Source organism: Oncorhynchus mykiss, chromosome 6 (genome assembly GCF_013265735.2).
Source record: "Oncorhynchus mykiss isolate Arlee chromosome 6, USDA_OmykA_1.1, whole genome shotgun sequence".
Classification (NCBI taxonomy): domain Eukaryota; kingdom Metazoa; phylum Chordata; class Actinopteri; order Salmoniformes; family Salmonidae; genus Oncorhynchus; species Oncorhynchus mykiss.
Genome location: NC_048570.1, coordinates 30,104,875 through 30,212,854, shown reverse-complemented (window position 1 = coordinate 30,212,854; position 107,980 = coordinate 30,104,875). Strand labels below are relative to the sequence as shown.

The 107,980-nt window shown below is 42.5% G+C and overlaps 6 protein-coding genes across 6 annotated transcripts; 3 read left to right on the top strand and 3 right to left on the bottom strand.

Annotated features, from left to right (window-relative positions):
• The first annotated feature begins 3,264 nt into the window (after positions 1 to 3,264).
• Positions 3,265 to 13,261, top strand: sftpbb (surfactant protein Bb). The gene is made up of 11 exons (XM_036979817.1): positions 3,265 to 3,484; positions 5,596 to 5,657; positions 6,111 to 6,185; positions 6,531 to 6,656; positions 6,810 to 6,944; positions 7,100 to 7,180; positions 7,273 to 7,456; positions 7,681 to 7,823; positions 8,048 to 8,128; positions 9,387 to 9,497; positions 12,306 to 13,261. The coding sequence occupies exons 1-11, from the start codon at positions 3,433 to 3,435 to the stop codon at positions 12,339 to 12,341; spliced, it is 1,086 nt and encodes a 361-aa protein (XP_036835712.1). The 5' UTR covers positions 3,265 to 3,432; the 3' UTR covers positions 12,342 to 13,261.
• Positions 13,141 to 20,567, bottom strand: LOC110525710 (U4/U6.U5 tri-snRNP-associated protein 2). The gene is made up of 13 exons (XM_021606084.2): positions 20,358 to 20,567; positions 16,739 to 16,817; positions 16,568 to 16,662; positions 16,316 to 16,452; positions 15,966 to 16,118; positions 15,480 to 15,705; positions 15,286 to 15,360; positions 15,038 to 15,105; positions 14,703 to 14,891; positions 14,052 to 14,194; positions 13,804 to 13,939; positions 13,559 to 13,645; positions 13,141 to 13,428 (listed from the first exon to the last, which is right to left on the bottom strand). The coding sequence occupies exons 1-13, from the start codon at positions 20,404 to 20,406 to the stop codon at positions 13,375 to 13,377; spliced, it is 1,491 nt and encodes a 496-aa protein (XP_021461759.1). The 5' UTR covers positions 20,407 to 20,567; the 3' UTR covers positions 13,141 to 13,374.
• A 472-nt stretch (positions 20,568 to 21,039) lies between these two features.
• On the top strand, positions 21,040 to 23,283 carry LOC110525709 (UPF0561 protein C2orf68 homolog). Its single transcript, XM_021606082.2, has 4 exons — positions 21,040 to 21,290; positions 21,687 to 21,802; positions 21,886 to 22,031; positions 22,107 to 23,283. Exons 1-4 carry the CDS (start codon positions 21,181 to 21,183, stop codon positions 22,227 to 22,229), a joined length of 495 nt encoding a protein of 164 aa, XP_021461757.2. The 5' UTR covers positions 21,040 to 21,180; the 3' UTR covers positions 22,230 to 23,283.
• An 11,193-nt stretch (positions 23,284 to 34,476) lies between these two features.
• LOC110525708 (S-adenosylmethionine synthase) lies at positions 34,477 to 48,861 on the bottom strand. Its single transcript, XM_021606081.2, has 8 exons — positions 48,620 to 48,861; positions 47,199 to 47,276; positions 46,735 to 46,970; positions 46,475 to 46,618; positions 45,865 to 46,083; positions 42,472 to 42,654; positions 38,892 to 39,025; positions 34,477 to 38,188 (listed from the first exon to the last, which is right to left on the bottom strand). Exons 1-8 carry the CDS (start codon positions 48,711 to 48,713, stop codon positions 38,086 to 38,088), a joined length of 1,191 nt encoding a protein of 396 aa, XP_021461756.1. The 5' UTR covers positions 48,714 to 48,861; the 3' UTR covers positions 34,477 to 38,085.
• Positions 48,862 to 58,024: 9,163 nt separating this feature from the next.
• LOC110525707 (phosphatidylinositol 4,5-bisphosphate 5-phosphatase A) lies at positions 58,025 to 98,957 on the bottom strand. Its single transcript, XM_036979816.1, has 14 exons — positions 98,414 to 98,957; positions 73,419 to 73,980; positions 70,749 to 70,856; positions 70,325 to 70,433; positions 65,777 to 65,893; positions 64,429 to 64,604; positions 64,023 to 64,134; positions 63,765 to 63,874; positions 63,431 to 63,638; positions 63,063 to 63,200; positions 62,828 to 62,911; positions 60,936 to 61,040; positions 60,221 to 60,682; positions 58,025 to 60,152 (listed from the first exon to the last, which is right to left on the bottom strand). The coding sequence occupies exons 2-13, from the start codon at positions 73,964 to 73,966 to the stop codon at positions 60,353 to 60,355; spliced, it is 2,145 nt and encodes a 714-aa protein (XP_036835711.1). The 5' UTR covers positions 73,967 to 73,980; positions 98,414 to 98,957; the 3' UTR covers positions 58,025 to 60,152; positions 60,221 to 60,352.
• A 6,202-nt stretch (positions 98,958 to 105,159) lies between these two features.
• LOC110525706 (selenoprotein M) lies at positions 105,160 to 107,490 on the top strand. The gene is made up of 3 exons (XM_036981739.1): positions 105,160 to 105,189; positions 106,074 to 106,133; positions 106,409 to 107,490. Exons 1-3 carry the CDS (start codon positions 105,160 to 105,162, stop codon positions 106,682 to 106,684), a joined length of 366 nt encoding a protein of 121 aa, XP_036837634.1. The 3' UTR covers positions 106,685 to 107,490.
• The last annotated feature ends 490 nt before the right edge of the window (positions 107,491 to 107,980 follow it).

Genomic DNA, 107,980 nt, shown 5'->3' with positions numbered 1-107,980 from the left:
CCAAACAACCATGCCCAGTCGTGAAGAAGGTGCGACTATGGCTCTTCGCCCTCAGGAAGTTGAAAACGTTTAGCATGAGCCCTGAAATCTTCAAAAAGTTCTACAGCTGTACCATTGAGAGCATCTTGAATGGCTGCATCACTGCCTGGTATGGCAATAGCACCACCCTCGATTGCATGGCGCTACAGAGGGGGGTGTGGACAACCCAGTACCTCACTGGGGTCGAGCTCGCTGCCATCCAGGACATCTATATCAGGCGGTATGGAAGGAAGGCCCAGAAAATCGTTAAAGACTCCAACCCCTCAAGCCATAGACTATTCTCTCTGCTTCCACACAGCAAGCAGTACCGGTGAATAAAGTCTAACACCAACAGGCTCTTCAACAGCTTCTATCCCCAAGCAATAAGAATGATATACAGTGAGGCAAAAAAGTATTTAGTCAGCCACCAATTGGGCAAGTTCTCCCACTTAAAAAGATGAGAGAGGCCTGTAATTTTCATCATAGGTACACTTCAACTATGACAGACAAAATGAGAAAAAATCCAGAAAATCACATTGTAGGATTTTTTATGAATTTATTTGCAAATTATGGTGGAAAATAAGTATTTGGTCACCTACAAACAAGCAAGATTTCTGGCTCTCACAGACCTGTAACTTCTTCTTTAAGAGGCTCCTCTGTCCTCCACTCGTTACCTGTATTAATGGTACCTGTTTGAACTTATCAATATAAAAGACACCCGTCCACAACCTCAAACAGTCACACTCCAAACTCCACTATGGCCAAGACCAAAGGAGATCAGAAACAAAATTGTAGACCTACACCAGGCTGGGAAGACTGAATCTGCAGTAGGTAAGCAGCTTGATTTGAAGAAATCAACTGTGGGAGCAATTATTAGAAAATGGAAGACATACAAGACCACTGATAATCTCCCTCGATCTGGGGCTCCACGCAAGATCTCACCCCGTGGGGTCAAAATGATCACAAGAACGGTGAGCAAAAATCCCAGAACCACACAGGGGGACCTAGTGAATGACCTGCAGAGACCAAAGTAACAAAGCCTACCATCAGTAACACAATATGCCCCCAGGGACTCATATCCTGCAGTACCGGACATGTCCCCCTGCTTAAGGCAGTACGTGTCCAGGCCCGTCTGAAGTTTGCTAGAGACCATTTGGATGATCCAGAAGAAGATTGGGAGAATGTCATATGGTCAGATGAAACCAAAATATAACTTTTTGGTAAAAGCTCAACTCGTCGTGTTTGGAGGACAAAGAATGCTGAGTTGCATCCAAAGAACACCATACCTACTGTGAAGCATGGGGGTGGAAACAACATGCTTTGGGGCTGTTTTTCTGCAAAGGGACCAGGACGACTAATCCGTGTAAAGGAAAGAATGAATGGTGCCATGTATGGTGAGATTTTGAGTGAAAACCTCCTTCCATCAGCAAGGGCATTGAAGATGAAACGTGGCTGGGTCTTTCAGCATGACAATGATCCCAAAACACACCGCCCGGGCAACGAAGGAGTGGCTTCGTAAGAAGCATTTCAAGGTCCTGGAGTGGCCTAGCCAGTCTCCAGATCTCAACCCCATAGAAAATCTTTGGAGGGAGTTGAAAGTCTGTGTTGCCTAGCAACAGCCCCAAAACATCACTGCTCTAGAGGAGATCTGCATGGAGGAATGGGCCAAAATACCAGCAACAGTGTGTGAAAACCTTGTGAAGACTTACAGAAAACGTTTTACCTCTGTCATTGCCAACAAAGGGTATATAACAAAGTATTGAGAAACTTTTGTTATTGACCAAATACTTATTTTCCACCATAATTAAAGTCATTAAAAATCCTACAATGTGATTTTCTGGGATTTTTTTTCTCATTTTGTCTGTCATAGTTGAAGTGAACCTATGATGAAAATTACAGGCTTCTCTTATCTTTTTAAGTGGGAGAACTTGCACAATTGGTGGCTGACTAAATACTTTTTTGCCCCACAGTATAGCTAACAAAACTGTATATCTGAGTTAACCTTGTATCTTTAATGACCTTTTATTTTAAGTTGTTCACTGTCTCTGCACACTCACAGGGCCCTACTCACTCACACACACACTCACTCCATAATATGCTCACTTACACATAATATCCACATACATTTATACTGACTCTACACACATGCACACCCGCTCACATACAAGCTACTGCTACTCTGTTTAGCATATATCCTGTTGCCTAGTCAACTTATCCCTATACATATCTACCTCCAGTATTCCTGTACATTGTAAATATGGTATTGTAACTGACCCTGTACAGTATGCTTATTTGCTTCCTTATTGTGTTCTTCTTTTTTGGGTGTTTTTCTAGTATTACATTGTTGTTGATTATTACATTGTTGGGTTTTGAGTTTGCAGAAAGGCATTTCACTGTGCTTGTGCATGTGACATAAAAACTTGAAACTATAGCTTCCAAAATATTTGTGAGGGGAGTGAGGGGAGTGAGGGGAGTGCGGGGAGGGGAGTACCAAGATGGAGGAAAGGTGGCTTCAACACAGCGCCCCCTATTAGTCTTTTAGTGTATATATAAATTATTGGTTGTACCCCATGAGAACCCAAAATATAGGCCAATAGAAACTCTCGTTTGCGTTGCAAAACGTTCTCCGTTTGGAGTAAATAGTTTTGAAACGTTTTTCAACCGAATAAGGTAGTGGATACACTCCTGGTAAGGAACATTTGACACAGCAAGCCATAACATGTGACTCTTGTTTTTCGACTCTGCCTAAACCATAAAGAATGATAGAGGACTCTTCTTTGTATCGTTCATATTATGGCGTCCGTAAGTACACGGGCAGTGCAATTGAGGCCATTTCCATTTTGAAGTAGTCAAATTTATTCTTCTACTACTTCTATGAGTTGGTAAACAAACTAAACCGGTGAATACTGCCACCTGGAATTAGTTGTTGGAACAGGTATAATGCCAAGATTGGCGATTTACTGCCACCTGAAGTTATGGAATGTTAACTCACAAGTATAATTAATTGGCTATGGATGGAATTATGTGATCCTTCCTTAACCCATAGGGCAGGTTTTCCCAAACTCGGTTTTGCACTACACAGCTGATTCAAATAGTCAGCTAATCATACATCTTTGATCATTTGAATCGGCTGTGTAGTGTCAGAGCAAAAAGCAAAACGTGCACCAAGTTTGGGAAACGCTGTAATAGGAAGTCCCACCCAGTTGACAATTTCAAAATTATGAAAGTCCTCAATGGCGCTGCCTATGCTAACATAGGCTTTGGGGCACTAAGAGTCCTCTATCTAACTCTATGGCCTAAACGCATTATTCCGTCTCTAATCTGTGCTTCCGTATTCATAGCCATCGGAAAGATCATACTACGGTCACTTTTATATAGGACCGACTGTAAAATCATTCTCTGTCCTCCCTTACAATGGCGTTTTTACAATTGATTGTCTTGATCTTCATGGCATCTTTTTGTATTGGTAAGTAGCTACTTGACTAGCTTATATATTATTCTATGTTTACAGTCTTTTTGGCAAACCCTTGTCTAACGAGTCGCTGTCACTATATATGAACAATTACAAAATTAGACCTGGGATTCTGCACAAATTCATCAGTTAAAACTGCGCTATGAAGCAGTCGTGCTTTTTTCATTAATTAGTAATGCCAGATCATGGAAGATATTTAGCTTCATTCCCACTAGGCACATACTGGTGCAATCAACTCAACAAAATTACGTTGAACCAACGTTAATAGACGTCTATGCCTAGTGGGTTTTTCTTTGCGAAACGTAGATTACATTAGGCCTGTTCAATATTTGGGACATGACACGGTCTGGTTCTTGCCAGATTAGTATACCAGTCTGTTTATGCAACTCGCATTTTTGTAGACCGAGATATAGATAAATATGAAAAGGGTATTCTGGTGTCACACCTTTCCTCCCCCATCTTTCAGTTCCCGTTTACTGTGCAAATATAGAATACCATATTCTCTGCAACTATTGCAGAAATACGTTAGGCCGTTTTAAATTTGGGACATGATGCGGTCTGGTTCTTAACAGAATGGAATACATTTCTTGAGCTGAAATAAAAAATCACAAAAAGCTTATTCCTCTAAAATGTTGTGCACATAATTGTTTACATCCCTGTTAGTGAGCATTTATCCTTTGCCAAGATAATCCATCCACCTGACAGGTGAGGCATATCAAGAAGCTGATTAAACAGCCTGATCATTGATTTAAAAAAATACACACAAAACACAGGTACACCTTGTGCTGGGAACAATAAAAGGACAATGTGCAGTTTTGTCACACAACACAATGCCACAGATGTTTCAAGTTTTGAGGGAGGGGTGCAATTGGAATGCTGCTGGGGGGGGGGGGGGGGTGTATTTACGTCTGTAATAAAGCCCTTTTGTTGGGAAAAACTCATTCTGATTGGCTGGGCCTGGCTGCCAAGTGGGTGGTACTATGCCCTCCAAGGTCCACCCATAGCTGCACCCCTGCCCAGTCATGTGAAATCGATAGATTAGGGCCTAATGAATTTATTTAAATTGACTGATTTACTTACTCTTTGAAATGGTTGTATGTTGTGTTTATATTTTTGTTCAGTATATAAAGCTCCACTCCACACTTAATTCTTAATGTCTACTGCTTGCAAAATCATATTTTTTCATATAAATTTAATGTTTATTTGCATGACAATAATTGTCCTGACTTTTAAGAATACCTGAATCGCTTTGCTTTTCTGATTGGCAAGTTTCACCATTCAATTATTTTAGATCTACAGGAGTGCATGTTTCACCATTCAATTATTTTAGATCTACAGGAGTGCATGTTTCACCATTCAATTATTTTAGATCTACAGGAGTGCATGTTTCACCATTCAATTATTTTAGATCTACAGGAGTGCAAGTTTCACCATTCAATTATTTTAGATCTACAGGAGTGCAAGTTTCACCATTCAATTATTTTAGATCTACAGGAGTGCAAGTTTCACCATTCAATTATTTTAGATCTACAGGAGTGCAAGTTTCACCATTGCACGGACCGTGGCGATACGTTGGCACAATTATTACAATATGGCAAATCTTAGTCAATTGCATTCTATCCATGCTTGCTTTTGCAAGCTACCCGAGACATGGAGATAGGTGGGAGGGCATACAGGCTGTTGACAATTTATTAATGCGCAATTTGCTTAAATATGTAATGGAAACATTTCAACCACAACATTTTTATTCGACACTAGGTTTCTGCAGATTTTATTATTTTTATATGTGTGACGTCATTACGTCCATCTGTTTAAAAAAATAAAAATACGATATGTAAATGGAACGCACCCAAGCAGGCAATTGTCGCATTTATTTTCTATGCAAACCTTCTAATTGGCGAAAGAAAGAAAAAATCTCTGAACAAGTTCATGGAAACATAGCTGTTGGCAAGAGGGCACAAACAAGACTGGCACCCAGGCTAGTGCCTTGTTCCAATATCTGAATAGAAATGATGTCTCGTACTAAAGTCTTCATCTGACCTAGTTAACAACTTTTATTTATACTAACAAACTAAACTGTGGTTTATTCTGTGGGATCTTCACAGGTGAGACCATGGTCATCGGTGAGCCTACCAGGCCCAAGTTGGGCATCACACAGCTGTCCTCAGTAAGATATAAATGGCTGTATGTGTGAAACCAACAGATCTAACATGTCTCTTCCAGGACCAGGTTTGATGGAAACTACACCGGTTAACTCAAGTAGTCCCCTGTTAACAGTTAACAATTGTACAACTTGTATACAACTTGTATTCTCTATTCTAGGGAATATAGCCCAGTACTTGGTTCATAAAGCATTCATCACATCTATAGAAAACTCCATATCTTGGCCACATATTTCTAGTAACACCAAGCCTGTTTCACCAAGCCTGTACTTTCACACACTAGAAACAAGTTATTTTTCAACTTCAGAAAGACAGTTGTTGCGGTGCACATTTTTTCATCAGAGATTCCATACCTGAACTGTAGAGCATGTGGTTGTTAGGTTAGAGATGTAGGGGGTTATGACTGAAAATGTTAATTGATAGTTACTCGCTGACCTCTGACCTTCCCCATCTACCAGACAACTGACATCTGCTCAGACTGCAGCCAGATCATTGAGCTATTCACAGACATGATCTCCAACACTGACACCCAGGTGAGTACCCATTCTGCTGAAGTATGTCTTCTCTCATTTTATAGTTGTAGCCAGAGTTGCAGATAACACCCTGACCAGAAAGTGGTACTTCAAGTAAATATGAAAAAAGCCTTCTGTCCCCCCCCCCCCCATCTTTCAGTTCCCGTTTACTGTTCCCATCTCCCCCCCATCTTTCAGTTCCCGTTTATTATGCAAATATAGACAGTCAACAGTTGAACTCTGCGCTTGAAACAAAGTCTACTAGAAGGATGTCAAATTGACATGTCATTGTGCATCTCACCCCATAACAAAGTGAGCCACCAATAGTGTACTGTAACTGTATATGTACCTATGTTAATTGTTTAGGAGCTGATCCACAACACCCTGGATGCCCTGTGTCTGCGCCTCCCCATAGTTGAGGCTCAAAGCCACTGTATGTCCCAGGTGCATATGTACCTGCCCCAAGCCCTCCAGTACCTCACTGGCATACTGGTGAGTGCCTGAGAACTGCAAATATGCAGAGAAAGGAAAGTCTGGTTTACAACGTTACCATCCAAAAATGTTCCTACATTGTATCATGGGCAATAATGTTGTTATTCTATAACATAAGGACTTATCAATTGTCTTTCTCCTTCATATCTGTAGAAGCCAGGTGAGACGTGTATGGTCCTGGGCCTGTGTGCTGTCCGCTCAGAGAGAAAAGCGCCTGAACCGCTTCCTCCCACTTTCAATGACATCGATCTTTCGAATGCTGTACTTGACTCAGGCACCAGCCCAGAGGTGAGTGTGAGCGCTGAACTTTTGTACAGTCTAGGAACGGAAGTCTCTTCCCTACCCTTCTTTGTTTGTTTGTCAATGTGTTTTTCTAGTTCTGCATGGTTTGTCATTTTTCTGTCTGCACTGAATGCTCTCTCACCAGCTGATCTCCTCTCCAGGTGCAGATCAGCCCACAGTGTACCTTCTGTGTTTATCTTATGAAGAAACTGGAGAGCATGTTGCCTACAGAGAAGACTGAGGTAACTCTCTCAATAAGTCTATATATTTCTCACAAGTGTCCACACTCACTAACACGCAGACACATTTTGTTGGACACCCTTGACCCTTACAGGATGCCATAGTGAAGCTAATGGGTGAGGTGTGTGGCCTCCTGCCTGCAAGCTACAAAGACCAGTGTGACGACTTCATCAACAAGTATGGAAAGGAGATTGTTGACTTCCTGCTGTCGTCAGCCGCCCCTCACTCCATCTGTGCCCTGCTGCACCTGTGTCTGTTCCAGGAGACCCCCAGCATGGGTGAGTGGGGTGATTTGGTCAGACCAGAGCTCTCGTTTCAATCATAAGGTCAAATGTGTGTGGTCTCATACTGATATGACTATGTGGGCTACACATTTCCTTTCTACTCTCTCCTCTTCTACCCTCATCGTTCATGCTCTCCTTGATCTGTAGATTATCTCTGTCTCCCTTGGCACTGCTCTTCCACATTGTAGCCCTCTGTAACCCTGACCCCCCCTCTCCAGAGATGCCCCTCCCCTCTGACTGTGATTCCTGCCGTACGCTGGCGGTTCTGAGCCGGCTCCACCTGGGTCTCAACGCCACTGAACCTCAGACCTCCTCTTTCCTCCAGTCTGTCTGCCTGCAGCACCCCAATGCCATCCCCAAGGTCTGCCCAGCCCCTATGCCCTACATCCACCCCTTAGCCCCTACGTGTTTATTTAGAAGCCCCACAGAGCTTACGCCAGTTTCATCTGGCGTAGAAGGAGAATAGGCCTAAATATAGTGCTCTGTGCTGTAGTCGCCGTAAGATACAACAATAACAAAAAGCTTTCAGTTGTGTTTAAAGCATTGACGTCAGTTTCATTGTGCCTGTCTTTGTGTTCTATCCAGTGTGAAATGTTCACCAAACTCTACGGTCCCAGACTACAGAAGGTTCTGGGAAGCCAAATGGATGCTCCGGATACATGTGAGGTAATTAAACCATTCCCATCCAGCCGTAGGAGAGGGTCCTCCTCTGACTCTACAGTGTCTATAATCCCCAGACCACTTCTTCTAATTACTAACCATGACCACTGTCCCATTGACAAGTGGTTTGATTGTGTGTAAGATGACTGAGTCTTGTCTTAGTTAGTATGGGCTCCAGAGTGGTGCAGCGGTCTAAGGCACTGCATCTCAGTGCTTGATGCTTCACTACAGACACCCTGGTTCGATTCCAGGCTGTATCACAACCGGCCGTGATTGGGAGTCCCATATGGCGGCGCACAATTGGCCCAGCGTCGTACGGGTTTGGCCGGTGTAGGCCGTCATTGTAAATAGGAATTTGATCTTAACTGACTTTCATAGTTAAATAAAATGTAAAAACGTATATCACCTGACTATACAAAACTTTGTCCTGAGTGTACAAAACATTAGGAACACCTGCTCATTCCATGACAGACTGAACCAGGTGAATGGGATGATCCTTTATTGATATCACTTTAAGTCTACTTCAATCAGTCTAGATGAAGGGGAGGAGACAGGTTAAAGAGGGATTTTTAAGCCTTGATACATGGATTGTGTGCCATTCAAAAGGTGAAAAATATTTAAGTGCCTTTGAACAGGGTTATGTGTTTTTCACACAACAGTTTCCCATGTGTCAAGAATGTTCCACCACCCAGGCCTCCCCGGTGGCGCAGTGGTCTAGGGCAGAGACCAGGCTCTGTCACAGCCGGCCGCAACCGGGAGATCCATGGGGCGACGCACAATTGGCCTAGTGTCGTCCGAGTTAGGGAGCGTTTGGCCGGTGGGGATATCCTTGTCTCATCGCACACTAGTGACTCCTGTGGCGAGCCGGGCGCAGTGCACGCTAACCAGGTCGCCAGGTGCACGGTGTTTCCTCCGACACATTGGTGCGGCTGGCTTCCGGGTTGGATGCGCGCTGTTAAGAAGCAGTGCGGTTGGGTTGTGTTTCGGAGGACACATGCCTTTGAGACAAGATAGTAACTACTAACAATTGGATACCAATAAATTGGGGGTAAAATGTAAAACAAATAAGAAAAGAATGGTACACCATCCAAACAACTTGACATGACTGTGGAGTTGGAGTCAAACTGGGCCAGCATCCCTGTGGAGCGCTTTTGACACCTTGTAGAGCATGCCCTCAGCATATTGAGACTGTTCTGAGGGCAAAAGGGTGTGCAACTCAGTATTAATGTTTTATACACTCAGTGAATATCTCTTTGTCCTCCAGAGAGCTGATATGTGTGTTGCTGTGAAAGAGCAGCATCTTCTGGGGAAGAACCAGTGTACCTGGGGACCCAGTTACATCTGCAGGGACTTGAAAACTGCTCAGGGGTGTGGTGTAAGTAAACTAGATCTGCCATGGGCCCGGTTTCCTGATTGCGATAGAACGAGTGTTTTTAACGATGCATTTTTCCTACAACGATCGTAGATGTAACATGCGTTTCCCAAAACCATGCAGAGAGAGCGGACGCTAAGTGCGTCGTTGGAGCATGTGTCAATACTGGGAGTGCTTCTCTCGGATCAGGTTTCTCTTTTCAAATCTTTAACATTCAAATTATTTCACAATACTGACGGATCAGCTCCTAGAGAGATATTACCACCTACGGCTGTGAATATTGAGGTGGCTAATTATAATGCTTACCCAATCAAAATGCACTAAATAACCGATTTGGCAAATTAGGCTTGCTAGGCTACACATCATGAAATATTGAGATGACTTAGACAGTAGCCTACAAGTAGCAAAATAACTCAACTGATTGAACATGAAATGGAGGCTATTTCAATATGTTATACTGTACGTTGCTTGTTTGCATCAACTGCAAAGACATTGGCAACTTTGTATTTGTAGTCAACTTTATTCAACTTAGTTTTTTTTATTGTGCGGTCAGAGACGGATAAACCATGTGATTCCATGTTTAGCGAAGATCTTCTGTGTATAAAAGCATCTAACGACAAACTAACAACAACAGCTGGTACCCTTACAGCTCATTGAAATAATGCTTAATTCCTCCTGAAAAGTGATTAAATTAAAGCTATTTTATCATGGAATACTTGCATGCCTTTGGTATGTCATAGAATAAAGCAAAGAAGCTGTGAAAAGAGATGAATTATTGCTTATTCTACAAAGATATTCAAAAATAGCCTGGACACATTTGTTGGTACACCATAGAAAATATAAATAATTGGATTTAGGGATATTTCAAACAAATTTGTTTCTTTAATTAGTATTATACGTCTCCAATCTTGTAATCAGTCATTCGGCCTATTTAAATGGATAAAAGTAGTCACTGTGCTGTTTGGTATCATTGTGTGCACCACACTGAACATGGACCAGAGAAAGCAAAGGAGATCAGAAAGGAAATAATAGACAAGCAAGGTAAAGGTAAAGGCTACAAGACCATCTCCAAGCAGCTTGATGTTCCTGTGACAACAGTTGCAAATATTATTAAGGTGTTTAAGGTCCATGGAACTGTAGCCAACCTCCCTGGGCGTGTCCGCAAGAGGAAAATGGACTCCAGATTGAACAGAAGGAGAGTGCGAATGGTAGAAAAAGAACCAAGGATAACTGCCAAAGAGATAGAAGCTGAACTCCAAGGTGAAGGTACGTCAGTTTCTGATCACACCATCCGTTGCTTTTTGAGCGAAAGTGGGCTCCATGGAAGAAAACCCCAGGAGGACTCCACTTTTGAAAGAAAAACATAAAGCCAGACTGGAATTTGTAAAAATGCATATTGGCAAGCCACAATCCTTCTGGGAGAATGCCCTTTGCACAGATGAGTCAAAACTGAAGGCTTTTGGCAAGTCACATCAGCTCTTTGTTCACAGATGAAAAAATGAAGCTTTCAAAGAAAAGAACACCATACTGACAATGAAACATGGAGGTTCACCCAACTACCTCATTCCCCAAATAATTTATTTTTGCTATTTTGCACCCCAGTATCTCTATTTGCAAATCATCATCTGCACATCTATCACTCCAGTGTTAATGCTAATTTGTAATTATTTTGCCACAATGGGCTATTTATTGCTTTATACCTCCCTAATCTTACTACATTTGCACACACTGTATATAGATTTTTCTATTGTTATTGGCTGTATGCTTGTTTATCCCATGTGTAACTCTTGTGTTGTTGCTTTATCTTGGCCAGGTCGCAGTTGTAAATGATAACTTGTTCTCAACTGGCCTACCTGGTGAAATAAAAAAGGCTTGGTTATGTTTTGGGGCTGCTTTGCTGCGCCTGGCACAGGGTGCCTTGAATCTGTGCAGGGCACAATGAAATCAAGACTATCAAGGCATTCTGGAGCTAAACGTACTGCCCAGTGTCAGAAAGCTCTGTCTCAGTCGCAGGTCATGGGTGCTCCAACAGGAAATGACCCTAAACACACAGCTAAAAGCACCCAAGAATGGGTAACAACAAAAGATTGGACTATTCTGAAGTGGCCTTTTATGAGTGCTGATCTGAATCCTATCGAACGTCTATGGAAAGAGCTGAAACTTGCAGTCTGGAGAAGGCACCTATCAAACCTGAAACAGCTGGAGCAGTTTGTTCAGGAAGAGTGGGCCAAACTACCTGTTAACAGGTGCAGTCCTCTCATTGCAGTGATTGCCTCAAGGTTGTGCAACAAAATGAAGTTATGGGTCCCATAATTTCTCTATGCCATTTGTTTTATTTACAATAAGTGGAATAAAAAAATCATAAGCAAAGTGATTTATATTAAATATGGAACAAACAATGGTGGATGCCAATTACTTTGGTCAGTTTCAAGTTATTACAGAGAAAATTGTGCATTTGTCTTTTGTGGAGGGATGCCAACAAATTTGAGCATGTCTGTAGCTGTTCTACGAGTGGTCTGAGGCAGGCTACGACTTCCTTAAATTTGATTAATTGCAACGTTAACAATGGTTTTGGGAAACAGCTTGGCGATTTAACTATGCTCATACAAAGGTTCTAACGAACTTAGCCTTAAGATGTTTTTGGGAAACTGGGCCATGGTCTTATCTAATACAACAACCTAAGCTATAAGTAAATTAAAATATAGGACATGTCTGCCCGTGGTGTGTTGTCTGAAAAACAACCCGACCCACACCAATGCTTTGCTGCCTTATTTCTGATCTGGTTTTATTTTCATTTTGATACAACTCCAGATGGTAGACTTCTGCCAGAAGGTGATGTGGAACTAGAGCTGAGAACCACTCCCAGAGTTCTCCCTCCATGGATGAAGCTGATGATTTAACTGCCAAATATATGTTTTAGTATTGCACTTGTTACTGATTGCACTATTGCCTTTGACTTTTCTTTGCCACAGTTTTAAATTAAATATTTTGTCAACTTCATTTTACAGGTCATCTGATATTGCACTGAGCAATGAGTAAAATTTCTGGATATTTAATTCCTTGATTTTCACTTCTGGTAGACTGTTGTAACACTGAGATGATTTGATGTCAGGTTTGATTTGCACTGGGTGGGCTGTTAGGAGTACAGTAAGTAATTTAGTCAAGCAATGTAAATAATTGACTTTAAATAATATTGGACCTATTTAAGCACATATCCACAAGTATAACAATTTACATTTGAAATGTGACTTTTCAGTTGTAGGTAATAGTATCTTCATATACAATCAGTCATAATCAGGAAGAACATAGTAAATGTAAGTGGCAAAGTGTCTTGAAGAAATTAGTGAACATGTACCTCCTGTTGAGAAACCCTTTCAATCAGTAATGTGAACATTAATTAAATGTATTCATTTAATGTACAATTGTTAGATTTCATTTTTGTGATCCAACTAAATGTACATGAGTATTTATCCTATAATGCTTACAATAGGAACATCCTTTTGCAACCCTCACTATTTGGTAATGTCAACATTTTATTTCTTGTTTTTATTGCCATGTTTCACAAATAAACTAAAAAGACCCAACCCAAATCAATACATTTCATCCAAAAAGGTAAAACATCAAATAATATTAATGACTGGAAACAGACATTTCAAAGCTGGTTTATTCCACCATTTACAGTTAAAAGTTGAATAGTAGACATTGTTTTCTCTATCCAAAATCCACCAATAAAAAGACCTGGTCCTCATGTGGTGGGGGCTTACCCTGAGGTCATCTTGAACAGTGTCCAGTTCCACTCTAGTGGCTTTTTGGGGCTCGTCTGACCACTGGCCGGCATGTGACATCTCTCTCCTGTACAATCAATCTTTCAATGCCTTATTCACGCCCCTGTGTGGTTAGTTGTGTCATCTTCGTTCTCTCTTCTTTTCCAAATCTGGAACGAAGAGAACCACACAACACAACTGACAGTTACAGGGAGTCAGTAACTTATCTAGACATAAACCTGTAAATTAGAGAACAGCATATGGTATAATCAGTGGTCAATGTGACACAATAGAGCTTACCTGAATGTAGGCCTCCGACAGTGTGATCATCTGGGGCAGGATATCTGTCACCTGCAAGTCCTGGAGCTCGTACCACTTCCCAGTGCCCTTCAGTGACCAAAAAAAAGGCACACATTAGCACCAATAACTGAACAGGATGAGTATTTATTTCACAATGTCATAAAACACTGCACATCTAAAGCTCTGCAAATGTGCACCTCTAGAGTACACAAGGAGAAAGTCCTGAAAACGCAGCAGTCACTTACATGATGCAGGACATGCATTCTGTATGCCCCCTCAGTGGGCTTCCCATCATGCACCACGTTGGCCACCAGGTCATAGGTGGTGTTCTTCTCTGTGACCTGTGCCTCTTCTGTCAGGTACTCACGAAGGTCTACGTTCCTGGTCAAGGAGCAAATGCAAGGAGTCAAAAACACAGACATGAACTCATCAGGCTGAGCATGATGCTAAATTACCATTGAGTACATGGGGAAAGTATGCAACAGTCTCTTACGTGATGGGAAAGTTGACGATGGTGGGGTTCTTCTCCACAAAGAAGTTGTTCTTGGTGAACCTCTTGATGCAGAAGATGAGATAGGGAGGCAGCTTGAGCAACTGGAACCTTTTGAGGAAATTCTCTTTGTAGGTTTTATACTCCTAAAAGAAAACAGGAGTGTGAAGGGACCAGAGGAAGGGGCGAAGAGGTGAGGAAAATCAAGAGGTGATAAAGCACTTAAGATTATGTCAAACAGAAGCTGAAGTCTCACAGGCCATCCTTCCAAATCTTGTCTCGTTGACTCGACATTTGAACGATTTTGCTTAGGATGGGAGCGCTGGCTGTTAACACTCACTTTTGTTTTAATAACCTATGCAGCATTAGTTTTGTATCCTATGCTAGCTAGCTTAATGCAAGTCAGAAACATTTTCAGAAACAACATTGGTTGGTAGAGCAACCCATGCAAAATATTTGTTTGGCTTAATAAGTGGCAACGCATCACTAGTTTCCATCTAGCCCACCCCTCACGTTTTGTTTGAGGCTTTCAAACAAAACGTGAGAAGCCTAGGCTTCTGAGGCTACTTTTAATTTAACTTGGAGAGATGGTTGGCTTGAAGATAGGAGTGCTAATCCTTTGAGCTAATGTAAGTAGGAGTTTGAGGGCAGTACCTTCTCTGTGTTGCCGTTAAACTTGGCCAGGATGTTGAAGAGGGGGACCTGTGGGATGATGAGCTGCTCCTTCTCATCCTTGTACAGTGGGGCTGTGGGAAGGTCAAGGGTCAGGAAGAGGAAGGTGGACTCCGACATCTCCTCCTGGTACTCCTCCTTCAACAGCAGAGCCACCTTCTCTTCTGGTGGCTGGAGAGAGAAAGGCATGTAACATTAACAATTTAGCTTTTAAAATCTGTAATCATATTGAAGTCAAGAATTCACAAGTAAAAATGTAAACTTTGATACAATGATGCAGTCTTCCTTTTACAAAGGTCTGACAATAAGCCACTCGCCAAATCTGGATGAGGAAGCTTCTTGGAGAATATACGCATGGAACCTTGGAACACTTTGGTGAGGCTTGCTATATTGGCGATAGGCGAGAGATGGAAAAGAAGAGGGAGATATCTTTGTTAATATCACAGGTTGTACAGTAAGGCAGACAACACTGACTTATAAGGACAATGAAAAAGGATTAAGTCATATCCTTCCTCAACATCACTCCCTCGACCCCAGTCATCAGTCCCCTCCACGTCCCACTCACAAGGTTTCTTCTTGGTTCCTCCCAATGCACCATGCAGAGCGTTCATGAACCAGGACAGAAAGTCCACAGCATCCCCTGCAGGACAGAGACCAATCAGCAGATTTGCAACACATACATTTTACTGTACTAAAAACATTTTGTTCTTGAGAAACAAGGCTCTCAGCCTAACTGAATGTGATATAATAAAATCCTGCCTTGCTTGGTGATCTGGAAGTTCTTCTTGCTACACAGCACTACAGCCTGCAACATCTCGTGGGGTGACACGTGGGCCTTGAAGTTCCGAGGGTTCCACAGCTTGCGCATCAGCTCACCGAATCGCTGCACCAGCAGGAACATGATGTCACCAGGTGGCCTACGGATGCGGCAGTAATTCTCCTCTTCCAGAAAGTAGTTCCGCAGTGGGGGCACATTGGACAGGGCCTGAAGGGTTAAAGATAGTTCACCATAATCATTTTACAATTTAGCAGACTCTCTTATCCAGAGCGACTTACAGTAGTGAGTGCATACATTTTCGTACCGTTCCCCTGTGGAAATCAAACACACAACCCTGGTGTTGCGAGCGCCATGCTCTACCGACTGGGTCACATGGATGATCATCACACAGGAAAAGGTTAAGCAGCATGTGAATGGTGAGAGGTCTGATTCACCAGTGGATACTCTGTGGTGGATAACAGTCTTACCTGCAGCACCACATTAGCGTAGTCATTAGCCTTGATGTTGTTGAGCCCTACGATACCAGGCAGATAGGTGGTGCCATCATAGGCTCGATACAGCTTGCCCTGCTTGTCCAATCCAGAGATGTGCTGTCTGGTGAATGTGGGCTTCAGTACATACTAAACACAAAGAACAAAAATATATGACCACCTCCATTATTGCACAAACCATGGCTGAACATAAACTGTTCAACTTTATTTCAGAACTATTGGTTTAGCACCATTTAATCAGTGCATGTTTGAATCAATGCATCTGACACCTCTGAAATGGTCTTATTACAGGGTTAATGTGTGCAAACCCATGTCTGTGGACCCACCGTGATGTCTTCCAACGATGAGTCAATGATCTCGTAGTTATCTGGCAGACAGTAGAACTTAAGTGTGTGCAGATTGAGGAACACATGGTGGGTGAATTGCACACTGTGAGTATAGGCATGGGACTTCAGACCTCTGCCTGGAAGAGACACACACACACACACAACAGTTTAGGTTGAGGTCAAATCATTTCTGAAAATGTTTCAGGTAGGGAGGGAGATAACGACGTTAATCTGAAGTATTGGATGATTTACCTTGGAAGTATTTCCCACAGATGAGACAAGCATAGACGTTGATGTGGGAGAGCGAGATGGAGCACAGCTTCTCAAAATCAAAGTCCAGCACACTCCTGAAGACAAAGGTGTTAGAGGTGAATGACAAATATTACACATTCAGTGTTAAAACCAGTGGACGTTTAACGTTACCTATTGATTGTGTCGAGGTAGGGACAGTGGCGACTTCTGCGATCCTCAGATGAACGGCCTACTTTCACAGGCACTGTAGCTATAAGACAAACAACACGTCAACAAACAATTCAGTGTAACTCGCTAATGTGATGCCTAGCAATGACAACAATCGTGGGTATCTAAGATTAGCTACGTTACACCAGAGATTTGTGTTTACAAAAGGCCTCTGGCTAACACTAACTTAGCTAGAAGTTGCCAGAAGATATTTACTATACCATTACGCTTGGACTGCGCTGAGTTCGGAACACAGTCATGGTTACATTAACGCTTCGAACACACTGACAGCGTAATTGCGCAAAATAGTATGTAGCATCATCTGGATATGTATGCACTCGAAATTCAACATTCACCTTCTGCTACCATTTCTGTCAAGCCACCTACACATACGTATGCACCCCACCGAACACACTGGGGGGGGGGGGGGGGGGGGGGGGGGGGGGGGGGGGTCGCTGTATTTTTTATTTATCCCCCCCTCCCCTTTTAGTGGTATGCAGTTGGTAGTGACAGTCTTGTCTCCTCAACGCAACTCCATTCGGACTCAGGAGAGGCGAAGGTCAAGAGCCGTGCGTCCTCCGAAACACAACCTAACCAAGCCGCACTGCTTCTTGACACAATGCCCACTTAACCTGGAAGCCAGCCGCACCAATGTGTTGGAGGAAACACCATACACCTGGCGACCTTATCAGCGTGCACTGCGCCCGGCCCGCCACATGAGTCGCTAGTGCGTGATGGGACAAGGAAATCCCTGTCGGCCAAACCCTCCCCTAACCCGGACGATGCTGGGCCATTTGTACGCCGCCCCATGGGTCTCCCGGTCGCGGCCGGCTGCGACAAAGCCTGGACCCAAACCCAGATTCTCTAGTGGCACAGCTAGCACTGCGATGTGAGCTTAACATAAAAACTAAAATTATATAAAACACATTTTCCTTAAAGTATTTATGTTACTGTCCCCACTACAACAAAACAAATACTTAAATACATGTAATTTTGTCCTTGAAACATTTAACTGAAGTAATGTAGAATTGCATTCATTCCTATGGGGGATTGCTCCTACTGGGGAGTTCCAATATGGCCGACTGGTGACGAAAGCCTCTCAAAGCCAATACATAGCGTCAGCAATCCAGGGTTTATATACATCATTTTTTCTGACCCCATTTCTCACACAGGCTCCAATGTGTCTTAATGTAGTTTTTTTACATGTGCAATGTCACGACAGGAACACAGTTGATACTTCAACTCCTGTTGGAAGAAAGATGGCAGAAGTGGATGCCTTGTTCGAATCAAGCAGCGCGTCGAGCAAAGTTGGTGAAGACGAATGTTATGAATGGCCAACAGTAGTAGTGAAAACTGGAACAAAAAGGAAATTGGAGTATATGTGTATGTATGATAATGAATCGCTTCTTGTTGGGAAGCGTTTGTTGAGTAAGGATACATATGTGGGAGACCCGTTTGAGGAGTTGAAAATTGTGAAATATGCTCTGGGAAAAGTGGAGTCTATCAGAGTGACCAGGAGTGATCTTATGTTGATGAATTGTATTTCTGAAGAACAGAGGAAGATTGCACTGAGCCTCAAAAGAATCTGGACAACAGAAGTTTTGAACTTCGGAGTAGAGCACCAGTCAAAGGAGTCATCTCAGGGGTGACGACCGATGTTCAGCCTGAATACCTGAAGTTAATTCCTGGTGTGATTGGTGCCCGGCGCTGACACGCTGGGTGAATGGAGAAAAATATGAAAGTCTGTCAGTCCTGACAGAGTATACTGAAGACCGGTGTGTAGAAGGACAACGGTGTTGCAATTGTGATGGGGATTATGATCCCGGGTTCCTGGAGTGCCCTGTAAAGGTGAAGGAGATTGAGGTGGCAAAAGTTAGAGCGGAGGCAATTAAAATAATTGAGAAAACAAGCGACGCTAGTGAAGATATGGTAGTGGATGAACCACAGCCTGTAGTAAATGTTTGCTGCCAGTCAAAAGATAAAGGTGGATTTTGTGGTGTTCATTGCCACAATTGTAAACTGTACGGCACAAGTCTCAAAGAAGTCTGGACATTATTGTGGCTGAGGCCAAAACCTTTCTGGGATTTTACATCTGAAGACTGCAAGGGGTACTGGCTCCGGAAGACCAGCCCTCCCAGGTTCCCCTTGAGCCTGTGTAGGGATCAGATCCGTTTTATTTTTTTAACAGAAAAGTTGGTTCGTTTAGTTTATTTTTTGTTACGTTTTTTGGGAATCCTGTTTTCACCCTGCACAGTAGGTGGCGGGATGCACATTAAATTGTGCGATCGGCAATATACCATAAAAGTGGGCTGAGTCACAGACGTGATCTTCCCGTCTGGTTTTGCGCCCCCTCGGGGTAGTGCGGTGGAGTAGATCTTCGTGGGCTCTACTCAGCCTTGTCTCAGCGTAGTAGGTTGGTGGTAAGTTGATAACCCTCTAGTGGTTTGGGGGCTGTGCTTTTGCAAAGTGGGTGGCGTAATATCCTGCCTGGTTGGCCCTGTCTGGGGGCATCGTCAGACGGGGCCACAGTGTCCCCCAACCCATCCCTGTCTCCAGTATCTATGCTGCAATAGTTCCTGTCTTATCTGGTGTCCTGTGTGAATTTAAGTATGCTCTCTCTCTCCCTCCCGGAGGACCTGAGCCCTAAGATCATGCCTCAGGACTACCTGGCCCGATGACTCCTGGCTGTCCCCAGTCCACCTGGTCGTGCTGCTGCTCCAGTTTCAACTGACCTGTTCACCAGATGTGCTACCTTGTTCTGGACCTGCTGTTTTCAACTCTCTCTCTCTCTCTACCACACCTGCTGTCTTGACCTCTGGTTGCTCAGCTATGAAAAGCCAACTGACATTTACTCCTGAGGTACTGACCTTTTGCACCTCCCTCAACCACTGATTATTATTTGACCCTGCTGGTCACCTATGAACATCTGAATATCTTGAAGAACAATCTGGCTTTAAATGGCCATGTACTCTTATAATCTCCACCCGGCCCAGCCAGAAGAGGATTGGCCACCTCTAGGTTTCTTCCTAGGTTCACGCCTTTCTAGGGAGTTTTTCCTAGCCACCATGCTTCAAAATGTATACCCGGGGCGGCAGGGTAGCCTAGTGGTAGCCTAGCCAACCGAAAGGCTGGAAGTTCATATCCCCTGTCGTTCTGCCCCTGTTCCTAGGCCGTCATTGAAAATAAGAATTTGTTCTTAACTGACTTGCCTTGCTAAATAAAGGTAAAAAAAAATAATCGGAATTGTTTGTGGTTTTAGGCCGGGTTTCTGTATAGCATTTTGACATCTTCTGATGTACATTCGATTGATTAAAGAAGAAGTGTATTGCGTTCCCGTGCAGATCAGTGTAAACAAGCGTAACGGTAGGGTCGGTATCTTCTGGCAAATCTAGACGGACACTTGATACTGGGATCTTAGCTAGTTAACAATACATTAGTCAGCTAGAACTAGCTACCTACCAACAATGTTATTTGTGTTAACTAGCTAACTGGGCAAGCAAACATTAAAATATACGTTTGGAAATAAACACCAGCTTGTTACGAGCTTGAGTTAGGTTATACACGGTTTGAAATCGTTAACTACCTTCATCGTCTTCAAAGTCAAGTTCTCTCTCCCGTTTTACAGAGACCATCGTGTTAATCTTTGTTGCGTATGAAAAAACAGAGCTGATAATAATAACTAAAGTCAGGGTTGAGTTGATTTTACTAGCTGCACACCTCCAAAACTCCCGGTTTCAATATCAAAATGGCCAACCAGAGTTTAACCCCATATTTTCAAGTTGACTCTGGCAAAAACAGAACGGCGGAGATTGAAGTGTTAGACATACCCCATATTTTCAAATTGACTCTGGCAAAAACAGAACGGCGGAGATTGAATAGTGTTAGACATTTTTATTTGGGCCTCCAAAGAACAACGCAGCTTTCAAACAACTTTAAATAATATACTTCATTAGGATTAAAAATGTGAGAGAAAAAAAGTATTTGCAAGGGTAGAAGCTTGATCCGAAAAATAAATGATGGACAAGCTCGTAACTCCGTGTGCAATTCCAGTTAGACAGCAGCCCAGCCCACTTTGGAATGGTCGTCACTAGTTACCACAGTCACAAAGTCATACACCCCGCCTATTTCTAATTTTTATATTCTTAAAATATGATTTTGAAACCTTACCTTAAACACAATGATAAACCAATGGCTAACCATAACATTAAATTATGATCAAAAGCACGTTATTTTTTGTTTTGATTCGTTTTTACAATAGCCCATTTTAACTTAGTGGATGTGATAACTAGTAGTAAATCCCTTTGAAAGATTGATTAACGTTATGATGCAGCTTGTGGTGTTGTGCATATAACGAAGTACTAATGTTCCATCTTAAATACTAAATACATTGTCCATCATCTCTCACGATGGAGATTTTGCGGGATGATGAAGAACAAGAGCTCAAATATAAACGTACGGGTCGTTTGGACATGAGCCATGGTTTCTTACACCACATTCGAAGGAACCAGATTGCCAGGTGAATCACTAATCTGAGCTAACATGCCGTGCGGGGTGTATATTTTGTCGATCTATTTTGTCAATGTAATCAATTATGAGAGCGTGCAGTTGTTTAGTTTCGAGGGTTTTCTTGATAATGTTGAAATTCATCGCTAGTACGCCTACTCACTCCAACCTATACTGGGCATGCGCACAACGTCTAACAGAGAACTGCCCCTCTTCGGAGTATAAATACCATTAACAGATATTGCTCTCTGCGGTGTACAACTACACCCATCATGGATATTGTTAGAAGTTGGACACTCACAATCATTGCAATGGTTTGAATTAAATTGCCTTGTTACTCTCTAATTTATATAAATAATGTTTCTCTTACTGAAAGATTCAGACACTGACTTATCACTTTGTCTTGCAGAGATGACTATGATAAGCAGGTAAAGCAGGCCAATGAGCGTCAGAGGGCCAGGCTCACCACTACCCCCCGACGCCCCCGCCGGCCAGATATCCAAGTGTACCATCCTCGACGTGGAAGTAAGAAACCACTGCTGCTAGTATGAACTTCTGTCAACTTGGAAGACACAGTTTAGTGGTGATGTGTATGTATGTGTCTCCAGATGGATCTGAGCCAGGAGTGGGTGCAGAGACTGAAGAGTGGAATGAGAGTGGGTCGAGTACAGAGCCAGAGACCCATGGAACTGAACTCTTCTGGCTGGACTACCAGGCTGACTCTGGCTGTGTCACCTCCTTCATTGTACACAAGGTCTGTCTGTCTAGTGTCTATATTTTTATGATGATGCGCATCCTGTGCCCTCGTGACCTGTTTCCTGTCTCTTAGGAGGACAAGCCAGAGAGGGTTGTGGAGCGTGTAGCAGAGAAGAATGTTCTGGACTCAGCCATGAGGGTGGCACTGCAGGCCCGGGTTCGAAAGGAAATGGATAAACGTCTGGACAAACGCTGAAGGAAGTGAATGACGTTAACAGTGATGAGAGGGGTGAGGAGGAGTCAGAGGCCTCTGTTTACCCTCCAGCCAACCATCTTCCTGTATGTAAGGAATGCTAGTAGCAGAGGACTACTGTGGACCCACATTCTGAGAGACTGTTAACCAGGATCTGAATGACGTCACACAGCCACGCCGTCCCCTCTGTGCTAGGGTACAGCCATGGGGAAAAGACTGACTTACAGAAGGGTAAAAATGGAGCCGTCCTCACATCTCTTGTATTGGGCTGGCATCTCTGACCCTGGGTCATGTCTGTAAGGGGCCCTGTGAAACTGCCGTTGTCTTGTGGTTGAATGGACCATTGGCTGTCAACCTGCTCCAAAGGACAGAGCTGAGAACATGGGCCCCTATCTGAGCCACACCAGGGTAAGGCTGGGCAGTATACCATATTTAACAATATACCGGTATTGACACACGGACTGGTTTGGGGTTTTACTTTACCTTCTGCATGGTCAATGCAGCACATACAACAATGGTGATGACAACAATGCTGTTTTCATTTAGCTTCTTAATATAAATCTACAAGCATTCTATAATTAGTTTCTGTTTGTTACATCTGTAAACCTCTAGTTCGACTTGTTTTAGCAAGTTGGGCCTAAATCCTGTTAGCTACTAATGCTAATTGCTAGCTAGCTAATAAATGTACTGAATCAGAGCAAACGGAATTAGCTATACAGCCTGATAATACCAGTGATAGTGTAGACCTAAAACGGCATGTTTGTGCAACAGTATCTTCTAAATCAAAGAAGAAGCAAGAATGTTAGCTACATGAAGAAGTTAAGAGAAAACATTCAATGTAGCCACAGATTGAACAGTCCCCTAGAAACACTTATCAACACTTTTGTTCCTAGTTCCTACCCTGTCGCAATAACTCGTCCCTGGCATTTATTCATTGTCATGTCAAACACTGTATTCAAAGTGCCAACTATTATTCTATTCTATTATTCTATACTATTAACTATAGAATTAGAATAATCATTCTATTTCCATAATTCCAACAGTTCACCCAAGTGTTTCTCTAAATCGCAAGTCAAATTGCAACATTTGGTTAAAAATAAGGCACAGATTGTTTGCCCATATCGTGCAGTCTTACGTGGAAATGATCTCAAATGAGTGCAACAAATGTATTAAAATGCACATTTTTTTTTGTGGGGGGGGGGGGGGGGGGGGGGGGTTGAAGTTGAATTAAACAGTATAAAACAATCCGAATGGAGAAAGACCCATTGAAATCACTTAGAATGTATGTCTTTCCACCCTAGAGTCATACACTACTCATAAATAACAGTTTGAGCTTTTATTATTCAAAAACATAAAATACCGTCCACTTTTTGTTTTAATACTGTGATATTTTGGCCATATTAACCCCCACACCCACCAGAGGCCACTTTTTTTAAATTAACCTTTATTACAACTAGGCAAGTCAGTTACTGCCCAATGGGACTCCCGATCACAGCCAGTTGTGATACAGCCCAGGATTGAACCAGGGTCTGTAGTGACACCTCTAGCACTGAGATGCAGTGCCTTAGACCGCTGTGTGAGGCAGTTTCAAGGGTGCGTGCACACAAGCCTTGCATGTGGCAGTTTTCCCGCAATGGTTGGTATTTATACATTTTGAACTATTCCCACGCAAATCTCAGACCATGCGTACCCACAACTTCTAGTCAACTGTATTGCAAGCAAATATTGTTATTTTGGGGGAAATTTAGGCGTTTGATGCACAGGAATTATAATGGTAGGCTAATATCATTAAAACCTATAGGCCTAATTATAAAACAGATGCATTTGTCATTGGTAAAAAGATTGCATAGCAGCCTGTCACCCAATATATGTTTTACTTTATTATATAAGCCTACATCATAATCTTATTGCAGGGCATATCTCTCCTTTTCTGACATGCCGCTACATAAAATATTATGCTACCATTTATCCATCCCTCATTCCATGGCCAACCATGCTAGAAAGTAAATAGACCGGTAGCCTATGACAGTATGGTTAGGCTATAGTTGTGCGAAAGGAGAGCAACATAATAGCCTGTTTAATCTCAACGCCTATACCATGGAGATAGACTAACAATCATGTATTGATAAACAAAATATTTCACAACAATTAATATTTTGCATAGACGTGTGGACTGTAGGCAGCAATTGTTCAATAGAAAATCAATCTTGCAGAATGCGTGGCCTTTTCTCACTGTAGACGTAATGCATTAATTGTTTAAAAAAAGTAACGGCAAAAGATTAAAACATTCTGCCCACACCTCTACAGAAATGTGATCACATTTGCCATTGCGCTTTCCTTTAGCAACTATCACGGCCCAGTTCCAACATCTCCAAATAATACAGCAAATGAGGGCATTGTTATTACCATAAAAGGTGAATGGAGGGCATTTTCCCAGCGGAGGTGTAGCGCTCGTTCTCACACACATATGGTTTAGCTCTGATTTACCAATTAAGCATGCATATATGTTCTGTGCGAATGTTTGATAAATCCCAATAATTTGTTTGCATTCAAATCCTAGATGCTCCACGTACGCCAGAATTTAGTTTGAAATGTATCCACGTTGATAAATGAGGCCCCAATCCCCAGAAACTGGGACGCCACCCCTGTGAATTTATTTTTCACCACACAGTGACATCCTCTTCCCCATAGAATGTGCGCTGTGTTTACAAAATGTGTACTTTTTGTTTATATGGATGTGGTTTAAATCCATGGGAGGCTGCTGAGGGGAGGACGGCTCATTTTAATGGCTGGAATGGAGCAAATGAAATGGCATCAAACACATGGAAACCATGTGATTGATGTATTTGATATCATTCCACCCATTCCACTCCAGCCATTACCACAAGCTCTTCCTCCCCAATTAAGGTGCCACCAACCTCTTGTGTTTACATTTTATTTGGCAAAGTGATGTGACTGGGATGTCATTGCAGGTATGTTTTTTTTGTTGTTTTCATGAAAAAGTTACCATGTTGATTTGCTGTCTGCAGGGTTACATGAGGTCACTGTGACTCAATATGACTAAGGCAGGAGAGCAAATCAATTGGTCGTAGCTGATTCTTGTTTGTTTAAAAAAATGTGCTGTGGTCATGACTTCTCTAATTTATTTTTGATTGGCCTATATGTTCTAAGAGTTTTTTTTATACTGTCATTTTCTGGAAAGATCCTTATTGTTTCAGTATTACATATTAAATATTTATTTTCCAAAGGTGTTTATTGTATATTTATTTTGAAAAAGTGGTTGGATGTTCACTGTATGCAGATTTAGTGTGTGAGTACAGTTTTGTTAAAGGTGAACGAGACTGTACGTTACTCTATCCTTCTCTTTCTCGAAGACAAAAAAACCTTTTCCAGGTCAATGTTTTAATTTACGGCCTGGGTGATGTATGGCGAAGGCTGTACCATTAGTATGGAGGATAAGGTCATTGTCATGGTTTAAATTCCAGATGATGTGCTTCATGCAATCCTAAATTTTATGGCCAGATTAGACTAGTGAAGGTTGTGGAGTGAACAGAAAGTACAGGCCTGTATAATGGGGAAATAACTCCTCTAGGGGCAATGTAATGTTACAATTTGTCACTAGGGGGAAGCATCTATCATTTTGACTTAGACAGGGCACTGAAATGTTCCAGTTTGATGTTCAATACAACAACATTGATCCAACTTGGATTTTTCCATATATTCTCCTTGATGCTCTTACAACATTCCCCTATTTATATGGTTACAATTTATCTTTCAATAATGACAGGTGTGAACATGTTTAGACTAGGTTAACACAAATGCATTTGAGTTAAATGACCAACACTTTCATACCGATCAAATAATTATAAGTATTGCACAGCAATGTTACTTATTTTGGAAAACTGACTAGCATGGTTAAGTTGTGTAACCAGAGTCAGGCATTGAACCAGAGTGATAGTATCCTGCAACCCTAAGAAGTCACATGGCTAACCTCCATTCATACCACAGGCCTACTAACACTAGTTCACTAATGCAAGGTCATAGAGTTTTATAGAGATCGCAACATTGTATCTTTCCCATTATGGCGGCTGTGATCGCACGACAGCGCCATTGAGGCCATTTCCAAGTAGCCAATTTTAATATACTACTTCTATAAATTGCCAAAACGGTAAACTGCCACTTGGAGTGTGTTGTTTGAACAGGTGTAAAGCCAAGGTTGGAAATGTACTGCCACCTGCATTTATGGAATGTTTTCTCACAAGTGTAATTAATTGGCTGATCCCTCCCGATGACCTGGATGGAATTATGTGATCCTTCCCTAACCCATAGGAAGTCCTACCCAGTTGACTACTTTAAAATGGTCCTCAGTGGTGCTGCCCATACTAAAATGTTTTTTGGGGCACTAGAGTCCTCTATACAACTCTATGTGCAAGGTTTGGAAACTTTGTTAGAGATTAGATTAAAGAACTAACTAAATAATGTTTTTTTCCTTGAGCTGTGGTACAACTTGTTCCTAAGGGACTCAACAATCCCATCCAAAGAAGAATAGAAAGGCAGATTAGAACTAACATTTCAGTGGACAAACTTCTGATTCCCACCATTTGTGGGCGATTAATTCATTGTTTTCAGCAATGCATGAAAATATGTAAACTTTATCCCAGGGCCACATGCCTGGCCAGTCTTTGTTGCTGTTACATAAAAACCCCTTTTCAGGAGGAGTGGTCTCTGTGATGCTATTGGTGGAACAAGGTCACACCCCTTTGGACTCATGCCACCCCCCACGGACTCCTGTGTTATAAAAGGTTCACATGTTAAGACTGCATGACTGACTAGACAACAATATTCCTCCAGCAATGACGGAATTGTAAAAATAAAACCAGTGTAACTCCATTAAATTGAGATACTGGATGAGATCAGAGATGCATAGATATCAAAAGTTCCTTATATTATAATTTACAAAAGCATAAAAATCCATAGTAAAATTATGTTTTTATGGTTCACGTAACCGCATTGCATAACCCTATAAATTGTATTTTTGTAGCTAGAGAAGTTGCCCTGGGGCCACAGACCTATGGGCTTTGAGAGGTAATGAAAAAGACAGACAGATTAGATTAGTGTCATCCATACACCAGAGGAAGCTGGTGGGAAGAGCTTTAGGAGGACTGGCTCATTGTAATGGCTGGAATGGCATAAATGGAATGGTATCAAACGGGGCAGCAGGGTAGCGTTGGACGAGTAACCGGAAGGTTGCAAGTTCAAACCCCCGAGCTGACAAGGAACAAATCTGTCGTTCTGCCCCTGAACAGGCAGTTAACCCACTGTTCCTGGGCAGTAATTGAAAATAAGAATTTGTTCTCAACTGACTTGCCTAGTTAAATAAAGGTTAAAAAAAAATATGGAAACCACATGTTTGACTCTGTTCTATTTACTCCATTCCAGCCATTACAATAAGCCTATAGCTCCTCCCACCAGCCTTACTCTAGATGGAAGCACTACTTTTTTTTATCCCAACAAACATGACATTGCATCTACCTAACCCTGCAGAGCCACACCCCTAACCTCGGGCCAAAGAGCCAACTGGCCTGATCATGACCTCACCATGACACTACCCCCAACACCCATTCTTGGAGTCCATTGAGACTCAGAGAACTTTAGCCTCCAACTCTTCATACCAAAGTTTGTAAACTAAGAATGTACAGTAATAGAATGTAAAATAAAATAATTTCCATAGGTTTTTTGTTTAGCCTCATCTCCAAGGCAGTGGAGGCTTCTGAGGGGAGGACAGCTCATAATAATGGCTGGAATGGAGCAAATTGAATGGCATCATTCACATGGAAACTGTGTTTGATGTATTTAATACCATTCCACTAAATCCACTCTAGCCATTACCATGAGCCCATCCTCCCCAATTAAGGTGCCACCAACCCTCTGTGCTCCAAGGCTGTATAAACCTGTCAAACACATGTACTGTCATTTCACCTCTGTTTTGTCTACCTCTTGGACAAAACACACTTAGCTGATACACATCCTTCCCTAAGTGATAACATTAGCTACAGTATAGTTTTATAACACTACACTCCTTCAAGAGAGGGTCAACAGCAGTGGAATTGTGCTGCGACAAAGGTGGCTCAGGCTTGATTAAACCACTCTGCCCCTACCTCCTCCATTCATATTTGTCGATCACATAGGTATTTTTTGTGACTCTAATTGTGTGAAGTACTGTATACAGTACCTTCAGAAAGTATTCACAACCCTTGACTTTTTACACATTTTGTTATGTTACTGGCCTCCAAACAATAACCCATCATTTCAAAGTGGAATTATATTTTTAGACATTTGTAGAAATGAATTCAAAATGAAAACCTGAAAGGTCATGAGTCAATAGGTATTTAATTATTGCAAGCCTAAATAAGTTCAGGAGTAATTAACAAGTCGCATATTAAAATGTATGGACTCACTCTGTGTGTAATAAGTTTTTAACATCATTTTTGAATGACTACTTCATCATCTCTGTACCCCATGCATACAATTATTCGTCTCTCAATTGAGCAATGATTTTTAAACACAAATTCAACCACAAAGGAAACTTTTTCAAAGCCTCGCAAAGAAGGGCACCTATTGGTAGATGTGTAAAATAAAAAGCTGACATTGAATACCCCTTTAAACATGGTGAAGTTATTAATTATACTGAATGGTGTCTCAATACACCCAGTCACTACAAAGACACAGGTGTCCTTCCTAACTCAGTTGCCGGAGAGGAAGGAAACTGCTCAGGGATTTCCCATGTGCCCAATGGCGACTTTAAAACAGTTAAAGAGTTTAATGGCTGTGATAGTTTTCTCCTGAGGAACGATCAACAACATTATAGTTACTCCACAATACTAACCCAAATGACAGGGTGAAAAGAAGGAAGCCTGTACAGAATAAAAAATATTCCGAAACATGCATCCTGTTTGCATTAAGGCACTAACGTAAATCTGCAAAAAATGTGGCAAAGAAATTAACTTTATGTCCTGAATACAAAGCATTATGTTTGGGGAAAATCCAACACAATACATTACTGAGTACCACTCTTGATATTTTCAAGCATGGTGGTGGCTGAATCATGTTATGGGTATGCTTGTCAATGCTATAGAGCTAAGCACAGGCAAAATCCTAGAGGAAAACCTGGTCCAGTCTGCTTTCCAACAGACACTGGAGACAAATGAATATTTCAGTACGACAATAACCTAAAACACAAGGCCAAATATACACTGGAGTTGCTTACCAAGACAACAATGAATGTTCCTGAGTGGCCTAGTTACATATTGGACTTAAATATGCTTGAAAATCTATGGCAAGACTTGAATATGGCTGTTTAGCAATAATCAACAACCAACTTGACAGACCTTGAAGAATTCAATCAACTTTGAATTCAGGTTGTAACACAACAAAATGTGGAATAAGTTTAGGAGTATAAATACTTTCTGAAGTCACTGTAGGTGGTTAACATTCGGCCGTTTCTTATTGCGTCTGTGTGTGTGTAGGGGGGGGGGGGGGGGGGGGGGGGGGTATTTTGGGTTAATTAAACACTCCATGCCACTGTTGAACATCTTAAACTAGATGGAAAGTTATAATGGACCTTTATGTTTTCAAATAACTGCCCCTTTTCTGGCCCACAAATTGGTTTTGACTAACAAATTGGTCAGCCCTCCACTGAATTTAGAAATCCTGATGTGGCCCTCAACTCAAAATTATTTCCCACCCCTGGTATACCTAATTGTGAATAAATCCATGGATGTGGTGGATTGAGGCTGCCGTAGTGCAGCCATAATGCAAACCCCAGCAATCTAACAGTGCAAGTTAAAAATAGAAGTTTGAAAAAAACATTCTTGACGTGTGAGTGGACAGCAGCTGCAGAGTGTAGTCAATTAGTGTCAGACAGTTTGGACACGTCACAAGAGTAACTTGAGTATCGAAGCTATTCGTGGTCCCTGGTTAGTACAGTGTAACTGTAGTAATGTACTACCTCATGATCCGTAAAATGTGCTTAGGTAGTCCTACTGGAGGTTCCTGGAAATGACAGAGTCAAGACATTAATGTCAGTTTTATTTGGTGTCACAGGGGAGTAGTTAGACTGATGACCTGGACAGGTTGATCACACTTACAGAGAACTGATTCAATTACTATATGGAATTATATAAGTAATTATATGAGGTTGATGATCTCTTTGTCTGAGGACATATTCCAGTGCTCCGGAAGCATCAGAAGAAAACAAAGAATGAACAGCTAACATTTAGTTCATTGTTCATTTTGAACAGCTAACCTTTTGCTTTGGAGTCTTCCTTCAGGGTAGACACGTGTCCTAAAGCCGTCAAGCCATGTGAGCCACATACAGCCAACCACACACACACAGTAGCAGCCACTCCTGTTGAGGCATAGGTTTGCCAAATTCTTTAGGGAGGCACAAGAGAAGGACATAAAACAAACGAATAAAACCACACGTCAAGTTTGACTGTTTATGCTTTCAACAATTTTGTTGTTGTTGCTGTGACGTTATTTGCAGATTGCGTCTCGATTGGCCATTTGTTAATGAGGGCCTGTGGGAATTCACGAGGAAAGCGTCTCTCTCACGCTTGTAATGTGATGGCATATCAAGCTAGCAATAAATGTATCTTCATAAAGATACACTGTTTGTAGTTATTGTACTCACGACCAGTTAGATTGCACAACTGTTGCCGTTGTCAAGATGGCGATAACCCGGAACAGGCAGAAACAGAATGGTGCCCAGGCTATAGCACAACATTGATACCCAATCTCCTTCGAGATTAGACAGACTCTGGGTTGAGCTACTATGAAATCCATTCATACATTTAAAAACCAGCCAGACAAATACGGTACAATGTAACAGAGCGGTGAACACCGAAGTAATTAGAAGAGAAGCAGCTCAAAAGATTACTCATTTTGAACAGCTAGCCAACCTACTGGTTTGGAATTTTATTAACGAACTGAACAGGATTTGGCTGCTGGTGATAAATGGCCTGCTTCAGAAAGTGTTTCTATTGCCAATCAGACATTAAATGCTTGGAACCAGAGTCAAGAAGGACAATGAAGCCTTTGTAATTCTTTGGGATGTAGATTACTCTAAGAATTACTGGTAGAAAAATCCGTACAGAGGACAATGGCGGCCTTTTATATGTAATCAGGAAGTGAAATATAACTGGGCTAACTTGGGCTGGATGCCAGGAACCTCACGATACGATATTATCACGATAAGACGCAATGTATATATGTAGCGATTCTATATGTATTGCAATTCGATGCTGTGATTTTACTGCGTTTCGATATTTCTCACCATATGACTTCTGAAGAGGAACAAGAGAAAGCCATGAGTGTTGATCAGTCATGGAAATAAGTGCTGAAAACAAATTGTCTCCATACGTAAACATATGGGAAACTGAAGGAATGATTTATGTCAGTGGGCCAAGGAGGTGTGTCTGCGTTCTGTGAGGTGATTGGTTTACAAACAGCTGAAGGTGCGTGTTTTCGGAGTAGTTTTTGCAGCCTAGGCACTGGCGTGTACCCCTGGGCCGAGACACAAATTCAACCGAAAACTGCAGTAAAACATATTCTAAAGATTGTTTGTCCATCAACTTGAACCTGGATTAATCAATAATTCCTTCAGGCAGGGAGTACAGTACGATACCAAAACTCAAGTATCTGTTTTAGCTATACGTGCAAACTAAGTCCGTGCTTTACTAAATTTGCTACCCAGAGGCAGTCAGTAAAGGCTGACGAGATATAGCGCTGTCCTTTTCGAGAGTAAAAAACTACCGTGTTTTAGGGGGTGGTATTTAATGTGCAATGTATTGTTTTAGCTAGTTATATCGTATCATTTTGACAATATTGCAATATTATTTTTGTGCTATATGGCCGTACCTGCACCAAAACTCCAGTATAGAATATACTCAGAGAAAACCATTGGGTGGGTCATATTTTAAAAGTTTAAGTCACCTTAATTGTCCTTATCTCTCACATGTAACAAAGTCAAGATGGTGCCAAAGTTTCTAATTCTAAACCCTTAAAAACGGACCAAGTCGTTTTTTTCTAGAACTCTAAAGGCACGACCTAAAATCGAACCAATGTCTTAAAGTTGAACATATTACTCCAACGTTCCAACGAACCTAAAGATAGCGACACGTTTTCATTTATCTTAAGAGTGCCTCTGATAGAACTGCGCAAATGCAGGCCATCCTGCGCGAGGAGATCGTTAGCTCCGATGACGTGTTTCTGCGCATGAGCTTAGTTAGTAATAAGTGTCATGGTGACGACGGCTATGATTTTTGTCAATTTTATTTAACTAGGCAAGTCAGATAACACATTTTTTACATTGACTGCCTATCTAGGCCAAACCCTAACGACGCAGGGCCAATTGTGCGATTGTTTATCCCATGTGTAACTCGGTTTATGTCGCACTGCTTTATCTTGGCCAGGTCGCGGGTGTAAATGAGAACTTGTTCTTAACTGGCCTACATGGTTAAATAAAACAAAACTCCCAATCACTGCCGGATGTGATACAGCCTGGATTCGAGCCAGGGTCTGTAGTGACGTCTGCGATGCAGTGCCTAAAGACCGCTGCACCACTTGGAAGCCCAATTAGCGGGACACCAGTCCTTTCTTGTACAAAACTGGTCTTTTAAGGTCTGACTTGAGTTATTTACAATAACTGACTAAATGTAGAATAGTAATACATTGATTAATCTGAAGGTATGAATTCTGAGAATGCATTTGAGTTGTTTCCCAGAAGACAACCCAGATCTTTTTACAAGCAACATTTATTAACACTTAAGCAAAATATGTACAAACATGAGTGATCATGAGAAGGTAGGAAATAGAATTCAAGACAGACCTCAAGATATAAATATTGAAGATGTGATAGATGGTCTGAACCAAATATATGTTGTCCTTGGCTCTGGTTAGGCCGTATGGAGGTGAACAAAGGAAAGATGGCAGTGTGTCCTCATTTGTCCTGAGTTGAGGGGTTCCTTGGTGGTGGTTTCTTGCTCCTTTCCTCTGAGTCGGGAAGGTCCCCAGTTGCTTTGTCTGATGGCTCTATGAGCTGCAGAGGGTGTGCCCTAAATAGTCTTCTTTCCTTGAATGTAGTCTTAAAAATGTACTGGTCAGGCGACACTAGCTCTTTAAAGACTGTCTCCTACAGGGACCGTTTAGTGCATGGGCTCTTCAGTCACAATTTATGTACCGAATTACAGGTACAATGCCATTAAAAAAAGTACTTTGCATAACTTCAGTTCACCAGTTCTTGCCATTAAAGCTGAAGGTCCAGGCCCTTCGGTCAGCCTACTGAAGATGGAGGTTCTTCTGCCTCGAGAAAGGTCCAGCCAGATAAAAGGCTAAGAGGGGGAGCAGTGCCTTTCCTAGTCCTGTGAGGTAACATGGAAATTCACCTAGATGTGAAAGGCCACTTCTATAACCCGGGGTGCACGTTTTTGTCCTAGCATTACACAGCTGATTCAAATAACTAATTTAAGCTTTGAATCATGTGTAGTGCTAGGGCAAAACACATGCACCCAGGGGTTGGGAACAGGTCAGAGTTTGGAAATTCAGTAATCCATAAAAGTTCAGCTTTAGACAAAGGATGGTTAACATGTTAAAAACAGCTTCATTACATCACCTACAAGTGTGATCGGTGAGTTCTATTGGAGATGCAGTCTCTGCCCATCTTCATACTGTACCGTTTGACAGTACACAAGTCACTATACAGGTATAATTTCCCACCACAATATTTACCATTTCTTGTTGACTAAATACATTTGACCTGACGAGTCACTGTGCTGGGGAAAACTGTCAAAGCCACCATAAAACTGTCGAAGACTTGGGAATCGCTTTTCAAGGCAAATTTACAACCATTGAATTAAAATGCAGTACTGTCCCCAGGGGTTCTCAGGTAAAAAGAAAATAAACACCAAAAATTCTGTGCTGCAGACCCAGTTATGAAACAGGTGTACTCAATGGCTCAAATACCCAGAAACACATGAATTATGGCAAATTGCACTGCCATTTTTTCATATTCACCACCCATGATACTTGACTTTGATAACACCAGTCGCTAGTTATTGATGGATGTGTGGCACCACTGGTCAAAGATAATTCCATGTGCACAAAGATCTAGCTACAGCATACACCGACATTTCATTTATGCATTTTAAAAATGTTATGCACAAACGGACAATGAATGACACCAAAAACATGCTTCATGAAGGAAAGCAGACATTTATTACAGATCTTTGACATGAGAAATCAGTATCTAACCTCTGAAGACAGAAGCATTGAGACAAGATCCCTGTTCCTCAGGATGTCAGACCTATGTTGATGAAGAGCAGGAGGGGAGAAAGTACAAGGGGGAGGCACTCTTACACTCAGTAGCCAGAAGACTAGCCAGTGTCAAAATAATGAAAAGCACAGAGGGAAACCCTATCCATACAAACAAGTGACAGCTTGTAAACGAGGCTGGTTTCTCTGTACCACACCAGCCAAACGCTGCCATCTCTTTATGCAAGGATAAGGGGGGACTAAGAATGGCCTCATTGCATTGACCACACATGTATAGTCAATACAATCTCACCCCATACAACCGCAGTCCAAAATACTCATCACATCAGCCAGTGACAGTTCCGTGGAGGCAGACCAAAGCTTTTCTGTAGGACACTTTGGAACCATTGAAAATGTTACAGCATTCAGGAAAGTCAATGTGAGATAAAAAATAAAAATAAAAACCCTCTGGGGTTTAAGCTGCCTTCTGAATCCTTGGCTTCTCTGTATCCACACCAAGATTCAGAGAACAAATAAATATTTTTTAAAAACGTTGTGCCAGTATTAAGAGCTCTTCATTGTAGCAAAGACAGCCTTCCTTCAGGATAAAGAGGGTGGTTTCTCTGTAGCTACACCTGCCCTCAATACCCAAGGAAGAGCCTTGACAAACCATTTTGTAAAAAAAGCAAAACAATATGAAATTAAACTACCTTTTGAAGGAGTTTAACATGACATGCCAATGACAACATGTTTTAAACAATCAAGTATAATCAACACCCCTACAGGCCATAGCAGTGACATAGCAGCTTCTGACTTTTCTGTATTACATCAGAACAGCACAGACATCTGCAGGGGCATCCCAGATTTGACTGCGTATATTCAAGAAAGTTACTTGAAAATAAATCAAGATTGTCTCGGTTCTCAGCCTGCAACGCATAGCAACAACTACTGACCCTTAACTTGCATCCTCAACAAATGATAAGGGGAGTGAAATAAAGCTTCAAAAAGGATTTTGGGGTGGGTCACAAAACCAGAAAGTAGTGTCAACCAAAGGAAAATGATTAAGGGGCTGGGGGCCTTCATTCAGTAGCACCAGTAAATTAATATGATCGCAACATGTAGCCTTGGTAGGTCAGCAAAATATTTGAAAGGACAGCTAAGCCCGAATAACCAAACTACAGAATGTACAGTTCCTCAGTCATGCTGGGCAGGGGCTAAGCGTTGTAGTGCGAAAGACCTCAATGGAAGAGGAAGACTTGGCTAACCGCATAAAGAGCCTAGTAACACTGTACAACAAAGTGGGACTTGAATGGGGTGTAGCTTAGAAATCGGGGCAGTAAAGGGAGCGAGACTGCTACAGCTGTATTAGATCAAACTAAAGCTGTGATATTTTTATTTATTTAACTAGGCAAGTCAGTTATGAACAAATGCTTATTTACAATGACAGCCTAGGAATAGTGGGTTAACTGCCTTGTTCAGGGGCAGAATGACAGATTTTTTGACCTGGTCAGCTCTGGGATTCAATCTAGCAACATCCGGTTACAGGCCTAACGCTCTAACCACTAGGCTACCTGTCGCCCCAAGGTGGATAGAGAATCTATAGACTGACGTTAACAATAGTTCCCATTTGAAAGCTGCAATTTTAAAACACTAAACACTATTAGAATAGCCTATGAGAAATACGCTTCATAACTAACTTGTCTTAATGCTTTTGATAAGCATACTAATTAAAAATGGCCTGCAAAGGCAAGCTTCGCAACTAAGGCATGTTCAAAACTACTGATTCAATTTTACTATCGTTTGTTCTACCTCATTACCTTAAACCAATCATGTTTAGGTAATTCAAAAACACCTTAACTTTGAGAGCCTTGAGCACCGTAAAATAAATTCATTGAAGTAGTAGCGGGAGAAAACCAGCTCGCATAAAAACTGAATTCATATGAAAAGGTAGAGAAAATATCAAATTAATGTTAGTTTTTGGTGACCTCAAAATAGAGTGTAGAGGCCTCCCGGGTGGCGCAGTGGTCTAAGGCACTGCTAGCTGTGCCATCAGAGACTCTGGGTCCGAGCCCAGGCTCTGTCGCAGCCGGCTGCGACCGGGAGGTCCATGGGGCGATGCACAATTGGCCTAGCGTCGGCCGGGTTAGGGACGGTTTGGTAGGGATTTCCTTGTCTCATCTCGCATTAGCGACTCCTGTGTCAGGCAGGGCGCAGTGCACACTGACCAGGTCGCCAGGTGCAGTGTTCCCTCCGACACATTGGTGCGGCTGGCTTCCGGGTTGGATGCGCGCTGTGTTAAGAAGCTGTACGGCTTGGTTGGGTTGTGTTTCGGAGGACGCATGGCTCGACCTTCGTCTCTCCCGAGCCCGTATGGGAGTTGTAGCGATGAGACAAGATATTAACAATTGGATTCCACAAAATTGGTGAGAGAAAGGGGATAAAATTCCTAAAAAAATTAAAAATAGGGGTGTTGTACAACAAAAAAAAAAAGTCTGATTAGATCATCCCTAACCAAATCAGAATATCAAATTCAGTTCGTTACCCAGGTGTTCTGGCTCTGGACCAACCCATTGGCTTCTGGGACCAATTAAAGGAAAGGGGGATACCTAGTACAACTGAAGAGTCCTCCGCATTTAACCAAAATCAGAGAGGTGCGGGGCATAATCAACATCCAAGTTGTCGCGCCCGGGGAACAGTGTGTTAACTGCCTTGCTCAGGGGCAGAACAGATTTTTACCTTGCCAGCACAGGGATTTAATCCAGCTACCTTCCCGTTAGAATGCGTTCTAGAAATCGGTGAGGTATCCAAACTCCGTGCGGAGAAGAAACTACGTCTGTAGCCCCGTCTAAATTGTGCTCTTGCATTCAGTAAGTTGCTTATTACATTTATTGAAATAGGTTATGCAGGCTAGAGCAAAGGAATAGGCCACTTGGAATGTCCTTGCCTGACCAGCTCTTTACAGCGTGATGCCAGTCAAGTTGAAATAGGCTAGTCCACGGTCACGTCACAATATCACCATCAACGACAGCCGTCAATCATATTCAATATTGTAATAGTCGTAAAACCCCAATACGTACTTTCAGATTTTCCTAACTTAATTGTTAAAAACAATTATAATCACATGTACTGTTCACACTTAAGTCCACAATGTAGGGGGGGAAAGAGGTTCTAAGTGTTGTGTTCTAGGTGGACAGATCAGCAAATTAGAATCAGAAGTTTTCTGCATCTGCCATAGCCTCCATTCAAGTCCCTTTCTGATGCGCTGTGAAACCAGATGAGTCAGTAGAGCGAGACGGCTGGTGGAAGAGATTAGCTAGCTAACATTAACCTCTCAACATTACTTTCCTGAAATATTTTGAGAATGTTGGTAGTATTACATTGACTACTAACAGCAAAAATACAGTACAGATGACTGGAGAGAGGAAGTAGAAAGGGGGTAGGGTTCTAATACCCCATTAGGGAAGAGAATTAAGGGCCTTTCACCCCCAAGACCATGTAGGCTTCTCTGTAGTATACACCAACAGGCCTGGGGGGAAAAGGCTTCACAAGTTTAGTATTTTAGCTTTTTGGGCATCTCCCATGGGAAGGAGTCCCGGCCAAAGTGGCCGTAGGCAGCGGTCCTCTGATACATAGGCTTCTTCAGCTCCAGCTCCCTGGAATACACAATCAACTCATTTAGCAGCCCATCACAGGAAATGACCTCAGATCAACATCAATTCTCAGCCATAATGCTTAAAAAAAATTTTAAAAAAACAATAGGGAGTGTCGAGAGCCATGGAAAGAAACAATCAGAAAGGTTAATTAGGCCAGCTAATAAAGAGGGGGAGGAAGGGATAAAGCGTCAACACTTACCCTGCTAACCAACTCATCCTTGAGCAGTGTGGGGACTGGAGCTTGGAGATTGAAAGCGCACTGATCCCATTTATGAAATGTCATTGAACTTTAACAGGGTCTGAGAAACCAATGACCTTCCAGTTGGATGTGAGCAGGAAACCCTTCATCGTGCTGGGTATTTAACATGCCATCTGACAACCTCAACTGTAGCTCTCGAAGCTTTAACCTTTGGCATGACATACTATACTTCACTGGCATTTAAAGCAAGACTGTTTGGGTAGGGGTGGAATATCAGGTTTGGCAAACTGACCACAAGCCCAGATTGCTGCTTTCTTACGTGTCAGTAGCTACTGGGTATGTCATTAATCACAGTAGCGAATCATATATTAAAGGGTTAGAACCATCTGAACACCAGCTGACAGCTCAGGCAGAACAGAAAGACAGGAAGCGTGAGTTAAAAAGGCGAGTGACAGAAGGGGCAGATTCAGAGAGGCACACAACTTCAAAAGGGGTACACTTTACCTGACAATGACACCAGGACGAAGGTCAAAGTTTCTCTTGACGATGTCCAGTAGCTCCCGCTCACTCTTCTGAGATGTGCCGTAGTGGAATATGGAGATTGAGAGGGGATGGGCTACTCCGATGGCATAGGCAACCTGATGTATAGTTGTGAGCATACAAACATGCATCAGACTTTAGGTTTGATTTCGTGGCACCCCTTTGTGACCGATTTATGTATAGTACATTTGGAAAACATTCAGCCCCCTCCACTATTGTTAGGTTAGAGCCTTTGTAAACAAAAAACCTACACACAAATGACAAAGCAAAAACTGTTTTAGAAATTAAAGACAAACTTCAAAAACCTGAAATTACATTTGCATAAGTATTGAGACCCTTTACTCAGTACTTTGACGACACACCTTTGGCAGCGATTACAGCCGCGAGTCCTCTTGGGTATAACGCTACAGGCTTGGCACACCTTTCCTCCCATTCTACTCTGCAGAACCTCAAGCTCTGTCAGTGTTGCTCTGTCAGTGTTGCTGCACAGCTACTTTCACATCCTAGAGATGTTCGATCAGGTTCAAGTCCAGGTTCTGGCTGGGCCACTCAAGGACATTCAGAGACTTGTCCTGAAGCCACTCGTGCGCTGTCTTGGCTGTGTGCTTAGGGTCGTTGTCCTTTTGGAAGGTGAACTGCCCCCCCCAGTCCGAAGTTCTGAGAACTTTCTCTGTTCATCTTTCCCCTCGATCCTGACAAGTCTCCCTGTCGCTGAAAAATATCCTCACAGAATGATGCTGCCACCACGCATCACCATAGGGATGGTATTGGCCAGGTGATGAGCAGTGCCTGGTTTCCCCCAGACGTGACGCTTGGCATTCCAGCCACAGAGTTAAATCTTGGCTTCACCAGACCAGAGAATCTGGTTTCTCATGGTCTGAGTGCTTTAGGTGCCTTGTGGCAAACGCCAAGCGGGCTGTCATGTGCCTTTTACTGAGGAGTGCCTTCCGTCTAGCCACTACCGTAAAGGCCTAATTGGTGGAGTGCTGGTTGTCTTTGTAGAAGGCTCTCCCATCTCTACAGAGGAACTCTGGAGCTCTGTCAGAGTGACCATTGGGTTCTTGGTAGTGCAGCACCGATATGACATTTTCCTTGCAAAAACAATAACCGATTTAATTTGATCGGCCTTAAGCATTCTAGTACAGTTAAATAGTTCACACATAAGGACGCAGCGGTCTAAGGCATGGCATCTCAGTGCAAGAGGCATCACTAAAGTCCCAATGTGTGAATCCAGGATGTATCACAGATTGGGAGTCCCATAGGGAAGCGCACAATTGGACCAGCGTCGTCCGGGCCGTCATTGTAAATTAGAATTTGTTAACTGACTTGCCTTGTTAAATAAAGGCTACACACACACACACACACCACACTGACCAAAAAGTTGTTGGCATTTACACATGTCCCCATTACCAGTAAAACAACCAAAACATATTTCTTTCACTTTCTTGCGGATTCGTTGTTCATTTGTTCAGTCGTTTCATTCTCAACCAGGATTTCTATGGAATGCCGTTTGGGTCTTTGCTCGTCAAATAACGCTATTTGGCGTGTCAAATAAGCTTGATGACCAATCAGGACCTGAACATGACTGCACATCACATAATAATTTAACGCGTTTATTAATTTTGTACGTAGTTATTGCACATGTCGTCGATACATATGCTATGATGCTGGTAAAGTCCACGCACCTACAGTGCTGGTCATAAAAAATAGCTAGCTCATGGCTGCAAACAATGTGCTTCCCCAAAAACATAGCAAAACGACATCCGTTTCAGTAGTTATAGTTAGCTAACTATATAGCTCGTGTCATCTAAAATAACCCTAATTTCTAAGACAGTTCTTATTTCATTAATGGTGGTCAGACCATCTATGTGAAGCTAGCCACAATAACAATTAGCCACAGTGGCCTTTAGGTTTAGCCTTCAAAATAAAAGCATGGCACACATCCATTTGTATTCACTTGCATCACTGTCAATGACATGCGGTTTGCCTTAAATGTATTGACAGTGATGCAAATGAATACAAAGTAGAATTATGCCACACTTATTTTGAAGGCTAAATCCAAAGTCCACTATTGTGGCTAGCTTCACAACCTGGTCAAGCATCACTAGCCAGATGAAGCTAGCTGGCTGCTTATAACGTTAGCTTTGGCCAACAGGGTTAAGTAGCTGGCTAGCTATTTATTTTCATGAACTGAAGTTCAATTTAAATAGCCAAACAAGTGGCAACCCAGCTAATGCTTACAAGGATTCCTAAATCATTGTTAAGAATAATGAAAATGACTGCAGTTTCTACTGGTCATCGTTTTCAGGCTTGTTGTATTGTTGCTAGCTAGGTACCAAGCTAAAGCTAGCTACCCTAGAAGTTGCGATCGAACAAATTATACTTTATTACCAACGCGGTATTGTAAACACATTGTTTGTGGCCGGTGTTTACAGACTTTTGTACAGCTTTGACAGTGCTACTATCTTTGACACGCAAAGTACCCAAACGGCTTTCCATAGCATGTTGTGAAGCTATGACTAACGCCGGTAGGGCAACATCTGAAAAATAGCGCACTCGGTAGTGTGTACTGGTGCCCGACCAGTCGGCAAAAGCCACCACCACCCACAACAGAACAGTTGATTGTCAAGGGGAATGAATCCCATTATCTTGGCTTTAATGGATTTTGCCTTTGAATTCACTGAAATTCTTACTCTTTCAAATGACTGCTTGAGCCACACAGCAGACATTGTGTGCCAAGTTAATGCTGTGTTGACTGTGTAGTGCAAAATTTTACGTGGTGTCATTATGTCATGTAGCTTCGTTATACAAGTATGCACGTTAGCTTTGACATCGGTTTTTAACGTCGGGCCGATACAGAAATGGGCAATTTTAGCTCATTTCGTACGATTCCGGTATAGCGTGCATCCCAAGTTCTTGGTCACCTCCATGACAAAGGCTCTTCTCCCCAGAAGACAGTTTGGCCAGGCAATCAGCTCTAGGAAGAGTATTGGTGGTTCCAACTTCTTACATTTAACAATGATGAGGCCAATGTTTATGCGGACCTTCAAAGCATGAGACATTTTTGGTACCCTTCCCCAGATGTGCCGCGACACAATCCCGTCTCTGAGCTCTACGGACAATTCCGTCGACCCCATGGCTTGGTTTTTGCTCTGACATGCACTTGTCAACTGTGGGACCTTAGGCAGGTATGCTTTTCCAAATCATGTCCAATCATTTGAATTTACCACAAGCGCACGCCAATCAAGTTGTACAAACATCAAGGATGATTAGTGTAAACAGGCTGCACCAGAGCTCAATTTCAAGTCTCATAGCAAAGGGTCTGAATAATTGTCAATAAGGCGTGTTTATGTTTTAGAAATGCAGTAACATTCTAAAGACCTGTTTTTGCTTTGTCATGTGTAGATTGACAATTTTATTTAATCCATTTTAGAAGGCTGTAACAAAAATGTGGAAAAAGTGAAGGGGTCTGAACACATTCCAAATGCTCTATACATGAGGTGCATCAACATCAGTCTCCTTATTAGGATCACCCTGCCCTCACCTGGACAAGGACCCGCTTGCACAGCTCAGCCTTCACCAGAGACTTGGCCACCCAGCGGGCAGCATAGGCAGCAGAGCGGTCCACCTTAGTGTAGTCCTTCCCTGAGAAGGCTCCTCCACCATGGGCACCCCAGCCTCCATAAGTATCAACAATGATCTTACGGCCCGTCAGGCCAGCGTCACCCTGCAGGGAAAGGAGTAATAGGTCATAACGAGTCCTTTTCAATTTACCCCAAAATAATACTGACCGTAGTAAAAAACTATGGATCAAATTGCATGTAAAAATGCTTAAACAAGCCCATGCATCAAAGTTACTTTAGCGTTTGCCCCTTCAAGCACATACCATAGATGCCCAGTCCTACCACTACTTATCAGGGTTCCTATACAGTCAGATGGAATTTCAAGATTAAAACATTTCTAATGAACAATTAGCAGCATCTTTATGTACATAAAAAAAAGGGTAATGTACTATTGACACTGGGTGGCTGCTTTGTGAGCCCATGTACCATCGGTCATTGTGCAAGGCACTTACCACACCCCCCAAAGTAGAACGCCTGGTAGGCAACTAATATATAAATAAAGTGGTCAACCCTCAGTCTGGAGAGCTACTGGGTGTGCATGCTTTTGAAACCCTGCTCAAAACAGAGCCAGTTTAGCGGCTAATTTCTAAAAATGTGGTTGGTTGGAGGTGGACTGGAATAAAAGCCTGCAGACCCATTAGCTCTCCTGGAGGATGGTTTTGACCACCCTTGATGCCTTAAATTGTCACCAAAGCCCCATATACTACCCACCATTGCGACCTGTACGCTCTCGTTGGCTGGCCCACGCTTCATACTCGTCGCCAAACCCACTGGCTCCATGTCATCTACAAGACCCTGCTAGGTAAAGTCCCCCCATACCTCAGCTCACTGGTCACCATAGCATCTCCCACCTGTAGCACACACTCCAGCAGGTATATCTCTCTAGTCACCCCCAAAACCAATTCTTTCTTTGGCCGCCTCTCCTTCCAGTTCTCTGCTGCCAATGACTGGAACGAACTACAAAAATCTCTGAAACTGGAAACACTTCTCCCTCGCTAGCTTTAAATCACCAACTGTCAGAGCAGCTCACAGATTACTGCACCTGCACATAGCCCACCTATAATTTAGCCCAAACAACTACCTCTTTCCCTACTGTATTTTAATGTATTTATTTTGCTCCTTTGCACCCCATTATTTTTATTTCTACTTTGCACATTCTTCCATTGCAAATCTACCATTCCAGTGTTTTACTTGCTATATTGTATTTACTTTGCCACCATGGCCTTTTTTTGCCTTTTTGCCTACCTCCCTTCTCACCTCGTATATAGACTTGTTTATACTGTATGTTTGTTTTACTCCATGTGTAACTCTGTCGTTGTATTTGTCGAACTGCTTTGCTTTATCTTGGCCAGGTCGCAATTGTAAATGAGAACTTGTTCTCAACTTGCCTACCTGGTTAAATAAAGGTGAAAATAAAATGTAAAAAATAATTTGCTCATTCAGTATGTCAAATATCAAAAATGGTAGGCTACAAATAATTTTAATTCAGCTGAAGCAAGCCCACAAATTCTCATTGGGAAATGTACCTTCTAGTTGTCATATCTTGGCTACCTTAGTGTTGACTTCTCAACTCAATAGATGCTAGTCAGTCTGCAATGTCCCATACATTGGATCCCCAAATCAACTGGAAGTATCTACCAAACAAGTTGAAGCCACATAATCCAGAAGGCTACAAATAGTTACCTAAAATGACGAGTCAAATTATTTTGATTTGATTAAATGTGATTGAACAGAATCACAACTAATATAATGGCAAAGTGAATTGTTTGTTTTGTCAAGAAGATTCATTTAAATTAACTGTTCCAAAAGTAAATCAACTTTGTAAGACCTAATTTGCAAGTAATCAGTGGAATTTGGGGGGAAAGAAATGCATGTCATTCTGCTATGTAGATTTTTTTAAATATGCCTAAATAAACTACATTAACTTTCACTCTTGAGTTCCAAATATCTCTAACGGTCACCCAAGTGAGAGTGGTTTCATGCATGGGACTTAATGCACCGTTCCAAAATGTGACCGTTATACAACAGGATAGTTCATTAGCAGGCAGTGCAGTGCCTGCTATCTATAGGCTGTTTCAACTTGTCAATTTCAAATTATTTTCTAACAACTTGTATTTTCTAGCAGTTTGAATTGAGGTGTTCCGCCTCATTAATTCACATAGAATTAATCCATTTCAGTGTCAGACAATTTATGTTTGAGGCATAATGTATTTTAAGTTTTATTCACATTTAGGTACTGGTGACAAATAATACCTTCCGATTTTTGCATGATTGTAATGGACACCTATGATGCTTTTTAAAATACTTTTGAATGTTGTACTGATTATAATGAACTAATGCTACGCTATTTGCCATGTTTGTTGATATTCTACAACACATTCTGGGTGTAACTTAAACATATGTAAGACCAAAGATATGAGGTGAAGGAATGGTTGGTTCACTCATCTTGCGAGTACACTTCTGGAAGTGTATAATCCTACACACCAAAGCGGAGGACACTTTACAACCAACTAGATAACGCCTTTCCCATTAACATGCATACTACAAGCAGACCAAACTCATCTGGTCTTCTCTTATCTTTGGTTGACGTGAAAAGAGAAAGGTAAAGAAATATGGCGGTGTGCACAAACTACCCATCAGATTACTTCAGATTTCTAGAAGTGTTTTAAATCAACATTGATCTCACCAATGTGATGATTTATAGTAATTGCTATTGCCAATTCATATTGTGTTTTATGTCAGCCTAGAGTTATCTAAATACGACCAGTTGTGTTACGTCAATCTTTCCTCTGTTAGCGCTAGGACTAATGTAGCCTACATTTTCCAGTTTGGATGATTGTGTATACGGTCGCTACTTCTGTGAATGTCTGAACATGGCATCCAAAAATAAACTGGTCACATTCAGTACATAACTTTGTACGGACTGTTAAAAAAAAAAAAATCTAAACAAAGCGGTTTGAACGTACGCTGCAGGGGCTGCTAGAATGATCACATGAACGTACGCTGCAGGGGCTGCTAGAATGATCACATGAACGTACGCTGCAGGGGGCACTAGAATGATCACATGAACGTACGCTGCAGGGGCCACTAGAATGATCACATGAACGTACGCTGCAGGGGCCACTAGAATGATCACACCCATTTGTTGCTACATGTTAAAAAGTTAATAGAAATTATGAAACACATTTCCATGACTTCGCCAAAACGTTTAAAATTATATCATTTTCCTAAACTTTTCCAGGTCTGGAAAACAATTTAAATTCCATGACTTTTCCAAGATTTATGACCTTTCGAACCCTGACTTATTGTCTCACCTGTGGGCCTCCGATGACGAAGCGCCCGCTGGGCTGCATGTGGTAAATGGTGTCATCATCCAGGTAAATGCAGGGCACCACAGCCTTGACGATCTTCTCCTTGAGAGCGTCACGCATCTCGTCCAAGCAGATGTGCTCATCATGCTGCACGGAGACCACAATGGTGTGGACACGCACCGGCAACATGGCGCCACGGTCTTGGCGGTACTGAACGGTCACCTGCACACAGAAGCATACCAAGATAGAACGACAGCAGGATTGTTCAACCACAGGCATAGATCAAGGTTGCGTTTCCCCTGCTCAGACATTGCACACATCAACCAATGGATGCAAAAATATTTTTGCACCAGAAGGCAAAAATATATGACGTGGTTAAACCGAGACCTAAACTACCAATTCAGGCGTTGTAAGGTCTGACATGCGTCAGCCATGTCTGACCAGGGGAACAACCTAAAACGAGTTGGAGTTACTGCTGGCCACAAACCAGGTTGGAGAGCTTGAGTAAGAAAACTAATATTGCACTCATCAGGTGGTATGATAAACAAACTAGTTTGTCTTAGTCTATTTACATAAGGCTGAAATGACTATCGATTGCACACAGGCAGCTTACCTGGGTCTTGGAGTCAGGCCGGAGCCAGGGCAGGGCGCCATTGCGACGCAGTTCAGCCATCTTAGCGTTGAGCTTGTGGGCAAGCATAATGGTGAGGGGCATGCACTCCTCCGTCTCATCAGTGGCATAACCAAACATCAGGCCCTGACAATAGAAAAAGTAGTACTTTTATATCTGAAAAGAAAGCTGCATATTTAGCTTACTGATAAATGTACAGCTAACGTCACTAGTGCAGTGGTCCTCTGCACCCCAACTCATACCTGGTCCCCTGCCCCAACATCCTCCTCATTGCGGTCAATGTGAACACCCTGGGCAATGTCTGGAGATTGCTGCTCTAGGGCCACCAGCACATTGCAGGTCTTATAGTCAAAACCTTTAGAGGAGTCATCGTATCCAATGTGGCGGATGGTGTCGCGAACCACCTTCTGATAGTCCACTGTAGCAAGCGACGTCACCTCACCTGCCAGCAGGATCATCCCAGTCTTAGCAACAGTCTCTGAAAAAGGTGGAGGGGGAATAATACATTAACCATATCAATCAGAAAAAGCATATCAATCAATACTCATCTGGCAAAACGTTGAAGAGTTGTGCCATAATAGGCCTACTACCATTAACAAGATGCAGAAAGTTTGAGATTCTTCCGTTCATGTGGTGTTCACAGCTGACTCCAGGGCAGCTAGAAGTTGCATCAGACAAAAATAAAATAACATGCTTTTTTCCTTACCACAAGCAACTTTAGCATCAGGATCCTGCTTGAGATGGGCGTCAAGCACAGCATCACTGATCTGGTCACAAATCTTATCTGTAAAATACAGATGTACCAAGTTCACAATGCTACATCAACATTTGTGCAATTTAGTGGTAGGTTGCTTGTTCAAGAGCATGTAAAGCAGTGCACAAATAGTAGAGTTCTCCAATAGGTTTGGATTATGCTGAAAATATTTGTATTGTACACTGTTCTACCGACTACAGTCTGAGTTGTATACATGCTGTACCATATGTCAGGATTATGGCGATGGTGGGAGGGGCCTAGCGGTATGTGTAGCCACAGATAGATTTTATAAATCTTTTCCATTGGTCGGAAGCATCCGATTGGCGTTTCCACTCATCACCAAATATGGTGATGAGGGGGGAAGCCTCGGGGGAGAAGGTGGATTTTGGCCGACGTTCTGCTTGTAGATTAAACATTTGTTCTGTTATGAACAGAGTGGACAACGTTTAGTATTGTACACCATTTGGCAAAGTTTCCAAAAATGGGGTTGTTTAGAAGGAGAACAAGGACGAATTAAGTTATTGCACACCCTACAGTAGGCGTTCCCTAAAGGAATTTTGCAAATACATTCTAGAACACGCCAATCGGTTCACGCTAGAACGTGCATGGCTCTGCCCACTATGGCTCGTTGGAAGCAAACGAGCCATAGTGGGCAGAGCCATGCACGTTCTAGCGTGAACCGATTGGCGCGTTCTAGAATGTATTTGCAAAATTCCTTTAGGGAACGCCTACTGTGGGGTGTGCAATAACTTAATTCGTCCTAATATATATATATATATATATATATATATATATGCGATGAGCCTGAACCCGCCACCATTTCCGCGGGTTCACATGCAACTAAAAATCTGATTCGTTTCGATTTCCAAGATGAACTACTACCGGTATAGCCAAGGAGTGGCACGGAATACAGCCAATGTAGTGCCCCTAACATAGCAACCAAACGCAAAAGACAACATATGGCCTTGTTCCCCGAGAGCCCGCGCGCGAACTGCTCGGAATCTTCGGGAGATCTCGTGAAATAAGCATGATGACGACTACAGGATACAAATATTTTTAAAGAGAATATATCCCAAGGACGGATAACGTTCGTAATTGCACAATAGAGACCATGTGAACAAGGCTCAGCAAAGTAGCTAGCTGGTTAGCTAATAAACTAAGAACAATTTGGGCCTCACATGCGGCTTATGCAAGATGCTGACGCCGATGTGGTTTGAGCAGCAGAGATGGTTAGCTCGCTAACGTTAATTAGCTAACTAAGAAAGCTAAGCAACACCGACGCACGTGTGCTAAACAAGCCATCTAAACAAATAACTGACAAGTCATAACACACAAGTCACTGGCTGTGTTTGTAGCTAAATTAACTTTCTCACCAGGGTGTCCTTCTCCAACTGACTCCGAGGTGAATAGGAAGCAGTCCTCGTCGATAAGGGAGTTGTGAAAACCGTTAATCTCTCCGTTCATCATTGTTGCTTTTTTTTGGTAGATATAAATAAATGTTGTAGCTAGCTAAATTATGCGTATTTTATTGATTCGTTTCCTGCGTTGGTGTTCTCACGCAACTTCTCATCAGTCAGTAAATTCCATGCATTCACTGTCATTTAGATGTGGCGCTCTGGTATTTATTCAGAAATTCACAGACGTCACTGTCGGCCGCATTGGACGATACCATATTAAACATGGGGGTGGAAACGTTGACCAGGTGCACTGAGAGGAACGCAGTTGTGTATTTGGCGGTTCAACGTCATACTTCTCCTGTATTCAGAGGAAGAGGAGAAGCGAGAGGGTTTACTCACACCAAAATATGTCCACGTTAAGTAGGCTATTTATTATTAAGCAAGGGAGTTTTTGTATGTGTGGGCAATGAGAGTGTCGAATTTAGTCAATTAATTGCTATTTTGACACGAGGCTTATTTGATATAATCGAAGTTTCGTAATGCTTAGGCCCTGGTTTCCAAAAAGCATGATTAGGCTAAATTAATCGTTAGAACATTCTAAAGATCGTTAAATCTCCGAGCTGTTTCCCAAAACCTATGGTATTAATGTTGCACTTGAAAACGCTCGTAATCTAACGCCTGTTAAGTGCGTCGTTAGATGCTTTTTCGCCCTCCCGCATCACTTCATAAACAAAATATCTCCGCTAAACATAGAATCACATGGGTTGTCCGTCTCTGTGACCGCTGACAACTTCAGAACAAATAAGCTACGAATACGAAGTTGCCATACAATGTATTTGCAATTGAATCAACCAAACGACGATTTAAAAATATGCTTAAAATGAAAACCGAGATGACTGCATTAAAATATAAACAGTAGACTATAGGCCTATTTAACTCGTACTGAAATACATTCCATGTTCAATCAACTTAATTATGTTTTGCTACTTGCAGGCTACTGTCTAATTTGTCTCAATATATTTCATGATGTGTAGCCTAGCATGTGCGCAATGATGTGTCAAATCAGTGATTTATAGCATTTTTATTGATTGGGTAAGGATTAGAATAAGCCGCCTCAATATTTGCAGGCATAGGATATATTATATATCACCCACTATATTGACCAGATACTCAAATGGCCGCTCTAGCAATGAAAATACATTTATTTAAAAATGGAAGGCAGTCGGGAGGAGGCAAGACAGATATGGGACCATGTAGATATGCGTCTGAAGAACAGGCACAACTTCGATATAAAGTGGGGGGGGTTTCTCAAAATTGCCGGGATACTTATATCAGTACATTCATAACAACCTAAGCATTACGAAATGTATATTCTACAACGGGTTGGCCAACACAGGCTTTGTGATTCGTTGAGACGCGTTCTAAATCGCAAAGTACCAGTGAATGTGCAATCCGAGACACTCCATTTCGTATGTTACCTTTCATATGGTATGTATTAATGTGGTTGTCCATCACCCATTTCGGATGATGTGTTACGAATTGTAATTCGTATTATATGTTACGAATTCGAGCTAGGTGGCTAACGTTAGGCTAGGGGTTAGGGTTAGCTCAAATTATTAGGGGAAGGGTTAGCTAACATGGTCACTTTAATAATGGAACACTTGTCACTTTAACAATGTTTACATACTGCTCTACTCATTTCAAGCTGAGTAACCATTAACCAAGAGAAATGTTAATAATGTTAATGTTAATGTTAAATAATGCATGATTTGTGCTCCCTACATTTATTTGCATAAAGAAACATAACAAAAAAACAAATCATTTGAAGATTTATTTATTTTTGCCTGGTCTGATATCACATTCTATTTTGCATCAAATGTTTAGAATTTATAAACAGGTGGTCAAGATCCAGCTACTCTCAATACTTTGCTCTTCAACTCTCTTTAACTACAGTTAAAGCGACTGCAAATCACTCCATGCACAGACATTATTAATGTTATCTGTGCCCTCAAAAAGGTACTCAATGTTCAAAGCCAGAGCTTTTGTTACAAAATGAAGAGGCTGAGCTGGTCAATCTAGCCTAAAGGGGATTGGTGAAATGGGAGCTTTTTGTGAAACCTGGAATTCAGTTATGCAAGAGAACACACAGCCTTTGTCATAAACTTATTTTCAGGTTTATCAGGTTATTGCTTCCGGTCATGTATGTCCCTAATCACTGCAACGGTTGGTAGAACTGTAAGTCACATTTTGGATGGTTGTTTTCAGTCTTCTATATGCATTGCTTGAACTGGTGCACACCTAAAATTTGCACCTGCTTGAGTACCTTTCTGTTCCAGAACCTCATAGAATATTGGCTCTAAAATAAGAGTACCACAGCCAAAAATCAGCACAGGCACCTATTTCAGTCCACTTTATTGTGTGGTAGATACTGTACGAGCCTTGTACTAGTCAGAAAGTGGAGGCACTTGGTGCTCTCTAAATGGACCTCCCAACTTATGTTCACGGCATATCAGTGACAACACAAGACCTCTGAGAGAGAGGAAAAGTACATAATTTTAGACATTACAAATCAACCGACCCATTACAGCTTTCATTCACTGATGGATTCATTACCACTAGTATTGATTGCTGGCCATGTGAAATATGTCTGCATGTACAGTATAGCTTTCCAGCTGTACTTTCTACTCCTTAAAATACCTGGGGACATGAAGGCATGGAAGGGTTAAAGAGTGCTCCATTACCAGGCGAGCATTCGGACCACAGATGGTCTGGCCACAGCAAGGGGCACTGTCGATCAGCAGCATCAAATGACAAACATCCAGTACAACACTTTAGCAATACACAATATAAAAAATGATTTAACCTTTATTTAACTAGGCAAGTCAGAAAATAACAAATTATTTTTACAATGACTGCTTACCCCGGCCAAACCCTCCCCTAATCCTGACGATGCTGAGCCAATTGTGCGCCGCCTTATGGGACTCCCGATCACAGCCTGTTGTGATACAGCCCGGGATCAAACCAGGGTCTGTAGTGACGCCTCTAGCACTGAGACGCAGTGCCTTAGACCGCTGCACCACTCAGTACTTAAGTAAAAGCCAATCTGGCAAAGGCCAATACCCTCCCAGGTGCAGGTTTCGGTTTTTGCCCTAGCACTACACAGCTGATTCAAATAATCAATGCTTGGTGATGAGTTGGTTATTTTAATCAGCTGTGTAGTGCTAGGGGTGGAGGCAGGACCGAGTTTGGGAGACCTTGGTCTATGTCAAGTATGGGTGAGTGTATGATTGGCATCACTGTATGACCTACATAATATGACACCAACAAAGTTATTTCTATAACAGAAGGGTCCAATATAGTCCTGGGCTTGCCTCTAGTCTTGCATCAAGAGAGGCCTTCATCCAGCCTTCAACATTTTCAGGGGTGTTGAGTGTCATTGTGAGGACGCTAACAGAAAGTTAAAGAGAGGATGACAGAAAATAAAAATGAGTCCACTTGGCACAACCCTGAGATACATATTAGTCATTAGCAATCAAATCAAATGTATTTATTTTTCCCTTCTTACATCAGTTGATATCTCAAAGTGCTGTACAGAAACCCAGCCTAAAACCCCAAACAGCAAGCAATGCAGGTGTAGAAGCACAGTGGATAGGAAAAACTCCCATGAAAGGCCAAAACCTAGGAAGAAACCTAGAGAGGAACCAGGCTCTGAGGGGTGGCCAGTCCTCTTCTGGATGTGCCGGGTGGAGATTATAACAGAACATGGCCAAGATGTTAAAATGTTCAACAGCAGACAGTTACATGTGGTACCCCTCCCTCATTCAATGCCATGCATGACAGAGATAAATGTCTACCTTGCCAGAAATGAGTTACTCATCCCAATTTAGGAGCAAAAAGTACACTGCAAGTGAAGTACAGTGCGAGTGAAAACCCGACAGAATTTGTGCTAACAAAATTTATTTGCAAAAAAAAAAGCATGTTGCATCTGAACGGAATCTGCAACATCATCTTTAGTTGGATACTTCTCTCATTCACTCATTGTCATTTGAGAAGAGCAGAGGAGGGCCATACAGTATGAGTCAACCGTCAATCCTATTAATATCAAGCCATTTGTTAATCCAAACATCCTGCTCCACATCAGCCACCCCAGTAGGAATGACAAAGCATATTTTGGGAGGGATTGTGCCTGGGTATGTGACTGACACACAATGGCACTGCCACGTTCACCACTGTCTCTAAACCAGCCCAATGTTGCATCAGGGAGAACAGAGAGCTGAGTTGTTCCATATAACTTCAACAAGTCATGACACCCACCCTCTTACATTGTTCCAAAATCATTTATGTTGTTATAAACAAGTTCGATTGGCATCCTATAACATTATTTTGTTTAAATTTAATTTTATCTAATTGATTGCACCAAATGGGACCATTTAAATGTATAGGATTCAGATCATATTCAATAAATATAATGCCCAACAATCCAATTCCTACCAATGAGTAAGACATGAGGAATCCCCCCCAAAATTCTAAAGCTACCACCGGACACCCAACACCCCATGCCAATCCAACCACAACAATCAGTATACAGTATCAGTTCTCTATGTTCGACAAATATGACGCTGCGGATTGGAGTATTGCTTCTCCATACTATGTCCTCCTTTTACGCTTAATCTGTGTCCAGGAAATGTTCCCTTTGTGTGTGGTTTATTCCCTTCTAAAAAGGTCTGGATTAGTTCTCTTAGACCATTCAAATAGAAATTGAGTGCTTTTGTTGCTTTCCTATGCACCAGCCAGTGCAACGGGATGAGTGAGAAGAATGAGACTATTCCTGGTGAACAAGCAAACCATTTGACTACTGCAGTTCTAATGGTTTCAATGTCATGGTCTCTAATGGTCTTCAGTGGCAAAAGTCCCAAACACACATTACATAGTGTTTTGCAATGGTAATGGTATAGGGTTTAATGGTAAATGTCAATAATTGTAATACATATAAAACTGTTTCCTAATAATTTTATTGAAAAACATAAGACTGCCATGTAATGTATTATTTTATTAGAGTTGTCACAACATTTTAGTCGCTATCCCATTTCTCCATCAAAGTTTTGAGCTAGAAAACATCCTCATATGAGAATTGCACAATAGGGATAGCCCTTGCAGAGAGCGGCCACTTGTTGGACTATTCAAGGAGAGTTGGATTGAAGCGTTAGGTTGCTAAGAAAAGGAGAAACTGAATTTATTTCATGGAGGACTGGCTACGCAAAGTTGCAAAAGGAAATGTTGTGATATATTCAATAAACACAAGATACCAGAAAATGTATAAAATAGTGTGGCGGTATAGCAGGAACAGTGGCATCTAGTGGTCAAAACATGGTACTTTCACACTACTTGATGATAACATTTTTATTTTACTAGACAAGTCAGTTAAGAACAAATTCTTATTTACAATGACAGCTTACCAGAGAACAGTGTGTTAACTGGCTTGTTCAGGGGCAGAACAACAGATTTGTACCTAGTCAGTTCTGGGATTTGACCCAGCAACCTTTCAGTTACTGGCCCATCACTCTAACCACTATGCTACCTGCCAAATAATGGCAGTGACTTCAATTACACATTTCTCTGAACAGGGGAAGAAAACCATCACCAGATTCACAAGGAACACATTTCGTAGCACGGAGAAGCAATACTCCAAGCCACAGCTTCATACTAATTGTCAAACATAGAGAACTGATACTGTATACTGGTTGTTGGGGTGGGATTGGCGTAGGGTGGGGGGTGTCCATGGGTGGCTTTTGGCCATGTGTTTGATTTCCTCATGTCTTCTTCATTGGTTGGAAGAACTTTGGGATACTATATTTATTGAATATTACCTGAATCCTATAAATTAAAGTGGCCAATTTTGTTACAATCAATTAGTTGAATTTCTCTGAAATCAAATTATATTTCAACAAAATAATGTTTCAGGAATGTTAATTGTATCTCTTACTAACTACAGAAACGATTTCAGAACAATCTGAGATGGTGGGTGTCGAAATCCTCTTTCTTGTTCCGTTTGAGGATCCTGGCAATCCCCCTACACACAGGTCTGAGAAAAATAACAAAGTAACTGAAGTCATTCTTATCAATAAATCCAACAACGGTTACTCAACCAGTGTCCCATTTAGGGCTCTATTCAATCCACATTGTGGAAGTATAGCTTTACCGGGTGATTGAAATTCAAGATAGTCTTTGAAGAGGTAGGGTTTCAGTTGTTTTTTTGGAAGATGGGCATGAACTCTGCTGTCCTAGCTTCAAGGGGAAGCTTGTTCCACTATTGGGGTACTAGGACAGAGAATAGCTTTGACTGGGCTGAGCAGGAGCTGGCTTCCCTTAGGGGTGGGAGGGCCAAGATTCCAACCATACCATGTTATTAGACAAATGTTTAAAGGAAGTTTCATGAGCTTGTGTAAGTGAAGTGATAAAAATGCAAGTTTTTGCAGTGAGCATATCTGCCCTTAGGTCGTTTAACTATGACTGTTGCATAAACCATTTACTTAAAAGCCATACAAAGTGCCATGTAGTCTGTTTCATCACCAGCGCTATCAGAGTACTATCAGAGTGCTTATTGACTTGTGGCCCGGACTTGCCCCTTACAGATGCCGTATCTTCATTTGATCATCCTGTTGTTGCAGAATTGTTCCTGCACAAGAAATGAAAACTAGTAGTGTATTCAAGGTTTAAAAAGGCTTCTAACGTTTGTAATTTCCACGTTCAAATTTCTGACTTAATTTGCCCTAACGGAAAATGTATCAACCTCTACAAAAATGTCCATTAAATAGTCCCCATAACAATTCACATTTCCTGTTGCTGCAGGATTAGTTTCAAATATAGATATGGCATCTATGCATGTATTCCAGCAACAGCATTACTTGTGGGGGTTTCTCAAAAACACATTCAATGGCACATTCAAAGTCCAACCACAAGCTATGATCTTTCAACAAACATGACATCATCTCTTACCATGACTTTCGCCCCGTAGCACTAACATCTGTAGCCATGAAATGCTTTGAAACGCTGGTCATGGCTCACATCAACACCATCATCCCAGACCCACTCCAATTCGGATACGGCCCCAACAGATCCACAGATGAGGACAATCTCTATTGCCCTACATGCTGCCTTTTCCCACCTGGACAAAAGGAACACCTACGTGAGAATGCTGTTCATTGACTACAGCTCAGCGTTCAACACCATAGTGCACTCCAAGGTCATCACTAAGCTAAAGACCCTGGGACTGAACATCTCCCTCTGCAACTGGATGCTGGACTTCCTGACGGGCCGCCCACAGTTGGTAAGGATAGGCAACAACACATCCGCCACACTGACCATCAACACGGGGGCCCCTCAGGGGCATCGCACGACTCCAACACCACCATTACGTTTGCTGATGACACAACGATGATAGGCCTGATCAAGGACAATTATGAGACAGCCTATAGGGAGGAGGTCAGAGACCTGGCAGTGTGGTGCCAGGTCAACAACCTCTCCCTTAACATCAGCAAGACAAAGGAGCTGATCGTGGACTATAGGAAACGGAGGGCCGAGCACGCTCCCATTCACATCGACAGGGCTGTAGTGGAGTGGGTTAAGAGCTTCAAGTTCCTCGCAGTGTCCACATCACTAGACACATCAAAAGTCATGTGGACAAACTATCAACAGTCCAAACACACCAACACATTCATGAAGAGGGAATGACTACGCTTCTTTCCCCTCAGGGAGCTAAAAAGATTTGGCATGGGCCCTCAGATCATCCAAATGTTCTACAGCTGCACCATTGAGACCATCTTGACTGGCTGCATCACCGTTTGGTATGGTAACTGCTCGGCCTCCGACCGCAAGGCACTACAGAGGGTAGTACATCAGTACGGCCCAGTACATCACTGGGGCAAAGCTCCCTGCCATCCAGGACCTCTTTACCAGGTGTGTCAGAGGAAGGCCCTAGAAATTGTTAAAGACTTCAGCCATCCAAGTCATAGACTGTTCTCTCTGCTACCTTATGGCAAGTGGTACTGGAGTGCCAAGTCTGGGACCAAAAGGCTCCTGAACTGCTTCTACCCCCAAAGCAGTAAGACTGCTAAACAGTTAATCAAATGACTAGCCTGACTATTTGCAGTGACCACTTTATATTTGCACTGACTCTCTTGCACCGCCTCTATGCAGACTCATTGGACTCTCCCCACAAACTCACACATACTACACTGACACTCCAACACACACACACATAGCCAACATACGACTACATACGCTCAAACACATAAAACACACACATGCATTTTACGCCACACACACACTTTCAGACTCTTCACATACGCTGCTGCTATTGTTTATTATCTATCCTGATTCCCTAGTCACTTTTACCATTACCTACATGTACATATTACATCAATTACCTTAACTACCTCGTACCTCTGCACATTGACTCTGTACTGGTACTTCTCGTATATAATCTCGTTATTGTATTGTGTCACTATTTCCTTTTGGCAATTTTTCTTACTTTTTAACTCTGCATTGTTGTGAAAGGGCTCATAAGTAAGCATTTCACAGTAAAAATCTACACCTGTTGTATTCGGGGCATGTGAGAAAGAAAATGTGATTTTATTTGGATTTAATTTGAAACCCATTGAAGAGGGCCATCCATAAGAGCAGAGTAATGATATCAAGGACTTGGAAGATTATATATGGAGGAATGGTCTAAGACCCCTACCAACGTGTTCTCCAATCTCATAAAACATTCTAGAAAAAAGCTCAGTGTCATTATCCTTGCAGGGGGAGGGTGCTAGATTATTGCAAACCGGGGTGGCAATAATTTTGACCCATATCTTTTTAGATTTTTTAAATGATTTATTAAAACAAATCTCTGTCGGATTTTCTCTTTTAGCAATCTCTTTTAGCCTACAATTATAGCTCCATTTTTGTATTATTTATTTTATACAGTCTTTTATGCTCATCTGTATTAAGGGTGGCAATAATTAACAACCTACTTTATACAGACTACAATGCGAGCAGAGTTGTGGGTCTTTAGGTTTAGGATACTATGTTGGATACTAATGCTTTTTACAATGACTGTCGTAGACCTGACCTGGTTGTTTTTCAATAGCAACCAAACACTGAAAGTGTCTCATAGCGTATTCTTCCTTTGTAAGATTTCTAGGGGTCTTCTCCCCTGCAACCAAACACCCCCAATACAATGAGGTGTCAGAGCATTTTATGTTTTATAAGAGAGCACATACAATACACTAAAACAACATCAAAGTAGTGCAATATAATTAGTTCCTTATCAGAGTGGTCAATGTTATTTGATCTGGCTGACTGAAAACAAGAAAGACTCAGAGAGCAGACCAGCTGTACAGCTTGACGAGGAGTTTTATTTGATCTCTGAACAGCGTGTGTGTGTGTGTGACAGAGGTGTTGAGCTGGAAAGCAGAGGGGTTCCCTCTGTGCCCTGACCCCAGCGGACGATTCCACACACCACCCTCCAACATCAACATTCAACAACTAGCCAATTCATGCCTCTGACAATGTTGCTGTAATGTTGCCCAGATGTTTTAAGACAGTCTCCTCAGATCCCAATCACATACAAGCTTGCAGAGCCAATACAATGCACAAAACCTACTTTTGATCTGAAATCACAGATAAACCAAGTGAAAAGAGGTTGTTTATTTTTGCCTCCACATAAAACTGTTGTGTGCATGAATAAATATAAAAGTAAAATAAATATAAAACCAATATGTATACACAATATAGCCTATTAAATTGAATAGGACTTTTAACTTTAAACCCTTGTTCCCCCACACTGGCCAGCAGAATTCAGGCTCTCTTTTGACACAAAATAAGAAAATAAATGCATAATGTTTAAGTATAATAATCTTTTTGGGCATTGATTGTCATCTGTTCTCTATTTGACATTTGTCATTGACATACATAACCTACTCTCATTTTTTAAAAACATATTAGAAGCTTTCAATAACATTTCTTAGTTACTATTCACATATTTTTCATTGCACGTATAGTATGGGAGCGAGACGTTGCCAAAGACTAAAACAACAAAGGACAATTCAACTTGATTTTCAGATCTAGTCTTTCCTTATCACCTTTTCTATAACCGTACTTTGGATCAATTCAGTTATATTAATTGATACACATAATCAATACCTAACAACAACAACAACAAAAGCCAAGTTCACTTGCACATATGCACCACTGATCCTTTACCTTGGATGAGCTTCAAACTCTCTACATTGTATTTTGTATATTTTAAATAGGATGAAAATAATTGAATTGAATAAAATAAATACAAGTATTTCTTGTTGTTCTGCTAGCAAACTGTAGCTATATCTACCATTATAATGTTGTGTTTACACTGTCATCATCACATGTTTTTCCTAACACTTCTCAACAGCTAAGTATCTTACAAAGAGTCAAAAACAGCACTTGTAACAGCACAAAATCACAGTACCGGAATGTACAGTCCAGAAAACCATGCAAGCACATACACACATCACTATCAATCACACAGAAATACACACTCACTTCTGCAAACCCAAACGTTCATAAGACACACTCATACAGTGGCATACTTACATGAACACACACACAATGAGGTTACAGTACAACAGCACACACTGTCCTAAGCTAACAGCCCATAGGTACAAAGTGTTTAGGATGGCTCATTGGAGGTCACACGCTAACAATTCAACACATTACTACTAGTGACATAACAGTGTCTGCTAATCACCTTCACCCAAAGAGAAAGAGAGAGAGAGAGGGGACATAAGAAGAGAGATATAGAGATGGGGAGGGAAGGAAAGAGGACAACTGGGAACATCAGTAACCTGAAGGTGAACATTACCATTTTTGACCTTGTTTTTTCACCATGGCATTTAAGTGACCCATGCAGCCAGGCCTAAGGATAGTTTTACAAAGACCTGCCGCTCAGAGATGCGCTCTCAACTCACAAGGGGTTGCACATACTGTGACAAATGGTTTTGTCCATGGTAACCTTGTCCCTTTAGAGAATGTATGTAGCAGTAGACACAATGCTCTATTGAAATGTAGGACAGGACCTGCTAAAGCAAATAGGGATTATTCCTATTTGCGAGGAATGTTCCCTTTGGGAGTCAAACTAATTGTCTCCTCATCGGGAGACAGCATTTCCTCATGCTCGCACACATGCTGATCTGCTGACTAAGCCACCAGGGCTGATATAGAGGGGGAAATATTATGCTGCTTCAAAATATCTGTGAAACAACTGCCGATATGGACCCGAAATGCATTTGGTAGCAATTTCCCTCTGCCTGGGATTTGGGAATGATTTGCCATGTAAGGACCTATTGAAATCAGCCAAAAGCTCCCTGTATGTTCTATGCCTGAGAGGGAAGAGTGAGAGAACCTACAGGGAGATAGATATACACTTGAAAACCGCTTAAGAAAAATCACACAAGACAAAGTAGTCTTCCTGCACCAGAAGCCTAACCCTAACCCCAACCCCAACCCCAACCCCAACCCCTAACCCTAACCCTAACCCCTAACCCCAACCCTAACCCCAGTTCTGAAACAAATGGCATCTGCAAATGTACATTTTCAATAAAGGAAACATACAATACAGTACAGTGCATCATGTATCAAGAAACCACACATAGTTGGTAATGGGAGAGCAGTATAACAGGGGCTCCATCACAACCCTGTATTTCCAGCCTCAGCTGAGACCTTCTCCCGATCCGTACCCTCTGGGGCATTGCCAGAGGCAGAGCCATCAGTGGTGTTGTGGGCCAAGCCAGGCTGCAGCTTGAGGCCCTTCATTTCGGGCAGAGCAGGGCTGCCACTGCGGCTACGGCTGTGGCTGGGACTGCGGCTTTGTCTGTGCCGTGTTCTCTGCTTCTTTTTCCGGGGGCTGGGACTGCGGGACTTGGTCTTCATACCGTCCACTGTGCTGTCGTCCTCAGAGGTGAAGTCAGAACTGTCGTCAGAGGGGCTACCGGCGGGGCTGGAGGTGGGCAGCTGGATCTGCAGAGGAGAGAAGATGGAAAGGAGGTGGAGGAGGAAGAGAGCGAAAGAAGAGACGATCAAGAAAATTAGAGCATAGGGGAGTAGCATAGGAAAAGGGTGTAGATCCAAATTAAGAAGAGGAGGACAAGGGGGAGGAAAGGGTGTGGAAGAACCAAAGGAGAGTTAAATTACCAATCCCATCATAGTCCAGTGCTCCCATTATACCTCAACATTTGATATATTTACCCTAAAACCAGAGCATTGTAGGTACCTGAAAAGGCTCTGTCACACCCACGAGGGTGCTCGTGTTGTTGCTATAGTAACACAAAATAAAGTCTCCTGAGCCCTTGGGCAATTCTTCCTCAGTAAAGGTCACCTGCAGAGGTAAAGACAGGAAGACAGGGAGAGAAGAGTCAAAACAAACAAAGATACTTAGACAAGGTTCTCCAGTTAATTTATGTGTTTCATATTATACAGTTGAAGTCGGAAGTTTACATACACCTTAGCCAAATACATTTAAACTCAGTTTCACAATTACTGACATTTAATCCTTGTAAAAATTCCCTGTCATAGGTCAGTTAGGATCACCACTTTATTTTAAGAATGTGAAATGTCAGAATAATAGTAGAGAGAATTATTTATTTCAGCTTTTATTTCTTTCATCACATTCCCAGTGGCTCAGAAGTTTACATACACTCAATTAGTATTTGGTAGCATTGCCTTTAAATTATTTAACTTGGGTCAAACGTTTTCGGTAGCCTTCCACAAGCTTCCCACAATAAGTTGGGTGAATTTTGGCCCATTCCTTCTGACAGAGCTGGTGTAACTGAGTTAGGTTTGTAGGCCTCCTTGCTCGCACACGCCTTTTCAGTTCTGCCCACACATTTTCTATGGGATTGAGGTCAGGGCTTTGTGATGGCCACTCCAATACCTTGACTTTGTTGTCCTTAAGTCATTTTGCCACAACTTTGGAAGTATGCTTGGGGTCATTGTCCATTTGGAAGACCCATTTGCGACCAAGCTTTAACTTCCTGACTGATGTCTTGAGATGTTGCTTCAATATATCCACATAATTTTACTTCCTCATGATGCCATCTATTTTGTGAATTGCACCAGTCCCTCCTGCAGCAAAGCACCAGTCCCTCCTGCAGCAAAGCACCCCCACAACATGATGCAGCCACCCCTGTGCTTCACGGTTGGGATGTTGTTATTTTGCTTGCAAGTCTCCCCCTTTTTTCTCCAAACATAACGATGGTCATTATGGACAAACAGTTCTATTTTTGTTTCATCAGACCAGAGGACATTTCTCCAAAAAAGTATGATCTTTGTCCCCATGTGCAGTTACAAACCGTAGTCAGGCTTTTTTATGGCTGTTTTGGAGCAGTGGCTTCTTCCTTGCTGAGCGGCCTTTCAGGTTATGTCGATATAAGACTTGTTTAACTGTGGATATAGATACTTTTGTACCTCTTTCCTCCAGCATCTTCACAAGGTCCTTTGCTGTTGTTCTGGAATTGATTTTCACTTTTCGCACCAAAGTCCGTTCATCTCTAGGAAACAGAACGCGTCTCCCACCTGAGCAGTATGACGGCTGCATGGTCCCATGGTGTTTGTACTTGCGTACTATTGTTTGTACATATGAAGATGGTACCTTCAGGCGATTGGAAATTTCTCCCAAGGATGAACCAGACTTGTGGAGGTCTACAATTTTTTTTCTGAGGTCTTGGCTGATTTCTTTTGATTTTCCCATGATGTCAAGCAAGAGGCACTGAGTTTGAAGGTAGGCCTTGAAATACATCCACAGGTACACCTCCAATTGACTCAAATGATGTCAATTAGCCCATCAGAAGCTTCTAAAGCCATGACATCATTTTCTGGAATTTTCTAAGCTGTTTAAAGGCACAGTCAACTTAGTGTACGTAAACTTCTGACCCACTGGAATTGTGATACCGTGAATTATAAGTTAAATAATCTGTCTGTAAACAAGTGTTGGATAATTACTTGTGTCATGCACAAACCGACTTGCTAAAACTATAGTTTGTTAACAAGAAATTTGTGGAGTGGTTGAAAAACAAGTTTTAATGACTCCAACCAAAGTGTATGTAAACTTCAGACTTCAACTGTATATATATTATACACATATTATATATTAAAAGTCGCCCTTACCTCGTGTTCTACTCTATGGTAATCTGCCTCCTCCTGCTTGGCCCACACATAGCCTACATAGTCCTTATGGTGTTTGAATCCCACCTGGGGAGGCAAAGGCAACACCAATTCCTGATTTAAAAAAAACTTAATGCCTTAGCTAATTATTACTTTATCAATAAACATTATCTGGGATACTTCAAACTTCGTTAAACATTGAAATCAGCACTAGAAGGTTAAGAGGAAGAGTGAGTACCTTGTACAGCCCAATCCAGTCCCAGGAGCTGCGTGCGAAATTAGGTGCAGCTTTGAATGTGCACGTGGCGTCTGCAATGCTGTTCCACTCATCCTCCACCATGATTGTCACCAGTGGCATGTCCACCTTATAGGGGAACTACACACAGCATTCTGAACATCAATATCATCATGGTATACAATCAATAGAACACAACATCAACATCTCTCTGCGATAACACAGCATCAACATACTGTCTGTATCTGTATCTGTCACTACCATGGTTATCCCAGTTTATTAAAGGTTTCGGGCAAAGTTATGTGCATGTCACAGCTCAGGTGACAAGTAGGACGTGTGGGGGAAAGAGAGGGAGCGGGGCTGTGTCTCACCTGGAGGGTGAAGATGGAAGAGACAGGCTTGTGGTCGCTGACCATGTACTCCATGTGACTGCGATAGAAGTGCTGGGTGACCTTGGTCCCGCTGCTCAGTCCTGACACAGAGCCTCTCTTCCGAGCATTAGGGGCCTGCCCAAAGGGAGCTGTGGCCCTCAGACGCCACAGGATCCTGTCTGTCCACGCAGGCTTACGCTTCTTCCCACTGAGAGAGAGAGAGAAAGATAGAGAGAGCAGGGAGGGTAAGAACTGTGATGATCAGAACACTCATCTCATTACATGTTTAAGTCAAAGAGCTGCAAGGTGGACCCCCCCCCATGTCATCACAAACCTTGTATCATATGTATCTGTCCCCACGTCAAACTTGTAAGTAGGGGGGAATTTGAGAGGTCCCTCCAGAAAGCCCACCAGCACCGTCTCGCTGTCTTTGGCCATGTTCAGCTGTAGAATGGGGGATAACAATTAATAACGTTAAAATGAAGTGTCTCTGTTATTTTGGTCTCTGTATGCCCTCTAGTGGCATCGTCTATGCATTACAAGCTCCGTTAAAGACCGTGTCATGGGCCTTTATCTTGAACAGGCATCTCACCTGGTCTTTCTCCCACAGCATGGTGAGTTTATTGTTATCAATGGCTGTTTTCACTGCCGGAATCTCCAGTTCATCAATGCGGAAATTCAGATCTCCAAACCAGAACACCACACTGTAGAGGAAGAGAAGTATGGAATGGATTGAGGACAGAGCGGAACTGTAAAGACGCCTTTTTAATGATGAGGTGTGTTCTCTAGATCACACACAATATATTTTTTAGGTATATCGATGGCAAAATGAGGTACTTATTTTAGTGTAACCGTAACTATAGCCTCTATATCTTTTCTGGATAAAAGGGAGGTGGACCGCTCTGAGCATGCTTTCTTATGTGTTTGTTTAATTGTGCAAGTGCCTGGATGGAAACTTAAGTGGGTGGGTGTGCGCGTTCATATGTAGAGTGACTAACTCGTGGTCGAGCACCCCTGTGGCAGCCTGGCCTTCAAACTGCTGCTGCTGCAGGATGCTCTCAAAGTCCTCCATGCGCTGCTCAGAGTTCTCCATGTGGGCCGGCAGGTGGCAGTTCAGGAAACAGATGGTGTGACCGAACACAGACATGCGCGCACTCACACCCCCTTTATTACCCTATAACAAGAATGGAGAAAGGAGAGGGAGAGAGAGAATAAAGGAAGGGGTAGAGTGAGAGAAAAAGAGAGAAACAGAATAAGGTTGAAGATTGGGGACAGGAGCAGAAGAATGGCAGGATTAGTTTGATGGGATAAAACATTCAATTTGCAAACCGAGAGAATAAATAGTATGAATAGTAGCCTAGCCTATGAAATATGACCCCCGGGAGGTAAACATATCTGAGGGCAGGAAGTTTGCCGATACATTTATGACTAGTGAATGGCATGATCAATATTTCACGTGCAGCGATCTGTGTGAATGAAGGCAGGATGGAGCTGTGTGGTTCCTCCTGCTGCTCTCCCTCTACAGCTCTGACCTACTAAAATACAAGAGATGACACAGCAGAGGGAGACCTGCAGAATGTGCTGATGCTTATCTGAGTTCATACAGGGAAGACAATAGAGACTTCACAGTGCATTACTACATGGAACTCTATGTATCTCTCAGTAAGACAGGCAGACAGATCCCCCCCCCTGCCTGCACACTTTGATCAACTGCATGGGATTTCATTAGCCTTAAAGAGTACACAGATTATTTGAACTTCTTAAAGAGTAGATTCAATAAAGCATGTTTTCTAATGTTTACATATCTAAATACATTATCTGGGGAGTGTTTAAGGCTTTGAACCATAAAAACATTATCTTTGGAATTACCAAAGCACCACCTTGTGGACATCAGAGGTATGGAGGGAGCACAGATATCCATACAAGCTTTGGGTACAGCCTGCCCCCCAAAACCCTTCCTGCTAAACCCTTCCTACTAATTGATGAACAGTAAGTGAAACAAAGAGGCCAACAGAAGCAAACCTCGAGGCAGGTCATTTTTCATCATTAGCACTGTCTGGCTGTCCTTACACTACCTGGCTGTGTGGAGGTTTTAAGGGTGGGTCAGTTCTGAATGTGAACTTCAGTTCAGTAATGCTGGCATGCCATTTTACTCTATCTGGCCTAGAGTGTTGAGTCTTCATTGGTGTGGCTGTTTGACTGTGGTTCTCTATCAGTTGGGTCAGTTCTGTCATTTAGATGTGCTTCTCTGTCACTTGGTCAGTAGGATGGGTCCGTTCTGTTAGTTGGTTATGGTTCTCCGTCAGTTGGTCAGTTGGATGAGGTCTCAACGGGCAGTTGTCTCACCCAGTAGCCCCCCAAGCCAGTGCGGGTGGTCTCTGTCTGCACCCCTCGGAGGAAGGGGAGGTGGTAGTACTTAGCAAACACCAGCAACAACACCCCCTGCATCCGCTGAGACGTCACCTGAGAGAGGGACCAACAGAGAGGGAGAGAGGAGGGGCAGAGAGGGAGAGAGAAAATATTAGTGATGGTGGTGGTGGTAATTTGTGTCCTGCTACCATTCAGGGGATAATTATTACTGTAATCTGTAAGCAAAGGAACACTTCTGTTTCATATAGCTAATTCTACACTCAGTTGCCAGTTTATTAGGTACACAACACCGTTCACAAAAATGGTTCGCTCCTATAGACAGTGAGTCACGTGGCCGGGGCTTGCTATATAAAGCAGGCAGGCATCCAGGAAGTTACTGTTCGATTGAACGTTAAAATGGGCAAAACGAGTGACCTAAGCGACGTTGAGCATGGTCGCATGCTCAACGTCACATGACAAGGACTCGTCGTTCCTTGTCATGGATGGGCTATTGTCATGGATGGGCTATTGTCATGGATGGGCTATTGCAGCTGGGTTCCACTCCTATCAGCTAAAAACAAGAAGAAGCGGCTACAGTGGGCACGTGATCACCAACACTGGAAAATTGAGGAGTGGAAAAACATTGCCTAGTCCGACGAATCACGGTTCCTGTTGCTGATGTCAGAGTCAGAATTTGATGTAAGCAGCATCAGTCCATGACTCCATCCTGCCTGGTGTCAACGGTACAGGCTGGTGGCGGTGGTGTAATGGCGTGGGGAATGTTTTCCTAGTACACGTTAGGTCCCTTGATACCAATTGAGCGACGTTTGAACGCCACACCTTGTAGAATCCATGCCCGAAAAATTCAGGCTGTTCTAGAGCCAAAGGGGGGTCCGACCTGTGAATTAGATGGGTGTACCTAATAAACTGGCCGCTGAGTGTATATAAGCTACTTCTCTGTGCTGTCTGTCTGAAGCCTGCTAACTGTATGCCTTTCCGTCTCTGTGTACCAGTGATGTCTCTCTCTTTCCTCCTCTCTCTCTCCTCACATTTGCATTGTGCCCTGCAGGATCCAGTGGCCCAGCTCTTCCTCTGTTTTGCATGAAGCAGTGAACATAAAGGAGGCCATAGCCAGCGGTCTAACCTCTCTGTCTAAACAGTAAACCCATGTGAGGGAAAAACATGGTGCCTGATTTTACAATACTGCATGGTGGAATACATGTTACAGCAGTACACAGTAGGTATGTACTCCCAATGATCACATTGAGCCTCCCAGCCTGCATTTGTATTTAATTGGTCTAGACTCCAAGTAATAAAGTGATTTATTCACTATCTGTTGACAGATCCATGAACGATGCAATCGCCATCTCAGTGCACACCTTCCTATCCCACCTGGACGAGAGGAATACCTATGTAAAAATGCCTTTCGAATACAGCTCAGCCTTCAACAACATAGCTCCAAGCTCATCACTAAGCTCAGGGCCCTGGGTCTGAACCCCTCCTTGTGCAGCTGGGTCCTGGACTTCCTGATGGGCCCTACCCCAAGTGGTGAAGGTAGGCAACAACACCTCCGCCACGCTGATCCTCAACAAGGGGGCCCCACAGGGGTGCGTGCACAGCCGCCTCCTGTACTCCCTGTTCACCCATGACTACGTGGCCATGCGTGTCTCCAACTCAATCATCAAGTTTGCTGATGACACAACAGTGGTGGGCCTGATTACCAACATCGACGATACAGCCTACAAGGAGGAGCTGAGTGCCTTGGTGGAAAATAATCTCTCCTTCTATATTACATTTTTGACTGTGATTTGTCTCGGAAAAACAAAATGTTTGATTGTTTGATACGTCCACCAAAATATCAATAGAGGTAGCCTAGGTAATAGTCTGTTTCTGCTCTCTTGACAACTCATTATGGAATTGTCATGCCAAACAAAATGATAGCAATGGAGTTGGCAAGAGCACAAATAGATATGGGACCAAGCTACAATAGAGGACAAAACTCCATAATGCCCTCAAACACCATAGTCCCCTCAAACACCATAGTGCCCTCAAAGCTCATCACTAAGCTAAGAACCCTGGGACTAAACACCTCCTTCTGCAACTGGATCCTGGACTTCCTGAAGGGCCGCCCCCAGGTGGTAAGGGTAGGCAACAACACCTCTGATACGCTGATCCTCAACACGGGGACCCCTCAGGGGTGCGTGCTTAGTCCCCACCTGTACTCCCTGTTCACCCATGACTGCGTGGCCAAGCATTACTCCAGCACCATCATTAAGTTTTCTGACGACACAGCGGTGGTAAACCTGATCACCAACAACAATGAGACAGCCTATAGGAAGGAGGTCAGAGATATGGAAGTGTGGTGCCAGGACAACAACCTCTCCCTCAATGTGATTAAGACAAAGGAGATGATCGTGAACTACAGGAAAAGGAGGGCCGAGCACGCCCCCATTCTCATCAACGGGGCTGTAGTGGAGCAGGTTGAGAGCTTCAAGTTTCTTGATGTCCACATCACCAACAAACTATCATAGTCCAAACACACCAAGACCATCGTGAAGAGGGATCAACAACGCTTATTCCCCCTCAGGAAACTGAAAAGATTTGTCATGGGTCTTCAGATTATCCAAAAGTTCTACAGCTGCACCATCGAGAGCATCCTGATTGGTTGCATCACCGCCTGGTATGGCAACTGCTCGGCCTCCGACCGCAAGGCGCTAGATATGGTAGTGTGTACAGCCCAGTACATCACTGGGGCCAAGCTACCAGCCATTCATGACCTCTATACCAGGCGGTGTCAGAGAAGGCCTTAAAAATTGCCAAAGACTCCAGCCACCCTAGTCATAGACTGTTCTTTCTGCTACCGCATGGTAAGCGGTACTGGAGCGCCAAGTCTAGGGACAAAAGGCTTCTTAACAGCTTCTACCACCAAGCCATAAGACTGCAGAACAGCTAATCAAATGGCTACCTGGACTATTTGCATTGATACCCCCCCCTTTTGTACGCTGCTGCTGCTCGCTGTTTATTATCTATTATCTATGCATAGTCACTTTACCCCTACCTACATGTACATATTACCTCAATTACCTCGACTAACCCGCACATTGAATTGGTACTGGTACCCCCTGTATATAGCCTTGTTATTGTTATTTTATTGTTGCTCTTTTATTTTGGACGTTTATTTAGTCAATATTTTTCTTAACTCTTATTTTTCTGAAAAAGGTTAAGGGCTTGTAAGTAAGCATTTCACGGTACTACACCTTTTATTCAGCTAATGTGACAAATACAATTTGATTTGATTTGATATGTTGCCCTGTAAGTGATTCCTAGTGTTGAGATAGTGTTTTAAAACTGATTGAATAAGCTTTAACAGATGGTGCTGGACAGAGAAAAATACTTGATTGACTGATGTGTCTCTAGGGTGGATGGTTTGGCAAGCTCTCTTCTGATTGGTCTAATTGACTGCCAGGTCTGACAGTGGGCTGTGAGAGCAGAGGAAAGAGGAGAGGGCGGTAGGATATTACTGACTGTGAGGAAAGAGAGGGGTGTTGGGTTACAGGCCATTTTTGGAAACCTCATGTCTGTGCAACATGCCATGACTAGACAGACTATTACCGTAGTACTGTCATGGTTCAAGTTCTGAGGTAGACTACAGACACTAACAACCCCTCAGACATTCAATTCTACCAAATAAGCCTGCCCATGCATGCATGTGAACACAAATGCACATAAAATGTTCTCATGAGCATTTTGGAGTCAAGCAGGGTATGAGATGGCCAGGGGACAGCATCAGTATCACTGTCACAGAGCCATCAACATGGAGGGAGCATTAAAGTCCAGAAATAAACCAGCACCCTGGGAGACGTTCTCTTGTCTAGCTCTCTGCTGTTTCTCTGCAGCAGGTTCATCCGCTCTCCCTACAGCTCCAACAGGCCCAAACAATGTGTTAGACACTGACAGGTCAACAAACAACAACCAACCACACTGCACCAGCTGTGGCCAGGACCCCTCCTCTCTATTACTTTGTCTCTCTCTCTGTCTCTTAAATACACACACACACACACACATACACACACATTTGAATGGATGGAGCATAAATAAGCACATTTGAAACGGATGAGAAATGTTCCCTAACCAAGAGTGCTGCAACATGCCATTGGGTGAGGGGCTCAAGATAAGCCACAGAGCTGTGAGAGCTGTGAGACAGAGCTGAGAGAGAGAGAGAGAGAGAGAGTATGTTGTATGAGAGCCTGGCAGACAGAGGAAGATAACAGATAAACCAACACTGCACGCTTGATTGTAGTCAGCCCCCACGCTCCACTATGCCCTAGCATATTATCTCGCATGCATTGGGAGGGATATGAGCACAGAGTGCCAAAACTGGCTCACACTCCACTTACATTGCAAAACAGTTTCCACAAATGTATATAACATGAGCTCCATTTGTTTGCTCTGTAGTTAATTATCTTTTGTGTGTTTACCACAAACATGTGGTGTATGTGTTAGCGTGCTTGTGCATAAGTGGCTCTGTGTCAACCCTTTACTGACCAGTATGTATCCGAAGGGGCTGAGTCTCTCCATGCAGGCATCACTCCATTGGTCTGTGAAGAGAACGTCTTTCAGCCTTTTGTTGATCATGGAGTTGACTTCCTGTAGCCTGAGAGAGCAGCAGTTACACACACAGTCATTATACGGAGGCCATAGGGAGAGCGATAAAGATAGGGAGGGAGGGAGGGGGAGAGAGAGAGAGCGAGAGAGAGAGAGAGAGAGAGAGAGAGAGAGGACTGCAACAAGAATAAATATGTAGGGGGAAACAGAAACACAACTAAAGGGACAGTTAACCCAACAGTTAACCCAACAACTCATAACCTAGGGGGACTGTATATCGAAGGATATAAGGGACAAGAGAGGTCTTCTGGAATAGTTGGCGATGGGGAGATGGTTGGCTGAATGCCACCTGGGAAAAGCTCACCCAATGATATACATGTCTGTGTTTCCATCCCCAACGTGCAATCCCAGCAGAGCAGTGATGTCATCCGGCGGCATGGCACCGCCCACATTCCATGTTATTATGTGCACTCTATCATAGAACAGGAACACAGAAACTCACAATCAATAGAAGCTTGGTTCAACCCGTAACCAAATAATTAGGCAACAGATTCTTAATGAACTGCAGAACATTTCATTCATATTTCAGGACTTGGGTGGGCACATCCTTATGCATTTAACATACAGTACACACACAAAGTCTTTCTCTGATATAATTCTATTGATTTTCTGATTTCCACTCTCTCCATTAGCTTAATTAGCATCATAAATGAGAGAGGTTAGCAGAGAGCTCTGACAAAGCCTCGGGACACTGGGTCTGTGCTGTGAGTAGCAAATAACACAAAAGCAACACAGAGTGGGACTGCTCGATTTCATAGTTTCAGTGGCGAAGACGGGTGTTTCTCAACATGCATACTACTGTGCTCCCAGCACACAAATTGGAGCATGGTAGGGCCGGAGATGGGTCCAAATCAAAGTATGCGAAACGGACCACGGAGGGCACTTCTCGAATAAGTATACCGTCTGTACATATTTTGAAGCATGCATCGGTGCAAACTTCAATGGAAAGTATGCAAACAAATGATGCAACCACGTTAAAAGTATGCATATTTTCTTGAAACAACAGATCATTATCTTAGCTAAAGCGAGAGAAACTCCGACTGCCTGTCCACATCTCACACAGTGCATTCGGAAATTATTCAACCCCTTGACTTTTTCCACATTTTGTTACATCACAGCCTTATTCTAAAATTAATTAAATAGTTTTTTCCCCCTCATCAATCTACACACAATACCCCATAATGAAGCAAAAATTTGTTTTTACAATTGTTTAAAAAAAAAACTAAAATGAAATATCACATTTACATAAGTATTCAGACCCTTTACTCAGTACTTTGTTGATGCACCTTTGGCAGCGATTACAGCCTCGAGTCTTCTTGGGTATGACACTACAAGCTTGGCATAGCTGTATTTGAGGAGTTTCTCCCATTCTTCTCTGCAGATCCTCTCAAGCTTTGTCGGGTTGGATGGGGAGCATTGCTGCATAAATATTTTCAGGTCTCTCCAGAGATGTTTGATCGGGTTCAAGTCCGGGCACTGGCTGGGCCACTCACGGACATTCAGAGACTTGTCCCAGAGCCACTTCTGCATTGTCTTGGCTGTGTACTTAGGGTCTTTGTCCTGTTGGAAGGTGAACCTTTACCCCAGTCTGAGGTTCTGAGCGCTCTGGAGCAAGTTTTCATCAATGATCTCTCTGTACTTTCCTCCGTTCATCTTTCCCTCGATCCTGACTAGTCTCCCAGTCTCTGCAGCTGAAAAACATCCCCACAGCAGGAGGCTGCCACCATCATGCTTCACAGTAGGGATGGTGCCAGGTTTCCTCCAGATGTGATGCTTGGCATTCAGGCCAAAGACTTCAATCTAGGTTCATTAGACCAGAGAATCTTGTTTCTCATAGTCTGAGAGTCCTTTAGGTGCCTTTTGGCAAACTCCAAGCGGGCTTTCATGTGCCTTGTACTGAGGAGTGGCTTCCGTCTGACCACTCTACCATAAAGGCCTGATTGCTGGAGTGCTGCAGAGATGGTTTTCCTTCTGGAAGATTCTCCCATCTCCACAGAAGAAATCTGGAGCTCTGTCAGAGTGACCATCGTGTTCTTGGTCACCTCCCCGACTAAGGCCCTTCTCCCCCGATTTCTCAGTTTGGCCGGGCGGCCAGCTCTAGGATGAGTCTTGGTGGTTCCAAACTTCGACCTCTGACATGCACTGTCAACTGTGGGACCTTATAAAGACAGTTGTGTGCCTTTCCAAATCATGTCCAATCAATTGAATTGACCACAGGTGGACTCCAAACAAGTTGTAGAAACATCTCAAGGATGATCAATGGAAACAAAATGCACCTGAGATCAATTTCAAGTATTATAGCAAAGGGTCTGAATACTTATGTAAATAAGTTATTTCTGTTTTATTTTTTTATTTTATTTTTATTCTGAAACATTTCTAAATACCTGTTCTCGCTTTGTCCTGATGGGGTATTGTGTGGAGATTGATGAGCAAATAAATTAGTTTAATCCATTTTAGAATAAGGCTGTAATGTAACAAAATGTGGAAAAGGGGAAGGGGTCTGAATACTTTCCGAATGCACTGTATGTTACCCGACCACACTATTTTATCTTGATACATTAATAATTACATGCTGTGTTAATTTTGTCATGGTTACATGCCTACAATACCCATTGTGGTGTGCGTAGGTCGCAAGCCCATAGGAAGTCAATAGTTACTACTGTTAGCTAGCCAGATAGCCACAAAGAATTGTTAGCTAGCTACCCACAAAGAATTAACATCTACCTTGGATAACATTGGTTTTAGGTCATTTTTGCCTGTTACACTATCTGGTTAGCTTCATTATTATGATTCACATATAGCTAACTGATAGTTATGAAGTAAAACGTTTGCTTTGTGTATATCTTTTTTCGTCTCTATTTCCATTGTCCTGGCTAGAAGGAAGGTACTCAAGAGAACGTCATTGGAGAATGCACTTGGAGCATGAGAGTGTGGAGCACGGTAGAATGCATATTGAGAAACACCTGGAGCTCACCTGAAGTCTTCTACCACCTGGGCCTGTGTGTCCGCGGTGCCCGACACGGAGAAGGCCCTCTGGGCATGAGGGTTGAGGTGGGGAGGTATAGGCCTGGAGGGCGGTGGCTGGGGCACTGAGGCTGCCCTCATTGAGATGGGGTTCCGGGCCCCAGGGGGGTGGCCTGGGACTTTAGGGCCAGCCTTCAGAGTGGTTTCAGTGTACCCCACTGGCTCTCCAGGCCCCCCAGGGGGCTTGGCTCCTCCAGGGCGCAGGGGCTTATGACGGCTGGCCACAGCTGGAGCATCAGGAGTGGATCTGTCCTGGTTAGCGTCTGTGGGGTCAGGTGTGGGCTCACAGACGTCTACAGAGCCCTCTACTCTGGGGGTCCTCTGAGGCCGTCGAGGCCGGGCTGGGACTGACGGTTGAGGAGCAGGAGCATTGGCGCAGGGTTCAGAGGTTGGCGTTTCTGTGCCTGGAGGTGCTGCTGGAGTGGGGGTTAAAACCTCTGATAGTCCAGATGGGTTCTCAGGGTGGGGCTGGCTTTGGTTCTGGTTGTCTAGATCCATCTCCGAGATGCTCACTGAAAAACAATAGCAGGGGAAAGCCATGTTCACCATATTCCATCAGTGTGCCACGCAGTATAGACAGACTAGATGTTAAAGAAGCAAACGAAGACAACAGTTCCAAATGTCTGGTGAGGGTGGGGAGGGTTATCATGTGCTCACACTGACTCAGCTGTTCATGTGATTGAACAGTTCACATTCCCCCCATTCCTAGGCTGCTCTGGCAGCATAATGCCAGCCCTTAGTGTTTGGCTGTCTGTCCTCTCGTGGGCGACTGAGAGCATCTGAAACAGGTAATTAAGAGAGAGAGAGGGAAGAGAGACAGTGAGAGAGAGAAGGGTGAAGGTGTTTAATGAGAGCGGAGCATCGAGGGGAATAAGAGGAAGTGGGTGGGGAGGAGAGGGAGAGACGCAGCAGGTCATGAGCAGAGGAGATAGAAACAGGAGAGAAAAGAGAGAAAGAGCGCAAAGGAGGGGTCACCCACTTCACACTCTTATTAATACCCTCCTACACTTCACACCTCACACAGGTCTTGGACCAACTCAGAAATAGAATGAGGAGAACAAGCCAGGGGGGGTGGCACGTGGAGTATGAGCCAGCCTCTGGCCTGTGAGTGCCCCTGGGCCTGAGAGAGGTGACTCATGACAAGTCTGGGACACTGGCCATGCACATAACTCAACCACTGTGGTTGGGAGACAGAGACGTGAGGAGAGACGCCATCTCTCAGACTGGACCAGGAGATATAAGGAGGGCTCCTCTTGAATGCCAAGACAACATCACCTCACCCTCTATAAGGTATATCTGAAAGTACTGACACTATACTGTACCTATATTACAAAGGAAATGCCAGTGCAGTGTAACAGAACAATCTTAGAAGAGAAGAACCCTTTTTGGTTCCAGGTACAAGCCTTTTTAGTTCCAGGTAGAACAATTTTGGGTTCCATGTATAACCCTCTGTGGAAAGGGTTCTTCATAGAACAGAAAAGGGGTTCTACCTGGAACCAAAAAGGGTTATTATGTTAATTTAGATTCATTTAGATTTTGTGTCACAGATTTACACACAATACCCCATTATTTGGAAATAGATTTTTAGACATTTTTACTAATTGATAAAAAATGAAAAGCTGAAATGTCTTGAGTCAATAAGTATTCAACCCGGCCTCCCGGGTGGCGGAGTGGTTAAGGGCGTAAGGGCGCTGTACTGCAGCGCCAGCTGTGCCACCAGAGACTCTGGGTTTGCGACCAGGAGGTCCGTGGGGCGATGCACAATTGGCCTAGCGTCCTAGATATCCTTGTCTCATCGCGTACCAGAGACTCCTGTGGCGGGCCGGGCGCAGTGCGCGCTTACCAAGGTTGCCGGAGTTTCCTCTTACACATTGGTGCGGCTGGCTTCCGGGTTGCATGCGCGCTGTGTTAAGAAGCAGTGCGGCTTGGTTGGGTTGTGTATCGGAGGACACATGACTTTCAACCATCGTCTCTCCCGAGCCTGTACGGGAGTTGTAGCGATGAGACAAGATTGTAGCTACTAAAACAATTGGATACCACCAAATTGGGGGAAAAAAATAAGTATTCAAACATTTTGTAATGGCAAACCTAAATAAGTTCAGGAGTAAAAATGTGCTTAACAAGTCACATAATAAATTGCATGGACTCTGTGTGCAATAATAGTGTTGAACATGATTTTTAAATGACTACCTCATATCTGTAGCCCACACATAAAAATATCTGTAAGGTCCCTCAGTCGAGCAGTGAATTTCAAGCACAGATTCAACCACAAAGACCAGCGAGGTTTTTCAATGGTTTGCAAAGAAGGGCACCTATTGGTAGATGGGTCAACAACAACAAAAAAGCAGACATTGAATATCCCTTTGAGCATGGTGCAGTTATTAATTACACTTTGGATGGTGTATCAATCAATATACAACAGTCTCTACAAAGATACAGGCACCCTTTCTAACTCAGTTGCTGGAGAGGAAGGAAACCGCTTAGGGATTTCACAATGAGGCCAATGGTGACTTTAAAACAGTTGCAGATTAATGGCTGTGAAAGGAGATAACTGAGGATGGATCAACAACAATGTAGTTACTCCACAATACTAACATAAATGACAGAGTGAAAAGAAGGAAGCCTGTACAGAATACAAATATTCCAAAACATGCACCATGTTTGCAATAAGGCACTAAAGTAATACTGCAAAGAAATGTGGCAAAGAAAATAACTTTTTTTCCTGAATACAAAGCATTATGTTTGGGGCAAATCCAACACAACACATCACTGAGTACAACCTTCATATTTTCAAGCATGGTGGTGGCTGTATCATGTTATGGATATGCTTGTCATCGGTAAGGTCTAGGGAGTTTTTTTATAAATAGAAACTAAATAGAGCTAAACACAGGCAAAATCCTAGAGGAAACTTGGTTCAGACACGAGGAGACAAATGAACCTTTCAACAGTACAATAACCTAAAACACAAGGCCAAATATACACTGGAGTTGCTTACCAAGATGACATTTAATGTTCCTGAGTGGCCTAGTTACATTTTTGACTTTTAGAAAACCTATGGCAAGACTTGAATGTGGCTGTCTAGCAATGATCAAGAACAAACTTGACAGAGCTTGAAGAATTTTAAAATGAATTATGGGTAAATATTGTACAATCCAGGTGTGCAAAGTTCTTAGAGACTTACCCAGAAAGGTGATTCTAAAATGTATTGACTCAGGGGGTTGAATACATATCTAATTAAGATATATTATGTGTTTTATTTTCCATTCATTAAAAAATATATATACACTACCAGTCAAAAGTTTTAGAACACCTACTCATTCAAGGGTTTTGCTTTATTTGAACTATTTTCTACAATGTAGAATATAGTGAAGACATCAAAACTATGAAATAACACATATGGAATCATGTAGTAAATAAAAAGGGTTAAACAAATCCAAATTATATTTTATATTTGAGATTCTTCAAATAGCCACCCTTTGCCTTGATGACAGCTTTGCACTCTTGGAATTCTCTCGCAGCCCAAAATAAATGCTTCACAGAGTTCAAGTAACAGACACATCTCAACATCAACTGTTCAGAGGAGACTACGTGAATCAGGCATTCGTGGTCGATTTGCTGCAAAGAAACAACTACTAAAGGACACAAAGAAACACGAGCAACGGACATTAGACTGGTGGAAATCTGCCCTTTGGTCTGGAGTCCAAATTTGAGATTTTTGGTTCCAACAGCCACGTCTGTGGGAGAAGTGATGTGGGTGAACAGATGATCTCTGCATTGTGTATTTCCCACCACAAAGCATGGAGGAGGAGGTGTTATCGTGTAGGGATGCTTTGCTGGTGACACTGTCAGTAATTTATTTAGACTTCAAGACACACTTAACCAGCATTGCTACCACAGCATTCTGCAGTGATACGCCATTCCACCTGGTTTGGGCTTAGTGGGACTTTAATTTGTTTTTCAACAGGACAATGACCCGACAGACCTCCAGGCTGTGTAAGAGCTATTTTACCAAGAATGAGAGTGATGGAGTGCTGCATCAGATGACCTGGCATCCACAATCCCCCGACCTCAACCAAATTGAGAGGGTTTGCGATGAGTCAGACCGCAGAGTGAAGTAAAAGCATGGGAATTGTAAGGGTTCTCGTCCTACTCTTCTGAGGAGGAGTAGCGAGAAGGATCGGAGGACCAATGCGCAGCGTGGTAAGTGTCCATAATGTTTTTTAATAAAGACAATAGAACACTCGAACAAAACAACAAACGATGACGTGAATATACAAAACCGAAAACAGTACCGTGTGGACCAAACACTCACACAGAAAACAAACACCCACAACTCAAAAGTGAAACCAGGCTACCTAAGTATAATTCTCAATCAGGGACAACGATTGACAGCTGCCTCTGATTGAGAACCATACTAGGCCGAACACAGAAATCCCAAATTATAGAAAAACGAACATAGACAACCCACCCAACTCACACCCTGACCATACTAAAACAAAAGACAAAACAAAGGAACTAAGGTCAGAACGTGACAGGAATTCCTTCAAGACTGTTGGAAAAGCATTCCAGGTGAAGCTGGTTGAGAGAATGCCAAGAGTGTGCAAAGCTGTCATCAAGGCAAAAGGTGTCTATTTGAAGAACCTCAAATCTCAAATATATGTTGATTTGTTTAACACTTTTTTGGTTACTACATGATTCCATTTGTGTAATTTCATCATTTTGATGTCTTCACTATTATTCTACAATGTAGAAAATAGTCTAAATAAAGAAAAACCCTTGTATGAGTAGGTGTTCTAAAACTTTTGACCAGTAGTGTATATGTAATTCTTCCACTTTGACATTGCAGAGTATTTTGTGCAGATCGTTGACAAAAAACGTACAATTAAATACATTTTAATCCCACTTCATAACACAACAAAATGTGGGAAAATTCAAGTGGTTTGAATACTTTCTGTTATCTGCTCTTAAAATATGTTACAAGACCTTCTGGATGCAGGGTTGTGACCTTGACGCAGAGTTGATAGTGGAGCTACAGCTCCTGGAGGTCAGTTCAACTCACGTGACAAGTACCCCTGAGCTGTACATGTATGGTAACATTTTGTTTTGTATGTGGGCCAATAGCTAGGTTCCCTGGGCACATGCCTATAGTCCATGTATGGTGTTTTTGTGGAGGAATGCGGAGGGGGGTGTCTGGTGATTCGGCACACGCATCCCCAGGCAGGCTGGACAGTACCTACGATGACAACATCCATCTCATGTTTGTTCCTTTCCATTTGTACACATATCCTCTGGTCCTATCTCATTTACCATGCCTTAACCCCCCCCCCCCTCCCCCCTCTTCCGACTCCTTATCTTCCATTTTACTTTCAACGTCTCCTCTGCCGTTATTGTTCGTCTCTATCTCACACACACTGTATCTCTCTTATTTATTATCCTCTATTTTGCCTCTTCCCTGTCATTTTCTCTGTCTGTCTAATTCTATACCTAAAATTACCTTACGCTCTTCCTCTGCCTCTCAGTCTCTCTCCACGCCAAGATGACACATGTGCTGTGCACTCGGCTGGCTGTCACAGTCCCGATGGCCGCTTTCACATACAGCTAGAGATAACTATCAGCAGCCAACGGCGGAATGGGGGGATAAGGTCTGAAAATAAATGCTGGATGACTGAAAAGGGAGTATATGGGAGGTAGTGGTAGTATGACTGCTAGTGAGCAATACAGAAAGTGAGAAAATATGAAATTGTGAACATTATTTGGGAAAAATGCATTCATAGTAACTAACAAGTAAAGGAATGGTATTTTATACCTACACCCCCCTGCGTATTTATTTGGACAGTGAAGCTAAAACGTTGGTTCTATATTCCAGCATTTTGGATTAAAGAGCTAATGTTTCATATGAGGCAACAGTCCAGAAGGTTGCCAGTTATTTGATGGTATTCCCATACATATCTGTTTTGCCGTTTCATTTATTCACATTGATGCACTTTTCTCTCTACGTGTATTCTGACCTTGAATTTAAGCATGAGAATAGCATGCTATTCACCAGCTATTCGTTTGGGGTGATCGAATCAATGAAGGTGTGGCTGAGTTGTGTCTACAGATACGCCATATTCTGACCTTGACGTAATTCCCTAAAAATTCCACCACCTTTAAGCGCAAGGAAAGTATGAATAAGGTCTTGCGAACCTACCGGTTCCAAGTGGAAAAAGCATCTAATTTTTTCGCTGGAAATAACACCATTCTCTATGCACTGTAATTTACAATTTGATAATAGCTATTGATAAGAGCCAGGTAAATGAGTCATCAGTTTGGATAAGGGAATTGTAAATATAAATTACACTTGTTTTATATCTATTTTACCTTATAATCGTGAAATGGCAGCAAATGTGAAATGTGAAAACTGAAGCATATCAAAATATCAACTTTCCCACAGTAAAGTTTATGAAATGCTGTGCCACTTGGCAGAATTTAATTGTACGGCCTTTAAACTCGCAGGGATGGGCACTCTCGAATGTCTTAATTATAGGCTACCCCGACTTTCTCGGTTTCCTATTTCTATCATGTTCAATATTAGCCAATAACAGAAATCGACAGTCAGTAGGCCTAATAAACATACATATCCAACAGCTAATGTACTGTTAGTTCCCTTCATTTGGTATAGCCTACATTTAATTACATTGTTTCGTTTACCTTCATTTGCTTCCTCTGTAAACGCGGTCACCGCGGTGAGGTTGTTGCTGAATATCATTAGTAACAGTTGAAATGTAGGCTAATTAAATCGTTATGAGCAGAGCGATGATCAAGTCGTAACAGTTTGAACCCAACACATGGCGCAATTCTTGGCGGTGTCATCACACAGTTCCATAGTTGAGCAGGCAACAGAAGAGGGTATAGGCTACAATTGTACACTTTTCTTCCCATTATAATTCTACAAGTTTGTGCACTAACCTTCCAACAATACCATGGGTTGAAGAACTGAATGTGGCAACTTTCAGGATTAATCAAACCACTGTATTTTTTATTAATTAATATATTTAGTGTGTAAAGGCTCTACAAACCGTTTTTTATGATTCAGAAATACTTTCCGAACCTTAAATAATCTACAAGATCAGAGTATTTTTAAATCTACCAATTGGTGCTGAAACAGAGAGGAATATGCATATATTTAGCTAGCTCCCTTTCATTGATCTATAATATTCTGAACACCTCTCGAAATAATCTACTAAAAATTATATTATACGAACCTGTAACCCGACACATTGACTCGGTACCGGTACCCCTGTATTTAGCCTCATTATTGTGTAACTTTAAAAAAAACTTTAGTTTAATTAGTAATTAACTCTATATTCATAAAACTGCATTGTTGGTTATGGGCTTGTAAGTAAGCATGTATTCGGCGCATGTGACAAATACAATTCGATTTTCTTTCAACCCTATTGATCGAAAACTCAATGAAAAAAATATGTTGGTCATCAGTTGGGAAGGTCTTCAGCAGTTGAAATACATTTATTCAGAGCGTGCAAGGTAGCCACACCTGCAGAGAGTGTTACACGACTGAATAAGGTAAATCTGAATACCAAATATCAAATCAAATTTTATTGGTCACATACACATGGTTAGCAGATGTTAATCCGAGTGTCGCGAAATGCTTGTACTTCTAGTTCCGACAGTGCAGTAATATCTAACAAGTAATCTAACAAAATGGAAGGTGTAATGGAAGGGCAGGTAGCTTGCCACCGATGATGCGTTGTGCAGACCACCCTACCCTCTGGAGAGCCTTGCGGTTTAGGGCGATGCAGTTGCCGTACCAGGCGGTGATACAACTTGACAGGGTGCTCTCAATTGTGCATCTGTAAAAGTTTGTGAGTGTTTTCGGTGACAAGCCAAATTTCTTCAGCCTGCTGAGGTTGAGCGCCTTCTTCACCACGCCGTCTGTGTGGGAGGATCATTTCAGTTTGTCAGTGATGTGTACGCAGAGGAACTTCAAACTTTCCACCTTCTCCACTACTGTCCTGTCGATGTGGATGAGGGGGTGCTCCCTCTGCTCATCTCCTTTGTTTTGTTGACGTTAAGTGAGAGGTTATTTTACTGGCACCACACTCCGAGGGCGGGAGGTAAGGAAAATGGGAGTGGGTCTAGGGTATCAGGTAGGGTGGAAGTGACATGATCCTTAACCTTTTTGGGATAGGGGGCAGCATTTTCACTTTTGGATGAAAAGCGTTCCCAGAGTAAACTGCCTCCTACTCTGTCCCAGATGCGAATATATGCATATTATTATTATTATTGGATAGAAAACACTCTGAAGTTTCTAAAACTGTTTGAATGATGTCTGTGAGTATAACAGAACTCATATGCCAGGCAAAAACCTGAGAAAAAATCCAAACAGGGTGTGGGAAATCTGAGGTTTGTAGTTTTTGAACTCAGCCCCTATCGAATACACAGTGGGATATGGGTCATTTTGCACTTCATAAGGCTTCTTCTAGATGTCAATCGTCTTTAGAACGTTGTTTCAGGCTTTTACTGTGAAGGGGGGCCGAATGAGAGCTGTTTGAGTCAGAGGTCTGGCAGCAGCCTCGATCTCAGTCACGCGCGTTCACATGAGAGGTAGCTCTCGTTCCATTGCTTTTCTACAGACAATGGAATTCTCCGGTTGGAACATTATTGAATATTTATCATAAAAACATCCTAAAGATTGAATATTTATAATGCTATTTCTGACTTATGTTGACTACACAATATGGCGGATATCTTTTTGACTGCTTTGTTGTCTGAACGCTGTACTCAGATTATTGCATGGTTTGCTTTTTCCGTAAAGTTTTTTTGAAATCTGACACAGCAGTTGCATTAATGAGAAGTGTATCTAAAGTTCCATGCATAACACTTTAATTTTCATCAACATTTATAATGAGTACTTCTGTGAATTGATGTGGCTCTCTGCAAAATCACTGCATGTTTTAGAACTACTGAACGTAACGCACCAATGTAAAATTAGATTTTTGGATATAAATATGCACATTATCGAACAAAACATACATGTATTGTATAACATGAAGTCCTATGAGTGTCATCTGATGAAGATCATCAAAGGTTAGTGATTAATTTTATCTCTATTTGTGATTTTTGTGACTCCTCTCTTTGTCTGGAAAAATGGCTGGGTTTTTCTGTGACATGGTGGTGACCTAACATAATCGTTTGTGGAGCTTTTGCTGTAAAGCATGTTTGAAATCAGAAACTGTGGCTGGATTAATGAGAATTGATCTTTAAAATGGTGCCTATGTCACGCCCTGACCTTAGAGATCCTGTTTATGTCTCTATTTTGGTTTGGTCAGGGTGTGATATGGGGTAAGGAGGAGCAGCGTGTTCAGGATTCATGGACTTGGGAGGAAATCCTGGACGGGAAAGTACCCTGGAGGCAGGCTGGGGAATATCGCTGTCCGAAAGAGGAACTGGAAGCAGCTAAAGCTGAGCGGCGGCGATATGAGGAGGCTAACCATCGAAGCAGGCACGAGAGAAAAATGGCAGAGTCAGGATTCAGACCTGAGCCAAATCCCCATGCTTACCGTGGCGAGCATGTGACTATGGGGTGATGCGCACGGTGTCCCGAGTGAGCATTCACAGGCCGGTGTGCTCTGTGCCAGCGTCTCACATTTGCCGGGTGGAAGTGGGCATCCAGCCAGAACGGGTTCGCGCCCAGGCTCTGTCGTAACCGGCCGCGACCGGGAGGTCCGTGGGGCGACGCACAATTGGCCTAGCGTCGTCCGGGTTAGGGAGGGCTTGGTCGGTAGGGATGTCCTTGTCTCATCGCGCACCAGCGACTCCTGTGGCGGGCCGGGCGCAGTGCGCGCTAACCAAGGTTGCCAGGTGCACGGGTGTATCCTCTGACACATTGGTGCGGCTGGCTTCCGGGTTGGATGTGCGCTGTGTTAAGAAGCAGTGCGCCTGGTTGGGTTGTGTATCGGAGGACGCACGACTTTCAACCTTCGTCTCTCCCGAGCCCGTACGGGAATTGTAGCGATGAGACAAGATAGTAGCTACTACAACAATTGGATACCATGAAATTGGGGAGAAAAAAGGGGGGTAAAATTCAAAAAAATAAAATAAATAAATAAATAAAATAAATGTTATTGTCTGAGGCTATGCGGAACATATAGTCCATGTGATCGAAGCAATCTTGAAGTGTGGAATCTGATTGGTCAAACCAGCGTTGGATAAACCTGAGCACAGGCGTTTCTTGTTTTAGTATCTGCCTATAGGCGGGGAGCAACAAAATGCATGGTCAGATTTTCCGAAGGGAGGGCCTTGTATCCATCATGGAAGTTAGAGTAGCAATGGTCAAGAATGCTACCAGATCTTGTCGCGCATTCGATATGCTGGTAAAATTTAGGTAACCTTGTTCTCAGATTAAAAGCCCCAGCTACAATAAATGCAGCCTCAAGATATATGGTTTCCAGTTTACATAGAGTCCAGTGAAGTTCTTTCAGGGCCGTTCCTGTATGTTGTTATGATTGCACCATGAGTCGTTAATCATAAGGCATACACCCCCGCCCTTCTTCTTACCAGAGAGATGTTTGTTTCTGTCGGCGCGATGCGTGAAGAACCCAGGTGGCTGTACCGACTCTGACAACATGTCTCGAGTGAGCCATGTTTCCGTGAAACAGAGAATGTTACAATCTCTGATGTCTATCTGGAAGGAAACTCGTGCCCTAATTTCGTCCACCTTGTTGTCTAGAGATTGGACATAGGCGAGTAATATGCTCGGAAGCGGTGGATGGTGTGCTCGCCTTCTAAGTCTGACCAGGAGGCCGCTCCGTCCGCCTCTCCTGCGGCGACAACGTCGTTTTGGGTCGGCCTCTGGGATTTAAATCCCATGTCCAGGGTGGAGGTCCAAACAAAGGATCCGCTTCGGGAAAGTCGTATTCCTGGTTGTAATGTTGGTAAGTTGACGTAGCATTTATATCCAATAGTTCTTCCTGGCTGTATGTAATAACACTTAAGATTTTCTGTGCTAACAATGTCAGAAATAATACATGGAAAAACAAATTACTGCATAGATTCCTAAGGACCTGAAGCATGGCGTCCATCTCTGTCGGCACCATCTTAGAAGTGCGTAGGAAAGGCGTGCTTAGGAAAGGCGTAAAAGTCCTAGGAAATGCCGAATACAACCGTGAAATGCTTACTTACAAGCCCTTAACCAACAAAGCAGTTAAGAAAATAGAGTTAAGAAAATATTTACTAATGTCTTTCCTCCTGAGGACTACACATGGGCCTGAATAGACAGGCTCTGACTGACAGCAGGTACTTCTCATTCCACACACGTTCTACAGGGAGAGAGAGCGGAATGATTTAATAATAGCCAATCTGTTATGATGTTTACATGCACCTCCATTGAGAGAGCAGGAGCAAGAGTGACAGCGAGAGCAAAAGAGAGGGAGTGCGTACAGCAAACAACACACAAGAATACAGCACAAATAAGTATAAACAGAATTTTAAACTGGATGGTTTCAGCCCTGAATGCTGATTGGCTGACATGGGTATTTATTTCTACTGTTCTAATTACATTGGTAACCAGTTTATAATAAGCAATAAGACACCTTGGGGGTTTGTGGTATTTAAGTGATAATACCCGAGAAGCCAGTGTTTGGAGGATATATTGGCATGGGTGTTGTTAGGCCCGAGGGCTGGCGACCGAAGACGTGGGCCATTTTTGCCACACCTCATGTGTCTCCCGGTCACAGCCGGCTGCAACACAGCCTGGGATCGAACCTGCAACTGTAGTGACATCTCAAGCACTGTGATGCAGTGCCTTAGACCGCTGCGCCACACGGGAGGCCCTGGAATGCGGGTTTAACCAAGTAGCATTCAGGATTAGACCCACCCGTTGTATAAATTACCAATATACCATGGCTAAGGGCTGTTCTTATGCACGACGCAACACAGAGTGTCTGGATACAGCCCGTAGCCATGGTATATTAGCCATATACCACACCCCCTTCGGCTTTATAGCTTAATTATAAACTGGTTGATTTAAGCCCTGAATGCTGATTGGCTGAAAGCTGTGGTATATCAGACAGTATACCATGTATTTAACAAAAAAAAAAAACGTTTTACTGTTCTAATAAAATTAATTGTGTGCCGCCCCAAGGGTCTCCTGGTCACGGCCGACTGCGACAGAGCCTGGACTCTGACCAGGATCTCTAGTGGCACAGATAGCACTGCGATGCAGTGCCTTAGACCACTGCGCCACTCGGGAGGCTGAACCAGAGATATTCTATAATGTTGTAAATGTATCCTCCTTCGTTACAAGACCCCAGGCCGTACCTCGTCTCACTTAACTAGTCTAACTAGAACCACTGCATGCAGTCCTGACAACTATCAACATAACTATCTGAAAATTATTGTGAGTAGGTATTCTATAACCGAGAAATGGAAGAAACGATCCTCAGTAGGCTTTGAGAAGCTGGTATACTTTGGCTGGACAGAGTAGTAGAAGACTGCTCATGATGTTAACTGTAAAGGACAAGTCATGTCTGGGTAATAGGATTTGGTCTTTATGCAGAGGCACCATGTCCGATGCCAGTCACCTGATGGAATCCAACAAATTGTACCGGATAGTGTCAAAATGTAAAATAAAGGGCTCCAGTCATTAAGGAGAATCAGTAGAGGCAGAACACAAGGAAGTTGTGCTTGGATGACTGGAACATTAGACAGGCTCCATGGATCTGGACGACTAATGCCTGCATGTGGCTGAAATCAAAGGCTTTTGCAATCTTAAAGGGAAGTCAATTAAATACCCAAGAGTTCCTTCTTGCCCCGCTGCTATCTTTTAAAATTTGAAATATGAATTCCCTTCAAAAGGCCTTGCCAGAGGATATAACAACACAACATGATTTGGGGTTTTGGGTTTGGGATAGTGGATGAGAGTGAAGGGGGGTGACTTCCTAAACTGGACACTACAATTTAACTGGTGGGCCTGTGGTTACAGGAGCAGGATTGTATAGGCACAAAATATTTTGGGTCTTGTCTTGAACAGAAATTAGGACACATACTCAAATACTTTATGTCTCTCTCTTTAGGCAAATGGAGACGTATAGCTGCACATTAACAACAAAAAAGTGAATCCCTATCTGCTAAGGGTTGTTCAGTCTGTGAGCAGCAGAATGAGACCATGAGAGGCCTGTAGGGCAGAGCTATTGGCAGGAGCTGCAGTGACCCAGTCGAGGAGTCTAACAGGCTGATGATGAGACACTAGGGGTGTGATTGTCTGGGCGCCATTAGATACAGTACAATAAGCATATTGATGAACTGGAAACCCCAAACAATTTAACTGGTGGGCCTGTGGTTACAGGAGCAGGATTGTATAGGCACAAAATATTTTGGGTCTTGTCTTGAACAGAAATTAGGACACATACTCAAATACTTTATGTCTCTCTCTTTAGGCAAATGGAGACGTATAGCTGCACATTAACAACAAAAAAGTGAATCCCTATCTGCTAAGGGTTGTTCAGTCTGTGAGCAGCAGAATGAGACCATGAGAGGCCTGTAGGGCAGAGCTATTGGCAGGAGCTGCAGTGACCCAGTCGAGGAGTCTAACAGGCTGATGATGAGACACTAGGGGTGTGATTGTCTGGGCGCCATTAGATACAGTACAATAAGCATATTGATGAACTGGAAACCCCAAACTATCTATACATTATTTGAATTGCAGATTCCTTTGGAAGTTGTGTTTGGAAGTTATGATATAAAAAACATCCTGTTCTTATAACACGTGTAGCAATATGTAATGTTCCTGGGTTAATTACTTCTTCAAACTATAGTGAATGTATTTTGTATGTACTTTTTGTACTTTTGGCATTAAAAATAATTGAATGTCAGCAGGAAACAATATCAATCTGTAAATCCTTTGAAAAAATCCATAAAATGTGAAAAAAAGGGAAAGGTCAGCACTGTGAGTGTGAGTTCACCAGTTCATCAGGCCAGGGGGCATAGGCCACGCTAATAAAATAACAGTAACCGGAGTTGTAATGCTTTCTACCAGTCAGAGAGAAAAAAAAGAAGAAAAAAAGCTACATTAAGTTATATGGTTGAAATGACCCCGAGGAAAAGTAGAAAAAGAAGTCAAACTGAATGAAATAAGCCATTCTGAGGTGATATCTTGACTTCAGTTTCATGTACTTTAACACAGATCTCTTGGCAAGTGTGCAACAACCATTGGTCCGTATGTTCTAAATTAAGTGACTGACTGAAGAGATGTATAAATGGATTTCTTCAGGAATCCAATCAACCAATGACTGAATGAGGCCAGTCGCTTGTGTGGCCTATTTCTGCTCCCATTTCAAGGGCATTGTGAGAGAAAATTTGAAGGTCGGTTTAATTTGGTGTTTCAGTCTCAGATCTTATCTCAGAGCATGTCTGTGTATGTGTCAGGTAGATAACAACAGAGAGAGAGGGCATCTGTGTGTTTTAACAACATGATTATAAATCATGACCAGTATATGGGTGTTGTGGCTATTTCAATCAAGAGTTAGACCATGTTAATTCATTAGTGCAAATGTGTACAAACACGGATGCATGAGGGAACATCAGTCTAGCTGCACAAAGGATTTTTCCACCACTAGACATAACAACGCCCTAGGAGGTTTTTATTATACAATCACTATCCAGACTACTTGCTGAATGTTTATCTTCGCAATGGGCTCGGTGGTCCGATTCCTGTATCTTAACCCCTACCTCTTGCTCCACTTCCTGAAGCTGTGTAACTCAATTAGAGGTAAAAAGTAACATGAAAGAGAAGCAGAGTAGGGATAGATAACATGATTTCCGACAGTGGCATATGGGTTATATAATGATAGCACATAGTAGAGTGCCTATTGCAAACTGATTATACATAGGATAAATTAATTGGACTTAACATTTATATTAGCATAATATGATAATGATTATGCTAATATGATAACAATTCTGATAATGATAATGTAAAGAAGAACACTGTCAATGTTTGTTTATATTATTCCTTGCATGTTAGGGTATTAGGGGGTAACTAGCCCCCCCCCCCCAAAAAAAAAAACAATGTCTAATTGCTGACACAAAAAAAGCTAAGTTTAGAGAAGAAAATTGGTATGTAAACTAAATAAACTATAAAGGGAAATAAATGGCTACATTTTACACTTTTTTTTAGTTATTTCATGAAATGTTGTTTTTATAAAAGGGGAGTTTGTTTTAAGTACCAGGGTAACTGTACTTGTAAGTACACCCTGTTACGCTCTCCCTGCCTCCTTCACTGTGTTTTTGTGCTTTTATTTGTAGATTGGGGACAGGTGGAGCTGATTAGGTCGTTAAGGTGACAAGTTGCACCTGGGTTTGGGACCTAGAAGATAAAAGTTCCTGGTGCCCAGTCTTGGCTCTCTTTCTCCACAAGCACCATTTTGTTTTGTGATCTGGTTGATTATGTTTTTAGATTAGGTGCACCCTTCAACACATTTTACCTTCATCCATGCATCTCCATTACACCGAGGAGAATGTGAATCCAAGATGGCGTAGCAGTCAGACGTCTTTGTCCTGTCCCTTGTATAAATCGTTTTACATCTTTTTCGTCGCATATCCTTTAAAATATTTTGCTAAACCTCAACATCTAAATACTCTCCTGCAACCCGCCTCACCCAATGTGGCGTGGATCTGCTTTCTCTTCCTATAGTATTTACAGTGCCTTGCGAAAGTATTCGGCCCCCTTGAACTTTGCAACCTTTTGCCACATTTCAGGCTTCAAACAAAATGATATAAAACTGTATTTTTTGTGAAGAATCAACAACAAGTGGGACACAATCATGAAGTGGAACGACATTTATTGGATATTTCAAACTTTTTTAACAAATCAAAAACTGAAAAATTGGGCGTGCAAAATTATTCAGCCCCCTTAAGTTAATACTTTGTAGCGCCACCTTTTGCTGCGATTACAGCTGTAAGTCGCTTGGGGTATGTCTCTATCAGTTTTGCACATCGAGAGACTGACATTTTTTCCCATTCCTCCTTGCAAAACAGCTCGAGCTCAGTGAGGTTGGATGGAGAGCATTTGTGAACAGCAGTTTTCAGTTCGTTCCACAGATTCTCGATTGGATTCAGGTCTGGACTTTGACTTGGCCATTCTAACACCTGGATATGTTTATTTTTGAACCATTCCATTGTAGATTTTGTTTTATGTTTTGGATCATTGTCTTGTTGGAAGACAAATCTCCGTCCCAGTCTCAGGTCTTTTGCAGACTCCATCAGGTTTTCTTCCAGAATGGTCCTGTATTTGGCTCTATCCATCTTCCCATCAATTTTAACCATCTTCCCTGTCCCTGCTGAAGAAAAGCAGGCCCAAACCATGATGCTGCCACCACCATGTTTGACAGTGGGGATGGTGTGTTCAGCTGTGTTGCTTTTACGCCAAACATAACGTTTTGCATTGTTGCCAAAAAGTTCAATTTTGGTTTCATCTGACCAGAGCACCTTCTTCCACATGTTTGGTGTGTCTCCCAGGTGGCTTGTGGCAAACTTTAAACAACACTTTTTATGGATATCTTTAAGAAATGGCTTTCTTCTTTCCACTCTTCCATAAAGGCCAGATTTGTGCAATATACGACTGATTGTTGTCCTATGGACAGAGTCTCCCACCTCAGCTGTAGATCTCTGCAGTTCATCCAGAGTGATCATGGGCCTCTTGGCTGCATCTCTGATCCGTCTTCTCCTTGTATGAGCTGAAAGTTTAGAGGGACGGCCAGGTCTTGGTAGATTTGCAGTGGTCTGATACTCCTTCCATTTCAATATTATCGCTTGCACAGTGGTCCTTGGGATGTTTAAAGCTTGGGAAATCTTTTTGTATCCAAATCCGACTTTAAACTTCTTCACAACAGTATCTCGGACCTGCCTGGTGTGTTCCTTGTTCTTCATGATGCTCTCTGCGCTTTTAACGGACCTCTGAGACTATCACAGTGCAGGTGCATTTATACGGAGACTTGATTACACACAGGTGGATTGTATTTATCATCATTAGTCATTTAGGTCAACATTGGATCATTCAGAGATCCTCACTGAACTTCTGGAGAGAGTTTGCTACACTGAAAGTGAAGGGGCTGAATAATTTTGCACGCCCAATTTTTCAGTTTTTGATTTGTTAAAAACGTTTGAAATATCCAATAAATGTCGTTCCACTTCATGATTGTGTCCCACTTGTTGTTGATTCTTCACAAAAAATACAGTTTTATATCTTTATGTTTGAAGCCTGAAATGTGGTAAAAGGTCGCAAAGTTCAAGGGGGCCGAATACTTTCGCAAGGCACTGTATATTTACTTTACTGGAATCCCTCAACTGAAGCTAGCCAGCTAACTACTAGCTATCAGTCAGCAAACCATTGCCAGCAGTCATCAGCTAACCTTCCGCTCGGAAAACTCTCATCAGTTCGAACAATGTGACTCTAACCAGAGCATAACGGACCTGTTATTTTTATCCCCGGATTCCTACCGCAAACTGAAAATGTTCATCTGGATCTTCACAACTAGCTAACCGCAATCCTGGATGACTACTCCTGGCTAGCGTTTCCATCCCAGAACAAGCACCAATTAGCTTGAAGCTAGCCCGGCCAGGGCTCCTTTGCTACCACCGAAGTATACTCCTGGGCTACAATATCCGGACCCCTTCTACAGCCGTTACTGGGCATGGAAGCCCGCAGATCCCCTACGATTGGAATACCGTCATAATCTGCCCGAGGACTCCAACAGGCCCCTCAGGCGCGACGCCCGCTGAAGGCCCATTATGCTAACCAGCTAGGCCTGCTAGCTACCTAGAGCTACTTGGAACCCTACTAATTCCACGACTGGTCTATCGACGTCACCGCACGAAGAGGCAAAAACAGACCTACCCCCATCGCGACATCCCCCAAAGGCTAACTTTCTAGCCCCTGCTATCTGCTTGCTTGCTAACCCTGTCTGCTAACTGCTTGCTTGCTAACCCAGTCTACTAACTGCTAGCCCCTGCTAACTGCTTGCTAACCCTACCTGTTAACTGCCACCTTGCCCCGGTCTACTAACTGCTAGCTGCCGGCCCCAGGCCTGCTAACTGCTAGCTTACCAGCCCGGTCTGTAACTGCTAGCCCATGCTAACTGCTTGCTTGCTAACCCAGCCTGCTAACTGCTAGCTTGCCCCGGTCTACTAGCTGCTAGCTTGTTTAGCCCCGGCCTACTAACTGTTAGCTTGTTAGCATCGGCATTCATTACTCAATGCCTAGGTTTACCTCCAATGTACTCGCATCCTACCTTACCTTTGTCTGTACACTATGCCTTGAATCTATGCTATCGTGCCCAGAAACCTGCTCCTTTTACTCTCTGTTCTGAACATGCTAGACGGCCAGTTCGTATAGTCTTTAGCCGTACCCTTATCCTACTTCTCCTCTGTTCCTCTGGTGATGTGGAGGTTAATCCAGGTCCTGCAGTGCCTAGCTCCACTCCCACCCCCCAGGTGCTCTCATTTGTTGACTTCTGTAAAAGTAAAAGCCTTGGTTTCATGCATGTTAACATTAGAAGCCTACTCCCTAAGTTTGTTTTACTCACTGCTTTAGCACACTCTGCCAACCCAGATGTCTTAGCAGTGTCTGAATCCTGGCTTAGGAAAACCACCAAAAACCCTGAAATCTCCATTGCTAACTATAACGTTTTCCGCCAAGATAGAACTGCCAAAGGAGGCAGTGTTGCAATCTACTGCAAAGATAGATAGTAATACAGAACTCTGCAGGCTAAGTCTGTACCCAAACAATTTGAGCTTCTACTTCTAAAAATCACCTTTCCAGAAACAAGTCTCTCACTGTTAACGCTTGCTATAGACCTCCCTCTGCCCCCAGCTGTGCCCTCGATACCATATGTGAACTGATTGCCCCCCCATCTATCTTCTGAGCTCGTGCTACTAGGTGACCTAAACTGGGACATGCTTAACACCTCGGCCATCCTACTAAACTTGATGCCCTCAATCGCACACAGATTATCAGTGAACCTACCAGGTACAACCCCAAATCAGTAAACACGGGCACCCTCATAGATGTCATCCTAACTAATTCGCCCTCCAAATAGACCTCTGCTGTTTTCAATCAACATCTCAGCGATCACTGCCTCATTGCCTGCATCTGTAATTGGTGTGGGTCAAACGACCACCCCTCATCACTGTCAAACGCTCCCTGAAACACTTATGTGAGCAGGCCTTTCTAATCGACCTGGCCGGGGTATCTTGGAATGACATTGACCTCATACCGTCAGAAGAGGATGCCAGGCTATTCTTTAAAAGTGCCTTCCTCACCATCTTAAATAAGCATGCCCCTCTCAAAAAATGTAGAACTAGGAATAGATATAGTCCTTGGTTCACTCCAGACCTGTCTGCCCTTGACCAGTACAAAAACATCCTGTGGCGTTCTGCATTAGCATCGAATAGCCCCCGTGATATGCAACTTTTCAGGGAAGTTAGGAACAAATATACACAGGCAGTTAAAGCTATGGCAAGCTTTTTCAAACAGAAATTTGCAACCTGTGGTACTAACTCAAAAAAGTTCTGGGACACTGTAAAGTCCATGGAGAATAAGAGCACCTCCTCCCAGCTGCCCACTGCTCTGAGGCTAGGAAACACTGTCACCACCGATAAATCCACTATAATTGAGAATTCCAATAAGCATTTCTCTACGGCTGGCCATGCTTTCCACATGGCTACCCCTACCCCAGTCAACTGCCCGGCACCCTCCACAGCAACCCGCCAAAGCCCCCACCATTTCTCCTTTACCCAAATCCAGATAGCTGATGTTCTGAAAGAGCTGAAACATCTGGATCCCTACAAATCAGCCGGGCTAGACAATCTGGACCCTCTCTTTCTAAAATTATCTGCCGAAATTGTTGCAACCCCTATTACTAGCCTGTTCAACCTCTCTTTCGTATCGTCTGAGATTCTCAAAGATTGGAAAGCTGATGCGGTCATCCCCCTCTTCAAAGGGGGTGACACTGTAGACCCAAACTGCTACAGACCTATATCTATCCTACCCTGTCTTTCTAAGGTCTTCGAAAGCCAATTTATAAAACAGATTACTGACCATTTCGAATCCCACCATACCTTCTCCGCTATGCAATCTGGTTTCAGAGCTGGTCATGGGTGCACCTCAGCCACACGCAAGGTTCTAAACAACATAACCGCCATCGATAAGAGACATTACTGTGTAGCCGTATTCATCGACCTGGCCAAGGCTTTCGACTCTGTCAATCACAACATTCTTATTGGCAGACTCGACAGTCTTGGTTTCTCAAATGATTGCCTCGCCTGGTTTACCAACTACTTCTCTGATAGAGTTCAGTGTGTCAAATCGGAGGGCCTGTTGTCCAGACCTCTGACAGTCTCTATGGGTGTGCCACAGGGTTCAATTCTCGGGCCGACTCTCTTTTCTGTATACATCAATGATGTCGCTCTTGCTGCTAGTGAGTCTCTGATCCACCTCTACGCAGACGACACCATTCGGTATACTTCTGGCCCCTCCTTGGACACTGTGTTAACGAACCTCCAGACGAGCTTCAATGCCATACAACTCTCCTTCCGTGGCCTCTAACGGCTCTTAAACGCAAGTAAAACTAAATGCATGCTATTCAATCGATCACTGCCCGCACCTGCTCACCCGTCCAGCATCCCTACTCTGGACGGCTCTGACTTAGAATACGTGGACAACTACAAATACCTGGGTGTCTGGTTAGACTATAAACTCTCCTCCAGACTCACATTAAGCATCTCCAATCCAAAATTAAATCTAGAATAGGCTTCCTATATCACAAAAAAGCATCCTTCACTCATGCTTGCCAAACATACCCTCGTAAAACTGCCCATCCTACCGATCCTCGACTTCGGTGATGTCATCTATAAAATAGCCTCCAACACTCTACTCAACAAACTGGATGCAGTCTATCACAGTGCCATCCGTTTCGTCACCAAAGCCCCATACACTACCCACCATTGCGACCTGTACGCTCTCGTTGGTTGGCCCTCGCTTCATACTCGTCGCCAAACCCACTGGCTACAAGTTATCTACAAGTCTCTGCTAGGTAAAGCCCCGCCTTATCTCAGCTCACTGGTCACCATAGCAGCACCCACTTGTAGCACGCGCTCCAGCAGGTATATCTCACCGGTCACCCCCAAAGCCAATTCCTCCTTTGGTCGTCTTTCCTTCCAGTTCTCTGCTGCCCATGACTGGAACGAATTGCAAAAATCTCTGAAGCTGGAGACTCACATCTCCCTCACTAGATTTAAGCACCAGCTGTCAGAGCAGTTTACAGATCACTGCACCTGTACATAGCCCATCTGTAAACAGCCCATCTATCTACCTACCTCATCCCCATACGGGTATTTATTTATTTAGCTCCTTTGCACCCCAGTATCTCTACCTGCACATTCATCTTCTGCCGATCTACCATTCCAGTGTTTAATTGCTATATTGTAATTACTTCGCCACCATGGCCTATTTATTCCCTTAACTTATCTCATTTGCACTCACTGTATATAGACTTTTTGTTTTCTTTTGTTCTACTGTATTATTGACTGTATGTTTTGTTTATTCCATGTGTAACTCTGTTGTTGTATGTGTCGAATTGCTACGCTTTATCTTGGCCAGGTCGCAGTTGCAAATGAGAACTTGTTCTCAACTAGCCTACCTGGTTAAATAAAGGTGAAATAAAAAATACATTTAAAAAACCCTCACACGCCTACTTTCACACTTCACAGGTTAGTTTTCCTTTGTAGTTTTACACTTTGTTAGTTATTTAAATAAATATTTTTGTTACTCCTTAACTGCCAACGTGTAGACTCCCTTGCTTGTCACCATCTAAAAGCCAGGTTGTGACACCCCCCAATGGGTAGAAGATTAAGGGTTTCACACAAGTGTGTTAATATCATTTACAGTGCCTTGCGAAAGTATTCGGCCCCCTTGAACTTTGCGACCTTTTGCCACATTTCAAGCTTCAAACATAAAGATATAAAACTGTATTTTTTTGTGAAGAATCAACAACAAGTGGGACACAATCATGAAGTGGAACGACATTTATTGGATATTTCAAACTTTTTTATCAAATCAAAAACTGAAAAATTGGGCGTGCAAAATTATTCAGCCCCTTCACTTTCAGTGTAGCAAACTCTCTCCAGAAGTTCAGTGAGGATCTCTGAATGATCCAATGTTGACCTAAATGACTAATGATGATAAATACAATCCACCTGTGTGTAATCAAGTCTCCGTATAAATGCACCTGCACTGTGATAGTCTCAGAGGTCCGTTAAAAGCGCAGAGAGCATCATGAAGAACAAGGAACACACCAGGCAGGTCCGAGATACTGTTGTGAAGAAGTTTAAAGTCGGATTTGGATACAAAAAGATTTCCCAAGCTTTAAACATCCCAAGGAGCACTGTGCAAGCGATAATATTGAAATGGAAGGAGTATCAGACCACTGCAAATCTACCAAGACCTGGCCGTCCCTCTAAACTTTCAGCTCATACCAGGAGAAGACTGATCAGAGATGCAGCCAAGAGGCCCATGATCATTCTGGATGAACTGCAGAGATCTACAGCTGAGGTGGGAGACTCTGTCCATAGGATAACAATCAGTCGTATATTGCACAAATCTGGCCTTTATGGAAGAGTGGAAAGAAGAAAGCCATTTCTTAAAGATATCCATAAAAAGTGTTGTTTAAAGTTTGCCACAAGCCACCTGGGAGACACACCAAACATGTGGAAGAAGGTGCTCTGGTCAGATGAAACCAAAATGGAACTTTTTGGCAACAATGCAAAACGTTATGTTTGGCTTAAAAGCAACACAGCTGAACACACCATCCCCACTGTCAAACATGGTGGTGGCAGCATCATGGTTTGGGCCTGCTTTTCTTCAGCAGGGACAGGGAAGATGGTTAAAATTGATGGGAAGATGGATAGAGCCAAATACAGGACCATTCTGGAAGAAAACCTGATGGAGTCTGCAAAAGACCTGAGACTGGGACGGAGATTTGTCTTCCAACAAGATGATCCAAAAAATAAAGCAAAATCTACAATGGAATGGTTCAAAAATAAACATATCCAGGTGTTAGAATGGCCAAGTCAAAGTCCAGACCTGAATCCAATCGAGAATCTGTGGAAAGAACTGAAAACTGCTGTTCACAAATGCTCTCCATCCAACCTCACTGAGCTCGAGCTGTTTTGCAAGGAGGAATGGGAAAAAATGTTGTTCCACTTCATGATTGTGTCCCACTTGTTGTTGATTCTTCACAAAAAAATACAGTTTTATATCATTTTGTTTGAAGCCTGAAATGTGGCAAAAGGTCGCAAAGTTCAAGGGGGCCGAATACTTTCGCAAGGCACTGTAATCCGTTTTATTTAGAAATTCTTTAGTAAGTTATACTTAAAAGCTAAGTCTAGTTGTCTTATTTGAATTATTTAAATATAATATGGGAGGAAATGGTGTTGCATATGTCACCATTAAAATCCGCACTATGAGGAGATTTGATGTAAAGATCCTCTTTTTAACTCACCTGCACATACATTTTCTTTCTTTGTTGTTTCTTTTCTATACAATCCATTATGTACAATTGCACTAAATATGGAATAAATCAAGATTGAATCCCAGCAGTCTTTAAAATGACATTCAAGAGCAAAAGATTTTCTACAGTTTTTAATATAAAAAGGTATTCATTGGAATATAATATTGGAATGGAATATAATTGATAACACTAAATAACATTGGAATATAACATTTAATAACAATAACTTAAGTAATTAATTCAGTGTAACATTGATTTGTAGATACGTCTCAAATAAAACTATACCCTGTAAAATTGGAGAACAACTCCCGAGCCCACCTCCTGCACTGCTCACACCTAATCCAGTCCCAACACGTGACTGAAAACAGGGGGAGAGATGCCAATTGAAAAGCTCTCCCTTAAAAATGTAGCTAGATATATAGCTGTGTAAAATAGCTAAAGGCTACAAAGTAACATTAACTGTAAAGCTATCAGTCACTAGTGGAAACATTTACAACTGCAATTAAGTTACCGTTATCTTTTTATGTGTTTTACATAAACAATCTGGTTGTAAGGTTGCTAGCTAGCGCTCCTAGCAGTTTATGCTAACGAGCTAGCTGGCTAGCGTTTACTGCTAGTGAAGTTGCTAGCTAGCAAGTTAGCATAAACTAGTGCAAACTGGGATAGTCATTGTCTCAATGACAGGTAGAAGCACATTCATAACCATAAAGGGGTAACTAGCCCCCGGGGGGGATGTGGGTGAGTTGCCCCCAACACACTCATCCAACATATTACTTTACTCAAAAAGTATCTTTATTTTTCTGTTTAAACAAGTGGACTATATATCTTAAGGCTTTCCTACTTAAAAAATGTAAAAAACGCTAAAAATGTTTAAAAAAAAACACAATTTCAAAAAATTTGATCAATTTACCACAAAAACGTTGTGATGATATGGAGGAAATGTTTTGTTGAGCAAGAATAGTGGCAACCAGGGAAAGTGTTGGGAAAATAATTTGGTGACATCTTGTGGCCTTCATGTGAATTAAATGTGTGTGTGTGGGGGGGGGGGGGGGGGGGGGGGGGTCAGTTACCCCCTAGTACCCTACCATCAAGTGGGCTAGATGTATTTTTTTTATTTAATTTTTTTACTGTAGAGCTTGTAGTGGTCATGGTTATGTTAGGTAATAACTCTGGATGTTACAGTGAGTCAGAGGACACCAGATTAAATACATGAAACATCAGAAATAATATAATACGAACAAATATGAAAACATATGCACTCACTACTGTAAGTCACTCTGGATAACAGCGTCTGCTAAATGCCTAAAATGTAAACGTCTAGAATTGGCGGCAGCATGCAATGACGTGTCTTTACTATAACACAGTTACAAAACTAAATTACCTGTTCAGTCAATATCACAGATGAAAGGATGACAGGCGACGAGATAAACCCTCCGAATGAAGGATTGGTTAGTTAATTTAGAGTATCGCCTGATGCTTGTTCGGCGCAACCTCTCCTGGGGATGAATAGGTCTGAGCTATTACTGTATTTACGCCTTGTCAGAGGATGAGGTTTAAATAGCCTTCCACGTTACAATACTGTTATAATATCAGACCTGCCTGACGTTCTTCAAATGAAACCATCGACATCACAGCCCGTTCCACACTGGCGAGCAGATGAGCTACCAAGTGAACTTTTGCAAGGTTCCAAATCCACGCTCACGAGAAAAAGATAGGCTACATTTCATAAACAAACCAGGCGTACGTCCATATTCACCCGTTGCGCTTATCAGTTTATAGTCTGAATGATAAAACGGTTACACGACGAATGCAAGTACTGCGTCGATTAAACTGTTATTTATTGGACTGTTTAGTAGCCTTTGCCCTTTAAATTGTGAATGTGAACACTCTTTCGGCCGGTTCCGTACGCAAACGTCCACTACGACTACGCGTTGCTCTGTTGATGATGAGTAGCTACTCAGACAGCCTACAGTAGCGATTGTGGAGCTTTACCGCCGCACAGCGGTTAGATTTGTGAACTGGCTCTTTACAGAAATGGAACCGTGAAGGTTGCTCAATGTCGTGCAATTTGGCGAGGTGGAACGTGCGTCTTTCCGCATCTTTACAATATTCGTATTTTATTTTGAACAATATAATAAATGTGCCTTGATACCTCTTATTTACAATGTATTACATTCAGTCCATTCCGTGTCCACGGGCTAGTCTATACCCCCTCTAAGGGGTCTGTATACCTAGGCTACAGGCCGCCCACCATTCTACACGTGCATTCAAAGACTCCATACGCGCGCGCGACGTATCCATATTTAAATGTCATTGATACTAGAGCAGGTTTTGTTATGTCTCATGTGGCCTATTATGTAAACACGGGCCGAGTGTGGACTTCTTGTGTTTCTGAGTGTTTCTCAGTTAGGAGAGGCAGTAGGCTACACTTCAGTTCCCACGAACTACACAATAAAGAATTACTTCGGGCCCGAGCTACACCATCAAGCTCTTGATAATGAGGGAATAGAATGTCTCATTTAAAGCGACAGGATTATAATATTGCAAAATATATTATCATTAAACATATGTCCACCATCTATTAAAATGACAATAACTTAAAATTATAGTGGAGTAGGCCTATGCCATATTGGTCACAGAATACAAGCTCTGCTTTTCTAGTGACAATACAGAGATAATTTGCAATGCAACTAGGAGACAGGCATTCATAATTGAAAATGATTAATTATTCATATTCATGAATAGGTTTACCCACTGTCTGTATGCATAAGCACTGTGTATATCCTATGACAAATAGCTATGAATCTCTGAGCTGAAATGACACTAAATAGACTCCAGATTTAATAAACCTTTAAAAAACAGAATCCTAACGTCAGCATCAACACTAATAAAATGATCACTTTTAATGAGCTAAGACACTGTCGTGTCTTTGGCTATGCCGGATTAAGTGGTATGACATGCTATTCTATAAAATCCTTTCTCCGCAATTAATATTACCTGATTGACCTAATCATGTAAATGTAATTAACTAGAGAGTCGGGGCACCACAAAATAATATTTATAGAGCTGTTATCTTCCGAATAAACTCTTAAAGATCTAGTAATATTTTACATCAATAGCAGTCAATATTAATCGTCACCTTGATTCAGTCTCATCTGAAAGTTGTACATTCTTGGTTGTCTTCACGAACCCTGGCTAACAAGTTGAATCAGCAATAAAAAAAATGGGTTTAATTATTTATTTACTAAATACCTAACTAATCACACAGAATTACATATACAAGGAATGAATTATACCTTGATTACAAATTACGTCATAAAGGAAAACGACCCTAGCGGGCGGAACAGATATGACAGCTGGTTACACAAAAGAAAGGGGGCTGGGTTTGAGTGAAAGAGCGGGAAGATTGAGGGACAAAGGGAGAAGCTGTGCTATCGTAAATACAGTATCTTATGCATTCTAAATTACTGCCCATTTGGAAAAGGAAAATGCAATAAATATTTACTCTGAGCTGCACTTCGGTAGGTTGGTGGTAGATGGATGGCCGTGTTGCCAAACCGAGTCCTTTGTCATTTGAAGAATGTCTCTGGTTGTTAATTGGATACGTTGTAGTAACGTCGTTGTGTGGTAGACGGGATACTCTGTCTGTTCTTTCCTAGCCCGCGTTTGCAGCTGCTGTTGCTAACTCAACGGATAGGAGGTATCACTACTGTAGTGAATAAGAGTTCAAAGTTCATACCATTCGCAACCAAAGCTCATGCTGAGGTTGGCTTAGTTCTGTAGTTGACATGTTAGTCCTTTAAAGCAGAGGCTGCAGACCTCACGTACTTGGAACAGCAGGTTACATTTCCGTCAAGGCTTTATATAGTGGAGCAAGAAGGGTGTGTGGAAAGTTTTATAACCCATGTCTCTTCACAGGGGGGGCCACTGATTTGAGAAGAGCCCTAACATTATGAAAAGCCAAATCTCTCATTTGGAAGCTAAAATTAAATTTAATCTCTTCACCAATAATTTTCTATTCAAACATTTAAATTGAACAACAATTCCATGTGAATCCGATAACTCTGATGCGTAGACTTTCCACTGTAGAGTTTATGTCATCCTATCATTGAGGAGAATGTCTCAGATGACAACCGAACTGACATCATATTCATTAAGTACCACCGCATATGTTCAATTGGTCGGATTACCAGAATATAGTTCATTTCCCCCCACCTTCTGATGTTCCCAGAATCTATGTCAACCAAGGGTTTTTTCAAATGTCACTTCAGTAGGGTAGAGAGAGGAAAAAGGGGGGAAGAGGTATTTATGACTGTCATAAACCTACCCCAGGCCAACATCATGACACCACATATAACCTTGTTCTGAAGCTGTGATTACGAGCAACATTAAGTTACCAAGGCAACATCCCAGGGTTCCTGTCCACCACATACGGCCTACTGTACGACTTCCTGAATGACAGTGTAAAACCTCTGTAAAATTCATGACCTTCCCCCATTTATTGTGGTGGATGAGTCTGGCTCAGTTCTATCCCCAATGTGGCCATGGGGCATAGCAGCTATAAACTGTATTATTCTCACTTGTTTACCCACCAATTAGCTACTGTTTAAAGGTACAATCTGTCATTTCAACAGTCTGACCCACTTTTGTTTGGTAAAATGAGTGTAGCCAGTGGCACCTAGCGGCTGCTATGAGATGAGTTGAGCAATGTGCATATATAACTAAAGCGTACTTATTAGGGGGAGTATTGGTTCCACCCCAGAGGACAGCAAAGGGTGCACATTCCCCGTTCACACCTTTTGACTGTGTTTATGAAAGTTTGTCAAACTTTGGGTAAGCTAACTTTGGTTTCTGGTTCTGTGAATGTTTTACCACTTGCTAAAGTATATGACAGCCATCATGTAAATCAACGATTTGTGTTTCAGTGACATGATCAACGCTGTCTGCAAGGTGTGCTATTGACACCGATTTGTTGGTTGTGTAGGCCGGGAAAGTATAGCCTACCAGCATTGCTTGTATAATGTGAATTGAATCTATTTGATAATGTTGTGTATTTAATAAAGTATAAAAGTTTTGGTATTGCTATTTTGTAAATGAGCCGGGGTATAATTATGTTTGTATTTTTCAGAGCTTCAGAGAAGCCTTTGCTGCTCTTACTATCAGGTTTACTTTGTGTCCCTTACATCAGGTAGGCACGGTTTGGTATTTTGTTTAGTCAGCACTGGCAAAAGAGCTGGTATCACGGCAAAAGATTTGTGGATGCCTTATCAGGTGCACTGGTTTATTTTGATTTGTTATATGTTTCTTTTTATTTTTTGTCTTAATCTGGCACTATTTCCCTTGCGAGCCCTACAGGCTTTTCTTCTAAGAAAGCTATTTGATTGAAGAGCAGAGGCTAGTCCTATCCCAGTGGGAACAGACAATCAATTCAACATCTATTCCATGTTGGTTCAACGTAATTTTGTTAACATTATGTTGAAACAACATTGATTCAACCAGTGTGTGCCCAGTGTGATGTATTCAAGTGGGTGCCTGCATGCTAATTACCACAAGTTTTTCAAAGCTTGGCCTACCGAATATACAGTGTCTATGGGGTCAAGTTGCACTTCCTAAGGCTTCCACTAGATGTCAACCGTCTTTAATAACTTGTTTCAGGCTTCTGTTATAAAGGAGGGGGGAATGGGAGCTGAATGAGTCAGTGTTCTGGCAGAGTGTTTCAGGCTCGTGACGCGCGGACCTGACAGAGTTCGCTCTCATTCCAGTGCTTTTCTACAGACAATGGAATTCTCTGGTTGGAACATTATTGAAGTTTTATGTTAAAAACATCCTAAAGATTGATTCCATACATCGTTTGACTTGTTTCTACGACCTGTAACGGAACTTTTCAAGTTTTTGTCTGGACGTAGTGCTCGCGCCTCATGAAGATGGATTACTGGGCTGAACACGCTAACAACAAGTGGCTATTTGGACATAAATGATGGACTTTATGGAACAAATCAGTCATTTATTGTCGAACTGGGATTCCTGGGAGTGGATTCTGATGAAGACCATCAAAGGTAAGTTAATATTTATAATGTTATTTCTAACTTCTGTTGACTCCAACATGGTGGATATTTCTTTGGCTGGATTGGGCTCTGAGCACCGTACTCAGATTATGCTTTTTCCATAAAGTTTTTTTGAAATCTGACACAGCGGTTGCATTAAGGAGAAGTCTATCTTTAACTCTGTGAATTATACTTGTATCTTTTATCAATGTTTATTATGACTATTTCTGGGATTTGATGTGGCTCTCTGCAAAATCACCGGATGTTTTGGAATCAAAACATTACTGCACGTAACGCTCCAATGTAAACTGAGATTTTTGGATATAAATATGCACATTATCGAACAAAACAAACATGTATTGTGTAACATGATGTCCTATGAGTGTCATCTGATGGAGATCATCAAGGGTTAGTGATTCATTTGATCTATATTTCTGCTTTTTGTGACTCCTATCTTTGTCTGGAAAAATGGCTGTGTGTTTTTGTGACTTGGTTCTGACCTAACATAATCATATGTTGTGCTTTCGCTGTAAAACCTTTTTGAAATCGGACATGATGGATAGATTAACAAGAAGTTTATCTTTCATTTGCTGTATTGGACTTGTTCATTTGTGAAAGTTGCATATTTCTAAAAAATATTTTGGAATTTCGCACACTGCCTTTTCAGCGGAATGTTGTCGAGGGGTTCCGCTAGCGGAACGCCTGCGCTAGAATGGTTCATTTATCCCACCCTGCTCCCTGCTGCTAATGATTTGTGTGTGGAATGTGGAAAAATTCAAGGGGTCTGAATACTTTCCAAATGCACTGTAAATATGCTATGTAGAACAAACATGCCACTCCAATATGTAGAATAAGGAATCACGGCAACTCTATTCATGGGATTTCTATCTGCAACGTTCAAAAACGTTTTGCAACTGAATGTGGCCCAGGAATGCATTTGATGTGGCAAAGGGTCCAGACTAGACAGTAGTTGAACATTACCTTAGAGTAGCACATTGTGTTTTTCATGAGTACCTGCTGCAAGACCAAATGAGCAAGACCGTCTGCTCGGCACGAATCCGAAAGAGCAAGACCGTCTGCTCTGCACAAATCTACTCGCCGCGCAGGAATCAAAGGAAATTATGTTTTTATATTCATTTTTGCCAGCTTATTTCACTGTGTGTCGGTTTATGATGTAGATCTGAAGAAACTGGATGGTCTCGCAGAAGCAAAGCTGGAGGTAGGATATCGTATGCAGTTGTGTTCATATATTCTAATCTATTCTATGGTTATTGTAAACAAATTATTCCTCATCCACCAAACTTTACAGTTGCTACTATGCATAGGGGAGGGTAGCATTCTCCTGGCATCCGCCAAACCCAGATTTGTCTGTCCGACTGCCAAATGGTGAAGCGTGATTCATCACTCTAGAAACACGTTTCCACTGCTCAAGAGTCCAATGGCGGCGAGCTTTACACCACTCCAGCCAACCTTGTATAGGTTTGTTGATTGATGTATTCCAAGTGCTGATGGATTTGTAAAATGTATAGCGGTTTGCCCAAAAAAGCCCCAAAAAGAGATACACTAATCATACACTCTTCTTCCCTCAGGTCAAAGCCTTTGTGATCCAGGATATTCCTCTTTAGAATATTTTTCATTTTGGTGCTTGTGATGGCAGACGTGCAGAGATGTGGTAGGTAGGGGCTCTGCCGTGATATGGAAGCCATGCACTGGATAAGGTCTGGATTAACTTGTTGACCATGTTTATATCTGATTTAGCCACCTTAGAATAAATCAATAACAGCCTTTTCACTGATTTATAAACTACAATACATGACCAAAAGTATGTGGACACCTGTTCGTCGAACATCTCATTCCAAAATCATGGGATTTAATGTGGAGTTGGTCCCTCTTTTGCTGCTATAACAGCTTCCACTCTTCTGGGAAGGCTTTCCACTAGATGTTGTAACATTGCTGCGTGGACTTGCCTCCATTCAGCTACAAGATAATTAATGAGGTCGGGCACTGATGTTGGGGAGATTAGGCCTGCCACTATGGGCACTCTGTTCACAAAGTTGACATCAGCAAACCACTCGCCCACACGATGCCATACACGCTGTCTGACATCTGCTCTGTACAGTTGAAACCGGGATTCATCCGTGAAAAACACACTTCTCCAGCATGCCAGTGGCCATTGAAGGGGAGAATTTGCCCACTGAAGTCAGTCACGATACCGAACAGCAGTCAGGTCAAGACACTGGTGTGGACAACGAGCACGCAGATGAGCTTCCCTGAGACGGTTTCTGACAGTTAGTGCAGAAATTCTTCACTTGTGCAAACCCACAGTTTCATCAGCTATCCGGATGGGTGGTCTCAGATGATCCCGCAGGTGAAGAAGCTGGATGTGGAATTCCTGGGCTGGTGTGGTTACATGTGGTATGCGGTTGTGAAGCCGTTGGACCTACTGCCAAATTCTCTATAACGACATTGGAGGCAGCTTATGGTAGAGAAATAAACATGAAATTCTCTGGCAGCAGCTCTGGTGGACATTCCTGCAGTTAGCATTCCAATTGCATGCTACCTCAAAACTTGAGACATCTGTGGCAACTGCACATTTTACAATGGCCTTTTATTGTCCCTAACACAAGGTGCACCTGTGTAATGAACATGCAGTTTAATCATCTTCTTGATATGCCACACCTGTCACGTGGATGGAATATCTTGGCAAATGAGAAATGCTCACTAGCGAAATAAGCTTGTGTGTGCATGGAACATTCTGGGATCTTATATATATTCAGCTCATGAAACATGGGACCAACACTTTACATGCTACATTAATATTTTTGCTCAGTATAGCTAGTCTGACAAGACAGCAGGCAGGGTACTGGGGCGTGAAGGAAGTTGTCCTGGACTGGGGTGTCAGAAGCCTGTCCACGGGCATTGCATTTCCCTGTTTGCCTTCTTTTTATGTTTGTGACCCCTGACCCATGCCACCCCAGCCATAACCTGGTAATGTAGCACATCCCTAGGGCCAAACCTGAGCTTGTCCTCCTTAACCACTACTATGAAGATCTGGACGTAGGTGAGCTGCTGAAACACACTGAAGTTTTAATGTATCTTTATCACATCTCTGGTGTTAATAATTTTCTGTGCTGTTTGTAGGTTCTCACTAGTGAGCTATAATGGTTAATAAAATATTTGTCATAGAGATGCAAGCATGTAAAGGGTGGGCCTACCATTGCACAGAAATTGTATGAAAAACCTATTTGTGCAATGATATATCTTGTGAAAGAATAGGGTATAGAGAGTTCTTGTGAGGATATGCTTCTCACCTGTATGACTGCCCTGTTCAGTGCATCGCCCTGTCTGACATGGCCTGCTCTGAGATCAGCGAGCTGCTGGAGAAGTTGGGCTTCTACAAGAAGGCTCAACCTGAGGATGTGATCCCAGTGGAGTTCTGCTTCTCCCCCGCCAAGGACAGCCCCTTCAAAGGCACCCCCAAATCCCAGTCCTCCCCCTCCTCAGCCCCCCCCAGACAACGCTTCCTCAGAGTCCACGGAGAGGCGGAGAGGCCAAACACTATGACCTATAACCCTCACAGCAGTAAAGAGGAGTGTGGACCTGGATAGACAGGGCTACTCACCCCCAGTTCTGGTCCAAGACCAGTTTGTTTCTGCATCTCATAACAGAAATGTTTTGGATCATAATTACAAGCAGGTCCTGGATTAGCACTTGAGGGAACAGTCTCTGTAGCATCAGAAAAGGTTTTGAAGGTCACACTAAAATTGCATGTACATTTTTCCTGCTGTTTGTCCATTTATTTCTGGTGATGCGTATGATTTACCACAAAGTGTCAAGTATGTGGTCTCTCTGCTGATCTCGTGTGTAAAATGACTTCCTGTACACTGTGGAACTGAATGATGCCTGGTGTGTGGAGCTTAGGCACAAGGGGATTCAAGTGAAGGGGATGACAAATAGTTGTAAAAGAAAAATGTGTCACTCAATATTTTTGAAAATGTGTATACCATCCATTTGCCATTTCTAGACTATCCATTCTAAAAACAAATTCCCATTGCAAACACAATTGTTTTTTTTTACAGTAACAGACAAATTAAAGACAAACAATCAACAACAAATATTTAGAACTTAAATTGGTTTTAATTGTTAATTTACATTTAATTGTAGAGTACAAATTTATTTATAAAGCCCTTTTTACATCAGCAGATGTAAAAAGATGTCACAAAGATCTTATACAGAATCCCTGCCTAAAACCCCAAACAGCAAGCAATGCAGATGTAGAAGCACAGTGGCTAGGAAAAACTCCCTTGAAAAGCAGGAACCTCGGAAGAAACCTAGAGAGGAACCAGGCTCTGAGGGGGGGCCAGTACTCTTCTACAAAAACAAGGAATTATAATGTGTCCAAGCATGTACAGTGCATTCACATTTTGTTACGTTACACCCTTATTCTAAAATGTATGAGATCTACACACAATACCTCACAATGACAAAGGAAAAACAGGTTTTTAGACATTTTTGCAAATGTATTCAGACACTTTACTCAGTACTTTGTTGAAGCACCTTTGGCAGCGATTACAGCCTTGAGTCTTCTTGGGTATGACGCTACAAGCATTGAACACCTGTATTTGGGGAGATTCTCCCAATCTTCTCTGCAGATCTGCTCAAGCTCTGTCAGGTTGGATGGGGAGAATAGCTGCACAGCTATTTTCAGGTCTCTCCAGAGATGTTTGACTGGGTTCAAGTATGGGCTCTGGCTGGGCCACTCAAGGACATTCAGAGACTTGTCCAGAAGCCACTCCTGTGTTGTTTTGGCTGTGTGCTTAGGGTTGTTGTCCTGTTGGAAGGTGAACCTTCGCCCTAGTCTGAGGTCCTGAGTGCTCTGGAGCATGTTTTCATCAAGGATATCT

Coding starts and splice junctions, on each gene's coding strand:
- sftpbb (XM_036979817.1), top strand. CDS start 3,433: ATGGCGTTTTTACAATTGATTGTCTTGATCTTCATGGCATCTTTTTGT. Junction 6,186..6,530: donor TCTCCAACACTGACACCCAG/GTGAGTACCCAT, acceptor TTAATTGTTTAG/GAGCTGATCCACAACACCCT. Junction 6,945..7,099: donor ACTCAGGCACCAGCCCAGAG/GTGAGTGTGAGC, acceptor TCTCCTCTCCAG/GTGCAGATCAGCCCACAGTG.
- LOC110525710 (XM_021606084.2), bottom strand. CDS start 20,406: ATGGTCTCTGTAAAACGGGAGAGAGAACTTGACTTTGAAGACGATGAA. Junction 16,453..16,567: donor CTGTGGGAAATACTTCCAAG/GTAAATCATCCA, acceptor TGTCTCTTCCAG/GCAGAGGTCTGAAGTCCCAT. Junction 15,106..15,285: donor AGGAACCAAGAAGAAACCTT/GTGAGTGGGACG, acceptor TCGCCAATATAG/CAAGCCTCACCAAAGTGTTC.
- LOC110525709 (XM_021606082.2), top strand. CDS start 21,181: ATGGAGATTTTGCGGGATGATGAAGAACAAGAGCTCAAATATAAACGT. Junction 21,291..21,686: donor CGAAGGAACCAGATTGCCAG/GTGAATCACTAA, acceptor TTTGTCTTGCAG/AGATGACTATGATAAGCAGG. Junction 22,032..22,106: donor CCTCCTTCATTGTACACAAG/GTCTGTCTGTCT, acceptor CCTGTCTCTTAG/GAGGACAAGCCAGAGAGGGT.
- LOC110525708 (XM_021606081.2), bottom strand. CDS start 48,713: ATGATGAACGGAGAGATTAACGGTTTTCACAACTCCCTTATCGACGAG. Junction 46,084..46,474: donor GGCCTGACTCCAAGACCCAG/GTAAGCTGCCTG, acceptor TTCTGTGTGCAG/GTGACCGTTCAGTACCGCCA. Junction 42,655..45,864: donor TCGTCATCGGAGGCCCACAG/GTGAGACAATAA, acceptor CTTTCCCTGCAG/GGTGACGCTGGCCTGACGGG.
- LOC110525707 (XM_036979816.1), bottom strand. CDS start 73,966: ATGGATCTAGACAACCAGAACCAAAGCCAGCCCCACCCTGAGAACCCA. Junction 70,434..70,748: donor ACAGACATGTATATCATTGG/GTGAGCTTTTCC, acceptor CTGCTCTCTCAG/GCTACAGGAAGTCAACTCCA. Junction 63,875..64,022: donor TGCTGTGGGAGAAAGACCAG/GTGAGATGCCTG, acceptor CCCATTCTACAG/CTGAACATGGCCAAAGACAG.
- LOC110525706 (XM_036981739.1), top strand. CDS start 105,160: ATGCCATACACGCTGTCTGACATCTGCTCT. Junction 105,190..106,073: donor CGCTGTCTGACATCTGCTCT/GTACAGTTGAAA, acceptor CTGGTAATGTAG/CACATCCCTAGGGCCAAACC. Junction 106,134..106,408: donor ACTACTATGAAGATCTGGAC/GTAGGTGAGCTG, acceptor TGCCCTGTTCAG/TGCATCGCCCTGTCTGACAT.